Here is a 101,219-nt window from a genome sequence, read left to right as displayed (position 1 = left end):
GGAGCATGGCGGAGAGAGAGGGAAAGTTCTGGGGTCTCTCTATAATCTCATCAGACCAGGCTACCCCCCCACTCCCATGCTCTCATCTAACCCTAATTACCTCCCCCAGCCCCATTTCCAAAAACATCATGTTGTGGGGTGGAAGGGGTAGAGCTTCAACATATACATTTTGTGAGAACATAAACATTCAGTGTATAACAAGGGAGTAAGAGTTACAATTCCAAAATGATTTCAGTACATGTGTTGATATTTGAAAACTATGAAATTTGAGGAGTTATTATTTTGCCTAATAAAGACTTGGTGTATAATAGTTTTCAAAAATTAGAAGTTTACCAGGATTTATTAATTTTTTGCCAATTTAGTGGACATAAAAAGCTATTTCATTATTATCTTAATTTGTATTTTTCTAATTTTTAATAAGGTTCAACATCTTTCAGATATCTATTCCCTGCTTGTGTTTCTTCCAAGAAATTCCTGTTCATAATCTTTGCAAAGCTAAGCATATAATTTTCTCCATTTTCTCAGCTTCCTAGCACGTATGGGGTGAAAGCTGAGTTCCTAAGCATGGATGTAATACTTCCGATGTCTTTTTCCATGTCTACCTCTCTCACCTCACCTTCCACTGTTCCTGTCTCCTTCTCTAGGGACTCAGAGTTGCTATTTCATTGCTCCGTACCTTTGTGGAATTCCTTTCTTACCCTTGCTCATTCTAGCGAATACTTTCCATTCTTTAAGAGTTGACTCAGGACATTTCCAGAAAGCTTTCCCTAACTCCTCTTAGGCTAAGTGAAGACCTTCCAGATTCTTATCCAATTCTGTGTATAAACTTTATGCTCCCCCTTTTTTTTGGGGGGGGGGGGGGAGGAAGAGTGAGATACCTTTTATTTACCATTTTATTTACTCTATTATAGTAGGATGCCTGGCCCATAGCAGGTGATCAAATATAATTTGATCTCCACTGACATGTGCTGTCTGTGTAAGTTTCAACAGAAAGTTAGAAAAAAGGATCTGAAGCTCATGAGGCAGTCTGCATTAATGATACTGGTAGTAGCTAAAGTCATATAAGGGGAATGGGGCTTAATATTTGCCAAGTGTATACTTTATAATGGGCACATGTTTAGGCATTTGCACTTATATTTACAACTTTACAAGGTAGCTAATATCCTATATAATAAAAACCTAATATGCTAAGTGTCTAGTTTTCCAGCCATCTGTTCAACCAATCAATGTATAATATGCTAATGACATGCTAAGGCCACTCAACTGCTCGCTATGATGTGCACTGACCACCAGAGGCAGACGCTCCAACTGGTAGGTTAGATTGTTGCTGGGGTCCAGCTGATAAGGACTGAGTGAGATGGGCCAGACATGCCCTGGAGCCCTCCCTCTGTCCCTCCCTGGCTGGTCAACCTCCGATGTCCCTCCCCAACCTGATCCTGGGCATGGCCTGCACTCTCTTGCAATCTGGGACCCCTCAGGGGATGTTGGAGAGCCAGTTTTGGCCAGATCCTGCAGGCCAGGCCGAGGGACCCCACTGATGCATGAATTCATGCACTGGGCCTCTAGTATTTGATAAATGAAAAAGTAGAATTAGAAAGGTTACAGAACTAGTCCCAGGTTGACAAAGCTAATAAATGGTGAATCTGGGGTTTGAACTAAGGTCTTTTCAAATCCAAAGTCCAAGCTCTTTTCATTACACAATACTGGATGAACTCATGCAGAAGAATGCAGAGAGAGAGAAGGGAAGGGATGGATAGATCTGAAGACAAGTTTAGGAAGAACCAAAAAAAGGGGACAGAGAGATGGGAGGAATACTGCTGTCTTCCATGGACACAGAGGATCAGAGGGGGGCCAGAGACCGGTTTGCTGGAAGCCAAAATAAAATTTCAAGAGTAAACGATAAGCATTTCAAATGCTGCATGAAGATTAAGTCATTTCAGGGCTGGAAAAAATATCAAGATATTATAGATATGAACATGCTTAAATAAAGAGGAAAATTCAGTCGAGTGAGAATTTGAGGGGTTAGGAGGGATGGGATCCAAAAATACCAGAGAACAAAAGACATCCTGAGAAGATGTCAATATGGGTAAGTTTGTATGTGGGAATGGGGAGACCCAAAAATTTGAGTTCTTATCTGTGAAATGTGAAGGAAAGAGGTCTGAAATTTCACATGTACAAGACCATAGCCTTGGATCCCAAACTGGTTCTCAGTCAAGTGGATCACTGACACACCACTATACATCTAAGCTTCACACCCATTATCTGACTTCTTCCTTTTCTTCTTTCCCAATACCTAATGAGTTACAGAATGTTAGAACAGCAACAATTAGAAAAGACCTTGAGGCTGTTAAGTTATACCAATCTACAGAAGTGGGAAGCTATGCTTAAGTTTCTTCTGTAGAACGCTATTAGCAGCTGCTGTAAGGCAAAGTTCCTGGCCAGAGGGATCAGCGACTACTAAAAGCAGACATCTACCAGACTCCATGGTGTATCTTCTAGTTTAATATTGTAGAGGGCCGTCTGGGAAGGCACATGGGCATTTTCCTTTAAGTTGTCAGCTGAGTCTGAGACAACTGGCAGAGCCCAGGCTCCCATACACATTTTCCCAGGATAGCGGAAAGTGTAATCAGCTTGGCCTTCCTATCTGGACAGGGGCAGGACTAGATATGTAAATCCAAACAAGCAACAGGAATGCTAGGGCCTACTCAAGAATGCAAATGAGCTCTTTTGATCCTAAGTTTTGGTGTTACTTCCTGGTATTGGGGGTATAAAATAATGCGCTGGGAGGGGTCTTCATTGTCTTCCTGCCTCTTCCCACTTAGCTCCCAGCTTTATAAATCTATTTCTGCCTCTGTCTTTTTCTTTCTTTAATTTCTTAATCCCCAGCTCCTCCACTCATCAACCTGTTTCCTTTTCTGTGATGGAGATGGACATGGAAAAGAGAGAAACACCCCCCACATAATAGACTACCTGCCACACAGTAGAGACCCAGTCAATATCCAGCAAACCCATGAATGAATGTTGGAGGTAGGTGCTAGGTGAAAAGTGAGAGTCACAGATTCAGAATCAAGTTGGGCTTGACAGAACCATGGTATCACTGCAGTCCAGCTCCCCCGTTTACAGGTGGGGAATCGGGAGCCAGGAAAGATGACAGGTGGGGAATCGGGAGCCAGGAAAGGTGATGTAACCTGCCCAAAGTCCAAACGCCAGTTACTGATAGCGCTAGGACTACAGAGGATCAGAGAGGAGGTCAGAGCAAGTGGACCTAAGGAGCAGGATGGGAAAACACTAGTGTGTGCGCTGCCATTTGAGTCTCCTCTTACAACAGGAGCATTTTCTTCCATTTCTCTTACTACTTTCCCAGCCCAGGTCCACCTGAAACTGTTGCCAACAGCACCCAAGTCTCCTTCCTCCTGCCCTCCGATGTGCTCAACATTGCAAAGCCAGATCGATAGTCATCAAACATTGCTTTCAGGACCCACTGGGCAGTTAAAAGCCTTCAAAGGCTAACCACTACCTATTCATAGAATAAAGTCCAAATTACTAACATTCTCAACCCTTTGGTCTTGTCCTACTTTTTCAACCTTATCTGGAAATGCTGCGTTTGGCCAGACTACTCCACCCAGGAACTAACCTTTTCAAAGGCTGCCCACCTCTGTCTTCCTTTGAGCTAAGTTTTTTGTTTGGTGGTCAGCAGGGACTGTGACAGAGCCCTAGCTTAGCTGGGCTCAACGCTTGGCTGACTGCTCTCTTTCAATTCTGAACCAATTCTAAAAAAGGGGTGTTGCATTTTCCTTTTGCACTAGGCCCTGCAAATTATGCAGCTGGTCCTGGGACGGTCTCATCAGGCCCTGGACCAGCCTTGTAAATATCAGCCATGCAACAAGTGTTGGTTGAATGAATAAAAAAAAGTCTAGTCCTATGAGCAATAAGGAACAGGTCTACATTTATGTGATTTAAAAAAATTAAATTGATTTTAGGGAGAGGGAGAGAAATATCCACGTGAGAAACATCCATAGGCTGCTTCCTGCAGGTACCCCGCTGGGGTTCGAGCCCGGAACCTGGATCTGTGCCCTGACCAGGTATCCAACCATACCTCTTGATGCATGGGACCAACCTCAACCCACTGAGCCACACCGGGCCAGGGCCGTGGCCTAGCCTTACATGCAATTATGAAAAGGGACAGAACCGCTGCAAGATGCCCACCACAAGCCTTCCCAGCAGCCCTTCAAACACCACCCTGCTGCCCAGGCGGGGTGGCCTACGACCGGTTCCAGCTGGATTCTTTAGGGCAGCTCCAACGCCCAAGGGAACCCCAGCCCTCCCCCGGCCGCAGCCAATCCCCGCAGCTCCTCGTGCGCAGCGCGTTCCGATTGGCTGAGAGAGTTGGCAGGGGCCCGATTGGCTGAGAAGAGTTGGCTGGGGCCTGATTGGCTGAGAAGAGTTGGCTGGGGCCTGATTGGCTGAGAGAGTTGGCCGGGCGGGAGAGCGCCCGCAGGAAAGGGGGCGGGGCGAGAAGCGGCCCGCGGGCGGCCAGGCGGCGTCTGCGCAGGCGCGGGCGGAGACGCCACCACAAACAAACAAAACCCGCCCCCCGGGCGCCGCGGCTCGGCCCGCCCCCTTCCCCGCGCGTGGGCGCCGCCCCTGCCAATCGCCGCTGCGCCCGCCCCGCCAACGTCCGGCGCGTCCCCCTCCCGCGGGCCCGCAGGCCGCACTTAACCTCTGGCCGCCGGCGCCCTGCACGGCCGGGGCGCAGCGGCCGGGCGGCGCGCGGGCGGACCGGCGGCGGACGATGACGTGCTACCGGGGCTTCCTGCTGGGCGGCTGCCGGCGCGTGGCGGGCGGCCGGGCGGCGCTGCGGGCTCCGGGCGCGGGCGGCCGGCGGCGCCTGGGGCAGGGGCCGGCGGGCGAGCTGGCGGGCTGCGGCCGGCGCCCCGACGGCGGCTTCCGGCCGTCCCGGGTGGTGGTGGTGGCCAAGACCACCCGCTACGAGTTCGAGCAGCAGCGGTACCGCTACGCGGAGCTCTCGGAGGAGGACCTCAAGCACCTGGTGGGTCCCGCCGGCCGGGCCCGCCCCCGCCCCCGCCCCCGCCCAGGCGCCCCGGACGCCGAGCCCGCTCCGCTCCGCTCGCGCCCCCCACTCGCTCTGGGTCGCTCGGAGGACCCCCCTGTCTCCGGTGGGAGGGGGTCCCTGTTCGTGCAGAGACCCCACGCGCGGGACGTCTCAGGGAGCCCGCGCTGGGGGCCGAGGGGCTCCCGCAGGGGCGGGTTTCAGGGCTTCATTTGCACGCGCCCACCGCACCCCTTCGTGGGAGCAGCAGCCCCGGGGGCCTGGCTGGCGCCTGAGGTCCGGCCGCTCTGCCCCCCCCCCCCCCGGCCTCCCCCGGGGGAGCGGGCCGGCCGCCGCCCCGGGGGGGGGGGGGAGGCGCCGCGGACACACCCCCTGGGCTCGGCGGGCGCCCCGGCGCTCAGGCCGGTCCGGGAGCCCGCGGCGGCCAGGCCGGGCTCCCGCGTTTGTCTCCAGAGCACACGTGCCCGCTGCGGGGAGCGCGGGAGGAGAGGGGCCGAGGCTGTACGGTAGTGAGCAGAAAGGTCAGGCCAGAGGGCAGCAGACCTGCCGTGCTGGACCCCCACCGCACAGCCGGGCCTCCAGAGGCTGTGTCTGGCGTGGGCATGCCTTGGTGTGTGCGGGGTGTATAACCCACCGAGGGACCCTGCGCACGTGCATCCTTTGGAACGCGTGGCCCCGGGCTCCCCTGCGCCCGTTTTAGGAAAAGGGCAGTGAGGATGCGTCCCTGAACAGTTTGCCTGCAGACATCTCCATTGCAACTGTCTTAACTGTTGACACTGCAGCGAAGGGCTTTGGGATGAATGGCCCGTCACCCTCATCTTGTAGGATTCTGTGCAGGAGGAGACGGCCCGTAATGAACCTTCAGCAGTTTTTTTGGTAATGTTTTGTGGAGGTGTCCAAGTGAAGTTGGAAGTTAAGCCTTCTAAGCAAAGGCTCAAGTGCTGAGTGCACGCTCAGCAGTCAGGATCCGGACTCTTGGATGAGCTCCTTGAAGAGGGGCTGCATTCCTCTGTCGGAGTGCGGGTGCAGATTGCGTTTTCTCTCCTCTCCATGAGGGGCTGAATGGAAAACAGTTGCCGTTAATAGAAAACAGTAGCAATCGGTAGAAACAGTTGCCTCCTTTAAAAGAGGTGATCAGCAAACCGGTGGAGCAGAAGGTTGGAGTTAAGTTGGTGTTAGGGTGTGAGGCAGGGAATACCATCAGAAGCAGGTGCTTCTGTTCTGGGAAAAGGGTATGTCCCTTGGGCGGTACTTCGAATTTCACCAGATCTACATCTTAGAAATGTGAAACGCCCTAAGAACACCCATAAGTACGTTCTCATGCAACTTGGTGGAAACCTCCCACAACAATTTAAAGTAGTACACGTGCCCTAGCCGGTTTGGCTCAGTGGATAGAGCTGCGGACTGAAGGATCCCAGGTTTGATTCCCGTTGTGGGCTTGATCCCCAGTAAGGGGGTGTGCAGGAGGCAGCTGATTGATGATTCTTTCTCATCATTGGTGTTTCTCCCTCTCCCTCTCTGAAATAAAGGAATATATTTAAAAAATAAAGTAAAATAGTACACTTGATTGGGATGTTCTGAGTGTGGGGTTGAGGGTTAGGAGTGGAGTAATCAGGCCTAGGTTTTGTGATTAACTTCCTTCTGATGAGTCTTTTTAACTTAGCCGGGACCCCTGGGTGGAAAGTACTTTCTGTGTAGTACTGGCAGTTTTCAAAGTGCTGGTACCTGAGTCAGCATGTGAAATAATAGGGTTGGACTAGATAGCCCCCAAGACCCTAGAAAGACCGGCATGTTGAGCGGCTGGTTAGCTTTTCCAAGGCCTCAAGAAAGGGGGTGGCATCCGAATTAGATTTATTATTGGACCTCTGACCTAGATTGCCACTTACCAGAACTTTTTAAATGTAGGCAAATCGGTAAAATCGAACTGCCTAGTGTCCCCACATGGTATCCGGAGAGAAATCTCTAATAGGTAAATATTTGTTTACCACTGGGTAATGCTGTTTGGAATAAGAAAACTTTGAAGTAGAACTTGTGGACTATTGAACACAGTTTTGAAATAGTTGTTTTTATTTCAGTGAAGTATTATTGGGCTAGTTTTCCCATTTCTACGAAGGCCATTATTCAGAATGGACTAGCATTAGGTGGGTCCCAGACCAGAGGTCAGGAGGAAGCCACAGAATACTAGACGGGGTGAAGTTGTTCTGAAATGGGATTCTGTATTAGGAATGGGAAAATGATTAACATGTTTTGCTATTTTGTTGGGGGTAAAAGGTACTAAGGTATAAGGTCATGTGAATTGGGAATAAAAGAAAGTAGCCAAGTGCTTAGTTGAGTCTTTGGGCACCATGGTAGGCTGTCTGTAGTGTCATGGTAACCGGGATTTGTATCAAAGGCTTCTCTCTTTAAGGTGGTGGTGATTTTGTTGCAAATAGATCTCAGTTAGGTTACTTAGGTTACCTGTAAAAATGCAAAGGGAAGATGAGGGTGGAACACCAGTACAGTTTTATATCCGGAAGCCTCGTGGTTTTCTGACTTTGTAGAGACATAAGCATCTAAAGGAAATACTGTTTAGTTAATAAAGCATGCACAAAATAGGTTTACATCCTTCAAATTTTATCAGTGGCTCTCTCATACTGGTTACATTGCTTAATTTTTAAGTCTTGCTTTTCCTTTCCCCCAACTGATCAATGACTTTTCCTGTGAGTTGAGGATTTCTAGTCAAGGATTTTCTCTCTACTGGCTCATGACCTTGCAAGGTTTAATGAAACTATTATTATAATTTACATCATGAGATGTAACTTAGCAAATGTGGAACTTTTAGTAACAGAGTCCCACAAATTAGACCTTTAGATGAATCAAAGCTGATTGGAAAGGATTTTGGCATCATAAACATATCTTACTGGTCAAAAAAGATGGTTTTATTGAAAAATACTTTGATCTATATCAAATAAGAAATGAGCAGTTTCCACTCTCCTCTCCCCCAACTTCGGGTGTTAACAATCCTAGATGCAACCCCCTTTAATGGTTCTCATTTAGAGTGTTAAAATATATTTTCAAAATGGGATAGATAATTGCATTTGGCAGCCCCTCTATTATAGGATTAAACTGTTCCTAGATATTGTCTTGTTAATAGGTTTGGGACATGTAGTGCCTTGGATTTTGTTTGCCTTACTCTGTTTTCTGAAAACAATGGTGTAGCATAGGTTTTGTTGTAATTAGATCTCATTGGGCACATAATACTTTTGCCACATGGTGTGCAGTGAGGATAGGTATGCAATATGTGTATTTGTCAAGTTAAGAATGTGATCTGGAATACTGCCAGAGCCTCTAACTGAAACCCCGCTCCTCTCAATCTCCCAGACTCAGGCACCACGTGATCTATCTGCCATGAACATCTGGCCTCTTCACTCTGCTTAGAACTCCAAAGCTCCCCACACCCTGGAGTCAGCTAGGGACTTTGCTAAAGTGAAGATGCCTGGACCTTAGTCTCCCAACCCCTCCGAGATTCTGACTTACTTTGTGGAGAGCTCCCAGACTCTGCCTCTCTGAACCTCACCCTGAAAGCTGCCGGCTCAGCATTTTAAAAACTCGCTCTCCGGGATCACACTTGGAGAAACTGCTGTAGATAAACCTTCGTGATCTTTAGTGTGCCCAGCAAGTCCCTTCAAGAAGTGACTCCTGTCTTATCTGTTGAACTTCATTTCTGATTAATCCTTGTCTTATGTGTGCTTCTAGAAATAATCTATACATGCAAATCAACACAGTGAGACATCTTTTTCTGTATCTCATCTCTGTGTTCAGTGACAACATGTTTAAGCCATTCTGCACCTGTTCTTTACATTGATTTTAGAGAGAGATAAGTGAGTGATAAACATTGATTGGCTGCCTCTCGTAGATGCTACCAACTAGGGATCAAACCTGCAATCTGGGTATGGGCCCTGACCTGGAATCGAACTCACAACCTTTTGGGTTGACACTCTAGCCAACTGAGCCACCCAGCTAAGGCTTTTAAAACTCTTAACTCAGTACTTTCAACAAAAGATTGGGAAGGTAGGTGTTAAAATATTATTAATACAAATCATCCTGGAGTAATACAATTATATTGAATTAAGATTTTTTTATATGCATCTTTCATATTATAACCTTTTAAAAAAGTTAAAAAACATTTTAAAAATTCTATCTAAAATTGGTTTTACTTTATAATCTGTAAGTAATGATTTAAAACAAAAATATATTTAAAATTGCATTTTAGACAGGTACTTAAAACTGATTTTGTACCAAAGAGGCAAGATATAAGGGAATTTGGAAAAGGAAAGAAAATAATAATAGTTTTTTGTTGTTGTTAATCCTGAGGATATTTTTCTCCATTGATTTTTTTAGAGAGAGTGGAAGGGAGGGGGAGAGATATAGAAATATCGATGTGAGAGAGAGACATCTATTGGCTGCCTCCCACAAGTGCCTCGACCTGGCCCAGGATGGAGCCTTGTAACCCAGATATGTGCCCTTGACTGGAATCGAACCTGCGACTCTTCCTTCAGTCCTCGGACCGACACTCCAATCGCTGAGTGAAACCGGCCTTGGCTAACCATGCTTTTAATTCTAGCATTTATTCTAGTAGATAAATTTCCTACTTGATTATATGGACTTTTATTGAGGATATTTCTAAACTTCTAACATTTTACTTTATGGATTATTTAGAAGACATGCTTTAAAAGGAGAGTATAAATGGTAAGATAGTAACATAATAGAATGTCACTCTGATGGACTGGGAGAGAGGGTTCTTGAAAGATACATGTCTTTATATCTAAAAGTTACCTGTTCTGAGAGCTAACCAGCCTTTGTTTGGATTAAGGTAAATACCAAATCAGAGTTCATAAATCTAAATACAAGAGAACTGCAAATCCCAATGGAGGAAAGTCACTGCCTGCTAAAATATTAGTTTATCCTCGATCTTCAGTTAGGCTAACTGAATAAAACACGCAAGCTGTGAAATCGACTAATGATGAGACCCTATTGACTAGATGATTCGGGAAACTTGATGATGTATTTGGTATTAAAACCAAATTGTCATTTTCCTGTAATCAGACTTCCTGGTTCAGTTTAGACTTGTTTCACAGGTAGTCATTAAAATGTGCCTTCACATAAAAACCACATTCTGTTTTCTGTAGGGCTTTTTAAAGAAATGTAATGTGTACTTTGTATCATGTAATGAGACAACACTTGTTTATTTTCATGTAGCTTGCGTTGAAAGGCTCTAGCTACAGTGGACTGCTTGAACGGCATCGTATTCATACCAAGAATGTGGAGCATATTCTAGACAGTTTACGGTAAGTCTGTGATTGGATTTTGGGCGGGCTTTTGTATTCAGGTATTGAAATTTTTCTCTGCCCAGCAGCTAATCATTAGATTTTAAAATAAAGATGGCTATTATAAAATCACTTTAGAAAATTATATTGTGGTTAATGGACCTGATACTATAGTATTTCTAAAGGAAATTTTTAATATACTCTGAAAATTTCCCAGATTTTCAGTTGTAATTTGGTCTGTCTGAGAAATGTCTTTTCTACAAAGGGTTAACTCTGTACACAGCAGTTTTCAACTGTAGGTGTAATGTTTTATTTCTTAAACAAAATACTGGGTTGGTTATATGGGTGTTCATTGTGATATTCTTTGAATGTCTAAAAATAATACTAGAAGCCTGTTAGTTTGGGGTAAATTTAGTCAGTGACTGCATTGATGTGTATACAGGAGAATCTGTAAGAACATGCAGATTAGAAAGTAGTCACTATTTCAGGGTTTTGCACTCAAATGAGTATTTGATTTAAAATAATGACGATTCAGTTTTATAAATTAAAAATGGTCTTTCCTTTGTCAGTAGCTATAAAAGATGTTTTTAAAGAGATTTGGGATTGTCATTAACTTTCAGTTTATTCATATGCTTCATGACTTATAGTTAATGGGCTGTTGCAATGAAAAGAAAATGAAGCTAACCTTACAAAGCTAAACATAAATTTGTTTATAAAACAAAATAGTTTATTTTACATCTTCATTGTAATGATCTGCCTCTCAGAAAGCATCCTTGTGATGCTGTTAGTGGAACTTTTAGGTAACCTTTACTTCTCTATCTCAGGAAGGAGGGCATTGAGGTTCGCCTGGTGAAGAGGAGAGAATACGATGAGGAAACTGTCCAGTGGGCGGATGCCGTCATAGCCGCAGGAGGTAATGCTTTACAAACGTGCTTCTCCGACCACAGATAAGGAGTTGGGTTTTTAGGGTCTGTCTTACAGAGCATGTCCCTTTTTTAGTGAATGATGATACTTTGAGGTTCCATGCATATATTTGTGTCTTCTCAAGGTGTGTATTTAACTTCAAGTAGGATTCAGAGGATTAGTTTTTACTGTATTTTGATTTAGTTATGCCGATCTTGGGTCTAACTAAAAATTAAAGTTGTTTAATAGTTTAATGAGTTTAGATAAATTCCATCCCTCTCTGGCCCCAATTTACATACACTCCCCCGCCCCCCAAGCTTTATTATTAAGTTAGTGAACATTTTTTTCTAAAGCTTTAAGTTGACCGCATTTGTTGGAGAGAAAATTCTGAAATCAGACACTTTGTTGGACATATTCTGATTAAAATAATTTGTGAGTTTGGATGATATTATGAGAGGAAGATAGAGGATCAGCCAATTGAAGTGATCCGGCTAGAGCAGGTTCGAGTGAGGGAGGGCATCTAGTGGGCGGAGGCCAGGGCTGCTGCTAACCATCTTCAATGCATAGGACAGCTCCCACGACAAAGAATCACCTGGGTGAAGACGGCAGTCCTGCCACTGCTGGGAAATCCTAAGCTGGAGTGGGAGAGAAGGCGAAGGGACCCTGGGTGGAGAGGAAATGACTGACAGTCAGCAGATGGGTTGGCGGCAGTGTGATTGTTAAAAGTACTGGAGTTCAGATGATGGTAGAAACCAGTTTTACAACAAGTCTGGTCTGTGCTGCCTTCAGGTGACGGCACAATGCTTCTGGCAGCAAGCAAAGTGCTGGACAGACTTAAACCGGTGATTGGCGTGAACACGGATCCAGAACGGTGAGGAAAAGCCTGTTTTTGTTTGGATTCTTTTTTAGTGTGATACCAAAAACATTTATGTTTTCTTTGCATAGTATCTGTGTATGATAAGTCTTAACTTTTGGAAGCTCCTCGTAGTTGTCTGTACTCTGGTCACATTGCTGGGTGTGCTGCTGCAAGGAGTGATGAGTTAACGTTCCATCTTCTGTCTTTTCTAACGTTCTTGCTGACATTCCTGCTTATGCTTCCACTGATTTTTCTGGTGACTTCATTGACTTAGTGAATAGACCAAATTCTATTTGCATTTTTTTTCCTTCTTTCCTCAGCTTTGTTGCCATTCACCCTCATTCTGTTCCAGCTGCCCACAGCCATGATTAGACCTGGGCTTTATAATCATCTAGAATTTTCCCATCTCTCAAGCCTGTCCTTTGACTTGTACTGAGTTGATCCTCTCTTATTTCCTTCACTTTATTCTCCCTTATTCATTTTCTTGACAAATTTCTTAATTATTTTGCATTGTTATCTTTCTACTTAATCCTAGGTCAGTTTTTATCACCTCTCTTCCTGTATCACCACAGTTGAGACCACACTTGGGCTAGGTGGCCCAAATTTACTTTCCATTTATAGTTTCTAACACTTAGAACTGGACTCTCCGTTGTTGAATAAACTTCCTATTTGGCCCAAGTCATCCCTCTTCCCCATTTCCCGTGGCAGCTCCTTCAAGAATGGCTCTTCAACCTCGTGTTCTCCCTGCTCTCCTTCAACATACCCTTCCCTTCTCTCACAAAGGAACTGGAAGTCACTGGATAAGAATTCAGCTTTTCTCATGCGTAAAAATACCTTATTCTGTTCCCTTTTTTCTTCTCTCCCTTCACACATGATTTCCTTTTAGGCTAAACACTTAAGACTCCCATCTTTCAAGAAATTTTAATAAATTCCTTACCCTGTGTCACACTCTTGGTTATTTTTTTTGGCTTTCCTCTATCTCAGAGCTGGGTACCTCCACTTTCTTACTTCACAGTTACTTTCTAAACCTCAATCTTCTCTGGATTCGCCCCAACCAGTCCATTGCTGTTGCCTTTGCCTCACAAAGTGGCGATACCTGGTTAGCGAACCCACTGGACGCTTGGCTCTTGTTTTACTTGATTTCCAGGAAATTTCTGTGCTAACCGCCCCCTTGTTACATCTGTACGTCTTTGGCAGTATGATACCCCCTTCTTTCTCCTCTATGGCTGCGTCTTCTCTCTATCTCCTGATGGATCTTATTGTTTGGTCACTGCTTATATACTGGTGTTTTCACATACCATCCTCGGGGCTATACTGCCTCTAGAATAACTGATTAATATCTGTGGTTTTAACTTAGATCCTGGTGACCTGAAAATCCTTATATCCAACGTTGACTGTTTCCATTCTTACTCTTATATTTCTTCTCTCCGCTGCAGCCAGAGTGATCATTTTATGAAAGTTTGATACTGTTTTGTGACTTCTCTGCTCAGAATCTTATGATGATTGCCATTAACCCAGAATAAAATCTAAATCTTTACTAAACTGGGTGACCAACTCACCCTGTTTTGTCAGGGCCTGTTTGTAAAGGCTGTTCTTAATGCACAAGTAACGTCTGAGCATCTGCTAACACCATGGGTGGGAGGCTCAGTGTGAGGCCTTTGCTAGTGAGGAGCTCTGTTGGCATTTGACCTGAAAGAATAAGTAGTTTCCCACAGGCTGTGTTCTTTTCATGCCATTGTGTGCTTTGCCTAGAGTGCCCTTATACTGCGTTCTCACTGGGGTAGTGCTTGTTCGTTCCGGACTGGTCCTCTCCTGGGCTCTGACTGTAAGTCCCTGCACAGGCAGCACTTCCCTCTCTATTATTTCTGCTGGATTCTTTCTTCCATTTGACTGATCTCCCTGAGTACAGGACTTTGTGCTTTACTTTCTCTATCACTATTTATAATATTTCTAGAGGCTCAGTGCACGAAATTCCTGCATGGATAGGGTCCTTAGGCCTGGCCTGCAATCAGGACCAATCTTCCCTGGTGCCCCCTGCCCCCCACTGCTGCCGGTTGCCCTCTGTGTGTTGGGCAACCAGTGGGGTGATGGGGCCCTGGTGTGGCCCATATCTGCCACCACCCACCCCGTTCCCCATCAGGTGATTGGAGCCTGCTGGCTGGGGAAGGGACCAAGAGGTTGGCCAACAGGCCCATCAGGTAATCAGGGCTTGTGGGCTGGGGGCAGCTCCTGCATTGGTAGTCTGCCCCCTGGTGGTCTGCACCAGAGCCCTGATCACCCCGCTGGTCACCCCAACCAGTCCTTCTGCTGTCTGGCGATTTGCAGGCTACTCTTTTATATATATATGGATATATAGATATGTAGTCAGTAGGCAATAAGCATTGAAAAGAATGATTGATTAAATGATCTCAGGGAGCAGGGCTAGGACTCCATCCTTGTTAATATTCACTGAGCATAAGGAATTGAGATAGTTGGTTCTGTGATTATTTTTTAACTTTATTGTATATGTATTTTAGAACTTTTAATGAACTGTTTTTGTATCTTTAAAGAGGTTCTAGATACTTTATACAGTTTATTATATTAAACTATATTTAAACAGATGACTTAATGCTCGTAATCTTACGGGGATTTTGAAACTAGAAGTAGATGGTGTTGCCTCTAATTTTACCTAGAATAATGGGTTTTAGAAGTCGAAGTCTTCGTTTCTCTCCTTGCCTTCAGCAGAAGTGGATTAGCCTGTGGGCTTGTTCGGTAATTCAGGTTGCCTGACTTCTTTTTTTTAAAGCACTGTGGTCCCTCACAACCTTAAGTAAGCGCCAGAAGTTATTGTTCAACTTAAGTTTTTTCTCTGTATTAGGTATCAAATGCTGCATAATAAATCACCCAAAACTTAGAGGCGTGAACAACAACAATCACTGATTACCTCTCTGGATTTCTGTGTGTCAGGAATTCGGGACAGCTCAGCTGGGCGGGTTTGGCTTGGGATCTGATGAAGTTACAGTCGGATGCACTTGGACTTAGGCCGGCTGAAGCCTTGCCTTAGGCTGTGGGATCCACTTCTAAGATGGCTCCTTACATGGGCTCATCTAAATGGAATACATAGTTTCTGTTTGTGTCTTCTGTGTCTGCACCCTTTCTATTGAGACTGATAAATATGACATTTTCCAGTGCTTAATAATTAGAATGTGAGAGCGGGCATGTGGCACCAGCCTCCAGGTTAGCAGCTTCCTAGTATCTACACCTTTCTGTGGTTCTCAGCCCCTCTGCATTCCATCAGGACTGGCGCTGGCCAGTAGAATGTGGTAAGCCTGTGTGTGCCACAGGCTCCAGGGCCAGGCTGTCCCTGGTATTGCAGCTCCTTGGATCGCTGGTTCTGGGGTAAGACAGCTCCACAGTGTGAGATACCTAAGCAGCCCATGAAGAGGCTCCCTGGAGAGGAACCAGGCCTCTTGCCAACAGCTGGCACCAGTTTGCCAGGCATGTGAGGGAGCCACACTGAAAGTGAATCCTTCAGGCTAAGTCAAGCTTTCCGATTCTGATATTGCTGCTGATAATCTGACCAACCTCGTGAGAGCTCTCCTCTCCTGAGGGTTTTAGACCCGCTGTTGACCCAGCAGGTATTTTCTATCAAATGACTGTTAATACCTGTTACATACTTAGCACCGTGTAAAGTACCACAGTGAACATAAAGCTTTTAACCTGAGGTGACCTCTCAGATAAAGAAATTGACTAGTCACAACTTCATGAAAACCTTGTTTTCTGCTCTTCACACATACACGTTAACTTACAGTATTCCCAAGCATTTGTTTTTGCCAAGCCTACTCTCAACCTTCCCTTCAAGATTGAAGCCATCTTTCCTTCGAGACTGATGATCATTGAGCTTCCTGGACACCTTTCATCATGGTAGTTGCTATATTCTCTCATCTCTCTGTAGCAGCCTATAGGCAACCTTAACACTTTGCAGTTTGCAATAAATTCTGTCTTCTGCATCATGCTGTTTACTCCTCAAAGGAGTTCATCCTGATACGGTTTTTGAGAAAAAGAAGCGGTACATTGGATTAAACTTTCTGAGTTTTAGTGACTTGGAATATCTTAAATGATGTTTAATTTAAAAGGGATTTATAGTTCAAAACACTTTAACATAAATACTTTGATTTCTCAGAATAACCTTTGGAGATTGTTGGGTTTATAGCTTAGAGATGAAGAAGCTGGTGACTTGCCCAAAGTTAATAGTTAGATAATTTCAGGGTCAGCTTCAGACACCACTGTACCATTAGACAATTTTGCAGGGTGGTCAGTCTGTGGCAAATTTGCTATTTTCAGTTTCACTATAATGTGGAAATTAAGTAGTATTGTGGCAGTAAAGCTGGATTTAAACTCTATGTCTATTCTTTGTTTTTGGTGAAAATAGACAATTTTGTGGCAAAACAAATTAAGGTATAGAGTTGAAATTAAAAAATTCGTATCTGATTTTTGAATTAAGTTTTTTTTTTCTTCCTTTTGCACCACCTCTAACCCCTTTTCAAATGAAGGTCTGAGGGTCATTTGTGTCTTCCTGTTCGCTACACACATTCCTTCCCAGAAGCCTTACAGAAGTTCTATCGTGGTGAGTTCAGGTAGGAATTTCTTTTTGTTGTTTTATAAATATCTTAATAAATGTGTATTGTTAAAATACTGTTAAACAGAATTAGGTAATATTTGGATTAGTCCACCATTATAACAGTAGCCATAAAATGTAATATATTAGCTGAGTCACAAACACATCTAACTTGTCTTATTCTAATCCAGTCAGAACTGTATAGAGAATCCCTGACAAATGCCACTTGGCCTATATTAGTATGTAATCGTTAATAGAGGTTTTTTCCCTTTAGTGAGATAGAAGCCATGTCTCTACTTTCCTAGCCTTGTTCCATTTATCTTAGAAAGATAGTAAAAACTGTTGGCTTAAAACTGAGTGTTCAAACTTGCTGAGATTTTATGTTTTTTGTCCTCATCTTCCCCCGTCCAGAATGGCTGAGAGTCCCTCCCTTGCTGAGATTCTTAGTATCCCTGTCTGACAGATTAAAGTGTTTCTTAAGCAATGGAGATGGTTTTTTCCCTCATATTTCTTTCACTGAATTTGTTCAGTGGTCAGACTCCCTTGATAAAGAATTTGACTTTAATTCAAGTTATTTGGGACATTTTGTACACATACATTAGGTATTTCCATTATGATCAAACAAAGAAGTAAACTTCTAAATCTCTTTTAGCAGGAACCTGTTAATTTTAAGTGTTTCTACTATAATTTGTTCCTGGAACAAGTGGGTTTTTTAAATGAATTTTTAATTTGGTGAAATTATAATGTCTAATTCTTAGTTTAATTTATTATGTCTAACATAATTTGCTTTCATTCACTCTTCCTAGGTGGTTGTGGAGGCAGCGTATCAGGTTATATCTTGAAGGGACTGGCATCAATCCCATTCCTGTGGACCTTCATGAACAGCAGCTAAGTTTGAGTCAACACAGTAGAGCCTTCAATATTGACAGAGTTCATGATGACAGTAAGTGGATTGGGGGTTAGGTGTGTTTGGGTCAATATTTAACTTACAGTTCTTTTGATGTCTAATTTCTAAAAGTAATACTTTCTTACTAACTTCAGTGCCACTGACAATACTTAAGGAAGTACAGGGGACTATTTCAAGTGTAAAACTTACTATGATTAGACACTGAAATAAGAAATACAGCATATTTCTAAGAGAAATGCTTTCTAGGCTGGGTTTGAAAATGTCCACAGAGGTAGATGATATTTAAGGAAAGAGTCTTGACCTTAATTTTTGAAAGATCAAAAAGGAAAAATAAAGCAGAAGAACTAAAATGAGCTAATCTGTGGAAGATTTCATAATAATTATCTACACTAATAAAAGAGAAACATGCAAATTGTCTGTACCTCTGCTACACTCACAAGCCATGCCCATCAGCCAATCAGGAGCAAGTATGCAAATTAACCCAATCAAGATGGCTGCAGCCACAGAGTGAGCAGGAAGCTTGGGTTTGGAGGAAGTTGATTCCTAAGGAGGAAGCCAAGCTTCCTGCAGCCCTGGCCTGCCCTCACCTCTGCTCAAGGCTACAAAGTTTCAATTATAGAAGATAAATAAATCCCAGATACCAGGGCCTCCACTTGGGTTACTGGGGTGTGTGCCTGGCCTGCAAACGACCACAGGCCCCTCGCCCAGGCCGCCACATGCCCCAAGGGAACCCCCACCCTGATCTGGGACACCCTGCAGGGCAAACCAGCTGGCCCCCATCCAGGCACCAGGCCTCTATACTACCTTAATAAAAGAGTAATATGCAAATTGACCTTCATTTCAACACAGAAGATGGCTGCCCCCATGTGGACACGAGATGGCCACCACAAGATAGCCCGCAAGGGAGGCCAGTTGGGGACAATCAAGCCTGTAGGGGAGGGCTGTTAGGGGCATCCAGGCCGGCAGAGGAGGGAAGTTGGGGGCGACTGGGACTGCAGGGAAGGGCAATTGGGGGAGACCCAGACTTGCAGGGGAGGGGCAGTATGGGGTGACCTATAGGGGAGGGCAGTTAGGCATCAATCTGACTGGCAGGGTAGTGGTTAGGGGGTTATCAGGCTGGCAGGCAGAAGCAGTTAGGGCCAATCAAGAAGGCAGGCAGGTGAGCAGTTGGGAGCCAGCAGTCTTGGATTATGAGAGGGATCCCAGATTGGAGAGGGTGTAGGCTGGGCTGAGGGACACGCGCGCGCCCACCCACCCACCCACCATGCACAAATTTCGTGCACTGGGCCTCTAGTATATTTATATACTTATATTTAAACATGTTTACTATAGTTATAGTTACTGATTAAAGCATTTATATTGGGAAATTTTGCATTCCAGCCTTCACATTTGTGTTTCAAATATTTGTGTAAGCTGCTAAGAGAATTTTAGCATAGGGTGATATGCAGCTTTTTTTTATATAATATAAGTAGTTAAGGTGAATTCTCATTTTTGAACCTATTTGTGGATTCTATTTTCCTACTTTTCTCCTAGCTCTAAGACTTTCATGGTGCAAGAAGATCCTAGGAGATGTCCTACTTAGATATTCTTTTCTCCTGTGTTTCACTTCTTGACTAAACTTACCAGGAAGAGCTACCTTAGACATCTGCTTTCTGTCTCTGTTTCTGTCCTGTTGTGGTACCTAATGTTCATCTAACCCCCACTCTACGAGTTCATGGTGATTATAGCTTTAGAGGTTAGCATGTTCCTAATGTGTATGTGTTCATGTCATGTTTTAAAGATGTTCTTTCTCTTCCCAAACAAAAAAAAATCATTTGATTTTAAAAATCTTTTACGTAATTACATGCATATAAATTCCCATTATTGATTTTGAAAGACTGCAGCGCCTGTTCAGTAAGATTGAAAAATCTTAGCTAGAAATTTTACTTTGTCCCACACCAGAAGTTATTGCTCCCACCAGAAGATGATCAGGTTCGGCTCTTTCACCCAGTCTTATATCATAGGAAAGAGGTAGATTGGTATTCAGAGGTTCACTGCTCAAACTCCTATCTCAGGTTCACTGATTTTAGCTCATAATCTTAAATTAATCTATTATATAAAGAAGCAAATCCTGTCTAATAAAGATGGAATATGCAAATTGATCATCACGCTGTCACAAAGATGGAGGCGCCCAGTCCTCTCAGCCCTGCCTTATTACCATTCTGTTGACTAATGAGTTTGTCAACCACTGTGCCAAACAATCCCAGAATTCCAGTGGCTTAACTTAATGAAGGTTTAATTCTAGCTCCTCTCACTGTCCAAGGAGTGTTCAAGCAACTTCCAACAGTGGTTCTTATCATCTCAGGCTTCTAAGCCTTCTATGGATCCTGGGTAGAAGAATTCGAGAGAAAAGTGAGGAGAGTCTTAAGGGAAGTTTCAGGAGCAGGCCTTTGTACTATTTTTGCTCATATTCCATAGGCTGTTGTTAGTCACACGTGTATATCCAGTGTGAGTTGGCCTGAAAACAGTCTACCAGGATGGCAGTGTGAGAGAATTGCACAGTGTAGCAGCCCTTGTCTCTATTATAGTATAAAAATTCTATATTTAAAAATACAAATTTTAATAAATTTTGTAACCCATTCTTTTGTATAGAAAAGTATTAGTTGGTATTGAGTCCATTTTTTTTTTTTAGTTAAATTTATTGGGGTGACATTGGTTACTAAGATTATGTAAGTTTCAAGTGTACATTTCTATAATACATAATCTGTATATTGCATCGTATGCCCATCACCTAAAATCAAATCACCTTCATCGCCATATATTTGATCCTAAAATAAGTCTTTCTGCTGTTAGGTTCAATTTGCATGTTTTCCTTTTATTATATAGGATACTTTTAATTACTTATTGTATATGTTAATACTGTTAAAGTATAGATTCTATTACAAGGAAATATGGATATTTTAATTTTATAAAATTTATGTCATAACATTGCTAAAATCTAAGAGCTATCTTGGATTTTTTTCTTCATTACCTGCAGGGCCCGAGGCCTCAGGACCCCAGCTTTTGCCGGTGAGAGCACTAAATGAAGTCTTCATTGGGGAGAGTCTGTCATCCAGGTACATCTAAACCTGTGAGCTTGAGTTTGGAATTTAACGTGTTAGTATTTTGTAGATATTTATTGAATTTCTATCACCTAAGATTTGTGAATAATTAATGTGTCTAAATAATAGAAATGAATTATTTGATGAAATATTTCTGAAACCTTTATACACGTTAATACTATTAAAGAGGAAAGAAGATTCTATGACCCAAAAAGTTTGTGAAACCCTAGGCCAAACTGAGTTTTCCAGGTTCTTTAGTGCAGAACCTTCCATCTGTCATTCAGGTGCACTACATTTATCTATGCATGCTGAAGAGGGCGGCGTACTTACTCGGCGTAATCGGCAGTTGGTGTACATCTTCTATAGAGAGCATAGTAAACTTACCTAATTGTCTCAGTGATGTTCGTGAAAGCTGATTTGTTTGTTTGCTTGTTTTATCCCGGATCCAATTAAGGATCACACCTTGCATGTGGCCACCGTGGCCCTTTCTGTTAATTAAGAACAGGGCCTTAGCCTCACTCCTGCTTGTCTTTCATGATATTAATCTTTTGAATGGTCTAAGCCAGATGGTTTGCACAATAGCCCTTATTTTAGATTTGTGTGGTTTGTTTTTTTTTCCTCTGCATGATTAGATTCAGACTAACCATTTTTGTCAGGAATACTGCGTAAGTGATAACTGCGTCCTTAGTTCAATTTGTAACAATTATTAGCAAAAAATTAAGATTGATGAAGTTCTTCATTAAGAGTTTTATTACAGATGAAATCTGTTTTGTAGATGTTAAATGTAACTTACACGTAAATTGTCAGTTGAATTATTTTTCCAAAACTTTGTGTTCATTACCAGTTACAAAATGACATTAGTGACTAGTTATAAATGACTGCTACAATATAAAGTTAATTTAGCTCTCGGTAGTACTTTAGAGTGCCTTCTCCTTTTTGTATGTGTAAGTTAGGGGTTGAAGGTTAGAGAGGGTCTCTGTCCCACTTTCCTGTCACTTTTTGCAAGCATTGTGGTGGATTCCCTAGTTTTACTGAGAGCCGTTCCAAGCACTCTGCAATGCTGTTTGTTGTAAGTCACGTTCTTTCATAAGTTTAATTATGATGAGAAAAATTTGTCCTAATTTGAAAAGCTACCCATGTTTTAGCCAATGATTTCCTTTGGGTAATACTGGAAAGAGACTGATTCAACAGGATGACTTGAACAATTGTTCTGAGTAGTTGTAATTATTTGGATTAATGTAACTTTAAGTTTATTCAACAAAAATATATTATGCATTGCTGTGTATATTATGAGAGCCACTAGGAATATAAAGATGAATAAGACAAAGGTTGTGGTATCTTAATATTTTGGAAGGCAGTGGTAAAATACATAACTTAAAAAATTATTAAAAGTAAAATTTCTTTAATAAAAATATATTCTTTAAAAACTTAACATTAAGTGTAAAATGTTTATTTTAACATAGTAAGACATGCTGTATATAAAGTGTTTTTTTTTTTGTATAACAAATCTGAAGTAATGTGAACATGAATAATGGGTACATTTACATAATAGGAGGGAGAAGGAAGAAAAATGTAACTGATTAGTGATATAATCTGGTATTGCTAAAGACATGAGAGACACAATTTTAAATAGATTGGAGAAAGGCTATTAAAATGAGTAAATGACAAAGGTAAAAATGTTTTTGTGAGTTTATGCTTTTACTCTAGGGAGACCATTTAATGGCTTATATTGTAGTTTGTTTATAATATTATTCCATTGTGGTCTGAACATTTTAAAAGTTGTATATTTTAAAGGTTGTAACTTCTGAGAGCTTCTGCTAGTGTTGCTTTATAATTTGTACTTACTAAAAATCAAATAACGTATAAAAGGAGGGGAGCTGGGATAAATTGATAGCTTTGGGCATTGGGTGAAGTCCCAGGAGGAGATTCTGGTTGAATGCTTCCATTCTCTGTGGCAGTAGTGGTTTGGTTGGTTTATCTCGAGATAACGTCTGACGCTGCTGCTTTTTGTGCTCTCTGATGCCTCACCTTACATCCTGACTAAGATAAGGACAGCAGGGTTGTCTAGATGCTGCTGAAAGAGGTTTCACCACTGAAGGCATTAGAGGTCACTCTGAAAGATGCTATGACACCCTCAGACAGAAAAGAAGTGACGGCCAATTAGCGCCTGCGATGTGTCGGCACTGTGCGTCCTGTGCCTGCTGTCACACGTAATGCTCTCAGCAATCCTGCAAGGAGAACATTGAGACAGATTCGGAGAGTTCAGTAGCTTGTCCGCATCAGAAGGATTCCAGGTCCTGGGCTAGGCTCACTGTGCCCTGAGAGCTTACGTGCCTTGCTTGAAAAATACAAAGTGCAGCAATATTATTCCTGCCTCATTTATAATGTTCTTAAGTTTAAGAACATTTTAAAAGCCCATTTTTTTTTTCTTTTCTCCTATTTGTTCTAACCTAGAATGTCATTTTCTTGGGCTGTAGCAGTGGACAGTTTAAGAAGAAGTTTACCCACTCTAAAGGGACTGTGAGTTTTATTGCTGCTTTAAAAAAATAATTCCCTGAAACAAAAATTCTATGAGTTGACTAATCTTGATAAACCTGTATGAAAGAATGACACTAAATTTGCTCCTTATCTCTCACCTGACTCACTTTTCTTCCCTCACACCTCCGCTTCTCTCCCCACTCACCTCTAATCTCGTTTCCTTGTGATTCTGGCATAGCAACCATTGCAGTGATTTGGCTGGCTTGTCTGTATATAAAAGGCTCCTAATGAGACTAAAATTAATATAATAAAGCAATGAAGTAGATTAAATGTGAATATTAAGTGTTCTTTTACTTTTATGAATATTAAGCTATCTTTTACTTTTATGAAGAGTGCTGAGTTCAGAGAAAAAATGAAAAGGAGTTATATCATATAAAACCTTCACAGATCCAAAGCTTGGTCAGAGAAATTAAAAGGGTTAGAGCAAGAGTTAGATTATCCCTTGAGTGTTAGTGTTTGCAAATATGTCTAATAATTCATTAATTTTGAAAAGCTATATTTTATTAAGGGCTTATTTTAACTTTTTATTTGCTAAAGAAAACTAACTCAGTGTTGATTAGTGACAATATTATTTTAAGAGATAGTTTACAAAATAGACTTTTACATGTTTCAAAAGTTCTTTGAATAGTTGTAAATCACTTACACTTTCATGCAGTTAAAGAATAGTATCATTTTGCTACTATCCAGAAAAACCATTTGATGAAATACTGTAAGAAGTGTCAATCTCTAGTTCTGCCCACTAGTTCAGTGCTGGTTGAGAATTTTCTTTAGAACTTAGCTTACCATCAACTCAAAAGGCACAATAGTGTGTAACTCAACAAAAATTTATCAGAAACTCTTGGTAACTTGAAGGGTTAGAAATAGACTTAAATATATCTAGGACTGGCTACCAAGAAAGAAACTCAGCAAAGAATGGTTTTCCTTTCTGAATTCTGAAAGAAGGCTCTGTGTAGGCCTGACTGCATGAAAGCAGCAGCGGCAGGTGAAAACTGGAAAAGAGGCCCTGATGGAACGTGGAAGTACGGATGGAAAGGAGCTCCTAGGGAGGGATGTAGACTTTTTTTTTTTTTTTTTAACTTTTTCACTTAATATTAGCACTACCATCATGACGTGTGTCTTCTAAGTCAGACTGCTCTACATAGATCTCATCAGCTCTGAAAGACAGTCTTATTGACTGTGAGCCTTCAGTTCAGCAAATCCAGTTTTGTATTCTTAATTCTTAGGGCTTCCTACTATGAGATTTCAATTGATGATGGCCCCTGGGAAAAACAGAAGAGTTCAGGGCTCAATCTGTGCACTGGAACAGGATCAAAGGCCTGGTGAGTAACGTGGGATTTTGTGAAATATTTTAAATGACATGGTGTGCTCGTCATCTCTGATCGGCATATCTGAGGCCTCCGCTACACAGGAGGCGGCCTGGCGGGCTGTGTTGACTCGGCTTCTGCTCCACTCGTAGTGAACTCCTGGGAATTCTAGAACTACTTGGGCCTAGAAGTTGTGCCTGACTTAGACCACAGTGCACCTCGCTCTGGTCATTGTATGGCCCATCACCCTAGATTTGTAAAGAGGAAAAAGAAGATGAGCAGTGTTTTCAAGTACTACATATTTTTTTTTTTTAAATGAAGACTATTTTAAATAATAGCAGAGAAATGAAAGCAAAGTCCATTACAAAAGCCATGTGTGGGAGGTGCATGCCTGGAAGGTCTGACAGAGCTAACCTGGGCTCCAACATCTAGGTTAGCCTGGAAACTCTTTCTGGAAGTTTCTGCTTTGCACATAGCATACATGCCATCCTCCCCGACTTCTCCCGGTAGCAGCCTTCTCTCCTGAGTACAGACTCCTGTTCTAAAATTACCTTGTGCGTAGAGAGAGGGGTAGTCGCTTTTCAAGTTCAGTGCGTTTAAAACGGAATTATTATCTTTGGTTTCTCTGCCTGTGTTCCTTGCATTGCATAAAAGTATCACTGTTTACCCTGAGTTAGTGCTCTAGAGAAAAACACATTTTTCCTCCAAACCTGCGTGCACCTTGAGTCTCCCACAAACCAGTCTCTGAATCCGGTCTGTAGCACTTCTGAGATCCTCCTACCTTCCCCTCCCCTTCAGTTTCTACTGCCATTTCTATGGCCTGGGCCCCGCTTCTTAGTGAGTAGTCTTTGCACCTGGCCCTTTATTCTTCAGGCTGTCATTCATCCTGCCAGCAGAGTGTCATTTCTAAAACTGTAGGTAGAATATGCCTGTACCCCTTCTGTGCTTTAACACTTTCATCAGCTCCTGACTGTGTTCAGATATGCGGTCTGTCGTATAAGGCCTGGAAGTATGACCGGAGGCTCCCTGCCAGCCTGCCACTACTCTACCTAACCCCCAGCACAGTGGGCAGTCTGCAGGCTACTTGGAATTCTCAGCACAAGCCAGGTTCTCTCTGGGCTTTTGTTTTTGCTCAATGCAACTTCTTTCTGCACTGAATACTTGAATGCTCTCCGTTTTCCATCCACTGGCTGAAAAATCCAGTCTTCAGATGTCATTCTCTCTGTAGGAAAACTATTAGGACCTAGATTTTTTTTTTTCCCATGAGTTCTCCTTTTTTTTTTAACCCCTTCTTTGTCCTCTAGCACTTTTTCTTTCAGCTCTTACCATGTTATTAGTTACCTAGTACAGCCAACCCGTGATCGGTGAGGTCCTAAAGGTTGGTGACCACTGATCTAGGAAGCTCAGACCCAGATAGTTTGAACAACTTGAAGCATTTAGGATGGGGGCTAGTGCCGGTTTTTCCCTGCTTAATTTTGTGTGCATATCATATTCATGCAGATGTTTTTTGAAGAAAGACTACATGCTCACAAATAGTGCTCTTAAACTATGATCTTAAGTTTGGGTCGTTTAAAATGGAGTTTTAGTTCCTGTTTTTCAGCATTACTTTTTAAAACCTTTTATTGTGAAAAAAATTAAATATATACAATAATAGGAAAAATAGTATAATGAATCCTCATGTCCAAACTTGTGCTTTCTCTGTTCCCCTATATATTCTTTCATCCTGTGAAGATTTTTTGTTGCTGTTTTTGTTAACCCTCACCCACGGGCATTTTTCCATTGATTTCTTTAGAGTGTGTAAGGGAAGGAGAGAGGCAGAGAGAAACATCAGTGTGAGAGAGAGACTTCGACTGGTTGTCTCCTGCTCGCACCTGACTGGGATAGGGATTAAGCCTGCAACCGAGGCATGTGCCCTTCACTGGAATCGAATCCAGGACCCTCAGTATGTGGGCCAATGCTTTATCCACTGAGCCAAACCATATAGGGTTATAAAGACATACTTGGAAGCAAATTTTCAGACATCATATCACTTGCATATCATAAGTAGTCAGTAACTTAAGTAGAAAGTAACATATATACTATATAATGCCCTCAGTTTTTTAACTTAACATATTGGTTATCTATACATATCAGCACATTTAGTTCTATTTTATTTTTTAATATCTACATAGTACTCCGCTGAATAGCCATAACTTATTTAACCAGCTTCCTATTGCTACATATATTTGAGTTTTGCTACATATAGTTGTTATTATGAACAATGCCTCTGTAAAATTTTTTTTTTAAATATATTTTGATTTTTTACAGAGAGGAAGGGAGAGGGATAGAGAGTTAGAAACATTGATCAGAGAGATACATCGACCAGCTGCCTCCTACACACTCCCCACTGGGGATGTGCCCACAACCAAGGTACATGCCCTTGACCGGAATCGAACCTGGGACCTTTCAGTCCGCAGACCAACGCCCTATCCATTGAGCCACACTGGTTTCCGCCTATTTAAATTTTAATAATGCAGAATTGCTCTTTGATGGCAACACCTATACTTCTTTTCCCATACCCATGCCAATACATGATCAGTTTTTAATTCTTGCACATCTGAGAAAAACCTTGTTTTAATCGTACATTTTAATTTGTATTACCTTAAGTATGAGTAAGAATGAGCATTTTTTTTCATATGAACTGTCCGTGTACGTGGCCCACTTTTTAAAACTGGGTGAAGCGGCTGTTGTCTTTGGTGGTTTCTCTGATAATTTCTAAAAGTTCGTTGTAGATTATTCCTTTTTCATTTTTAGTATGTTTTTAGAATTGAAACAAGAAAGAATTTATGTGGTGTTTGTTTCTAGGTCGTTCAATATTAACAGGGTTGCAACTCAGGCTGTGGAAGATGTTTTAAATATTGGTGAGTACCAAAATAGCTATTATATATTATAATTATAATGTACTATAGAATGGATGTTTTATGCTGTTAGCTATTACATGATACAAAACATTTAATTAATATATTTACCCTTTTTCCTTTTCCAAAAGCAAAACGACAAGGAAGTTTAAGTCTTCCATTGAACAGAGAACTGGTAGAAAAAGGTCAGTTACAAATGATCTTAATTATTAATTACTAAGCTTCATTTAAATTCTGTATTGACTGAAGGATATTATTGTGATGTGTACTTGCCTATTTAGCTAAGCACAGTACTTTTTTATCTCAAACATGCTTTAATATCCCTTTAAATATATTTAAACAAAATTTAAAACGATAAAAATCATAATATAAGTGTTACGATTTTTGTCAACCATAAAATATAACCTCTATGTCAGAAACAGCATAACTGCAGATATGTCAGGAACAGCTTAACTGCAGATATGTCTTGGGGAATAGGAAAATACAGAAAAACATAATGTATATAGATAAATAAGAAATGCACACCTAACTCGGGTGCCGTTCATGTCCTCTGAAGGAGGGGAATCCACTGAACTGTGAAAGCTTATCTTCCCACTCAGTGAAGTGTTCTGCCTGACCCTCACCTGCCTACTCCTGCCCAGCTACCTCAGGGTCTCTTTAAGAGGACTAGTCCTGTGGAGAGAAAGGACACTGGTCAGGGAATTGAGAGATCTGGGTTCCAATCCCAGGCCAACCAGCCCCGGCCTGAAACATGGGCAGGACAGTGATTCCTGCTCCTCCACTCCCTCTGCTGTGAAATGAGGAGGGCAGGCCGATCACTGTGCTTGTGGACTCTTCACCTTTGTTCTTTAAATTTCATTTTAAAAAACATTTAAATCTTAAATTCTGAAAAACAACATTCGTTTGATTTACATGAGAATTTTTAACACACTATAGTCCACTCATTTACCAGGATCAATGTTGTAGACCTCAAACTAAAACTTTTCTTACTGTGAGTTTAATTGAAGAGTATCCTTTGATATATAAGAGTATCCTTTTTGTTCCTTTAAAAACAACAAAAAGCCCAAACATATTTGTAATTACTTCTACCTTCTTTTGTAAAGATTTGTTAACATATAAACCCCAAGTAAAATACTGACACAAAATGAATATCAATGCATATAAGATTAAAACTGTCATCCATCCATAAACACAAACATTTGAATTGAGAGTTATTAGAGTAACTTCATTCTTGTTGGTTGCCTTTAAAATGATTTAGCAGTACATGGTAAAGTGTCTGCTCATATTTCTGTGTATCTACACAGGAGTTTCTACACAGGAGTTTCTTCATTGGGCAGATGATTTGCCTGTAAGTTAGTTTGAAAACAGGACTAAATCTCTGAATTCCCTTTCATTTCTCTAAATTGGACTCTATTTCTTCTTCTCAATTTGAAATCTAACAGATTATTTTAATCCTGGCATATGAGCTAGCATTAGCATTAAATCTATATAAAAGAAAGTAAAATTAGGCATTTATAGTAATTGAGTATTATGTAATTTAACTTAAAACATAATGTATATAGATGAACTGAAATTTACATCAGGTATGTAAATTAACTTAAGGTACATATAAAATAAAGTGGTTGGTCTTGCCTTAATAAACAAACTGCTTTGTGAATGAACATTGTTCCTTCGGAAGCAGCAGTGAGTGCCAGGCCATGCTCATTGACACTCTGCACCTATTTTCTTCAGAGTGTGTGCCCAGAGAGGGAATTTTTTTTAAATAGGTTTTTAAAAGAACCCAAATATTCAAATGAAATTTTGGAAAATACAGATTATCTGATGGTTTTGTGTCTTTTAATGTGCTACTGAACTGGTCCTTCTGCCAGCCTGATTTTGTTGTACAGTTGTCTTGAACCAGTTTGTGCGTTGCCTGCCAACTGTGATGGCAGGTCCCAGCGATTTTTAAAACAGTCTTGAATGAGGGCATTTTCAGAAGTGAAAGCACATTGCCAGTCATTTTTGAGATTGCGTTTTATATTAAGACTATTATTAACTTATACTTATGAATTCTTTGACATGATCTTTTGGAAAAGAATTGGCAGGGGTAATATGGCAACTCAAGTTCCATTTTTATGTGCCATAAACTAGTTCCTCTGTTTTTGTTTAATTACTAGCTTTGAATTCCCCTGAACCCAAAATGTACCTATTTCCTTTGTATTGTGAGTGATGTCCGGTTCTGTGGTCTAATCTTGGAACCTAATCCTCATTTAAGAGGTGGTGGTTGTTTCTTAATGGAACTTGTAGTGAGTCCCAAGGTACTTGACACCAAACAGGGACAACTGCTCCTAAGTTGGGGATAGCATCCATTTTTCATTTTGCACTTCTCAAGTGACCATCTGTTATTGAATGTGCTAATACTTGTTTCTTCTTTCCTCATAGTAACAAACGAATATAATGAATCGCTGCTCTATAGTCCGGAAGAACCAAAAATACTTTTCAGTATTCGAGAACCAATAGCAAACAGAGTTTTCTCAAGCACCCGCCAGCGCTGTTTCACCTCAAAGTAAGCAAGCTGCCCAAGTCTAAGTGTGAGGCTTTCCTCCCTGTGATTACTCTTATTTTGAAAGGCATTTCAGTGAAGCCTGGTGGGGGAACAGCTGAGCTGTGGATCGCATGAGCTGCCATGCCGATGTGGTTTAAATGACATTTTCTTTCTAACAGTGTGTTGTTTTAGCGACACGAAAATGTAATTGAATAGAAGGGGCATAGTTACTTACTTGGGTGATACAGATATTTTTTTCAAGTATTTAGACCACAAGATTATATTATCGTTTTAAAAGAAACTGACTGGAAAGCAACTTTTTTTCATGTGCTATGGAGTAAAAGCAGGACAGATGCTTACTAAAACCCACCCTGTGTATCAGTATACCGTTAGAGTAGGACTCATCTCTCCCCTCCCACTTTAAAAAGGATGGATTTTAAAGAAACCTCAGAGTTAAGGAAACTTATTTCATGAGATGTTGCTTTCTGCTTAGGGTCTGTGTCCGTTCTCGCTGTTGGGATGCCTGTATGGTTGTGGATGGAGGCACTTCTTTTGAGTTTAATGATGGAGCAATTGCTTCAATGATGATCAATAAAGAAGACGAGCTTCGAACTGTGCTTCTAGAACAGTGAAGGATTTCCTCAGACGGGACTTTGATTACCAGAAAAATACTTGCACTGCTGGAACAGACTGCCGGTCCGACAGCGACCTCTTTGGGTTATTGTGAGACTGGTTGGCCCTGTGCTCAAAGGTGACTAAGAAAGTGAGACTTATTTTCCTGTTGGTTCTGGTGGAGACGTTCACTGTGTAAGAGAGTAGATGGACTAAACTGTAGAGTTGATACCAGCGAAATTTCTATATTACCTAGGAGTGGTATTCAAGAGTACTTGGTATCGTTTAAATTTAGAGGTGGGTTCCAAATAAAGGAATAAGTGTTTCCTTCCCTTCCCTCCTTACTGTGTGGAATTGGTCAGAACAAACACCTGTCATTAGTATATCAAAAGTATATATTTTTTTATAGCACCTAAAAATCAAGATTTAAAGAAATTTTTGATGGAGAATTTTGATAAATCCTGACATTGACCTAATTAAAGCAAGTAAATGTGTTTTTCTATAAGCTAAGAATTTTCTAATTTCAGAATGCAATGATATTATGACTAGTAAGAAGTTCAAACATTTTTTTTAAATTATTTAGTTTTCATTTGCCTTTCAGGTTAATTTTGACAATGCAGGGTGAATTGAAGTACATGTAACTGGACAGAATCATGATGCTGTTATAAATTAATTATCCTATATTTCATATAGCTATTTTAGGTGATAGGCAATTTTTAAAAAATGACTTTAATAGATTTCTTCCATATTTAAAACTCTTTAACATGGATTCAAAGACTAAAAGGATGAACTGATTAAGCCATATTTTGCTAGGAGTTTTGTCAAACCTTTCAAAACTATTATTTACTTTTAATACCACCGTAGTTTCCACCTAGCTCATATTCCAAGTTTTCACATTAGCTTTGGAGGATGAAATGTTACGGCCTTTTGTCCCATGAGAATTTTTTCCCCCCTAATTCTTGACCTACTTATATGTATCCTGCCCTTTTCACAAAAAGCACCTATTGCTGCATCTTAAAATCATTGGTAGTCACATGCCATTTGTTCAATCATTGAAATATTTATTGGATACCCATCTGTGCCATGTACTGGTTCAACTGCCGGGTATTCACTGATGAATGGAATGGACTGTCCTGATAGAACGGATAATCAAATTGAGTACTCCTAGTTTTGCCAACATTTAACATTCTTGTCAAACTTTTAATATAAATGTTACTACACAAAAGTAACCTAGGCTTTGATATATATCCAGAACAAGAACCTGTTTTTCTTTTCCTAGTTAAGAGTATCTGTATACTCATTAGCAAACAGTTAACATGATGGGTTCAGTAAATATTAGTGTTTTTCCAGAGCTGGTCTAGTTTCTGGTTTGATTTACAAGTGATACCTTAAGATCTACTTTACAAAGTGAAATTCCACAGTATAGAAACACCCTGAATAAGTTTAAAATGTCTTCTTGACAGAAATGCCAACTCCGTCTTTAATATCAAGGTATTCTGTCCATGTGGCACCACAGATCCGTAACATTAATAGGTAACCTGCTGTGTAACACTGTTCGTGAGCCATATTCCAAAGGTTTAAAAATTGCTTAATGTGCTCCTAATATTTCTGCTCTGTGGTGGGGATTTATTTGTAAGAGGTGATGAGAGGCAAAGGATGTTAGAATAGCAAAAATGTTTTTTGAATTAACTTTTAATGGCAACAAGATGTGAATAAAAGTAAACTATTGTTATCTTTTTCTTTTATTTACTTCCTTAATTCTCTTGAAGTTATTTCAAAACCTGGCTTTCCCAAATGTGATGTTTCAGAAGTCTTTTCCCCACTGGTATGCATTACTCTTTGCCCTGTTGACTTCCTTCACTGCTAATCTCTGACACAGAACCATGATTTGTTATATAATCGAGGATAAGTGCTTACCCGTACCTGTAGAGACTCTTCAGATAATGTTGACTTAATATTGTTGATGCCCTATATGCGTTTGTATTTACGGCCCCAGTAAATGAGGTCATGGGAGAGCAGTGATAACAGAGGAGGTTGCTTTTTGGCTTGTTCAGGGTTGGGTATCCAGTAGAAAGGGGTTCCAGTTTCCCCAGCCCCAAAACTAGTACCTTTCCTTATATGGTCAGTTCCCTCCCCCATGCTGCTGTTCAAACATAATGTCCTCCTCACTGTGGATCTTCAGTAAACGCTGGATTGCAAGTGAATTCACCAGATAAAGTGACCACACTGCGTGTCTCTTATCAGAAATAAGAATTGTGCACGTGGCCAGAGAATCTCTCCTATCTGCCACTGTGGCTAGGGGGAGAGGGAGGGACTCAGGGCCAGAGGTGGATGTTAACGTGAAAATGCTATCGCTGACTTTTTTGGATAGTACTTCACTATCCCATCAATCACCTACATTTTAGACGTTTATAAAGGCTATTACTTTTTAAAGTACTTAAAACAATTTTAGCTACAGTGCTTAGAGGAGGAAAAAAGGACCACAATTTAGCAGAAGTACTCGTTTTTATAAAAATGTGTTTTATTTTAAAACAAGTTTATAAAAGTAGAAATCACATACAAAAATACAGATCACTGTGACGTGTTAGGAAAATAGCTTTTGGCTGAACTTGAGTTTGGAAGTACTGCTATGTGTGTGAGGGCACCCGGGAGCCAGGATCCAGCCGGATCTTGTCCCCAGCCCTTGTCGCTAACCTGTAAACAATAATCTCAAGTAGTATTTAGCACTTTTGAGCTACTACAAGATTGAAACATAATCATTTCCGGTATAACTACTTTAAAATGTTCTTCCTTAGGTCTGGACAGATAAGGGCACTTCATACCATCGTTTCTAACATTTGAAAATTGTTTTAAAAACCAATAACAATGGAAGTGTTTGGCTTTTGTGTTGAACACGGGGAGGTCATCAGCTTAAATAAGAAATTAGTCTGTTTCCTAAGGTAGGTAGAATCCATTTGCATGGGTGTACCATTAAAAAAAATCACTGAAGCCATCGAAGGCTCCGCACCTGAGTGAGCTCCGCTGCAGGCGCAGCTGTGCTTTCTGCTCTGAATCCAGGGTGTGCCCCTGCGTCCGGTGTGTATTATTGATTGAGGAACACGCGGTTCTTAGGGAACGTGGGGTCCAGTAACTTGTAAAACGGGCAGGTAGATTAAAACAACGATTGTGGAAGACAAACAAAATAAAATCCAAAGACGTGATTCTAGAGTAATATAAAAATACCTTCAAGAACCTCAGCAATACAGGCAAGCGCAGGCCACGTCAGTTAGCACCCCATCCCACATTGCGAGAAGAGACGTTTACTAGCACCTTCCTAAGACAAGGCGAGGCATTTTCAAAGCTAAAGAACCCACTTCACATCACTTGCTCAGAAAGTTAAAGTTAGAAGACCACAGCACCTCCTCAGCTACCGCAGCACCGGGGAGTACAGTACTTAGTGGATGCCTCACCAGCGGGCATTGGCCCGGGCTTCCGATGGCCTGTCCCAGAAAACCCCTCCGGAGCCCCCGTTCTCTGCCTGTGGTTCTTTTAAATGTAGGCGTGAGGGGGATTACCCAGGACCGCTTGTGTTCATGAGCCTAACTGCCCATGCAAAGACAGAGTTGAAATGTGCATTTTCCTTTTTCTGTCCCCGAATGACTGCCTCAAACCGACTATCCTACACTATGAATAGCTTATCATTTTCCCACACTATGTCGTATAAAGCAATACTGAATATTTAAATAGAAGGAAGTTAAGTTAGCATATAGATCGAGAAAAGTCTCCGCTTGCTGGTGATGTTTAAGCTTGTCTCTAAATAGATTTACTAATAAGGGCACTTGGGAGAGGCGCCTCAAATTGTGCTCTCAGTGGATCTTGAAATTCCAGGCTTGTGCCCCTGAAATGGCAGGAGGCCTACGAGGCTCTTGGGAGCAGAGAAGTGACAGAGCTTTTCCTATGTTTTAAAAAAGCAACCCTTCCTAGTTCCCTCTCTCAAACGCTTCTCTAGCATACGTGCAGAACGAAGGCAAAGGGAAAACCGAGAATTAGCACAGCCGAGCGCTCCAGCCATGGGGCTTCCTGCCCGTTTTCCCTGCCCCGGAGAGGAAAGGAGACAGCACCTTCAATGCGCCTTCACAGACAGCTGGGCTTCTGCACGGTCAGCCGGCAGCGGATGCCCCAGATCTCGGGGTGGTCCTTGGGGCCCACGGTAGGCCTGGCGATGGTGGTGAAGTAGGAACCGTTGATCTGGAGGTGAGGCAGGGCTTCCCTCAACAGCTGAAGGGTGTCGTCTGGCACAATTCCAAAAACCTGTAGTGTTTTTAGTGTGGGGATTTCTCCAAGGTCACTGGGAAGGAAGAGAGAGACGTTCAGAGCAGCGGTATCTATGGACACTTCCACTACAGCAGTGGTTCTCAACCTCTCTAACGCTGCGACCCTTTAATACAGTTCCTCCTGTTGTGGTGACCCCCAACCATAACATTTTCTCTTTTTTTAAAAATTAAAAAAAAAAAAGTATTTTATTGATTTTTTTTAGAGAGAGGGAGAGCCAGAAACATCGATCAGCTGCCTCCTGCACACCTTCTACTGGGGATGTGCCCGCAACCAAGGTACATGCCCTTGATCGGAATGGAACCCGGGACCTTTCAGTCTGCAGATGGATGCTCTATCTACTGAGCCAAACCGGTCAGGGCCATAAATTATGGCACTGTTAATTATGGTACTGTTATGAATCATAATGTAAATATCTGTTTTCCGATGGTCTTAGGCTCTACAGCAGCAGTTCTCAACCTGTGGAATTGATATTGACATTACAATTCGTGAACAGTAGCAAAATTACAGTTATGAAGTAGCAACGAAAATAATTTTATGACTGGGGGTCACCACAACATGAGGAACTGTATTAAAGGGCCGCGGCATTAGAAAGCTTGAGAACCACGGCTCTAGAATGACATGACCCACTTCCAACGTGTATCAGACCCTACAGAACGCACACTGAACACGTACTCTGCAGCCCCCACCATTTAGGGAAATAGAAAAACAAAGCCAACGGCAAGGCACAGGCCACAGTGTGGGGAACAGGCCGGTGCGTCGTGCTGAATTTCCAACCAGCAAAACACTCCACGTGGGCTTACTTAAACTCCACCGTGCCTGCCTCCTCTCTCCATTCTCCATTCTCCTGGAAGGTGCTGCTGTGGTGACCAGCCAGCAGCTGGCGATGGGAGGACTGATGTTTACTGTGGCACCAGCTGGAGGTCACCGGAGGCTACACACATGGGAAGGACGTGGACTTGACCTCAGGTTCCCCACCTCAATCAAAACATGTCAGCTGGTTTGACAACTTCTCAATACTGGTCAGCAGGCCACAGGCCCATTATACGTGATGGAACCTAAGTGCCTTCACCCAGAGGCTTCAGACAGGGGTAGGTAGTCGGGAACGGCAGAGAAGGGGGGAATCATGCCAGGAGAGGGGGCAATGGCCATCTTCCCTCCACGTATCACACATGTCACATCAGCTGATCCTCTCCGGTGAAATATAACTCAACATGACATTCTGGTTTAGAAAAAAGGGAGCTTATTTACCCAAAGTCAATACTTCGTGTTTTTGTTTTTGAATCCTCACCTGAGCATATTTTGCCATTGATTTTAGAGAGAGTGGAAAGGAGGGGGGGAGGAGAGAGAGAAACATCGATGTGAGAGAGAGAGAGACATCGTTCGGTTGCCTCTGATTAGTACCCTGACCAGGGCCCGGGAACACGCACCCAAGGTACTTGCCCTTGACTGGAATCGAACCCGGGACCCTTCAATCTGTGGGCCTACGCTCTATCCACTGAGCCAAACCGGCTAGGGACAAAGTAGGGATAATGATTTTCTCTCTAACCCAGACGTGTGTGCTGAGAACACCATCGCTCTGATCTGTGTTTGCCCGGATTGGGACACGGTACAGAGTCTCAGAGAGGGCATGTTTGATTTGGAGTTTCAACAAGCCCCACTGCCATCGATGGGCTCCTCAGTGACTGCTGTGCGAAGCAGCCTTCCCACTGCGTATCCCCCGCAGTTCCTGAAGACGCAGCTTCTCTGTGACAACGGCACCTCACCCGCCTCTGGTCTGCCTGCCTGGTCCGTCTCCCGGCGTCCAAGGCAACTCCCTCTGCGTATGTCATCCCCTGCTTGGCCCAGGCCCCCGTGCTCCCCTGGTGTCACTGGACCCACACTTCAGCTCCCCAGACCACCCCTGCCGACTGCTCACCCAGGCTTCCCTCTCTTATTTACACCCAACAAAGATCGTCAACACCAAAGCTTTGTAACAGATGTTAGCTCAACTCAACGTGAAGGGCAATTTAGAAAACGAAAGCACTGCTTAAATAAAATAAACACGCCTGGTGTTCATAAGGGATCTTATTCTGAGGGCGGTTAATCCTCACCTGAGGATATTTTTCCACTGATTGTTTTAGAGTGAAAGGGAGGGGGAGAGATGAGAGAGAAGCATCAATGTGAAAGAGACACATCAATTGGCTGTCTCCCACACACACCTGGAACCAGGACTGGGGATCTAGCCTGCAACCAAGGTACATGCCCTTGACTGGAATCGAACCTGGGACCCTTCAGTCCGCAGGCTGATGCTCTATCCAGGGCTCAGGCAACTCACTGTCACCAGGTGTGTTGAATAGAACAGTTCTGCCCTGGTTTTTCGGTTTTGCTGGTCTTTCCTAACCAGTTTGCAGTGCACCCATGTCAACGTTTAAGTTTTCAACACCGGCTACTAGTAACAACGGATTTAACACCCAGCGACATCCCTTCTGGTCCCTGCCTTCCGCCTTCTGGCTCTGAAGCACCAGCGCACTCACAGTAAAGTCTCAGGTATGATGTCGTAGCACCGGCTGAGCGACAGGTGTTGGAGGTAGTGGAGCTGGAAGAACTCGGGGAAGCACTCGTGGTTCAGCATGACGCTGTCACTGAAACGGAGAAGAGAGACTCAGCACCCCTCGGGCCACCCCGCAGGACACACAGGCCACGCTGAGCGCCCTCACTCAGCACGTTCAGACCCTTCCTCACTCAGGGAGCAGTCATGATTTCTCACGTCTTTTTTCTAAAATAAATAAATGAAGAAATACCTTAAGTCTAGGTGGACAAGATTGGGGCATCTTCTAAGTAAGGTGGAGAAATCTAGAAGAAGAAGAAAAAAATGACGGTTACTCTTAAGGAACGAGACAGGGACTCTGTTCCTATCACTGCCACGGTGCTGCCAGCCCAGAGCAATGGGCCGGAGTGGCAGACTGTTAGAAAGACAGGAGTATGGCCTTGGTACACAAGATGTTCCTGCCCTGGAAACCCCCACGAACCACCTGAAAACTGTTGGAAACAGCAAGAGAACTGCACAGAGTGGTTAGCAACAACCCAGAGCGCATCTACCAGCAGAAACGGGGGAAATGCCACTCCCACAGCGAAAGGCCAGCCAGACACCTCTCCGGACAGGCATGCTTGCAGGACGCAGCTCTGTGCACAGGAGGGCCCATGGTTAAAATGGAGCGGCCTCCCCATTCCTGAGTGACTGGTCCCGTGCACAGAGGCAGAACACACCGCTCATGGTTTGTGGTGGTGCCTGTTCTACAAACCCCCTGCTGCCCAGTACAACAGTAAAGCACCTGTCGTCATGTACAGACACAGCATGTGATGATGATAATGAACCACTCTTTCTGCCATTTTAGAGTGGGGTGGGGAACGTCTGGCCCTGCCCAGGCCCTGGGGGGGTGGGGGGGGGGTGGACGGGGACACACACACCGAAGACAGCAGGCTCATTTCTAAGCCGATCATTTGTACGGCCCGGGAGTGGTGGTACACATATCCACTGGCCCTCGCAGAGAAAAGGTTCCCCGCCTGTTTCTACTGTAAAGAGTTTGCAGTAGGTTTGAAAGTACAAAGGTTTCTACTTCCAGGCTCCGAATTCAAACCTTGCTGCCGGCTAGCTGTTTGCCTTCACCTGAGCGAGGGGAGCACCACGGGCCCGGGTGGAACAGGACAACGCAGGAGGGCAGCACCCGGAGGCCCGCCGGCTGCCCAGGCCGCGGCTCACCTGCCCGCTGGAGGTTCTTGCGGTAGCCGCTCAGGTTCAGCTGCGTCACCGTCGCTGACACGTGCGCCACCGCCACCTGCACGTGCTTCTCGGTGAAGTCAAAGCACCAGGACAGGTTCAGCTCGTCCAGCCTGGCAAGCGGGGAGAGAGGGCAGCATGAGACATCGCCCAGGAGCCAGTGCCCCAGGCAGCTCTGCCGCTGACTGCGGAGCAGAGGGCCACCGACCGCCCGGCCCATGCCCACGGCTCTGCCTCTCTAGGCAGTTACCCTAGCCCCCCTGAACCTGTCCACGCCCCCCCCCCTCCCCCCCCACCTGACACTCCCGGCTCCAGCTGGCCCCAGGGAATCTGAGCTGAGGCCTGAGTGAATGCTGCCCCCTTGTGGGGACGAAGGGGAGCACTCTCCTCCCTTCCTGAGGGCTCAAACCTCACTCCAGAGTGGAGAGGAGAAATTCCAGCCTGTTTCTTTCGCAACCACCAGACTATCAGCAAATGGCTACCCAGGCTTGAACAATCACCTGAGATGTCTAAACAACTGCTTCCCGACAAAGAGACCCTGATGCTGCGAAACACAGCTTCCTCTGCCGCGGCCTCCCCGAGCCACTGAGATGGTCACAGGCAATGGCCAGCCATTACAGCACGCCCCTCACTCCGGAGAAAACGAGGGCTTACGTTTTACCTCACTGATACCGTTCTTATCCAGCGGGAATCTACTTTCAGCAGATCGTTACGGAAACATTGGTACAGTGCGATGGTACATGCAGAGACCAGGGGATATCAGGAAGGACACACACACACACACACACACACACACACACACACGCGGTAGGGCCTGTGTACTCTGCACTCGGTAACACCTGTATCTCTGCAGCCTTTATGTACTGACTGACACAATATAGGAGATCAGAAGCTGTTCAGTGAGGGCTACAGACAGGAAAGGGGAAATAACCTGACTGTATAGTCAGGGGCAAGCAGACTGCTTCCCATCACTGAGGTAAGCACACGGCTATGTGTTGCTTTTGCAAATAGTAACAACAAAAGGGATCCGTCACCAGCGTCCTCTGCAAACTCACTGCACCTGGCTCCCGCATTCGGCGGGCAGAGGTGACTGCCTCACTCGAATCAAGCGCTGGAGGTGGGAACGGCTGGGAGGAGGATTTCCCAGCTCGGGTCCGGTGTGAGGCCACAGCCTGCACCGAGCCTCAGACGCGCCTACCTGGAGCAGCTGCTCAGCAGTGTCTCCAGGGCGGATTCGGAGAAGCCGGAGCACCCCGAGAGGTTCAGCCGCACCAGGTTTGAGTTCTGCGCAAGGTTACTGGGGGAGGGAAACGTCGGGAGGTTACCAACGGGCCCCCCTGGTCCATCAGGCCTGCGAGGGGGCGGGCCGGCGGGAGAGCGCTGACAGGCCCTGGGCCAGTGCAGGCGTCTCCAATACTCAGCTTACGAGTCACCTCCTGCAGGAAGGCGGCCCTGCCTCCACCAATTGGGTCTGGCTGTGGACAAACAGGCTGCGCTGTGATTCCCGCCTCTCCCAGACGTGGGCAGGGCCGTGCCCGCAGTCACCGTGCCTCCCACTGGGCGGGCACAATCTGCTGCCTGGGTGAGCCCGAAACCTGCGCTGGGCATCTCCTCCCGCATGGGCCAGGAAACAACTTTCCCACCTAAAACCCAAGCCGCTGACAGGCCGCGCGCCACTCACATGACAATGGGGTCCGAGAGCTGGAGGCGCTCCAGGCTGAGGTTCTGCAGCTTGGAGCACAGGGACAGCAGGGCCTGCAGGGTGGACACCTCGAAGACCGAGTTGGACAGGTCCATGTGCTGCACGCGGAAAGGGCTGGATGTGGGGGACGGAGAGGGGGAGAGAGAGAGAGAGAGAGGCTCTGTGAGGCGGCTCAGCCCACACCCTCCACCTCCGCTCGGTGAGCGCCCATCCCAGGCTGGACGCCTCTGCACATTTCAAGGATTCACTATAGTTTCTGCCGGAAGACAGACTGCTCCCAGCGAGTTCCCATCCTCCTTCATCTTAAAACTCAAGAGGGTTTTTGCCAGGCCAAACTGTAGCTGCCGATATGGTCCCCCTCAGAAATGAGCGTGTGGGCATGGTGACACGAGCTGGGTGTGGGTGACACGGATGTGATGTCGATGATGCTTCTGGGGGGCAGCGGCACTGACTCCCACAGGGAAGATGCCGGCAGAGCACGTTGTAAAGGGGCTGAGTGTGACGTGGGACAGGCCGATGGGGAGGTGTGTGGAGGAGCACAGGGGCTGAGTGTGACGTGGGACAGGCCGATGGGGAGGTGCGTGGAGGAACACAGGGGCTGAGTGTGACGTGGGACAGGCCGATGGGGAGGTGCGTGGAGGAGCACAGGGGCTGAGTGTGACGTGGGACAGGCCTATGGGGAGGAGCACGGGGGCTGAGTGTGACGTGGGACAGGCCGATGGGGAGGTGCGTGGAGGAACACAGGGGCTGAGTGTGACGTGGGACAGGCTGTGGGGAGGAGCACGGGGGCTGAGTGTGACGTGGACAGGCCGATGGGGAGGTGCGTGGAGGAGCACAGGGGCTGAGTGTGACGTGGGACAGGCCTATGGGGAGGAGCACGGGGGCTGAGTGTGACGTGGGACAGGCTGTGGGGAGGATGTGGAGGAGCACAGGGGCTGAGTGTGACGTGGGACAGGTTGTGGGGAGGATGTGGAGGAGCACAGGGGCTGAGTGTGACGTGGGACAGGCCGATGGGGAGGTGCGTGGAGGAGCACAGGGGCTGAGTGTGACGTGGGACAGGCCGATGGGGAGGTGCGTGGAGGAGCACAGGGGCTGAGTGTGACGTGGGACAGGCCGATGGGGAGGTGCGTGGAGGAGCACAGGGGCTGAGTGTGACGTGGGACAGGCTGTGGGGAGGAGCACAGAGGCTGAGTGTGACGTGGGACAGGCCAATGGGGAGGTGCGTGGAGGAGCACAGGGGCTGAGTGTGACGTGGGACAGGCTGTGGGGAGGAGCACAGGGGCTGAGTGTGACGTGGGACAGGCCGATGGGGAGGTGCGTGGAGGAGCATGGGGGCTGAGTGTGACGTGGGACAGGCCGATACTGAGGTGCATGGAGAGAATTCCGCGTGGCCGTTTCCAGGGCCTGGGAACGGGAGCTTGCTGGACAGGGAGGGCTGAGCAGATGGGGACTGGAGGTTTGGACAGTCTTTTGCATCTTTACCTGAAATGTTCCACTAGCGGTTGGTCCACAAAGGCGCGCGGGCAGCAGAAGGCCACCACCCCGCGGGACAGCAGCCGGCCAATCACCTCCGGGTGCAGGTTTTTCCCGGTGAGGTCCAGGCTCTGCCACAGGGACTCGTCGAACCTGGAAGGGGGCTCCCTCGGTCAGCTGCGGGCACTGGGTACCGCCGCCCCCAGCACCGCTGCCATCGAGGCCAGCGCCGAGGAAACCTGCTATTACCAGGGCCTTAGAGGCACCGCTGAGCTGGTCACACAGCCTGGGCCAGCCACCCGTTCCCGCTTCCACAGACTCCCAACAGGCTCAGTGCTGTCAGTAGCAATGCAAGGACCCCGACTCGGAGCACAGAATCCCAGCCTTCACTCCGTTTGATCACTTTAGAAGCAATGACCAAGTTGCTCAATTGATTACAGACAAGGTGAGTAGGTTCCAAGTGACCACAACAATCGCACTTGCCATTGCTGTTACCCAGAATCAGGTCACCACACTGTCAATCACTGAACGGAGGAAAGTGAGCACTACTCTGTGAGATATGAGATATGACTCTGACATCTACTAGGACAGCGGTCAGCAAACTCATCAGTCCACAGAGCCAAATGTCAACGGGACAATGACTGACATTTCTTTGGAGAGCCACATGTTTTAAACGCAAACTTTTTCTAAGGCCACTTCTTCAACATAGACCCGCCCAGGCCGTGGTATTTTGTGGAAGAGCCACACTCAAGGGGCCAGAGAGCCGCATGTGGCTCGCGAACCGCAGTGTGCCGACCACGGTCCTAAGAAAAGGAGTTATGGTTTGGCTGTTTTATAACGCATTTTAAGCTTCTGTAAACACAAAAGCACCCTGCGACCAGGCACTGCCAGAGGCATCGGTGTGTCTCCCTCCTCCCTGTCCTGTCCTAGAGGCGCCTCCTCCCACTCACAGCGACACAGACCGCCCTCCGTCACCCACGCTGCAGGGGCCGGGCCACTCACACCCGCCCACAGCCAGGGCCCGGCCTCTGGCCCCGAAGCGGGGCTCAGAAAGGGGTGCATTTTCCCCGCAGGGGCCCCTTCCACACGGGGAATAGACTCTGAGCACTCACAGAAACACCAGATGCTCTGCTTTGTGCTGCCCTGCTGTTCTCGTGTTCCTGTCACCAGGCCCAGTGAAGGCAGAGCCCTCCCCTCGCCCCCCGCGGCCCCCACCCCCCCGCCCCCGCTGGCCGGGCGGGCGGCACTTACGCCAGGTGGTACCACCTCCTGCACACGCAGGACACGTGCAGCAGCTCGGGGAGGCACAGGCTGGAGAAGATGGCCAGCAGCAGCTCGTCGGGCAGCGAGTCCCAGGAATACCCTGCGGGAGAAACGAGCTTCCGTCACATGTCACACGTCACACGTCACATGTCCATGCTGTGCCGCCGAGCGTATTCGCTGTAGCAGGCAGACGCCATGAGCAGGGCGGGGACGACGGGGCAGGCCCAGAGCCCATCGGGGCGGGAAGCCCAGCACGGCAGTCAATTGTAGGGGGGAACCAGGCCCCGAGTGACCTTCCCGTCCCTAGCGGATCGCTGGCCATGAGGTGTGGACCCCTGGCCCTTCCTCGCTGGGGTCACCCCAGGCCTCCGTAGAATCTCAGCTCCAGGCCCAGATAAGCACCAGAGCCAGGCGCTGCTGCTGCCGCCGTCGGGCCAGCTGCAGGAATAGCAGGGCCAGCAGGCAATCCGCGGGGACCACCGTCCCGAAAGGACACACCTGGGAGGTGTGGGCGGAAGGGCCACGTGCTGACTGACAGGCGAGGGGACGCCTGCATGGCCGTCTTGCAGACTCAGAGACCTCAAGGCACTACACTGGACGGTCTGAAATGAAACTTGAACGGAAAGCCTTTATGGTGGGCAGTCACCTCCTAGGCTGTTATCTTCACTGACAAGGTCAACCTTTACCTGAACGGAGCCTGTCTTTTTGCATCTATAATAACAGACCCTATGAAATGTCTGGGTAACTTGTAACTCTCCTTTTTCTGGACCCCCTGGGCGCCAGGGCAGATACCACAAATTCCTTCATTGCTATCATGTTCATTCTTCCTGCACCCACCCAAGTATGTGTCTATCCTTTTACCTTTTATCCAGTCCCAGGGGTTTCCCCTCTTTGCTTTCTCCAGCCTCTCCGGTCTATCACCAGTGGATTTCATGTAACCCACCTATGTCCCTCTCCTTTGATTTCAGTGTATAAATAGAGAAATGTAACCCCGCCATTCTCCGGACCATTATCTCAATTCGTTGAGGTTCTGCTTCCCGGCGCAGATCGACAGTCTGGCTTAAATAAACTCACAAAAATTCTTCACAGGTTTCAATGGTTTTATGTTAACAAAGAATACTGAATATTCTATTAAGATCTTTTCCAGGGACCTCCCCTAAAATCTCCACCCTTAAACCCCTTAGGATGGAGGATCCTGCGTGCCTCCCCCTTACCCCCATCTCTTCCTCTCCCCTCCCCTCCCCTCCCCGACACACACACACACAGATACACACACACAAACACACACACACACGGCAGATTACTATTACCTTCCTCACTCCCAAGCTCAAGGCCTTCCTCTACCCCCGGACCTCGCTTCCTAAGCCCATCTCTGTAGGAACCGCTTCTTCTCCCTCTGATTTACCAATGGATCCTCTCTCACAGCTGGGGTCTTGCTCTGAATTCTCTCCCGGCCGGAACCCAGGTTCCGAGGGTGCTGGGCCCAGGTTCGGTCTGACCCTGGTCAGACAGCTGGTGCCGTCCCGCCACCTACAACACGCTGACCTTTTTCTTACACTTACAGGACACACACCATCCGGCCTGAAACAGGAATGTAACGCTCATCACACTGTCCACTCTGCTGTTTCCGGTTCTCCCACAGGGCAGGTGCCCTGAGGTACGCACCGTATCTTCTTGGCAAAGAAAAGGGGAACCAAGAATGCTTTCCCAGCACCCGTCCTCCGGCCCCGCAGGCTCATCTTTACAGACTCAGCAAGTCCCCCGCCCTCTCAGACCCAGCCCCGCTGAGCAATCCCGACCCTCTAGTGCCTGAGGGGTCAGTGGAGGCTGATCAAGTAGCTGAGGAGACAGGAAGCTGGGAGTCAGGAATGGGGCCAAGGGCGGTGAGAAAATAGAGGCAGGAACGCAGTTAGGCAGCATTGCTAAGGAAAGCCGGAGGGGGAAGGCTGGAAATGTATGGACTGTTGCTAGGACAAGCAGCCTGCAGATGACCAATCACAGGGCAGAAAGGCGGAGACACCAATCCCAAGGACGTTGCTGAGGCAGAATGCTTTGAAAGGACCAATCCGGAGCTGGCAAGGCTGTATCCACCGCCTGGGTTAAAAAGGGGGCCACTCTGCCTCTTCCTGCTCCCCCGGCCCCCGGCCCCCGGCCCCCGGCCCCCGGCCCCTGGCCCCTGTCGCTGGGGAAGCTCCCGCCTGAGCCCACGTGGCTTGGACTCTGCACACGGACTAACAGACTTTACTAAGCTACACCGACGGCACCCTGGAAGGGAAGCTCTGGACACTCAGACCATTTCCGTCAATGAATGTTGCTTCCACTAAAAGCTGTTTTTCACCGAGACTTCATGCTTCGATTTATTATAAGACCACGAACTTGGATTCAAACCACCCCACCTTTTGGTTTCACGGTGACCTCACTGAAAAGGCAAATGCACCTCCACCCTATTCTCCCGGCTTCCACTTTGCCTAGCCTGGAACATCAATTGTGATGTTCTCATCCGTGAGTCAGCCAGCAGGCACTGACCAGGCCACGTTAGGTGCGGGGGGAGCAGTAAACAGGCAGACGGGATGCCTGCAGCCTGTGGGAAGAACAGATAACCACAGACACTCACCACACAGCCGACGGCAGGCCTTGTGATGCCGACACGCGCTCTGCAGAGGAATGAAGCAGGCAAAGGAGAGGTGGGGAGGACGGGGTACGTGTTCAAAGCAGAGATGCTGTTCCTGAGCAAGGAACAGCATCCCTGCTTTGGGGAACAGCAAGGAGCTCAGTGTGAAAACACGGGAGGGGGGAAGGCACACGATGAGGCCACGCTGGGCTTTCTTTCTATGCCATGAGGCGGCCTTCAGCTCTGGCTCTCACTGTGCTGAGCAGCCACTAGAGGGCGCTGAGCACAGGAGTGACACAATCTGATCTCGGGTCCTTTTTAAAAAACCCAACGCTGGCTGCTGTGTTCTGGGAAAACGAGGGAGAGGAAGGTAGATGCAGGAACCCCACTTTGCTTAGTCCCCTAACAAGCAGTGACCTCTTACACGCATGTACCGATCAGGGTCCTGGGACAGTGGCCCAGGAGGCAAGGCTGCACAGCAGACAGGCCAGGAGCCGTCAGCTCAGTAGCTGGCCTCCCCAGCCTCTTCCTGCCTCCATTGCTCCCCACCAATGCCAGAGCCCCCGCTTCTCTGTGACGCCAGCCGGCCTGGGTCTGGGGGTGTGGGCGTGTTGGCCAGGGGTTTCAGGATGACATTAACTCCTGGATCAGCAGGGACAGCAGGGTGCCCTGACTACGGGGCAGGCCGCAGCCAACGCAGGGCCTGATGAGAAGAGGTGCATGAAGGGAGACCTGGCTCTCTCCTGGGTGTATGTGTGTGTGGGGGGGTGGGGGGTGAGGGGCGTTCGGGATGGCACCCTCCTGCCTGCATACCCTGGCCTGGAACCCACACCCCGGGCTGTCCTGTTCTCACGCCTCAGGAATGCAGATCCTGGGCGGGACATTCCAGCCACCACTAAGCCTGGCTGTGTGAGCCAATTCCTTGTGAGCACCCTCCACGGCCTCCTCCTTGCTGGGTGTCTCCGGAGAACCCCACCAGCCAGCCCCTCCTCGTCCTCCCCGTTTGAAAGGTGCAGCGCCGAATGGACACGCACACGGATGGCACCGGGCGCCCAGGCTCCGGGAGGCCTGCGGTGGGAGGTGACGCTCAGGGCAGGCAGCGCTGCCTGCGGCGGCATTCCTGGGCAATCTCCTCCATCTTCCCCCCGCAGGCATGCCTTCCCTGGCTACAGCCCTCACGGTGCCCCCGTGTTTACCCTACAGTCTGCGCGGATCAGCATGACGTTCAAAGCGGTCCGGTGAGGGCCCAACACCCTTTTCATGCTCACGCTCTAGAAGCCGTTTAGAGTGCCTTGTAGTTTTCAGAAGGAGCTCTTTGTGCTACATCCCGGGGGGTCTGTACATGTTGTCCCCGCTTCCTGCCCCCACTGCTATTAATTTAAAACCCAGTCGCTATTCATCCAGCCCCCACGCCCATGGAAGACCTCAGGACGGCACCAACAGGCCACTTCTCACAACTGGTTATTGGCTTTCTCACCGGCCCGGTCCCTCGCTGGACCACAAGTTCCTGAGAACAAGAGCTATTTAAAAAAAAAAAACCCCACAAAAAACCTTTGTATTCCCAAGAACTAGCACAATGTCTGAACCATGCCTCCATTCACATACGTATGAACCACGTACTCTATGCTAGTATGTGGGGTCTGTTCTAGGGATAAAAAGATGAACGGCCTGCTCAGAGTCTGAGATGCAGACGAGGGAGGGGATTTCAATGCAGCATCATGACAGGCTGCAATGGGGGGGAGGTGGGGTTCAGGGTACCATGCAGTGTGTGTGTGGGGGTGGTGGAGGGGAGTGGTTAAGGGAGCTTCTGGAAGAATGAGCAGATGTGCAGGACAAAATGGAAGGCTCTGAATCCTCGGGGTGGGGGGTGAAGGCAGGCCATCAGTGCTGACCTTTGACCTAGACCCGCAGAGGCAGTTGGAGATTACCCTGAGGCTCCTCAGGATGGCAGTCACTGCCACAAAGTTCCTTCAAGGTCAGAGTGCACAGAGGTCAAAGGTTCCCAAGCCAGGCTCCTGCTCTGCTCCCCTGACTGGAGAAAAGCTGATGGACAGGTTTTCGTCAAGTTTTTCTCCCATTAATTCTGAACTCCCCTGACCTCCGGTATCTGGAGATCAGATTCTAGCATTTGACTTGGCAGGAAAATGACATCCTGAGTTCCTTCAAATCTAAGGCTGAGACTTTACTAGGATCTGCAAAGACTCTCCTGGCAACAGGTGCTTACCGCCCCCTGGCCACCCTCCAACCCCTATGGAGAGAGGAGGCTGGGCCCCGAACTCAGCTTTGAAGCTGCCGGCTGACTCCCTCTGGGCTCGGGCTCCTCGCCTGCAGGAACGGGGCGGGGGGGGGGGGGGGAAAGGGATGGAGGGGGAGGGATGATCTTGCCAAGTTGATGGGTAGGGATTACATAATATATGGGACAAGGTGGAGCGGCAGAGTCTACCTCTCCCCCCCGCCCCCTCTCTCACCTCCATTCCTGTCCTTTCCCCGTGGACTCTGCACCTGTTCTTCTTTCCCACGCTGCTCAGAATCCCCTCCAAGGGGAAAGGGAGGCATGTGTGACCTCCCAGACCCCAAACCACCCTCCTCCGAGTCTGGGAGCCCCGGACCCAGGCCCGGAGGAACAGATCCAGGCAGTGTACTTGGGGAGTGGTCTCGGGGGGCCCTGGAAGGAGTGAGCAATAGGGAAGGGAAGGGGCCGGCTCTGGGCACGCTCACCAGGAGGTTATTGCGATGGGCAGCTGGGGCTCCCGTCTGCTGGGGACTGAGGGACCGCCCAGAGCGTCCCCGCTGCTGCCAGGCACCGGTGGGGGCTTCTGGGAGGGGTGCTAACTCCCAGCATGCCCTAACTCCCAGCATGCCCTACTCCCAGCATGCCCTAACTCCCAGCATGCCCGCCCACAGGGGCCCTCACTGCACATCTGTGTGCGAGAGGAGGCGCTGGGCATGGTGGGCTTGGGGGGCCGGGGGGGGGAGCCACTGAAGGGTCCACTAACGATGGGGGAGTGGGAGAGGGAAAACCAGAGAGGGTCGCTGTGAAGCACAGGGTGGGAGCCATGAACAAACGCGGTGCTGCCTGTTTGACTGGGAAGACATAAGAAATCAGGAACCATGTACACGGCGTGGCCAGAGGATGACGATCTCTGAACACACGCTAATCTGCCACTCCGTGTACTTCTCCTGAGCACCTCATCTATTTGATATCAAAGATACTATAAACCGTGCTCCTGATCAGTTTTCCCCTTTGCACTGGCTGACAGAAAGCTCAGGGCAAATAGGTGGTGGGTCTCCAGCAAATACTTTTGGTGACCATTTGAGGTACAAATACGCTGATTGGCCAGAGATTATGCGTTCAGAGATCAGCATCCTCTGGCCACTCTGTTAGATGGGTAATTAGAATGCCAGGAGGAAGACCTGGCACGGTCATGATGCAGAGATCCGCGGAGGGCAGCAGAGCCAGGCCAGGGAGCTACGGGACATGGCAAGCTGCGTGTGAAAAGGCTTTGCACCACACTTCCTCCTTCACTGCTGACTCCCACGCCTCCTGCAGACCCTGCCTCAGTGCCCTTCCTCCCGGGGGCACCCACAGCCCCGCCCAGATGTGCAGGCCCAGCACCTGGCACACATCAGCACTGGCTAAGTCTTGCTCAGTAAGGACTTTATACCTCTTACCCTTCCCTCCGGAAAACTGCGAATGAGTAGTCAGAAAAACTATCCTCGGTGAGGATTGAAAACAAACAAACTAACAGAACTGTCATTTACGGAAAGCCTTAAGAGTCTCAGGGAGCGAGGAGAGCACCTAATCTCTGCAGCAACCCGGTGTGCTACGCAGCATCAGCCCATTTTACAGATGAGGAAACCTGCCTCGGCCGGGCCAGAGAGCCTCCCCAAGGTGACAGCCACAGGCCACACACGGCTCTGCTGTCTGTCCCAAACCCCACGCCCCTAAGGAAAGGCTCAGAGCGAGAGGTGGCTGCAGGAAGGCTGGCCGGTGGCAGAGGGCACTGCCGGCAGGAGTCCGGTCCCAGCAAAGCAATGGCCCTGCCTGCTGGCGTTTGGGGGCAAGGGTGAAGGGGAGAGTGGGGCTGAGACACATCAGGACACAAAGGCGAGGTCCAGTCGGAACAGGAGTGGCCTTGGGGGACGGGGAGGGGCTTCAGGAGAAGATGTAACTATGGCGGAAGGAACAGGGGCACAGAAACAGCGGCGGTGGCACAGCGGGAATTTAAACTCAGGCCTGACTCCAGCTCAGGCCTCTTTCTGCCCTCGGATGCTCTATGTTTCCATATGCTCCTTCTTCTGAGTACTAGATGTTCTACGAGTTTAGGAAAGGGGAGAATTCAATCTGAATTTATATGGAAAAAAAGAGACATCAGCCAGGGCTGGGAGGGACAAGTGGAGGGGCGAGGGCGTGAAGCAGTGATGCTGAGAGCCGGCAAGGACGCAGCCACCAGACGGAAGGCGCAATGGCCGGGAAAACACCCGGCAGCCAAGCACCCAGGGCCCCCACCGCTGACCACGGGTGACAGGGATTCCAGGGCCCCGGGCTGGCTGCTGTCCCAGCAGGGGGGGCGGAAGCCTGTCTTCCCATGGCTGGGATCCGGCCTGGGGGAGGCATCAGTAATCTCACTTGCCATATTTAATCCTCACGGCAGCAGCCATCTGTTTCCTGGATTCCCGGCTGTGCTGCTGCCGGCCGGGCGCCCCGAGCAGATGAGAAAGTCCAGAGCAGGTCCTCCCTGCACGGCCTCTCCCCGGCCGCCCCGGGCCGCCCAGCAAGGGAAGCCACCCTCAGCCCGGGGCCTGTGTCCAGCTCCCTGACAGCGGCCAGCTCACTCCCCGCCGGTCACCCCCGCGGGCACCCCCATGTCCACTGGGTCTGCTGACCCCATCCCTGCCGTGCCTCTTCCAGCCTCCGGGGAGAACAGCTAATCTATGCGTCAGATCTGTGCGGGATGCGTGACTCAGTCCGACGCCCCGGGAACATCACCTGCCCTCCGATTCAGCGTTAAACACGGTGCACCTTCCCCACACACAAGACTTGGCCTCTCAGAACTGCCCCTCTGACTGCTCACACCCGCTGTGCTCTGTGTGTTTTAAGAGCCGCGGCTCCATCCATGGGTGGCTTGGCCAGGTTGTGTGAAGCGGTAACAGCGCAGGCTTCCTTCCTTTCTGGGAAGACACAACAGATTCGCCATCGGAGATGCGTCTTCCTTCCGCTTCCACAGGTCGCAAAGAGAAAACACTGATCAAGCTAGCTTTTTTCGGATAGGTAGGGGAAAAAAAAAAAAAAAAAAAAAAAAAAAGCAAAACCAAACCAGAGATCCTCAATGATCCCCTCCACACCGCCGCCCTGGATTTGCGTGGGAGGCCTGCTCACCCCTGGAGTGCGGGGAGGGCAATGGGCAAGCCGTGGAAATGGGGCTTTGGAGACTAAGGTACAGTACACCTCTGGGACGGTGCTCCGTAAATCTTTGATGAATGAATGAATGAATGAATGAATGGAAGCTACAGAGCAAAGCAAGGGCCGGGAGGGTCCCCTACAGAGTCTCACAGAGCTGTTTGGGAGCTGCAGGCTGAGGTTCATTGGTGAGTCATGGAAATCAGTTTAGTTTGACCAGCACCGTTTTTCGCTTTTAAATAGATTTTTTATTGATTTTCGAGAGAGAAGAAGGGAGAGGCAGTGAGAGAGAAACCTCCATCCGCTGAGCCTGTAACCTGGGCATGTGCCCTGACCCGGAACCGAACCCGCAACTTTGGGAACACAGGAGGGCACCCAACCAATGGACCCTCAGGGCAGGGAGGGCTGACCTGCGCTGCTTATGAAAACTGTGACAGGACGGAATAGGAAATCCCTTAGTAAGGGGAATAGTTCAGGTACACACCTAGGATTGCCCTGTAAAATATACTTCTTATTGGTTAAAAAAAATGCCTGAAGGAACTGTGTTTGCCTGGGGCTGTTCAGGCAGATTCCTGGCTCCAAGGCAAGGCTTCCGGGAGCAGAATCTCAGGAATTCTGCACTTTGAACACAGTTCCTCGGGGGTATCAGTGTTCTCTACACTCGGGAGGCGCCGGTCTGAGAAACCGGTGTGGGGTCTGGAATCTCAAGCAGTTTAATCGCCGCGGGAGAGCGGATCAACAAATTAGTTCAACTGTGTTTTCCTGCATCCTGTTTGGAGGGAGGAGGGGGAGGCATTTAATGCCCACAAAGGAAATGCAGTTGTCCTCCTTCTGCCCATTAATGACCTCACTGCTGCCCATTTCCTCCTCCTTCCTTCCGCACGCTCCTCCCGAGGGCCAATGAGAGCCGTCCTGGGACAGGCTGGCCACTCGGTTTTTATCTTCCCAGGCAGACAGATAAAGAGGTTTCGGCTGCCAGATGTGAGCCTGGCCGGAGGCCTGCTGAGCGCAGCACCAGGAAAAGCTCGCAGGCAGGGCTACTGGCATCGGATCTCCGCGGAAAGCAGGTGCGGCCGCTGCACCCTAATCCTGGCAGAGCCGCCAGCCACCTGTCCTGACAACTGCACGCAAAACTCCCCGGAATGAGGACTCGGGGCGCGGGAGGCCCAGGCTCCGGGACCCTCCTCGCCAGCTGCCCCTCATCCCACGGCAGTGACCTCACCGCCCCACACCAACGAACCGGTCTGTGCTGCGTGCAGATCCAAAGGGGAGTGGGTCCTCCTGCTTCCCTCCCCTCTGCCCCTCTCCTCCCTTCAGACCTATCTGTCTGAAGTCCCATGGAACCATCCAGCCCTCCTCTGGCCTCCTACACACCGCGTGGCTGGCTCCCGCCTCCTGCTGTGAGCTCCTCTTCTCGTGTACTGTCTCTGCTCCTCAACTTGACTTGCAGTTGCCTACCAGACAGCACCCGCCCTTTCACCCTGTCCAGCCTCCAGAGTGCCTCGCTGAGAAACAAGAAGTCTGTTAGCCCTGGCTGGTGTGGCTCAGTGGATAGAGCGTGATCCTGTGGACTGAAGGGTTCCAGGTTCCATTCCGGTCAAGGGCACATGCCTGGGTTTCGGACTTGATCCCCAGTAGGGGGCGTGCAGGAGGCAGCCGATCCATGATTCCTATCATTGATGTTTCTCCCTCTCTCCCTCTCCCTCTCTCTCTCTCTCTCTCTCTCTCTCTCTCTCTCTCTCTCTCTCTCTCTCCACATTCGGGTGGTCAAGCACCAACTTGCTAGTGCGGTGTGCCACGCAGTGCCATTCAATTCTGCAGGGAAAGAGCCCTACACGCGCAGGGCCAGACCAACAGCCTTAAGGACAAAAGAAGCGAGGCAGCTTTCTGCGCGGATGCAGCCAAATCCACTCGGCTCACTTACCGAGTGGCTGCCAACAGTGCCACGGGCATTGTTTCACTTGACCTTCACAGCGACCTAGGAAGTGGGCATCATTTCTCCATTTCCCAAGGAAACCAACAGCCCCAATAACTCCCTAAGGCTGAGAACAGCAAGACAGATTGAAACCCAGACTTGTCTGATCCGCCATAACCTCTGACTGCCTTTCTAACTCAGCTCCTACTATGGATTCCCAGGCCATAATTTCACGATTCTCTTCCCTAAAGAAAGGATCCAAAAGCAAAACAAGCCAGGCCCTCTAGTCTGATGTCCCTCTACTTTCTCCTTGGCTCATCCCACACTTAGAACACGGCTTTCTTGCTGTTCCTTCAACAAACATGACACGCTTCTGCCCCAGGGTCTTTGCGCCGGTTGCTCACTCTGCTTAGGGCTTTCTCCTCCAAGATATCTGCCCGGCACACTCCCTTCCCTCCTCTCTGCCTCAGCTTACGGCTCGCTGTCCACGTGAGGCTTCCCATCAATAAATACCCTGTTTAAAACTGTCATCCGCCTCCCTTCCCCAGGGTTTCCACTCCCTCTTGGCTTGTTCAAAGTTGGTGTTTTATTTGTTTGTTTGTTTTCAGCCACAGCCCTTATTACAAACACACAACATCTCCTATTTATTATGTCCTTTGTGCCCTTTCTCTAGAACAGAAGCTCCAGGAGCATAGGAATATTTACATTTTGTTCATTGCTGCTTCCCCAGCACCTAGGCCCTGCACAGAGTATGTGCTCAGCCAACACTGCTGCATTAAGGTCTGGGATGATTTACGAGCAGGAAAACCGGATCACCCGGGCCAGTGCGCTATGGATCGGCTCTGATCCGCCGTGGGAGGCTCTCAGTCACCCACGAGTGGGAAGCTAGGAAGAGGGTAGTTCTACATTTCAGTCAGGCCAGCCTAGCTCTGGGGATGGATCTGGGGCGGAAAAGGCTGGAATAATGAGGCCATTCCAGTATTCAGTGGAGAGAGGATGAGAGCTTGAGAAACACTTAGGAGACAGGAAGGAAAGAGTCAGTCATTGGCTAGGGGATGGCGGGAATGGGACTGGCCTTTGGGTCTTCGGGCTGCGTGACTGAATTGTAATTCATAATGGAGACAGACCACGAGACAAAAAGCCCATTTGGGAGTGGGCCTGGTTAAGTCTCCACCACTTAGTTTAACATCCACTTTAGCAATCCTTGGAGAAATCACTAATGTGATTATGGCGGAGAGCTCAACCAGGGGCAGAAAACAGCAGAATACAATTAAAAAAAAAAAAAAGAGTCTGACAATAAGATCATCGTGTTTGTTCCCATTTATCAGTGGCACTGAGCTGGCCCTGGAGCAGTCAGACCACTTCCTAGAGAAAAAAAATAGGGATGTCTTCTCATGGGTTAAACTTTCCCATGGTTAAAAATCAATCGAGCACCAGGAGATCTATACCTGCCAAGATTCTCATACACTTCATTGACAATGAGTTATTCTCTTTGGAAAATAACCTCAGAATTAGGTGTTTTTAAAAGGGCCCCATTCTAAAGACCCCAGAACAAAGGTTCACCAGCAAAACAGCTCACCTCAGCCCTTCCATGACTGACACACCCTCCCGCCTTACCTGGAAAGTTCTCTCGATTCAGCTTGGGCCTGCGGATGATCACAAAGTCCTTGTCATTCCCTTTACTCCGCAGCCGCTTCCTGGGGGAGCCCTGCGGGTGGCCCAGGTTGGAGAGCAGTTCCTGGGGGATGTTCTCGCTGTCCGCGCGCTCCTTCTCCAGCGAGGAGACCCCCATGCCTGACAGCAGCTCCGAGGTCTTGCTAGAATCCCATCCCCAAGTGAAGTTGGTGGCCACGTTGCTCGACTGGTCAGGGATCTCCTGGAGGTGTTTCCTGCAAAAAAAAAAAAAAAAAAAAAAAGCACAATAGCCCCTTTCCTTTGAGAACACGCCCATCAATAATCGGTAGGCCTAAAGGAAACGCAACTTGTGCAATGTAGTCATGCAGCTCACAGAACTGCATTTTTCACATGCCAGCGGCGAGTTCCCAAGAATGAGAGAGGGAAAAAAAAACCCAAAAAACCTGAGCAAATCAAAAAGGCTTTCTGATTCACGATTCTGATCATGCAAAAGGCCTTCAAGAGTTTCTCAAAGTGGAGGGAAACCATACAGCCATTCAAATTATGAGCAGGAAAGCCCAAATACAGAAAGACAAATAAAACCACACACGGATCCCCTCACTAAAGCAAGCATCCATCCACTCGCCCACCCACCCATCCATCCATCCCTCCATCCACGCTTTTCCCCAAGAAGGGGCTGGGAAGCCATTCCCATTACAGCACTCGCGACAACCTTAGCAAGCAGCAATACGCGTGGCCTAAATGAATTAAAACGGTCCATTCAAGCTTGCCCCATCTTTGTAGTCGGCTTACCGGTGCATGGCTGGGTCCGCGGATTCCGGGCTTTAAAACGTGTGCACGGATGGCAGCCTTTGCCCGCCTGCCGGGTTCCCGCGTCGGAGGCGCAGCGGGCCGAGGCGTGAGGCTGCTGCCGCCTGGAGCGCGACCCGCCAACTCTAGCAACGTTCCATCCCCGCCGCGCGCGCGGGGCGCGCCAGCTGCCGCTGGGCGGCCGCCGTCCGCGGCCCCGCTGCCTGCTGGGAGTTGTAGTTCCCGCCCCGCCTCGGCGCCCGGCGAGGAGCGCGCCGCCACTTCCGGCCCTCGAGGTACCCACAAGCCCGCGCGGACGCGGGCGGGCGGGCCACGCCCCCCCGGGGAGGCGGGGAGGGAGGCGGGGAGGCGGAAGCGGGCGGCGCTCCGATGACTTGGACATGTCAGCCGCCTGAAGCGGGGGATCGGGCTTTCCTTTCCGGGGAGCCCGCAGGCCTTCGGTGACCGCCGCCGCCGTCCCCCGGAGCCTGGGTCCCCGACGCTGGACGGCGGAGGCGGGGTGCCCCGGGCCTTCCAGACGCTGTCCGTCTGGCGCGATCGGACGGTGAGCCCGCGGGGGAGCCCGGGGTGGGGGGCCGGGCGCGGGCGGAGGCGGAGGCGCGGCCGGCCCGCCGGCCAGGTGCGGGGCCGCAGCCCGGGCGTCGCACCTGCTGTCCGCCCCCGGAGCGGGGCCCTTAGGACCGGGTCTGCGGACAGATCCCGTCCGCGCTGCGCTCGCCGCCCGGGCGCCGGTCCGATGAAGGACAGGCGGTGGGTTAGGGTTAGTTAGGGGAGCAGAGGCCGCCGCGGGCGGGACGCGCCGGTTCCCATCCCCTGGCAGCCTGGACCAGGCTCAGCTGCAGCCCCGGAGCAGGTGCGGTGACGCGGCTTGCAAAGGGCTTTGTAGTCTGTATGCGAGGCCAGGGCCGCCAGCAGCAGCAGCAGCAGCAGCAGAGCCGTGCTGTGGCCTCCGCCCCACCTGCTGCCTCTGGGTGCACCGCCGCCTGAAGGGGATGCGACCAGACTTGCAGCCTGTGTCCCCCGAGCAGAGTGTGGAGGCGGTGAGAGGAGGGAGCGTGCCCTGTTCCAGGTGGCGTGACCGTGCGAAAGCCGTCGTGCAAGCTCCCCTGTGACCGTGACCCCGGGAAGCAATGGGAGAGAGGGGGGGGAATCGGTTGCAACCCCAACAGGAAGGGAGAGCATCTACTGAGTTGCCAAGCCAGCAGGCCAGCGTCATCACCAGCACTACATACATCCTGTGCGGTGGGACTCGGTGACTCACTTGGTGCCGGGATTCAGCCTCCCTGGCCCAGGTGTGGGTTCTGTTTCAGGCTTGAGGCTCAGCTTGACAGGGAAGTGTATGCCCGAACCTTGAGTTTGATCTGGAAAGCAGGAGCCACCGTGTAAACCAGGGATCTGTTCGCACAGCACATGGATTTGGATTGGAAACTGGGCTGAGAATAACCAGGCCGCATGCTCAGAATTCATTAAACTATGGTTTTATGGGAAATGGTTTTAAATGAAGTATTCTGGATTTTTTTTTTTATACAAACTTACCTTTATGCTACTTTGGCTCAAGGAGAAAGCAGTTGCCTTAAGCTTGAAATCTACATCCTTTCCCTTAAAACTGCAAGTCATTAGAGAGAAAAAAAGTGTTAACAAAAAAATGATAGCCTCCTTCAGAAAAGTGAACAAGATGGAATTTATAAGCTAAAGGCGGAGAAAGAATAAACAAGAAAACACTTTAAAATGCCGTGATGAGAATTAAGCATTGTTTTGACATACCAAGTAGTAGGGAGAGGCCATTTTAGATTCAGCCCTTCTAGACAGGAAGGTCTGACGGATGGGATGATCCTGCATGGAAAGATGAAAAATAGGCTTGTGCTGGAAAGTGCCTGAGAGCTAGGGAGCATTTCTGGTCCTCGGAGACCTTGAAATGTATGAATTGGTGGACATAAGATCCTAAATAGGACTTCAGAGAGGCTGTCTACTCTAAAAATCGGTCTTCAAATTCTAGAGTAGATATTTCACTAGTCCTTTGCCCTGCTAACAGAAATGCTTTAGCTTGCTAAAATGGGAATACTTTTTTTTTTCCTCTGCATTTCTTCTCATCATGTGTATTCTCTACATGTGTTAAGTAACAGTTTAAATTGTTACACGTGGTTCTATTTAGTATAAGGAATTGTATCCATTGAAGATTTGAGATTACTGCCCATGCACAGATTGATGCCTGCTGGTTTCAAGATTTGCATTGTGATTGCAACTGCTGTGGATGATTTTATTTTCCTGATTAACTTTATTCCTGTAATCTTACTCAATACACCTGTCATCCCACTTCAGGGAGCTAGCTGTCCCATCTTTCCACAAGTAGAATTACTAGATCGTCATCTAGATCAGCGTTTTTCAACCGCTGTTCCGCGGCACACTAGTGTGCTGCGAGATGTTGCGTGGTGTGCCGTAGGTGCAGACAAGACAAGAATTTTATAATTTTTCACTATTTTGTTTACTTAATATTTCATAATAAAGTAATTATAAAATACTTTCTTTGTGTTTATTTGATTCCTATTCAAGAGAATTACTTTATATATAGTCAATATAGGCACAGAGTTAAATTTTTTAACATTTTCTAATGGTGGTGTGCCTCATGATTTTTTTCATGAAACAAGTGTGCCTTTGCCCAAAAAAGGTTGAAAAACACTGATCTAGATCAAGTGAATTATAGTTTTCTCTGACATCTGAAAATGACATTGGAGCGAGTAACTTCTGGTCCTCTCTGGAAGCTTCCGATAGAATGCAAAGTGACATTGTACACTGGGAATGTGCTTATCCTGCAAAGAGGGAAGAATGCAATTACAAGACCAGTGCACAGGGGGGCTGACAGGACTGGAAATTATCTTTGCTCTAAGATGTGCCCGTGTTCAGTAGCGTAGTCGTGTTCTTGAGCATCCAATATGGAAAGAGATTCTATTGAAATGGAAGGCTGGGTCTTTTTCCCTTAGCCCCATCACAGCATGAGGTGAATCTTAAGATTCTTTTAGTTTTTTTTTTTTTTTTTTTTTTTTTTTTTTTAATGTTCTTTAGCTCAGAGGAAACAAAAGATTAAGAAGGGTTATTTTCCAATTTAATTTGTTCTATGTTTTCTTTTCTCCTTTCTCTTGAGGATTAGAGTTATATGTTTTCCTTAAGTAATGGCAGTCTTACCTGCGAGGAAAAAAGGCTTTGTTGAATTCTGTATTAAACATGGCTTTCTTAGCGTTCTACCTTGACATTTCCAAGGGGATCATTCATAGGGAATGTCTGTAATTTGTTCACTATGAAAACTGAGCAAAATGCATTATTTAAACAGTTTAAATGGTGTGAAGAAGGTATGTCTGGACTGCGGAAGAGAGTGTGTAGGATCTGTAGTCGGAATGCCTGGGTTTGAGCCCCAGCTCTGCCTCCCTGCCATTTTTCTCCTTTATTACACAAGGGTATGAACAGTCCTTTCTTACTGAGTTAGGAGCTTTCATTCAGTTGTCTGAACACACTAAATGTTAACTCTTCCTTTTTCAAAGAGAATTTATTTTGTTATCAGGAAGAATCCTAAGGATCATTCTTTAATGATCAAAGTAAGTCCTACAGTCTCTTTAATGAAAGTCTTTAGGAATCTGTTCCAGTCTCTTTTGTCTTCTTACAAGCTCACCCTGTTGCTGTCTCTCCCTTAGGCCTTGCCAAAGGTGACTCGGTTTCTATGAGTCCATCTGTCTTCCGGTGGCTTGGCATACTTTGGAGTTCAATTCACCTGGTTGGTTTTCCCAACTCAGTTGCGACTCTTTCACAGTTTACAGTGGGGGTGACATTCTATCTGAATTCTAAGCTGAATTCTCCCTACACCTGGAACCTTTAAACATGAGAACCTTTGCAAATGAAACCTTTGATTGGGGGTAGAGAATTGTGACTTGCATCACTCCTCGTTCTAGTTCCTTTTCATTATTGGGGTCTTGCGGTGGCTGCCACTGACTTCCCACAGCTGAGGAGAGATGCATATTTAAGGTTACACAGTCTGATTGTGATGAATCCTTAGGTTCTAGTTGGAAATTTTTCACTCAGTTTTAGAATCTTAAGGTTTTGATAAAAGTTTTGTGTTCAATTGCTACCAGTCCTCCTTCCCTCCTTTCCCTTCTTTTTTTCTTCCCTCCTTCTTTTCCTCCCTCCCTCCCTTCCTTTCCTTATCTCTCTCTCTCTTTTTTTTTTTTTTTTAATATTTGGAATGCTTCAAATTTTAAAATAGTCTTAACCTCTAAATGTTCCACTTAAAGTGTATTCAGCCTGAAAAATCATCTCCAACCATAAAGCACTTAGGGAGCAGCACTCCAAGTCAGTAACGTTAGCATGCTGATTATAAAAGGTATTTGAAAGAAATACTCTACAGTGTCTTGGTTGGTAAGAGACTGATTTGGATTTTAAATGTTGAAGACTTTCAGAACTGGTAATTTGAAAGATAAACTATGCCTGCATATCAGGCACTTTAATTTGATTGAATGAATGGATTAACATTTTGAGTTTGAGTAAAATCTGCTTTTGCTGCTGTGGTGTTAATGCCATCCTATGACAGCTTTAAGTATCTTTTCTTTATTTCTAATCACATGGGACTGAACTGGGATTTGCCTCCACATTCGAGCATTTCTTTTCTTTTCGTCATTTTCATTATATTAATACGAGAAGGACCAATTTTGTGGTCAGAGGCCTATTTCATCTTCTGCCTTTGAGTTTATTTTTGCACAGCCGCACCTGTGTACAGTTCAGCAGATGGTCCATGTTGACCTACTCTGTTTTGCGCATATTCCTAGAAGAATGGCATTGTCTTTCCCTGTGACATCGGTATACGTGCACCTGCTTGACGTGGCTCTGAGAGGCGTTCTGTCCCGGTCCACAGCGGTCCCAGGCAGGGTGTTGGGGCTGCCTTGCAGACCTAGGGGCGTACTCCCAGTTTGCCACGTGAGGCAAGGGGGGCAATTTCTTAAGTGAAGATCGGTTTTTACTTTATAGGAATGAGGATGGGCCCAGGCTGTGATAACCACCACCAATGTGAAGCAGAAGGCGTAGTGTGTGTGTGTGTGTGTGTGTGTGTGTGTGAAAGCACATCGGGTAAAGCTGTGCTTGGAGAGCTTTGAGGCAGCTAGTTATGTTCTGGAAGCACTTGATATGAAGGAGGTGGAGATTAGTAATCAGAATGTATTGAAGACCTACTCTGTGTCTGGAACTCCTACTTGGTGTTTTACTTTATATCTCGTTTGGTCTTCATAGCATCTCATGTGAGATGATTAGCCTCCTTTGACAGTTTTTCTTTTTTCCTTTTAATTCTCACCTGAGAATATGTTTTTATTGATTTGAGAGAGAAGGAGAAACATTGGTCATTGGTCATTTGCCTCCCATATGCACCCGACCAGGGACTGAACCGGAAACCTAAGTATGTGCCCTGACCGGAAATTGAACCCGAAACCTTTTGGTGTAGCCTACACTGTAGAGGCTAATGCTCCAACCAACTGAGCCACCTGGTCACAGCTAACAGTTTCATTTGCATAAAGTTATACAATTATTAATTAGAGCTGGTTTATCATGATATAATAAAACATTTGTCTTTTAAAGTCATTGTAATTTTAGGCACCTAATAGCGCTGCAGCAAAATTTTTTATTTTCTAGTTGCCAAATATTTTATCTTCATGTTACTATATTAATTTTAAAATGTCAAAATAATACATATTCATGATTTAAAGTTAAAGACACACAAGAAAGCACAAAGAATACAGTAGAAGTCATCTCTGTACTACTTTGTGACAGCTGTTGTTAGCGTTTTGATGTATGTTTGTCCATGCATGTATGTGTGTTTCTGATCTATACTCTCCCTCAGATCCCACCATGTCCCTTTTGACATCCCGGCAGGGTCTCTCTGAGGCTTGCTTTTCTCCCAGACTGGGAACTGGTGGGCTCCTGTGATCGCTGTCTGTATGGAGGCTTTCTGTCCTTGATTCAGGCCCAGATCTCTGCTCCCATCCTCATGCCAAGTTAACAGGGTTAATGATTTACGAAACCCTTCCTGTTTTCCTCAAAAAGGCAATGGACCACGATGAGACTAATGGATATTTTTAAGACTTCCTGGACTATTTAGTACAAACACTTAAGTTGTTTCTGTTTTAATTTTTTATTACTTAAAAAAAAATATGTTTATTGATTTAGAGAGGAAGGGATGGGATCAAGCCAGTAATCCAGACATGTGCAATGACTGGGAATTGAACCCTGATCCCCTGGTTCACAGGTCGATGCTCAACCATTGAGACACACTGACAGGGCTATGTTTTCATTTTTAAATAATGCTGCTGTAGAAAGTAACATTGATTATACATTTTTGTTCCCATTTAAGTTATTTGAAGAGAAATTGCTAGAATAAAGGGTTTGTACCTTTTTTAAGGTCTTTGATACATATTGCTGTTGTGGGGTCGAACCCTGGGTTCAAATAAGACCACCGGAGGCTGATGATTTATTAAAAAAAAAAAGCAGGCAAGAATTTATTGAAATATCTGGCCAGGGCAGCCGCAAGAGCACCACACACAGGCAGACTCCAAATGACTGCGAGGCTTTAGGGGCAGGTAGTTCTTTTTAAAGGTTCTGAGAAGGAAAACACCTATTTTGCAACAAACTGTTGTTTGGAATTTTCTGCTGTTCTTCCTAGATAAAATGCTGCTTTCTAGTTTGCTTTAGCCCGTTTGAAGAATGATGAAGATAAACTTAGCTGTCTGACCTTGCAGGCCAGAGACCAGATATGCCCACAATCTCAATACCATGCCAGGTGCACTTTCTCAATTGGATAGAACAGCACTGTTTTTCAAGGCCAGCATCGAGATAACCACTAAGTGCACATAGGGCTGGCTCTTTAATAAAAAAAAAAAAAAGGAAGTTCTGCCTGTAACCTTGCTTAGAATTTGAATTCATCCTATTTCATTGCCAAGTTGCTGCCCTTCCTGGCAATGAGAGCATTTTTCTTTTTAATAAGCCAAACTGGAGTTGACCAATCTGTTTATTAGAATTTAATGAAGTTATGTTATGAGTTTAATATGCAAGTAACTAAATCGGATGGAGAATAAGGAGGTGTCCCTAGCTATGGGCAGGAAGTTATTCAGCTGGAATAATAAAAACAGGAATTCATAAGAAAGTGCTGTAATTCTGGACTGCAAAAAATAATTCCTCACTTGCATTTAGGCACAAGGTCAAGATACAGACTTTAAAACTATCGTTTCCCTCATCACTGGACAGGGAAAACCCAGCTCCTCTGTCCAGTTCCACGGGGCCTCTCGGCCTCACCGTGGGTCCTCAGAGGGCAGCAGGAGCTCCCCGTGACCAGAAGCAGATGCTGCGATAAACGGTCATAGGCCGTAAGGACAGCGCTCCCGAAGTCCCCGGAAGTGGGTGAGCCAGTGAGGTCAGATGAGCCTTAAAAGCAGAGCTTTCTTCCGCTGAGGACGGACGAGGAAGTCAGATTCCTAGAATGAGAAGGACTCGATTAGCGGTTTTTCTTTCTTTTCCTGCTGGCTCTCAGACACACAGGCCACATGCAAAGACTGGAATGAGGTCTCGAGAGCTCAGGGCAAATGCCAGCTGCCAGCCCCGAAGGATCTCACTTCTGTAGCCATAGCCGGAATTTCGCCAACAGTCTGAATGAGCTTAGGGGTGGATTCTCCCCGACAGTCTCCAGAGAAGAACACGGACCTGCTGGCACCTTCATTTCAAGTTTGAGAACTCAGTTGAGCCACTTGTGCCTAGATAGCTGGCCCACAGGAGCTGTGAGATGGGTGTGTTGTTGCAGGCCACCAAGTTCAGTCACTGTTTACAGCAGCAATGGGAGACTGAGATAATGACTGTAGAAGAGATGAAACAAATCATTTCTTTATTATTAGAATAAGAGATTCATAATTCTGTTTACTCATCTATAACATAAAGTACTGGTAATGAAACAGACTAAAACAGTCATCATAAAAAATACATGAAACAGACTAAAACAGTCATCATAAAAAATACATAAAAAAGACATCATAAAAAAACATAGCAAGTTCTATGTTTATAACTGTGGTTTTGTTGTTTGCTTATGCCCTTCATCTTACCACCTATTAATGAAATCTGCATGTATTTCATTGCCTTATCATTTTATGCATGTTATGTAAAAAATGCATGGATCTAGTTTCTTAGTTAATATTATGGTAATTTTCTAAGGTTATTAAATAATCTTAAACATTTCTTATACTTCAGTAATATTCTCCTGTTTGATTCTGCCATACTTTATTTAGCTTTTCCTCAATAATCTCTGATAGTGAGTCTAGTTTTTCTATATTGTTATATTCCTTGCACTTGACAGTTTCAGGCAAATAAATATGTATGCCAAACCCTAAGGAAATTTTCAGGTAATAATTACGTTAAATTCACATTGAATAAAAAATTTTTGAAAGCTGGATCTTGAAGATGGTTGTGGTTTCATCAGCACAGCCTACATAGAGATATTGCCTAACCAACCATTTAATCTATTCTTGGCTTAAAGATAAGATCTGACTTACTTTCATTGTGCTGGTGTACATTTTTTGATAGATTATGAAATTTGCAATTTTGAGGAGGAGTAATGGATAGATTTTTAAGCCTTTTGAGTTGTAATAAGTATTTATAAAATCAATTTCAGAGACCATAACAAGTTTTACATTACCTTTGAAATCAGCAGTAATAAAAAGTATATATACTAAAGTAAACAGTGATTTTTGAATTTCTACTACATGCTAGACACTATATTAGAGACTTGGGAAATAGTTTATAGAATAAAGTTGTCAAGCCTGTGCTTTCATAGAATATGTGTGTGAGTGGGGATGGGGGAGAGGGAGGATTTATAAGGAGACAATAAATATAAAGAATATATGTGATATCAGATGCTTAAAAATATAGCAGGATATGATGATGGTGACAAAAGAGTAATAATTTAGATACTTAAGAAAAATGAAAATTTGATTGAAATGTACAGAGGAATAGAAACTACTTCAACAATATAAAGAAATAAGAAAATAGTTTATTAAATATTTTATGTTTTTATGATTTTTTTAACATAGATTTTAAGTTTAGCTTGTAACTCTTTTGTCACTATCATCATATCCTGCTATATTTTTATATCCAAATATTCTTTATTCTTTTTAAAAAAATATATATATATTTTATTGATTTTGTACAGAGAGGAAGGGAGAGAGATAGAGAATTAGAAACATCAATGAGAGAGAGTCATCGATCAGCTGCCTCCTGCACATCCCCCACTGGGGATATGCCCGCAACCAAGGCACATGCCCCTGACCAGAATCAAACCTGAGACCCTTCAGTCCCCAAGCCGACACTCTATCCCAGTGTTTTTCAACCTTTTTTGGGCAAAGGCACACTTGTTTCATGAAAAAAATCACGAGGCACACCACCATTAGAAAATGTTAAAAAATTTAACTCTGTGCCTATATTGACTATATATAAAGTAATTCTCTTGAATAGGAATCAAATAAACACAAAGAAAGTATTTTATAATTACTTTATTATGAAATATTAAGTAAACAAAATAGTGAAAAATTATAAAATTCTTGTCTTGTCTGCACCTACGGCACACCACGCAACATCTGTGCCGCGGAACAGCGGTTGAAAAACGCTGCTCTATCCATTGAGCCAAACCGGTTTCGGCCTTTATTCTTTTTATAACTAGTTTTGGTTAGAGATGTTTGTTGATTTGAAGTATTTTATTAATTTTGCCTCATTTTCTTTTAGTGTGTGGCATCACAATCTTCTATATTAATTAATCAATTAATTAATCAATTCCTTGGAAAATTTAGTCCATAGACAAACAAAAATTCCTAGCATTGATTTTACAAAGGTGAAAAGCACATATTGCCTTTAGTTAGTAAAGGTGAATTATTTTATCTTACTATTTTTTAAAAATATATTTTTATTGATTTCAGAAAGGAAAGGAGAGGGAGAGATAGAAACATCAATGAGAGAGAATCATTGATTGGCCGCTTCCTGTACACCCCCTACTGGAAATCCAGCCCAAAACCCTGGCATGTGCCCTGACCAGGAATGTGACCTCTTGATTGATAGGTTAATGATCAACAATTGAGACACACTGGCCAGGCAAGGTAAATTATTTTATAAGAGTAAAGAGATAGCAGATAAACTATTTGTTTATGTTTATTAATGAAACTATTTGTTTATTATATCAGCATTTATAATAAAAATATTTTTAATGTATGACTTTGTTCAGTAGTCATTGATAAATTTTTAAGCATATAAAATAGGTAAAGTAACTTTTTAAAAAGAAAATAAGATTTTATAGATAAATAGAAAGTGATAAGTATATTTTGTGAAGCAGTAAAGGAATTAAGAATTTCCAATTCTGGAATTTGTTAGGTAAGATTAGCAATAAAGAAAAATACTGTTTAAAACAAAAGAAATGTTCTTTCCAGTAGTCTCTCTTCATCTCTCTGTCTCTCCCTCTTTTAGAAAATGGGTCATGGATGACTTGGAAGACTACATTTTATAAAATATATAACTCCCTAGGATCTAGTCAGCAGTAAAGTTGTATGAAATTCTCTATTAGGATTTATAACATTAAGGAATAAGCCCCAAATGACACTGTATTGAAACTTCACAGCTAGTATTCTTAGTTTGTAATGTTTTTAGAACTAATGTAAACTTTGTTAAAATGTTTTTCTCTTGACGATGTAACTTATGTGAGATTTCAGAGTAGCTTCAGAAGTAAGAAATAAGAACTTGGGCGTAAGAATTACCCTTTCTACCTCATTCGCAGTCCACGGTAAAGCCTGGCGTTTTTCCGGAAAACTTCAGACGCCAGCAAACCGTTTAGGACGTTTCCGAGCGGCTGCGCCCCGTGTTGACCCTGCGCTGCCGTCCTTTCCAGTTCACAGGTATGGTCCAGCCCCGCACCGAGGCACTGCGGGCGGCCGGCGCGGACGTCCAACAATGAGCGGCGCGGCGCTGGGACTCGAGATCGTTTTTGTGTTTTTTCTGGCGCTGTTCCTGCTGCATCGATATGGGGACTTTAAGAAGCAGCACAGGCTGGTCATTGTCGGAACGCTGCTAGCCTGGTACCTCTGCTTTCTCATTGTCTTCATCCTGCCCCTGGACGTCAGCACGGTAAGAGGTGAAACGATTCTCACGATGTAAAAGACGGTTGTAATCACACGGCATGTGTGAGCTATGTTAGATCCCAGACCACTGCATTCTGTAAGGCTAGCCTTATTTTCAACTAAACGTTGCTCTATGAATTTGGTCACTAAAAAGCATAGCCAGGGAGGTATTAGGTCTAGTAATAATTAATGTCGTTTTCTAATACTTTTTAAATCGAATTTATTTAAACAATACAACAAAATTTAATCAACAATATAGTTGCCGTTGTTTTCTACTACTTGTGCCCAACGCTCAGGAAGCATTTTAATCCCTCTGTTGTAAAATTCTTGTGATTTTGATGCGAAAAATTCGGTCAATGCATTTTTGAGGCATTCTTCATTATTAAATTTTTTTCCAAGAAGAAAGTTTTGCAAAGAACGAAACAAATGGTAATCGGAAGGGGCAATATCAGGAGAATATGCAGGTTGAGGGAGAACTTCCCATTCCAACTGGCGCAGTTTTTCAGCAGTGATTCTTGCAGTATGCGGTCGTGCGTTATCGTGGTGAAGAATTACGCCCTTCCGACTAATCAGCGCGGGTTCTTTTTCTCTTAAAGCTTGGGCTAACCTTTCCAATTGGGCACTATACACTGCACTTGTAATGGTTTGGTTAGATGGTAAAAGTTCATAATGAAGAATTCCTTTAAAATTCCACCAAACACACATCACTTTTTTCGCATGCAAGTCAGGTTTTGGCGTGGGCTGCGGAGCCTCAGTGTTGTCCAACCATTGAGGCTGCCTTTTCAAATTAACATACAGCACCCATTGTTCATCTCCGTAACAATTTGCTCTAAAAACGGCAAACGGTTTTGACGAGAGAGGAGCGAACTGCAAATTGTGACTCTTTGATTACGGTTGTTGTCGGTCAACTCATGAGGAACCCATTTTCCAAACTTTTGGACTTTGCCAAGTGCACGCAATTGATTGGAAATTGTTTTTTGTGAACAATTTAAAGTTGTCACAAGCTCTTGTTGGGTAATTTGAGGATTTTGCACCAAAAGAGCTTGAAGAGCTTCTTGATCAAAATTGGACACACGGCCTCGACCACTCTTGTCATCTAACGAAAAATTTCCCTCGCGAAATTTCTCAAACCAACGCTGGCATTTTCTGGCACTAACTGCATCTTGACCAAGAGCACTACAGATGTTTTTTGCAGCCTCACTTGCTTTTCTTCCTAATTGGAACTCGTAAAGCATGCAGTGCCGAATATGCTCTTCATCCGCCATCTTCTTAGCCCTAGTTTTGCAACAAAAACCAAACCAAACACAAACTTTTTCAAGCAAAACTTGTTAATTGCACTTCACACATTCTGTAGATACCACGTGTTTGAAGGTTATGTCAATACAAGTCAACGCCACGCAAGATTTTAAAGGAATGTTTAAAAACGACATTAATTATTACTAGACCCGATAATTTGGGTCGATAGGTTGATATGCTCCAAGATCCCTAAAGTTCTTGGTATCCTTTTGATGTTCACTTTGAAACCATGTATCTGTTGCTTTAGACAATATACAACCGATGCAAGCATGCTGCTGCCAACTCAAGCCCTCCGGAGCACAGCAACATTACCGGCTTGTCCGCAACCGCCACCCCAGCTCCAAGGTATTCTCTCTTCCCTCCCTCCCTCCCTCCCTCCCTCCTTTCTTCCCTTCCTCCCTCCTTTCCTTCCTTAAATATTGTAGAAGGCGAATTGTTCAAAAATTGTTGGTGTTTACCATCTGGATTTTATATTTATAAAAATTAAATCTCATTCTTTCCTCACCCTCTCCTCCCACCTGCATCCTTTGCTGGTAGATTTTTAATTACATTTTATTTTGCTTAAGTTTAAATATCACATTAATTTTAAATATTTATTGTTGTGCACAAGGCCTTTCAGTAGATGCTAATGAGAAACTCAGAGAAGGCCTGATTTTTTAATTCAGCTTCAACCCGTTTTGGAAGTGATTTCCAAAAGCTATTTTTCATCTCAGCTGCTCTCTGATCAAAAGAAAAAAAAGAAAGAAAAAAAAAAGGGACATGCTGCCAAAACCAGTTTGGCTCAGTGGTAGAGCTTCGGTCTATGGACTGAAGGGTCCGGGGTTCGATTCCAGTCAGGGGCATGCACGTTGGTTGCGGGCACATCCCCAGTGGGGGATGTGCAGGAGGCATCTGGTCGATGTTTCTCTCTCATCGACGTTTCTAGCTCTCTCTCTCTCTCTCCTTTCCTCTCTGTAAAAAATCAATAAAATATATATATATATATAAAAAAAGGAGGGGACGGGGGGCATGCATTTTCTCTTTTGCCTAATATGCAAGGTTGAGAATTAAAGGACAAGAAGGTGATTCTGTATGTGGGATATTTCTTTCATATAGCACATCATTTTAAATCGTTGGAGTTTTAGACTGAAAATAAAGTTCAAATTACCAAAAGGTTTTATTGAATTCATATTAATTTTCCAAGCAAAAAAACTAGTGTTTTTTGTGTTTGTGTATGTTTGTTCAACTTCAAGTCTAAGATGAATTTTTTATTTTAAAAAATATTAAACTTTTTTTGCAAATGGGTCTTATTGAGAAAATTATGTGAGCGGTAGAAAAGTATATGTTTATGCCTGTATTGCATACTTTTTTTCAACCAACAAGATACATGATTGAAGAGAATCTAAAGAACATGTGACCAATATTAAAGTAGATGGTGACTCATAGGACAAAAACACATTTAATTGTAAAAGACAAAGTCCAGCAGAGAAATATCATACTAGAAAAGACTAAGAATGGCAGCCTTTCTTAGGAAAATATTTAGAGTAACAGTAGTTTCTCGATATTGATTTCAATGCTGCCTTTTAATTTTTGTACCAAAAAGTTGTCAGCACTCTTCTGCTTGTAGCAATTACTTTCCCAAAAGAATTACACATCTGGCTAACCATGGCTAACCCCCAGCACATGGGTGGTTTACTGTTCAGGTGCACACTGACTTGGTGTGAGAGCTAGTAAATGTGGACTGTGTTTTTTGCCAATGCTTTAAATATTTGCCTGCTTCTTTGTGTGGCTTTTATTTTTTAATTCTAACTCGAATAAGAGTAAATTTAAAATGTAGACACTCACCTTTGCAGCGTCATGAAAAAATTGGACATAGATCAGCAGCAGTTGTACATATGGAAAGCCCTGGGACTGAAGGGGGTACCCTTACAGTCTAGACTGTTCTATGGTCAGATACAGGTATCGTCAGAGAATTCCAGCGGAATTGTGGCTAGATGCTGGCTGATGAAGTTAGCGTTTCAGTTTCCAGGAATTAATCACCTAATATCTTTTCTTCCCTGCTCCCCTTCCCCAAAATAACAAACCCCACAAATAGGGTGAGTGTGTATTTTAAATGTAATCATCAGTATTTAAGGGAATCACATCAGATATTTAACCTCACAATGCATTTGTTTTTCAATACTGTTGTATTATTAGTCTATTGGGTGAACATTGTGTCCCAGACGGTTTTGTTCCCTTTGTGTGTGTGTGTGTTTAGTTTGATAATCAGCTTTGAATTTTAAGTTTTAAATAAAAATCTGCAAGATAGAGTCAGTAATTTAAAATCTGAATGCAAATAAACTTTGCCATATACAAATTAATGTATACTTCATTTAATTAGTCATCAATTATGATTAATTTGCTTTAAATTGTTATCAAACAGTCCTCATCCGTGTTTCAAGCCATGGAGTTACATTCCTGATGGAATCATGCCAATTTTCTGGAGGGTAGTATACTGGACATCACAGTTTTTAACATGGTAAGTGGCAGCGAAGGTTAAAACTTTTAAAATGTTGGCTGGAGTAAAATGAGAAGTGATTATTTTTCATTGAACCTTCATATTTTACAATTTACTCATGCTATAATACTTATTTTTTTCTTCAATTTTTTTCCTTTCCCTTTCCGCTTGTTTAAATCTTTCCCATCTTAAAAGAAAAGAAATGGAAGAGAAAAACACAAACAATAAATAGAAAATAGAAAGAATAATCTTCCTTGTCACTGTTGCCTTCCAGTTATTGTTTTCTCTCTGGACCTTCTCTACCTGATTCAGTCTTTTCCCAGCCCCATTGTGTGTGAAACTGCTCTTGCGAAGGCCATCATCATCTGATTTCTGCTTAGCCAACCTTCTGCCTCTCTTCTGTGGGCTCTAATTCTGTGGTCCATTTCCTCAGTGCTCACATTTGGTGTTAATATTATTCAAAATCGCATTTGTGAAAAGAACTATACAATAAAATTGAGATTCACATATTTCTGGTATTTGAAATTACAAAGACATATCAAGTGTTTTTAATCATATTTTTTTCCAACTGTCTAGGATCCTCTTACCTTTTATGCAGTCATATGCAAGATCAGGAGGGTTCTCCATCACTGGAAAAATCAAAACTGCACTGATTGAGAATGCAATCTATTATGGCACCTACTTGCTCATTTTTGGAGCATTTCTAATTTATGTAGCTGTAAACCCACGTCTGCACTTAGAATGGTAAGAAACATTGTTTCTGTGTATATTTCCATTTTATAAAATTTTTATCTCATATTTATAGGTGTAAACACATTTTATCAAGAAACATAACAAATTATATGCTTTATAGATTCCTCAAAAATAATATCTGAATAATCCATGTTACTAAGAAGAAAAATATGGAATAACATCCACTGTTACTAAAAGCGTAGTTGAGGATTTGAAGTTCTAATTTGTTTATATAAAATGTTAGCCATCCTTTCGGGTGATTGTTCTCTGAAAACGATTTAACACTAGCTGGTTTCATTCTGCCGTTTTGTTGGGAAAATTTATCACAGCTATCTGCTTCCGTCCTCTTAGGAACCAGCTTCAGACGATTGGGATCGCTGCTGCAAACACATGGGGTCTATTTCTTCTCGTGTTACTGTTGGGGTATGGCTTGGTGGAAATCCCTCGGTCATACTGGAATGGAGCAAAAAGAGGTTATCTACTTATGAAAACTTACTTTAAGGCAGCCAAATTGATGACAGAGAAAGCAGATGCAGAAGAGACTTTGGAAGATGTCATGGAGGTAAGCAGGTTTAAACCTTCCAATCAACAGCACGCTGTATCTCCTTTTGGATCCACAGTTAGTTTGTTGTTAGCACACAGATGGACTTTAGACTTTTATTTTGCTCTTTATTTTTTAAAATATATTTTTATTGGTTTCAGAGGAAAGGAGAAGGAGAGATAGAAACATCAATGATGAGAGAGAATCATTGATAGGCTGCCTCCTGCATGCCCCCTACTGGAGATTGAGCCCACAACCTGGCCATGTGCTCTGATAGAGAATCAAACTATGTCCTCCTGGTTCATAGGTTGACACTCAGCGACTGAGCCATGCCAGTGGGCCTCTGATGCCTACTCTTAACCACTGCCTCTTTTCTCTTTGAGCACATTATTACCAAGCTCTTAGGATGCTCTTTTCTCCACTCTCTTCTGCTAATTCCTACTTCATACTCCATTAAGATACTATCTAGCACTGGAGAACTGTACAGTCCTCTGTATTATACTAGAGGCCCGATGCACGAAATTCGTGTAAGAGGAGGCCTTCCTTTCCTTGGCTGCTGTCACCGGCTTCCCTCTGGGACCTGGGACCTGGGCTGCAGCCCAGGCTTTGTCTGGAAGGTCGTCGGAAGGACGCCCAGTCTAATTAGCATATTATGCTTTTATTATTATAGATGGTGAATTATACAAAGGAAATGTTCTCGTATAGAGAGGTCTCACTTCTGAATAGTGATCAGAGGAGGAGTGAAATGTGAACTGGCCTGGAAGGATGGGGAGACTAGTCTATAACTGGCAGCATCAGATATCAGGAGGTTTTAAAGCCACATTAATTGAGTATAAGGTTTGTGTTGGAAAGATACAGTTTGTAGGGTTTGAAAACAGGCTGTTGCCAGGTAGTGGGGCCTTGACTGTCCCATTTTGAAAGAAGTGAGGAATCATTACATCTTGCAAGCAGGGAGGAGCCATGATCTGTGTAGGGTGATCAGTCGGGTGGAGAGGGTAGAACTAGAATCTGAATAGTATACGTTGAGGGGAAGCACACGGGTTTTGAATCTGATAACAGATCACAGAGTTCAATCATCTTTATTTTTGTAATTAGTGATTATATTTTTCAGCTACCTATGAAATCTTCCAAGTGCAGTTTTATAAAATCCAGTTTAGTGTTTTTATGTTTCTCTCTGAAGTGAATGTATACTAATACATCCGTGTGTCTATTCTCTTTGAAGCATTAATAAAATGTATAAGCCATGTCAAACTATTCAAAGGGTAGGGTTACAGAGCCAAAGAAATTACTTCTACCTTTTGTCATTTTCCAAGGAAGCAGATTTGGGAGAGGGAAAAATAGTTACTTATTTCTGCTGAAAATAGCATGACTTTATGCATGTTGCCTGGCCAGCATAATAAAGAATCAGTTAGGCACAGTAATGACAGAGCTCAAAGTTATATTATTTTATGTGAAGAAAATAAGTTAATATTTCAGATACCTTCCACACTTTGTAAAAGTCATAAACTTTTGAAGGAAACTTATTTCTGTAACAAATGCAGCAAATATCCATAGTTAACTGTTTCAGTACTTGTTTTGGTTTAATATGATGAAAGGTTGTAAAGGAAATATGTAATTTTTCAGATGTAAATATATAACTAGTTCATATTCAAGTTTTGCTAGCAAATCAAGAAAACTTTAAGGGGGTGTAGTAATGAAAAATTGTAATATAATGATGCTCCCAGCATCTTTTAAAAACCCAAGTCTCATCTCATTACCCTTACTTGTGGACCTCAAAATAAAGTGTCATTGAGGCACCAGACTGCTTTGCTGGAGTCGTTCTTCAGCCAGCCCAGTGCTTCTCAGGCCCCCACTCTCCTGTCCCCGAGGCCACACCGGACTTTGGTTCCGTGACCTGTTCCTTTCTGCTCCACGGCCTCCGTACACGCTGTCCCTCAGTGGGGAATAGCCTTGCCCCTTCCTTTGATGGACTGACTGCTACTCCTGCTTCTTATGTAATAGTGAGCCCATCACGAAGGTCCCCCACTAAGTTACACAGCTCTCCTCACTGTTCCTATCTGGGTAATGCGTTTCCAAGCTCCGTAGGCTCGTCAGGAGCAGTGCCTTCTATGCGGATTATTCATTGGGTCAGCATGTTTAAAGTTTTGGTGGGTGTTGCTAAGTTACCTCCCACGTTTCACTGTGTATAGAGAGACCTGTTTCGCCACATTTATTTTTATGATTTTGTGAGGAAATTGTTCTCATTTAAAATTCATAATTTTTTTTAGTGAGCTTGAATATCTTTTCCAACATTTATCAGCCAATTGCATTTCTTCTGCATTCTTCCATTTTCCTGTTGATTTGCAAGAGCTCTCCATATATTAATGGTAGTAATTTTTTGTCATATAAGTCACAAATATTTTTTCATAACTTTAATGCCAGATGGATCTCCTGCCTCCAGTCTTGTATCCCTTAAGGACATTCTCCACCCAACCATGTGGATGTTCTTTTTTAATTTTCTGGTTGGTTCTTCCTTGTACATGCTGTTTATCCTACCCGACTTTTATAAAATTTTATTAAAATTATAGAATATTACTCTCTTAGAACTAATGGTTCTAAAGATTCCTTTCCCTATCCCTTTATGCCTTTCATACTCATAAAATCGCTTATTTAATTATTTTATCACTAGACTCTCATCTTAGTCCAACAGCTGTGACACCCTGTCTTCTCACCCCTCTGTCTGGTGTGGGAAGAGGTGACCTTACACATTGCACAGTGCGGGCCTGTAGCGTGCTCCTGATAGATAGATATGGGGGGATTCCTGAGCTGTGTGCTCTCGCACTGGACAGGAGTGGGTGCTTTGTGCTTCGTGGCATGGGTACCTGTTCTGCTGCCTCTGGTTTCCTCGCTGTATTTTAGATAATGAGATAATTCAGTTGATAAGCAAGGTAAAGGAGCATAGTCCTGTTCTCTCAGGGCTGCAAAGAGTGGTTGGCCCTTTGTGACGTTTTATGATGTTTATTCATCTTTGTGTGCCAAGTAAGAAAATGATAAGAGAGCAAATCTAAAAGGTAATAAGTATGAGGATATACGGAGAACTATTATACTGGGTGGAATAATAGTAGGTTTACAGTTGTGAGTATGTGAAACAGTTTTTGTGTTATTATTAATTAACTATTGAATTAAACTCACAACTGAAACCTACTCTTGCCCCACTTTGTATAACTGTATTTTTACTTGTGTTCTTAGGAATTGTATTAGTGCGTGGAACTTCATGTAAATGCTAAATACTTTGAGTTGAAATTAAACTCAAATATATATATATATATAGTACCTAAAGCATTCTGATTTGAAACAGCCAACGTTTAGAAATGGAAATATTTCAATTTTTCTCACTATTTGTATAGGAGGTTCGTAAAGTGAATGAAAGCATCAAGTATAACCACCCATTGAGAAAATGTGTTGACACAATACTTAAAAAGGTAATTAAATCATAAGGCATCTATTTTCTTTTGAAATATAATGTTTTATATTATAATAAAAACATCAGGAAAGTATGAAAACAGCCTATGACTGAAGTCTTTGCAACTGCTTTTTATTTTTATGGAAATACTGACCTTAAATCAGTAGTAATGAGTACATAGAATTTGTTTCTTTGCATTACAAGTTTAACATTAATTATTGGCAATGTTCTGCTTTGAAATGTGGATTTGGAGGTTACGTTTAGTAATGTGTGACAAGCAATTGTCACAGCACAGTAATGAAGTGTCATCGAATGTGGTCACCAAAGGCATATCTCTTGTAAGAAAATAAGTGAGGGAATTAATAATCTGTTTTCATCAGCTTCCTAAAATAAACGACATATGGGATAGTTAACATGGTATTTATATAAGAAGCCACACAATTCAGATTTTACTCTATTGTTGTTGCACTAAGAGTACTCATGTACTTTCAAAAATGATTCTTCAACACATAAGCTCCCTAAATATCTTCTCTGCAGCTACAGAACCACTGAACTGTCTCTTTTCCTATAGGTTAAATTTATTATACTGATGATTAGCTTGTGTTCTGTTGGCTAATAGTCATGAGAATCACTTCTCTGTTTATTTCTCTCATATTTGATACCTTTTGGGTCCTATTTAGAGAAGTTAACTAAGTTGTCCAAGTTCATAGATAATAGATGACTAATAATAGCAGGGCAGATAACTCTATTTGGTTCTCTATACCATTCTTTTAAAAAGTTCAACATCTTGTGATTATTATTCATTATTTAGCTGGGAAAATAACTGACAATTTCATTGGGTGCTTACCTAGAAAAATGAGTTTAATCCTAGGTACTTCATGTAGGAAATGTTCCACTGTCTTACTCATCGCCAGCTAGTTTTTCTGAGCACAAAGATTAATATTAATAGAGTAAGAAAAAACTCAGCACATTTTTTTTTTTTTTTAAGAGAGAGAAACAACAATGTGCAGCAATGTGAGAGCGAAACATTGATCAGTTGCCTCCTGTATGCACCCCGACTGGAGATCAACCTGCAATCTATTATGCCCTGACTGGGAAGTGAACCCACAGCCTTTTGGTGTACGGGACAACACTCCAATCGGCTGAGCACTGTCAGGGCTCAATGCATCTTTTAAAACGTTTTCAAAAAAATGTTATCCACAAAACCTCCAACTATCTAGAGATGACAATAAAGGAATACATTTTTGAGGAAATTAGAAATGCCTCAGAGTAAAAGATTTTTAATAAAAATAAAATGTTTACCTTTTTGCAGATAAGATTTTTAAAAAATCTACTTGTTCCTTTTAGTGCCCTACAGAGTATCAGGAAAAAATGGGTAGGAACATGGATGATTATGAAGATTTTGATGAAAAGCATAATACCTATCCGAGTGAAAAAAGTCTGGTGAAATTACATAAACAGGTAACTTTATTAATTAAAGCTATGTTACTTAATGATATTTCAGTCAGATTTATAATTACTGTCCAGAAAAAATAAGGGAGAATTATTCATTGAACATAACTGTTACCTACACTACCAAATGTTAACTTCCTTGGCCCCATCCAAGAAATGCCAGCCACTAGCACTTCCATTGTTGTAACAACCAAAACGTGCTCCTTAAGGGGAGTTGAACACCGTTGGGTCAGAACACTGACAGATATGCCCCTGTTCTCTTTCTCAGGTCATTTACTCAGTTCAGAGGCACCGTCGAACTCAAGTGCAATGGCAAATCCTCCTGGAACAAGCATTTTACCTAGAAGATGTAGCAAAAAATGAAACTAGTGCTACTCATCAGTTTGTTCACACTTTTCAATCGCCAGAACCGGAAAATAGATTTGTCCAATATTTTTATAGCCCTACAGTTGGTATGTAATTTCATATAAATTTCAAAGTTTAATGATGATAATTTTTCTGAAGAAAAAAGAAGTATATATTTTCACCAATGTGAAGTTGAATTGTATTTGTATTATTTGACTTATGTCAAGTGGTAATATTATGTATCTGGTAAACTTTCTCCCCAAAGAAAACTATTTTACTTTTCACTTGATGTATAATCTATCATTTTGCACTGTTACTTCACAGGTGATCAAAATTCTATGCAAAAATATGTGTGCTATGTCAAGCATATTTTGTATATATAATATGTACTTAAAGCAAATTAGAATTCTAAGTAATTTCACATCACAGACTTGGGTCACTACTTCAATCTTGACATATTACAAAAAATATTCCTGTAAGAAATACCTTTGAACATTTACATTTTTTAAAAAGATTATGTGTATTTATTTATTTATTTATTTATTTTTAATATATTTTATTGATTTTTCACAGAGAGGAAGGGAGAGGAATAGATAGCCAGAAACATGGATGAGAGAGAAACATCAATCAGCTGCCTCCTGCACACTCCCCACTGGTGATGTGCCTGCAACCAAGGTACATGCCCTTGACCGGAATCGAACCTGGGACCTTTCAGTCTGCAGACTGACACTCTATCCACTGAGCCAAACCGGTTTCGGCTGAACATTTACATTTATTAATCTACTTACAAAACCAGTGCTCAAAAGCATAATTATTCTGTTCTCTTTTATGATTATTTATGACACTTTCTTCAGTGTTATCAAGTTTAATATGAAGAATTTAATGAAAATACCAGTGTAAGAGTATTAAAACTTCTGTTTACCTTAGGTATTCAAGTAGATGCTTATGACTCTGTTTTGTATATTTGGTTTTCAGTATGAATACCTAATGGTAGTCATAAGAAATCTCTGAGATATCTTCTTCAATGAGGATCTTTCCTAATTAAATGAGGGAATGATGTGACACTTGTTTTCACTCGTTCAACAAATATTTGAATTCATATATGCTACATATTATTGGGTGCTTGATATATATCAAATTAATAGAAAAGATAAAAATGTCTGCCCTTACGGAGTGAGAAAAACAGTCATTATACACATAAAGGTATAAATACAGTGCTGAGTAGGTGTTTGGCTGTAGAATTAGGGGTTCAGAGCGAAGTCTGGTCTGCAGATATAAATGAGAGGGTCCTTAGTGGGCAGGTGGACCATGGGTGGGGATACATCAGTGAAAAAGTGATGGGATAGGGCAGAGATAGTCTGAGGCCCAAGCCTGAGGCATTCCAGAGGTTAGGCATCGGGTTGATGAGGAGGAGCCCACAGAACAGACTAGAAACAGAGTGGCGATGAGATAGGAAAACTAGGACAGTGAAGTCTTTTGAGGAAAAGGGTATATAAAGCACCTTTTCAAATGTTCCAGGTAGGTCGAGTATCATGAATACTAAGACTTGCCCATTGCATTTCAGAGAGGTGAGGTCGGGTAAGGTTATAAAAAGCCTGATTGGAGTTTGAAAAAAATAAGGAGGAGAGCAGGTAGGAACAATAAGAATAGAAAACTCTCAAAATGTTTTCCTCATGCAAGGGAATAGAAACAAGAGGCAGTAGCCATTTGTGAATGGCATCTCAGAGGGAAATGAAGAGACAGAAGAGAATGGTGGAGCAGCGTTCATGTACAGGGGAGAGGAAATGGGAAACTGAGCAGTGAAGAGAAAGGCCTAGAACAGTAGTTGGCAAACTGCGGCTTGTGAGCCACATGCGGCTCTTTGGCCCCTTGAGCGTGGCTCTTCCACAAAATACCCTGTGCGGGCGCGCACATACAGTGCGACTGAAACTTCGTGGCCCATGCGCAGAAGTCGGTTTTCGGCTCTCCAAAGAAATTTCAGTCGTCGTACTGTTAATATCTGGCTCTGCTGACTAATGAGTTTGCTGACCACTGGCCTGGGAGGTAAGGCTTGGATGTACCTGAGCAGATGAGAAGATGTAACGGTGGGAACCTGGGGAGGTTTTCTTGGGCCAGCTTCTGTCTGGTCAGGGAAGTTCTGGGAGTAAGAGACTTTGGAGGAAAGAAGAGAAGGTGCAGAATAGCTGCTTACGAGACTGTGCATGGAGAAAATTGGTGGATTGCAGTAGGCTAGCCAGGCAGCGCTCAGGGTCCGCTTGAAGCTGGTGATTAAGAATGTAAAGTGAGGCGAGCCAACAAAGTTGTGTGACTTCCCCTCAGTGACCTGCTCCACAGGTGCCAGCGCAGGCAGCCATGGAGTTGGTAGCCAGGACGTGGCCGAGTTTAGCCAGTATAAGGAAGTGGGAGGAAGCAAAAGGACTGGGACACTGGGGAATGGTTCGCCTCAAAGACTGGAGTCTGAGCTGGTAAAGAAAGCAGTAAACAGTGAAAAGGTGATGGAATAAATGGTCTGTTGGTCCAGGCAGAGACAGTCAGTAGAGTTGGAATACTAGATGAAGGTGTTGCTTGGACACAGGGATGCTGTAATGAGGTTACAGGGGAGGGTGGGGCCATTGGCAGTCAGAGGCTTAGAGAATGAGTAGTGGGTGTAGGGTGGAGGACAGATTATTGGAGGAGAGGAAGAGGAGGAAGTGAAAGACCAGAGTTATGAAAACAGTATCGCCTGTGGGGCTGTGGAAATCACCAGGAATTAATTAGCTGGGAACAGGGTTGAAAACACATAGAGTGAGACAGGATTCAGCGTACAATATGTGAAGTGAAATACCGGCTTTTCAGTTTTGTGAGCTTTCTTCTTTTTTTAACTTTTATTCTTTACCTAAAGGCAGATTTAACAAAAAATTACCAGAATACTAACGAAGAGTTTCCATGTACCATTCACTCAGATTCTCCAAATGCTAACATTTGACCGTAATTATTTTCTTTCTCTTTCTCTCTGTGTATATATTTTTTCCTTAATCTTTTCAAAGTTGAGTCCAGACATGATGCCTTTTAACCCAGAAATGTTTCTGTGTGTATTTTTTTTTATAAGTAAAGACATTATCTTACATAACCAATGGTTTTGACAATGGTCAAAATCAAGAAATTAGCATCAAACCAATACTATTATCTGCAGGCCTTCCTTGATTCTGCTAATTGTCTCAGTAACGTCTGTAAAAACCCAGGTCGGGCATTGTAGTCAGTTGTCATGTCTCTCCGGCTCCTTTACTCGGGAGCAGGTTCAGTCTGTGTGTGGTGACATTGATGTTTTTGAGAATACAGGCCAGTTTGGTTTTGTCCGGGGCCCCTGGGTTTGAGTTTGAAGTTCCTCGTGGTTAGATGCAGGCTCTGTAATTCTGGCAGGAGCACTGCGGCAGGGATACTGTCTTCCCATCGTGCATCGCAGCAGGAGGCACCTGAGATGTTTGCCCATTATCGGTGCTGGGTGGGGTCTACCTGCTTCCTCCACGATAAAACTACTGTTTTCTTCTTTGCAATTGTATATCTTACATGGAGATATTTGAAACCGTGTAAACACCCCATTACTCTTTATGGCTTCCCTGGTAACTTTCTCCTTTTCTCCTCCAGAGTGGTACTGGGAGTGCCTCCTGCGACCGTGGTTTTACCGAATCCTGGCCGTGGTTCTGTCCGTCTTCTCGGTGATCGTCGTGTGGTCGGAGTGCACGTTCTTCAGCACCACTCCTGTCCTGTCCCTCTTCGCAGTCTTCATACAGCTGGCTGAGAAGACGTACAACTATATTTACATCGAGGTCGGTTTCTGTGTTATTCATAGGTGTCCATTCATAGTCTAACCCTCAACGGCAGCATCTTTTCCCCATAGGTTTCTTCTAGCAATAATGAAAATCATGAAGTTACTAATCTACATTTCCAAAAAAAAGCTTCATCAGTTTACCCAGACTATAAAAACCAAGAGCTGTATCTGAGGACAGGTGAAAAGATACAAAATAGTGCAAAATATTCTTTTGGGGGTGCTTGCATCTTTTTATGCCTGCGGAGCCACGTAACTTATAGTCACGTGAAGAATTGCCCAGGGAATGGGAGAGCATGCTCACTTCAGGAGGTGGATTTGAAATTTAGGGCTAAAATGTGAAAATGGTCGAGATGTAGAGTTTTTCGCATACTTTCAATTTATTAAATAGCAAAAAAAAAAAAAAAAAAAAAAAAAAATCTGTTATAGTAGCTGTAGCTGGTTTGGTTCAAGTAGATAGAGCATTGGCCTGTGGACTGAAAGGTCCCTGGTTGATTCCAGTCAAGGGCACATGCCTGAGTTGTGTGCTCTATCCCCAGTAGGGGGCGTGCAGGAGGCAGCCGATCAATGATTCTCTCTCATCAATATTTCTGTCTTCCCTCTCCCTTTTTCTCAGTAATCAATAAAAATATATTTTTAAAAAATGTGTTACAGTATTTAAATTTTAGAATGTCAAATGCTAGCCAGAAGTAAAGGATAAGGCTGTGACAGGGTATAAAGTTCTGGGTTTTAATCTGTTACTGTTTTTGTTTTCAGATTGCTTGCTTCCTTTCCATCTTCTTCCTAAGTATCTGTGTTTATTCTACTGTGTTCAGGATTCGTGTGTTTAACTACTATTACCTGGCTTCACATCACCAGACCGATGCGTACAGCCTTCTTTTCAGTGGCATGTAAGTAGATTGTGTTCAGAAACAAGGGGGATGTCTCTGTGGCATACATCCTTATTGAGATCTCTTATTTCTTGTTTGCGGGTTTTCCACTGACACCCGTATTTCTCTGAGCTAATTGATTAGGTTTAAATATTAACTGGATATTTGTTGATTGCTAGCTAATCACTGCTTAAAGGTTCGGGTTAAAATAGGGATGCTAGATTAGGATGAAAAAAGAAAGACATAGTGAACCTAAATTTACCAATTAGAGATTCCATAAATAGATTAGTAAGAAATAGGAGCATGAGAGAGTTTGGAGACTAAATCAGACCGAGGGGGTATTCTGAGATTCAGTGACCTCAAACGGAAGTGTAGAGGACTGAGAAAACGAACAGGAATCATTTTTGCCAAGAAATTTAGCAAGAGTTTTGAGAGAGAGCTTCAGCTTGGGCTAAGTTGCACAATCTATTATTCGTCCATGTTGTTAAATTAGATATATTGGATATTTACATATAAATATCCTAGATATAATACACACACACACACACACACTGAGTGGCCAGATTATTATGATCTCTGAACACATAATAATCTGGCCACTCATTGTATATCCTATATAATAAAAGGCTAATATGCAAATTGTCCTCTCCACCAGGAATTCAACCAGCAGGCAGGCTGGCCAACCACCCATGTCCCCTCCCCCTGGCCAGGCTGGCTAGACACCTCCCATGCACGAATTCATGCACTGGGCCTCTAATAAATACGTGTGTGTGTGTGTGTGTGTGTGTGTGTGTGTGTGTGTGTACTGAGTGGCCAGGTAATTATGCATTCAGAGATCATAATAATGCTGGACTAGGCAGGTTTGCAGAAGAATCAATATACAATGCATCTCTAAGACTTTTTTGTTAACCTTTTTACCCAAATAATTATAAATTCATAGGGACTTGCAAATATAATACAAAGAGTTCTACCAACCTTTCCCAGTTTTCCCGAGTGGGGACGTTTTCTATAGCTGTTCTACAATATTCAAGCCAGGAAATTACATTTACACATTACTGTTAACGAGACAACAGACCTTATTTAATTCTCACTATTTTTTATCCTTTATTTGTGTGTGTGATTCCTATAACCACAACTACAGGGTGACCCTCCCCCACAAAAAAAAGTATATACACTTTAACGGCTGATAGCTCAATTTTGAAAATGAGATATATTTTAATAAACACTGCCTTTATAATTCTAAAAGTGTGTGTATACATTTTTTGGGACATTATATTTTATCACCACATTCCTCATATTACCTCTTTTTTTTTTTTTCAAGTACAGTTTACATTCAGTATTATTCTGTATTTGTTTTAGATATATAGCATACTGGTTAGATAATCATGTATGCTACAGAGTACTCCCCCTGATATTTCAGGTACCAGCCTGGCCCCACATATTACACTTATTACGGCATCATTGACTGTATTCCCCGTGCCGTACTTGACATTGCTGTGACTATTCTGTAACTGCCAATCTGTACTTCTCAATCCCTTCACTCGCTCTCCCTTCATTTTCCTCTCTCCTCCTTTCAATCTGTAGCTCCATATGGTTCTCTCTTTATCTGGACAGCTTGAACTCTGACAGGTCTTCATACCTAAGTTACCAGAGTGGCATATTGGATACGGCTTCAGATCTTCCAGGTAGTGAGCAGGTCCACCTTGAGTATGTTACCGTCCTCGCTGTGCTGCGGAGAGACTGCACAGCTGGTGGACTTGGAAGAGGTATATTCAAAGGCCCTTCACCAGTTCTTGGGATAAAGCAGTGCAAACACCACCCAGGCAGGCAGCTGAAGCCGCAGTTTTCCCTTGTAGGTATTTATGTTTTTAAGGAAGATGTGATTAATAGTATTTTCAAAATGTCTTCCAAGTAAGTAGGGGAGTTTCACTTTAATCATTCAAAATACATATATTACAGCTAGATGAAAGTAATAGTTACAATGATCTGAAATGTTGTCAATACACTTCAATACAATATAAAATGTATTTTGCTGCTTTATTTTTATACTTTCTGTTTGTAAATGCCTATTGCAGGTTATTTTGCCGTTTGACTCCTCCTTTATGTCTTAATTTCTTGGGCTTGACCCACATGGATTCCTCCATCTCTCACCAGAATACACAACCAACTGCTTATACCTCTGTAAGTACGGTCAGCAAGCAGAGTTCTTTAGATTCATTAATTATATGGGATGTTATTACTGAGAAAATTTTTTAATTCAGAAAAGTTCTAAAGCATTTGGTTCTTTTTAAAAATAACTAAATCTGTCTTTTAAAGGCTATATTTATAAGTACTAATGACTGGATGAAAGTGATTTTGCTTTCTTTTATTATAAAAAAGTGTTTTCTGGTTTACATAGGTCATCTAGCTGGTCGTATTAATAGACTTGACCTATAATAATAGGTGAAGTCTATTAATATCTCTGTCTTAAGATATATGATAATATTCAGTAATGCTTACAAAATATTAACTTTCCTTAGAGGGAAATAAGGAAATTAAGATCTAATCAGCATATGACATTGTATTAGTTTAAGTTGTACAACATCATGATTTGAAATATACATATATTGTGAAATGATTACATAGTCAATTTAGTTAACATTCCTCACCTCAGTAGCAGTTTCTTCTCTTGTGATAAGAATTTAAAAATCAGTTCATTTAGTGCTTTATGTATACTTTTTCAAAAGCTCATGTTTATTTATATAACTGGCTATGTGTGAACTTTCTTTTTTTTTTAAATATATTTTATTGATTTTTGTACAGAGTGGAAGGGAGAGAGATAGAGAGTTCGAAACATCAATGAGAGAGAGTCATTGATCAGCTGCCTCTTGCACACCCCCTACTGGGGATATGCCCTCAACCTAGATATATGCCCTTGACCGGAATCGAACCCCGGGGTCCTTCAGTCCCCAAGCCGACGCTCTATTCATTGAGCCAAACCGGTCCCTGCTAGGTGTGAACTTTCTGACAGAAATAATAAAATATCAGGGGTTTACTCTGTACTAATTTAACTTATTTTTTTCTACCTTTTTCCTTGTTTTTAGATTATGGGTTCCATGAAAGTTTTATCCTTCATTGCAGATGGATTCTATATATATTATCCTATGCTGGTGGTCATTCTCTGCATTGCTACTTATTTTAGGTAAGAAACCTAACATGGTTTATTTTCCCACATACTCTTACCCTTACCTGGGTATCCTTTCTTCTTACAACTCTTTTAAATACTTATTGCTTGGGTTCTGGTTGTTGTTTGTCTTATTGTGGCTTTGGGGATACTGGGGACAGTTTAAAGGGATTGTTTGAGTGATGAAGTGAGGTTTTTTTTCCGAAGGTATTTTCAGAAAAAGAGAGGTAGAGTTATTCATTACAAATATTTAGGCTACAAAGTGATAGGATTAATTACAGAGTGTTAACTTGAAGTCCTGGCCTTCGACACTGATAGCCAGGTATCCTGTATAATAAAAGCCCAGCGACCATAACGACAGAGCGACAGAATGCCGTTGGACCAATCCCTATGAGATGCACTGACCACCTCTTGGTCCTTTTCGCAGCCTGCAGGCTCCCATCGCCCAATGAAGAATGGGGACCCAGGGGGAGGTGGCAGGGGATGCTGGCAGCACCAGGCCAAGGTCCCTGCCCCGCTGGTTGCCCTCCACACACAGGACAACACATGATGGGGTTGGGGCTGGTGAGAGGGCAGGAACGGCCAACCTCTTGGTCCCTGGCCCTAGCAGGCAGCCTCCATCACCGATGGCGAACAGAGAATGGGGGTGGGTGGTGGCGGGAGTGCTGGCCAGCTGCCAGCAGCCGGGGAAGATGGCCCCGATTGCATGCTAGGCCTAGGGACCGTACCCAGGCATGATTTTGTGTGCTGTGTCCATTCAGGTGATGGCATCATGTAGCAACGCCCGGTTTCCTCTCCCTAGTGACTAGCCTCCTTGCAGTTTCTTCAGCCCAGGAATACGACTTGCTTTATAGCCAGGCGGCAATATTTACACTTTAAACAAATGTCTGTGGAGGGTTTTCCCATGCCTCATCTCATTTGATCCTCACAAAAGTCCTCGAGTAGGTAGAGAGGAGACTCAGTGGAATCCTTTTTTCTTTTCATTAGCTGGAAAACAGAGATTTAGAAACTTAGAAACTTGACCCAATTGAAAAGAAGTAAGAAATGGTGGACCTTGAAAATGACTTCAGGTTTTCTCACTGACAGAATATAGTCAAACACTGCTGCAGTTAAATATTTTACCCTTTGTTCTCCCTGCATGATCCACAATAATAATCTGCTTCATGTTGATATTTACTGCTGAGAAGTTGGGGTGCTTCACTGAGCTAGAAAAAATTTAGCTAAATCAGAAAGTGGGTCTAATTAAGCAAGTTTATTCTATATCTATAAAAGGCTAAGTTGACTTGTGCATGTGATACATATAAAACTTGCTGGCGCCAATCGCACACGTGTGTTTCCATATGTCATTGTCAATCATGAATTTGGTTGACACTTCTATTATAGAGAAAGGGTGAAAAGCAATATTAAAATATGTCTTCTATTTAATTTCTTTTCAATGTACAGGAATTAGTGCACTGGGCCACTAGTAGCTTATAAAACATGCTCAGTTTACGACCAGTAACGTAAATTGGTCTTAGGGCTGTTCCCACAATTGTTCTTGGGTTTCTAGATGCTTCAGATCTTAACTAGCCCAAAAGGTCAGATGCAGAATGATTTCAATCAGGCAGCACGTGTAAGGCTGGGAAGTACACGGGCTGCTCTTTTCATAGGATTAGCAGAAGTGATAGACAGAGGTAAGACTCAAAAGGAGTCCAAGGACAGGTGTGCTAGCGACCATAACGACAGAGCGACAGAATACCGTTGGACCAATCCCTATGAGATGCACTGTCTGCCCTACTTCCACATGTCAGATGCCCTCATCCTGTACTCTGTCCACCCTCTCCACTGCTTACATGCTCCATGACATACCAGAGGTGCTGCTTTAAAAAAAAATTGTTTTTATTGATGTTAGCTTGCTTTTCTAACAAAAATAAGTTTCATCCCATAACTTTCTACTTAAATCTTCCAATACCATTATAAGGTTATTCAGATATACATATCTACTAACATTAGGATAATGAGTACATGGACAATATTGTGTGAAATAAATTCTCTATTGGGTTTTTAAAAACATCTATAGTGTACCTTTCCATAATTTAAAATAACAGTTAATATGAACTGGTAATAAATCTGTTGTTTTAAGTTTTTGCTGTTAGGTAGAAAAGACTTAAGTTTATACTGTGAAAATCATGTATTAAAGGAAGAAAGCAATCATCCTTTGGCTGTCCAGAACTAAGTTGATTATATGCTTAGTCACTTAGAAAGTTTCTAAAACTATTAATGGAATATTAGAGCTTATGATGAACAGATTATTTCTTCTCAAGTTAGTAGTTATTTTGGTACGAGTAGCATCTCTTCTTACTTTATTAGGTTATGATACATATCAAGTAATAGATGGGTGGGATAGTGCTTTTTCAACTATAAAATCTTAAATATAAAGAATCAGTAGTATTAAAGTTGCTGTTTGAATATAAGAAAGTAATAAATTGTTTTTGTTTAGCATCCTTTTATAATACTTTTCTTAACATATGCTAATGGCCTAACTGACTTTGTTTTCTTAAGAAATCTGGGTATGTGGCATAACTTAAATAAGTGGACTACTGGACGTATAAGCTCCTTAGAAAGGGAAGTGAGTATTTCTTAAAGACAAATGAAACTCTAGTAACTTACTGTGATAATTAATAATAAAGCATAGGGTTGTTTGAGTGTTAGAGCACTAAAAAAAATAGTTTATATAAACAGTTACACTGTGAAATAATGTTTTTTTTTAAAAATATTTTTTTAATTTTATTAGTTTGGGAACTCGTTGTTTGAATCTACTTGGTTTCCAGCAGTTCATGGGAGATAATGATATGACCTCAGACTTAGTTGATGAAGGAAAAGAATTAATCAGGCGAGGTAAGATTTATCTTTTTAAATAAATAGAGGAAGAGTACAAGACTCCAAATACAGAATTAATGTTTGTTAATTTATAATATTTATTCTATCTTGGGAAATTATAAATTAATATTTTTAGCCAAAAACCTACATAAAGTCTTCATAGTAAAAATAATTAGAAAACATAAATGATTTCTCATCTGTCTTTAGGAAATTTTGCAGTAGAAATTATGTAGTATGTCTGCAGCTAAAAAATGCCCTTGTACAGTGGAGTCATTTTCAGGTTTGCTTTGAGAAAGATATGCAAGTTTAGTACATTTGTAAAGCTTATTAATTTAAAAAATCATCAGCTTCAGCCTGAATGGGAATCATTCAGTCCAAGGGTGGATTTTAGAATGTGGTGGATGATCACTACCAACCTATTAGAATACATGGCCCTCTACTGGAATCTAATCTCAAAACTGAATGCATCAAGTTCCCTGATGTTCAGGTGATGGTAGGATAGGAAAAAAGGAAAAACAGAACTTGAGTTTTGGGGCAGTGGTACTCTCCCCACTTGGGTCTGGGCTTTTATGTGATCACTAGTTAAATGTAAGCCAGAATTTGTTTCAGCCCTAAAATAAGCTGGGGTAGTCTTCCATGCCCTCATAGGAAGGAGTGTCTTGTTAATGCAACAGTTCTATTGCTTTTGGCATTAATTAGACTGCATCTGGCAGACCATATCCAGTCCTGGGTAAGACTTTCAAGAGTAAAAATGGTAAACCAGAAGGTATTTAGAGGACAGAATTAAGAGTCTGTAAAGCATATCTTATGGGAAAAAGAAAAAGCACAACCACCAACCACTGAATATATAGCCATCTATATATATAAAAGCCATCTATATATATAAAAGCCAAGTGACTGGAAAGTTGGAACGAGCAGTTGCTTTGACGTGCACTGTGGCCCCAATTGCCCCCCCCCCCCACATCCTGATTAGGGGCAGGGCCTGCTGGACAACTGCCTGTGGCCCCTCCTCCGGGCCAGCCCTGCCCCCGATCACTCCTTCCCCCTCCCCCCAACCTGCCAACCTCCTGCATCCTAGCCCTGATTGTGCCCCAATCAGGGACAGGACCAGCAGCCAACCTCCCCCCAGCCAGCCCAACCAACCCTGATTGGCCTCAATCAGGGCGGGCTGGCCAGACCCCACCCATACATGAATTCATGCACTAGGCCTCTAGAAAGAGAATAAGATTAAAGACTCTTATGCAGGAAGAATTATGAACTTAATTTAAAAGATAGGACATAAAAGAGAAGTTGCAGAGGAGCAAGTTTCCAGTGACCATGGAAAAGAACTTTTTCTCACTGAGACTGGACAGCCTAAAGAGCCATCTCCAGCAAGAGGGAGGTGCTCTCTGTGGAGTTAGGTGATCTCTCAGGCCCTTTCCATCGTAACCTTTTACCTTTGACTTTGTAGTAATTTAAAGGAAATTGGTCTAACCTGATACCTTTACTTAGTTACCCTCCATCTAATTAAGTCATGTTATACCAAATTTGAAATTACTTTTTTTCTCTAGAGAAGAGAAAAAGGCAAAGGCAAGAAGAAGGTGAAAACCGAAGAAGAGTAAGTATGGTACTTATTAAATTGCTGTAACCTAAACATTGATGTGAAATATTAGAAAAAAAAATCATACTGATTCAGAATAATGGGCTAGAGACCAGAGAATAGTTAGAAAAGTCGTAAGATACATTTTAAAAGAAAGGTAATTTTGCTAGTTTCAGATATACATGCTAGGTACCCCGTCAGACATGTTTTAACAAGTCATCAGTGATAAATTCATGTCCAACATCTAGCAGTGTCTTGAATAAGGTAGGTGCTCAGTAAATACTTTCTTATTAAATGAATGAATGCATTCATGCAGTCTTGCTATGAAAGTAATTTTAATCAATTTAAAATTATACACTTCGTAATACGACACTACTTTTATCCTCTCTAATTGTTCTTCAGTCTTCTGTTTGCTGAGGCTAATTAGCCTCCTCCCGGAGAGTGAAAAGGCAAAAAAGGAGAAAACCAGGTCCCAGTCAGGACAGAGTTTCAGCACGTAGGTGTGTCTGTGCTGGAGACGTGAAGGCGGAGACGGGCCGGTTGTCCTCCGTGCTGAGTGTGTGTCCTGAGGAAGGAGACTTATGCTTTCTTTGGGAGTCATGACTAGAACCAGAGTGGAAGTTACTGGCAATGGAGTTCCCTCTGAGAATCTCCATGTTTACTGGGAGTGATCATGCATAGACATCACATGTCACCTAGGAGGAGGGCCGGAAGCATCTGCATGGCCACGTTAGAATGAAGCCCTGCACTGCTCCGGAGGTTGAGTTAGGTGACCACTCACGGCCCTTTCAAATCTCAGAATTGAAAGAGTGGATTCCTAGTTACTATGGTTTTAGTGACGTCCAGACCACACACAATGCCATGGGGAGCCATTATCTAATTATCTTGGCTTACAACTTCAATTTTGCTATCAATTGTGTTTAGAGACTCTAAATTTGTAGTTAATTCAAGGTGAAGAACATTTTGTTAACATCTCATTAGTTATTAGGCATTCTCATAACTTCTACATTGTCAAAGTAAGTTTGTTGTAGGTGTAATATTTTAACATTTTAGATAAGAATTAAATAACACAATAATCATAGCTAGAAAATATATCTATAAATCTCTTCATTTGTAAAAGTTAAGTTTGGAAATTATTAAAATTATATAGAGATAAGAAAAATTATTGACCTATGATTTTTAAAGGCACTATGCTAGTTATACTGATTATGTGATGAATTTCTGATGAAAATAATTAAATTATATTTTCTGCCTGTGAGTGCTTTTGTTATATATTCATCTGTGTTTCTTTCCTAGGAATGGAAAGAACGATATGGGCACAATAGAGAAGATTCCACTAGAAACAGAAATGTTCATATTGATCCAAAAGAGTCAAATTTTTCAGAAATGAGTACGACCCGACGTGAGTAGTTTATTGTCTGCGTGTGTTTTCTTGTGCTTGCCTTCAGTGACTTTCGGTTTTCATCCCCTAGTGTATCGGAGGCAGGGATCCTCAAATGTGCATTCTGGTAGGAGGAGGGGACATCTGGGCTATCGATGAGCAGTTGTAATTGTACTATCCTAATAACAGTGCTTATCCCAGGCGTAGTCTAGGCCAGTGGTCGGCAAACCCATTAGTCCACAGAGCCAAATATCAACAGTACAATGACTGAAATTTCTTTTGAGAGCCAAATTTTTTAAACTTAAACTTCTTCTGACACCACTTCTTCAAAATAGACTTGCCCAGGCCGTGGTATTTTGTGGAAGAGCCACACTCACGGGGCCAAAGAGCCACATGTGTCTTGAGAGCCAGTTTGCCAACCACTAGTCTAGGCAGATACTGATTTCTATTATTTACCTAGATTTTTTTGTTTGTTTCTATTTTCAGAATAGTTTTTATTGATTTCAGAAAGGACAGGAGAGGGAGAGAGATGGAAACATCAGTGATGAGAAACGATCATTGATTGGCTGCCTCCTGCAGGCCCCACACCGGGAATCAAAACTTAACCTCCTGGTTCATAGGTTGATGCTCAATCACTGAGCCATGTCAGCCAAGCTAGATGTTTTTCTTTACTTTTCTGTTGGTAGAGTTAAGCCTCAATTCAGTCATGTTTATAATACTTTACTGACTGGCCCATATATGTCGGGCACTTTCCCAGCTGCTCATAATGTATTGAGGGACTGATGCCAGGCCCGGGACATTTGTCAGTGGGTTGAATAAAGAAACTTCCCCACGTCCTTAATCCTACCCTCTGCTACCACCTGCCCCTGGAAAGGTGGTGGGAAGCCTGTGTTTGTGCAGAACCAGCACTGTCTTTTGGGGGAGAGCTGCGGGAACTCAGCTCAGGTGATGGGAGAAATTCTCTATTGAGAAAGGATTTCTGTGATAAAGAAGTACTTCACTGAGTGTGCACAAGGGAATAGTACTCAGCCAGGTGAAGGTGCTTTAGGCAGAAGGACTAACGAGTGACAGGAGAGAACCTTTGGGGAAATGCAAGTTTTCCTCTGGTTAGAGCCCAAGTATGAGGAGCCTGAGAAGGGGAGGCTACAGAGAGAGTGGGGCCCTAAGAGCAGAGACCCTGAGATACAGAGGAAAGGATGGATTTGAAGGACACTTGGGTTGGAAGGAAGAGGGAAGAGCTAAAGTTTAGTTAAAGCTAGGATTAGAGGGAGGATTTTACAGAAAAACTTGGAAGCTTGCCTACCATGGAATAGCAGCCAGCAGTGGGAGGAGCTGAGAGAGTGGGAGAATGGCTACGAGGCTAAGAGAAGAGATGATGAGCTGAGAGACCTGGCATGTGGTAGGCAACCAGTATTTGCTGAATGAATGAGAGAGAAGATGAAGGGTTGAGTCCAAGATGACAAAAAGGAGAGAGATGATAAAAATGACCTCTATCATAAGTTGTGTTGAAGCTCTTAGGCTGCTCAGAGCTACATTGTGAGAGTTTAGATTGTTAGTGGAGAAAACCCATCCATGCAGGACGGAGGGTTAGTGCTCTAGGTCTGTGCCCACCAGGAGGGAGCCAGTAGTCACATGTGACTGTCCAGCATTTGCAGTGTGCCTGGTGCTCCACGATGAATGAGAATATTTCGGATATATTTGGTTAAATTAAATATATTAAAATTCATTTCCCCTATTTCATTTTACTTCTTTAATGTAGCTTTTTAAATTTACTTCTTTAATGTAATATGGGGCTTGCATTTCATTGGCTGGACATTGCTGCCTTAAACTCTTGCCTATTGGGAAAAGGATTCAGGCCTTTTTCTTTTTTCTTCTTTTTTTTTATTTAATTTACTGGGGTGACATCAGTTAATAAAATTACATAGTTCAGGCCTTTCTTAAAGAGCTGGAGTTGAGGGTTTGTGTTTTTACAACCCCAAGTCAAGTAACACACGATACAATATAAAATAATGTATTGTAGAATTATATAACTGGAACCTATATAATTTTGTTGACCAATGTCACCCCAGTAAATTCAATTAAAAAAAAAAAAAAAGAGCTGGAGGTGAGTTTACCTTAAAGAAAATCTTAGCCAAGAAATGAGATGTAGCAGCCCCTGTAAAACCAACTGAAACTTGATTTCATTATCAATAATTTTACTGCTATGATACTCTTGTTAAATATTAACTCATTCATAGTAATTAAGTCTTCGCACTGTAGTTGCTACTGAGCTTAGATCAGCTTATGATAGAGGTCATTTTTATCTTATCATTCATTTTTGTCATCTTGGACTCAACCCTTCATCTTTTCTCTCATTCATTCAGCAAATACTGGTTGCCTACCTCATTTTTCCTTGTTTTCTATCATATTATTTATCATTTTAATCTGATTATAAGGAACAGTGTAGGTATCATTTTCTAATCCTGCTGTCACAATCAAAATCAAAATCTTTTACAATCTTGACTTTTCTTTCTGTGAGTTCATATACTATAAATAGAAAAAAAGACAATAGAAAAATAAACATGTTCTTTTTTCTTCCTTTGCAGCAGCATCTAAATATACCAGGGCCAATAATAGGACTGAGAGGGACCGAATAGAACTCCTACAAGATGTTGAACCTTTGGATTTTAATGCAGAAGCATTTACTGATGATCCCCTCGAAGCTGAATCAGGAAGGTGAGTTCCAGCTGTGTCATGTTGGCTCTAGCGTGTTGCTGAAATCTTAGTAACATACTGGCCTGATGAGATAAATAAACATAAGGAAAATGTTCATCTTTACTACTGAAAAAGAGCATATGAAGCCCAGCCCGTGTTGCTCAGTGGTTGAGAAGTGACCTATGAAGCAGGAGATCATGGTTTGATTCCTGGGCAAGGCACATGCCCAGGGTTGTGAACTTGATCCCCAGTACGGGGCATGCAGGAGGCAGCTGATCAGTAATCAACATCATTGATGTTTTTCTCTCTCTCCCTCTCCTCTCTGAAATCAATAAAAATATTTTAAAAAGCATATTAAGCAACCTTTGATGCCATTTATGCCTTCTAATGCTTTTCTGTTTTTAAAATTATAGCATCCAGTGCTGGTAACTGAAATCTTAATAAACTGCTAATTGACATTACAAATTGATAATAAGAGAATCTTAACAATGTCTGTCTCTGACAATCTCATTTATGAAATTTATCATATTTAACAACAGCCTCCTCACTATGACTGGGTGTTAGACACTATTCTAAGCACTTTTGTAATGATATTGTATCTTATGGATGTAAATCCAATTGGATTTGAACCCAGAGAGGCTAGGTAACTTACCCAGTGTCACACAGCTTGTAAATGGCAAAGTCAGGTATCCAAACCCCAGGACTCTGGCTACAGACTCTGTGCTTTTAGCCATGATACTATGTGGAAATAGACAAAAACAAAATATCATATGCATGAAGATATTTGCTATACTATTGCCTGTAAATAGCAAATATGTTCTATTTATATTCAACATTCAAGAGTGGTTATAACATGCTTTAAGTTCCACAATCTCTCCCCCCCTTTCCTTGTATATCTCTCAGCCTGTGAGCCATGCATTCTAGGCTCTACACAGATAATTGTAAATTGATTTATAACTAAGTAAATCCCTTTGGGACAATATCCTTGGAAAATAGGTTTCTAATTTCAGCTATTGAATAGATACTACAGTGCTCACAAATTATGTAGCCACTTCCTTTGAATGTGTCCTTGTTTTTCTCTCCTTTATTATTTTTATCTCAGATCATATTTTCCTCCATCTTTCAGGTATCAGCCTGGTGGACGATACCTCTCGATGTCTCGCAGCAAAATATTTGATGATGTTTGAAGTCTGAAAGAATTCATGGATTAACTGACCCAAGTTATATATATATATGAATACCTGTATATTTTAAAATGTACACTGAATTCCCAATGATAAAAAAAAAAAGATACTGAAAATCAGTCACATCTTAGTAATCATAGTCCATTCTCCACTGAATAGAGTATCATGTTTTCTAATAGAATTTATTGCATACCACTCCTGAAGTGTCTGCCTTAGTTTGGAAGTACAGTTAATTCATGGAGGGATTTAGTTCATGATAGAGATCAGTATATGTTGAGAACATGTAGTTCAGTTTGTTTCAGATTATTTATTTTTCAGTAAAGTTGATGTGAAGCTCCAAAGAAGCCCCAAGTCAAACCGTAATATTATACCACTTTATTTTGATTGACATTTTTTCTATTTCTAAAGAATATGTTAACCTTGTATTTCCCAAAGAATTGAAGACCATGATAACCATATTTGCAAAACCCATGTCATAAAACAAGACTTATCTACCCAACATAACGAGGTGTAAAACGTTCTTTTCCAGCTCTGTGTGCGTTTGGTGAGGTCTTTGCATGTACAGTTCAGACTGGACTTCAGCGGCCGTGCTGGTGCCCGCGGCACGTGTGTGTTAATGGGCGAAGTGTAACTCTCCAGTCGTTGGTAGTAACCGGAAGCTGTCAGTGCTTTGCCATGTCTTGTAAAAGATGCTCGTTCCGAGAGAAGTGTCCACCTTTCTTGTTGAGCATGTTGATTTAAGTCTTGATTATTCCGTTAAGGAGAAGCATACACAGTCATGGTAAATGGTGTTGTTTTTTAATTCCCAGAGTCCCACAGAATTCTCTAATTTTTAAAGGTGCCTATTTATGCTTTTTGAAAAAGAAAATCTTGATTATTCAAAGGCAAAAAGTGAATCCATTTTCTGTTATTACTACTAATAACACTTAGATTGTGGCTTTTAGCCAACAGAAAACTATAGGCCTATCTTGGAGATGTTGTGGATTTGGTTCCAGACCACAACAATAAAGTGAATTAGTATTGTTGCTGGTGGAGGGTATTGCCTTTAATTTAGGGGGGGAAAAACACACAAAAAAACCATAACATGTCTAGGATGCAATAAGGCATAGCGCAATAAAATGAGTTATGTCTGTATATTAGAATGGAAATATATAATAACTTGGTTTAAACATGCTAACTAATTGATTTTTTAACCTTTGTGGTTAAGTCAGACAGAGTTAGGTGTTATATTTTAAATCATCACATTACTCACTGAATATAGTGGAGCAAAACATGTTTACAGAGAAGTTTTTATGTCCCTGAAATGTTCACACATCTTAGAGGACCATGATAAGATTCACCTAGTGGTGACGGTACTTGAACCTGCCCACGCAGTCTCAGTTACAAACCTCTTGTCCTGTGGAACTTGTCTTCTGCTCACATTCACTCTTGAGCATTCCAGTTTGAAGATGAATTATATAGTCACTCTAACAATATGATTATATGTTTCTTTAAAATAATCTTTCCTGAAAACATGATTTTTAATTTTAATTTTAGAGTTATCATGTGAATTTGTAAAGACACAGTTCTCTGCAGATACTGAAAGGGGTAGTGTATCATCCTATTTATCTAATTTTATTCAATTTTTATGATTTTTTTAGATTAGCTTCCCTTTAACGTAATTACCAATGGGTAGATTGTACACTCATATAAAGTGTCAATTTGAGATTACACATACACACCCTTTTATTGTGAAGTGTATTTCGAGCAAAATTGGCCAGGAGCAGAGATAATTTAACACTGCTCATAACTTCATGATTGACCATGGAATACCTTGGGCAAGTCATGTAACCTCTTGTTGCCTCAGTTTCTTCATTTGCAAAATGAAGATGATAACTTGCTATTTATCGACTGATCTACCTCACAGCGCTATTGTGAGAGTATTGAGTTGATGTTGATATGGTGGAATTTAAAAAGAAAACAAAATCGGTCATTAGCTGTCCTGTTCTTTCTAGTCTATTTGAAGGTGTAGATGGGAAATGATTATCCCACAGAGGGATCCAGTTTTAATTATTACAGAGAACCCTACAAATTCCCTAAGTGGAAACTTTTGGGAAATTCACCAAAAATCCTCTGAAAATAGTACTGTTTTATTATTTAGTTTTGGGGTTTCTTTGGAATATTTCTCTTAAGTATAATGGTGTTTCTCGCCAGATTTTCTCATAAAACTCATGTCATTATAGAAGCTGCAGAAGAAAACGAGAAGAAATTATCCAATTACTTTTATAACTTATAGTTACCTAAGATAAATTGATAGGAAAATGTAAGGGAATGTACTGCTCTCCTTTATTATTTTTTAAATTATTTTAATAATCAAAATATTCTGCTTCATGAACAAGAGATCCCTTTATGACTTCTGAGTTATTTTCCCAATAATTTTGGTTACCTGATCCAGAGTACTTGGCTTTTGAAGCAGAATTTATCTTACAGGCTTTTCTATATGATCAGGTAGGAAGGTTACCTGGTAAATTTGAGTTCGGAAAGTAATGATTTAATCCCTGAAGACAGTTCATTGCTAGGGACCTAAGTAAGCCACCTTGTATAAAAATCTGTAGTTAAGTACAAAAGAGTTCCTTTTTGAAAAGCTTATTAAAATGTAATGGCATCTACTGTAAAACATTACTACTAAGTTAATATACTTTACACGCACTCTTTTCTTGAAGAGTTACTTCTGGCAATTACCTCTTGAAATCAGACGTCTTTCTTACATAATAATGGATATCTGATTAAATTTTCTATATTATTTTTCTAAATAATTGTTAGGTAAGCATTTAGTAAGCTGGTGATTCAAAGTAATCATTACAGAAAAGAATGAATGATCTACTGATTTCATGAAGCATCTGTAAGTTGCTAATTAAGTTTTGTTACTCTATCAATAATGTGTTGTTACCAATAGAGCATTTTTGTAAAGCTCATTACTAAACTAGGAAATAAGATATAAGCCTAGCTATTAGGATTTGTTCTCTCACCAAATGAATGCAAGGGCTTTGGGATAATTTCATCACGCAAGAGCCCCTCCTTTCACTAGAGCTAAATCAAAACACCCAATGGTTCTTTAGTTATAGAAACAAGTCAGAGAATCTGACAGTCCCAGCCTTTGGGAAGAAATGCCCCCAGTCGGTTTGTTTTGGGAGTCTACTATTTACTAGATTATCAGTTCTTATATTTATGCCTTTTGTGTACCCAAATGAGAGTAAATGCGGATGGGAAAGGCAATGTGTGTCTTCTTAAGTATGTTTCAGCACATGAATGAAGGAATTTCATTAATGTACAATAGCAAACCTCACTCTTTTTACATTTAATAGGTTTAGGGGTGTGGTGGTTACCATTTTAAAGGAAAAATAAACTATGTGATTATAGTTCACACTGATTAGTTTTGAGAGGTTTATGCTTGTGATTTGTATGGACCATGTCTGAAAATCACAAGGATGAATATATTTACACCTCCATTTCCTATCATGGTCAGCCTGATTTTCCTAAGTTTTGTTCTCATTTCCAAAAGATTGGTCCATTAAGATTGATGGGAGCCTTGTTATAATTTCGTTTGTGAATAAAGCAAAAATAATGGCACGTTCCTCTTTTCATATCGATATTCCAAAAGACTTTTGTTTTTGACACAGTCCCTGGGGAGCATTAACTTCTTTCTCCTGAAAATACTTTCTTTTGTGGTTATCTTGATCTCAAATTATTTTTGCACAAAGAGATTTTACTGTGCTTACTGTAAAAAGAATAAAAATAAAAGAGTTCATGTAAAGTGGAATTTCAGATTAGAAACAATACTATTTACCATGGCACACATATGAAGGGTAAAGTTAAAATGTATTAATTTGACTATACAACACATTTAGTGTTCATATAATTGACATAAACCTTATCAACCTCGTCGCTTGGAACTGTATTTCTCAAAAGAATGCTGGCTAGCATCTTCCCTACTTACTACACCAAATTGTAGGGGAGAGACTGTGTATTTATTTTTTAAAAGCAATCCAATGGATTTGTTCTTGTCCATATTTTGAAAACAAGCTTGAGGAATTTTTCTTATTTTAGAAGGTAGGGAACATGTGGACCTGTCTTTTAAATTACTGTAATCTAATATATATTTATAAATTATAGCGTTAAAAAATTCTGATATTGATGTTACTTCCTGGTATTTAATTTTTATAAAGTGTTTTTGTAAGTAACTAATTGTAATATTTCTCTTGTGTAGTTTAAAAAACCTTTCTGACAAAACCTCTTTCCTTAGGGCAATATTCTAAAGTTCAGTAGTTCAGCGTGAATTTGAAATGTTCTCACTTATCTTCAGTCTCTTTTAATATATACAAGTACCCAAGCAAAGTACACCAAAAGCCTAATTTCTGAGTTGCATTAATAAAATATATGCTAATTATCCAATTCAGTGGATTAGATGAAATAAAAGATAAGTCTTTTAAATATGTATCTGATCATAATTTTTCAAAATATTCATTATGTTCATTTTTGGTGCATGATGCCAAATAATCTGAAATCAGCCATTATTGCTTAATATGTAATGACAAATGTTTTTCTGTCTGATCAGTGGATTGTAGATTTCACTATTTTTCTCTGCAGATAATCACTGCATTTTCAAATTGATTTGGAAAAAGCTTGCAAAGTGCTAAGTAAATTCACATATTGGGCCTTATCTATGTATATTTTGACAAACTCATGGACTTGGAATTGCTCTGTAGTATTTTAATTTATTGTGATGTAATGATTTTTTGAAATGTTTAATTGATTAGCTGTTAAAATATAGAAAATTATGTAGCTTTGCATGAAATAAAGTACATTTCTACAAGTTAACTAAGAATTTTGCTAATTGTTTATGCATTTTACACCATGCCATTTTTTAGATTAAATTCTTGTAAGTAGACTGAAGCACTCTTTATTTCTTACAAAACTGTTAACCAGATATTATAAAATAAATTAGAGACCCGGTACACGAAATTCATGCACTGGGGGAGGGTCTCCTCAGCCCAGCCTGCTCCCTTTCACATACTGGGAGCCCCAGGGGATGTCCTAATGAGGGCTTAGGCCCACTCCCCATGGGCCTAAGGGACTCCAGAACCTTCACTATGAAAAAATGACAACTTTCTGAAGGCATTTTCAAGATGTGTCTTTCATAGGATATGACCTTTCTTTCCTTTTTTCTTTTTTTCTTTCTTGTTTCCTTTTTCTTCTTCCTCCTCACCTAAGGATATGTTCCCATTGACTTTTAAAGAATGTGGAAGAGAAAAGTAAAGACAAGAGAAGCATGAATGTGAGAGGAATACTTTGATTGGTTGCCTCCTGCATGGGCTCCAGCCAGGGAGGAGCCTGCAACTTAGGTACATGCCCTTGGTCAGAATCTAACCTGGACCCTGTGGTTGGTAAACCTAGGCCAAACTGCCTGGGGCAGGTTATCACATTTCTTAGCCCTCCAGCAGCAGACTTTCGTTTTGTTGTTGTTGTTTTGTTCCCCCCCCCCCCCCCAGGAGTGTGGTGGGAGAGCCCTAGATCATCTTTTTCCATTCCTATACCCAAGTTACTAAGAACAGTACCAGTGGCATACAGAGAGCTTAGCCATTGAGTGGGCAGAAAAGGTGTTCCTCCTGTTAATTCACACCTATCTCCTCCAAACTCCAGCTCTGCCCCTGCCAAGGCGTAAAGCCTCTAGCCCTGGGCAGGGACCCCAGCTGGCTCAATTGCCAGGCTCCGCCCCCAGTCAAGGCTGTCAGCCTCTGAGGCTCGGGCCCTGGGCAGGGACCGCCAGCTGGCTCCAATCACCTTGCTCTGATGGCCCAGCTCCAACCATGGCCAAGGCCAGCAAGGGCAGGCAGAAAGCTTGGCTTCCTCCATTGCAGGGGAAACCCAAGCGTCCCTCTTTCTCTCTGTGGCCGGCAGTCACCTTGGTTGGGCTTATTTGCATGTTTGCTCCTGATTGGCTGGTGGTATAGCAGAGGTGTGGTCAATTTGCATTTTACTCTTTTATTATATAGGATAGCATAGGTAATGTATGTGGACAATCCAAAAAATACACAGATTATTAGAATGGATGATAAAGATAACATCAAATCTAGGGTGTTCCAAGAAAACGTGGTCTACGCATGAAGCCAAGACTGATAAAACCCTCAAGACCTTAGGAACATGTACACAGTGCCTCAGATTCCTATAAGGATTTCCAGAATGCAAGAATTCTCCAGGAAGCCCCGCTTCTCTGAGAAGGATTTGGGAGGTGGCTTTTCTAATGGCAGGAACCCCAATAACATTAACTGGAAGCTCCAAGCTTCTAAGGGAAGTGCAGTGGCAGAAACCCTGCTTGCTGGCTTGGACTCCTTAAGGTACACCGAGGCGGTACACAATGAAAAGAGGCCCATGGTGCATGGCTGGTCTACCGGGAAAAAGCAGGCTGAGCCACGGCTGCCGCACAGGGACAGGGCAGAGCTCGGAGGGACCAGACGAGGGCCGTGGAGAAGCATTCCAAGGTTAGGGCGATGTGTTCCTTTCCCGGTGAGGAAACAGAGCATGATGAAATCGTTAAGTCCCAGTGCCAGAACAAGTGCACCGCCCTTCGGCGCCACTGCCATGCAAGCTCTCCTCTACCGTAAACACAAAAGAATTGGTCATCAAGTGGCACCTCTTAATATGGTGTTGGGGAACCTTGGCCCCTGATTGAGTCAGAGACCCTGAACCTCAGACTCAGTTTTATTTTTAAAAAATAAATAAA

General features: G+C 43.5%; 3 protein-coding genes across 12 annotated transcripts; 2 read left to right on the top strand and 1 right to left on the bottom strand.

Annotated features, from left to right (window-relative positions):
• The first annotated feature begins 4,715 nt into the window (after positions 1 to 4,715).
• NADK2 (NAD kinase 2, mitochondrial) lies at positions 4,716 to 32,327 on the top strand. 4 transcript variants are annotated; one of them, XM_045571504.1, is made up of 14 exons: positions 4,716 to 5,050; positions 10,310 to 10,398; positions 11,202 to 11,290; positions 12,070 to 12,151; positions 16,669 to 16,752; positions 17,540 to 17,676; positions 20,657 to 20,735; positions 21,353 to 21,385; positions 23,175 to 23,240; positions 24,482 to 24,577; positions 27,407 to 27,462; positions 27,591 to 27,644; positions 29,881 to 30,004; positions 30,477 to 32,327. In XM_045571504.1, the coding sequence occupies exons 1-14, from the start codon at positions 4,793 to 4,795 to the stop codon at positions 30,613 to 30,615; spliced, it is 1,386 nt and encodes a 461-aa protein (XP_045427460.1). In that variant the 5' UTR covers positions 4,716 to 4,792; the 3' UTR covers positions 30,616 to 32,327. The 4 variants fall into 4 exon arrangements, with proteins under 4 accessions (XP_045427460.1, XP_036266703.1, XP_036266701.1 ...); XM_036410808.2 differs by lacking the exon at positions 21,353 to 21,385 and having other exon boundaries at positions 4,720 to 5,050; XM_036410809.2 differs by lacking the exons at positions 21,353 to 21,385; positions 23,175 to 23,240 and having other exon boundaries at positions 4,722 to 5,050.
• Positions 32,328 to 33,095: 768 nt separating this feature from the next.
• On the bottom strand, positions 33,096 to 55,749 carry SKP2 (S-phase kinase associated protein 2). Of its 2 annotated transcripts, XM_036410813.2 has the most exons (10): positions 55,459 to 55,749; positions 54,649 to 54,920; positions 43,093 to 43,204; positions 41,851 to 41,994; positions 40,348 to 40,482; positions 39,865 to 39,963; positions 38,649 to 38,779; positions 37,690 to 37,741; positions 37,423 to 37,530; positions 33,096 to 34,922 (listed from the first exon to the last, which is right to left on the bottom strand). In XM_036410813.2, the coding sequence occupies exons 1-10, from the start codon at positions 55,464 to 55,466 to the stop codon at positions 34,709 to 34,711; spliced, it is 1,275 nt and encodes a 424-aa protein (XP_036266706.1). In that variant the 5' UTR covers positions 55,467 to 55,749; the 3' UTR covers positions 33,096 to 34,708. The 2 variants fall into 2 exon arrangements, with proteins under 2 accessions (XP_036266706.1, XP_045427461.1); XM_045571505.1 differs by lacking the exons at positions 54,649 to 54,920; positions 55,459 to 55,749 and adding an exon at positions 44,667 to 44,833.
• Positions 55,750 to 55,812: 63 nt separating this feature from the next.
• Positions 55,813 to 99,316, top strand: LMBRD2 (LMBR1 domain containing 2). 6 transcript variants are annotated; one of them, XM_036410802.2, is made up of 18 exons: positions 55,813 to 56,020; positions 66,413 to 66,648; positions 68,185 to 68,282; positions 70,339 to 70,434; positions 70,990 to 71,157; positions 71,497 to 71,707; positions 75,073 to 75,147; positions 76,476 to 76,589; positions 76,849 to 77,032; positions 80,550 to 80,731; positions 81,487 to 81,620; positions 83,675 to 83,780; positions 84,683 to 84,780; positions 87,536 to 87,639; positions 89,172 to 89,218; positions 90,497 to 90,602; positions 93,170 to 93,296; positions 94,402 to 99,316. In XM_036410802.2, exons 2-18 carry the CDS (start codon positions 66,475 to 66,477, stop codon positions 94,460 to 94,462), a joined length of 2,085 nt encoding a protein of 694 aa, XP_036266695.1. In that variant the 5' UTR covers positions 55,813 to 56,020; positions 66,413 to 66,474; the 3' UTR covers positions 94,463 to 99,316. The 6 variants fall into 6 exon arrangements, 4 of the variants coding, with proteins under 4 accessions (XP_036266695.1, XP_036266698.1, XP_045427457.1 ...); XM_045571501.1 differs by having other exon boundaries at positions 55,814 to 56,020; positions 93,167 to 93,296; XM_036410804.2 differs by lacking the exon at positions 66,413 to 66,648 and having other exon boundaries at positions 55,815 to 56,020; positions 93,167 to 93,296.
• Positions 99,317 to 101,219: the final 1,903 nt, after the last annotated feature.

This window comes from Pipistrellus kuhlii, unplaced genomic scaffold (assembly GCF_014108245.1).
Source record: "Pipistrellus kuhlii isolate mPipKuh1 unplaced genomic scaffold, mPipKuh1.p scaffold_m20_p_4, whole genome shotgun sequence".
Taxonomy (NCBI): domain Eukaryota; kingdom Metazoa; phylum Chordata; class Mammalia; order Chiroptera; family Vespertilionidae; genus Pipistrellus; species Pipistrellus kuhlii.
Note: the sequence above shows the minus strand (reverse complement) of the source record. Positions and strands in the feature narration are given on the sequence as shown.

Bases quoted from the DNA above. Each gene is read 5' to 3' on its own strand.
- NADK2 (XM_045571504.1), top strand. From the start codon at position 4,793: ATGACGTGCTACCGGGGCTTCCTGCTGGGCGGCTGCCGGCGCGTGGCG. The intron at 21,386-23,174 runs GTAAGTGATAAC...GTTCTAACCTAG, and splicing joins ATTTTTGTCAGGAATACTGC to AATGTCATTTTCTTGGGCTG. The intron at 24,578-27,406 runs GTGAGTAACGTG...GTTTGTTTCTAG, and splicing joins GGAACAGGATCAAAGGCCTG to GTCGTTCAATATTAACAGGG.
- SKP2 (XM_036410813.2), bottom strand. The intron at 37,742-38,648 runs GTGAGCCGCGGC...TTCTTCTTCTAG, and splicing joins CAAGAACCTCCAGCGGGCAG to ATTTCTCCACCTTACTTAGA. The intron at 34,923-37,422 runs GTGAGTGCGCTG...CTTCCTTCCCAG, and splicing joins ATCATACCTGAGACTTTACT to TGACCTTGGAGAAATCCCCA.
- LMBRD2 (XM_045571501.1), top strand. From the start codon at position 66,475: ATGAGCGGCGCGGCGCTGGGACTCGAGATCGTTTTTGTGTTTTTTCTG. The intron at 81,621-83,674 runs GTAAGTAGATTG...TGCCTATTGCAG, and splicing joins AGCCTTCTTTTCAGTGGCAT to GTTATTTTGCCGTTTGACTC. The intron at 83,781-84,682 runs GTAAGTACGGTC...CCTTGTTTTTAG, and splicing joins AACCAACTGCTTATACCTCT to ATTATGGGTTCCATGAAAGT.